Genomic DNA, 128,931 nt, shown 5'->3' on the forward strand with positions numbered 1-128,931 from the left:
CCGTTGTCAGTGGCTACCTCCCATCCTCTCAGTGAAAATGTTCAACGCACCCTGTCACGGCACGGCTATCCATCTGTCGGTTCTCAATCAGGCCAGAATAGAATCCAGTGATTCTTTTGCGTCTGTCACTAACGCCCCGCCTTCAGGAGTTTGAAGCTCGTCACAGTCATTCAATCATTGAATCCTACTCAGAATACCACAGACAAGGTTTAGACCTTCCGGATTCTCTTGAATGCCGCCATCAGTTCTAGTTTATACCACGAAGATTCTGATTAAAGAATCCAAGAGATATCTACTTAATCTAAGGTAGAACGGAGGTGGTTGTCAGGCACACGTTCATAGTTGAGAATGATGATGATTGTCACGGATCATCACATTCATCCGGTTTAAGAACAAGTAATATCTTAGAATGGAAGCAAGCATGATTGAATAAGAAACAGTAGTAATTGCATTAATCCATCAAGACACAGCAGAGCTCCTCACCCCCAACCATGGGGTTTAGAGACTCATGTCGTGGAAAGTACACCAAGAAACGTGTAAAGTGTCATGAGGTACCGATACAATGTCAAAAGATCCTATTAATAGTAAGCTAGTAATCTAGGGTATACAGAAATGAGTAAATGACGTAAAAATCCACTTCTGGGTCCACTTAGTGTGTGCTTGGGCTGAGCATTGAAGCTTTCATGTGTAGAGACCTTTTCTGGAGTTAAACGCCAGCTTTTATGCCAGTTTGGGCGTTTAACTCCAAGTTTTATGCCAGTTCCAGCGTTAAACGCTGGAAATTCTGAGGCTGATTTGCCACGCCAGTTTGGGCCATCAAATCTTGGGCAAAGTATGGACTATTATACATTGCTGGAAAGCCCAGGATGTCTACTTTCCAACGCCGTTGAGAGCGCACCAATTGGGCTTCTGTAGCTCCAGAAAATCCACTTCGAGTGCAGGGAGGTCAGAATCCAACAGCATCTGCAGTCCTTTTTAGTCTCTGAATCAGATTTTTGCTCAGGACCCTCAATTTCAGCCAGAAAATACCTGAAATCACAGAAAAACACACAAACTCATAGTAAAGTCCAGAAAAGTGAATTTTAACTAAAAACTAATAAAAATATACTAAAAACTAACTAGATCATACTAAAAACATACTAAAAACAATGCCAAAAAGCGTATAAATTATTCGCTAATCACAACACCAAACTTAAATTGTTGCTTGTCCCCAAGCAACTGAAAATCAAAGTAGGATAAAAAGAAGAGAATATACTATAGACTCCAAAATATCAAGGAAACTTAGCTCCAATTAGATGAGCGGGACTAGTAGCTTTTTGCTCCCGAACAGTTTTGGCATCTCACTTTATCTTTTGAAGTTCAGAATGATTGGCATCTATAGGAACTCAGAACTCAGATAGTGTTATTGATTCTCCTAGTTAAGTATAATGATTCTTGAACATAGCTAGTGTATGAGTCTTGGCTGTGGCCCAAAGCACTCTGTCTTCCAGTATTACCACCGGATACATACATGCCACAGACACATAATTGGGTGAACCTTTTCAGATTGTGACCCAGCTTTGCTAGAGTCCCCAATTAGAGGTGTCCAGGGTTCTTAAGCACACTCTTTTTGCCTTGGATCACAACTTTATTCCTTTCTTTTCCTTTTTTTTTCGAAATTTTTTTTTATTCACTACTTTTTCTTGCTTCAAGAATCAATCTGATGATTTTTTTAGATCCTCAATAACAGTTCTCTTTTTTCCTAATTCTTTCAAGAGCCAACAATTTTAACATTCTCAAAACAAAAAATTCAAAAGACATATGCACTGTTCAAGCATTCATTCAGAAAACAAAAAGTATTGTCACCACATCAAACTAATTCAACTAGTTTCAAGGATAAATTTCGAAATCCTGTACTTCTTGTTCTTTTGTGATTAAAGCATTTTTCATTTAAGAGAGGTGATGGATTCATAGGACATTCATAGCTTTAAGACATGAATTTTTAAATTTTATTAATTATGAATTAAGAACAAGACTCAAAAATTGATATAAGATGAGACTAGAAAATAAAAATAGAAAACAAAAAAAGATTAAATAGGCTCCTAATGATAGAGGTTTTCACAGAGTTAGGACTCAACAACCTTGATTTGAGAAGTGGATGCTCCCTCAACTTGAGAGGAGAGCTTTTGGCGTTTCAACTCTTGGAGTTCACGCCCCTGCTTCTCTTGTTCCTTCAGCAATTTGCAGAGCATGCAGTTCTGATTCTGCTGTTCTTCCTTCAGTTGCTCCATAGTTTCTTGTAACTTGATGATAGATGCTTCTAGGCTGGTCCAGTAGTCAATTTTAGGGAATTCAGGGAGGAATTCCTGCGCCCTCCTCTTGATAGAGTTGTCTTGCATTTGTCCTTCCATTGACTTCTTGGTGATTGGATGTTCAATGGGTATGAATTCATCTACTCCCATCTTTACCCCAGCCTCTTTACAGAGCAAGGAGATCAAGCTTGGGTAAGCCAATTTGGCTTCAGTGGAATTCTTATTTGCAATTGTGTAGATCTCACAAGCAATCACATGATGAACCTCCACTTCTTTTCCAAGCATAATGCAATGAATCATCACTGCTCTCTTGATAGTGACCTCAGAACGGTTGCTAGTGGGCAGTATGGAACGCCCAATAAAGTCTAGTCAACCTCTTGCAATTGGTTTGAGGTCTCCCCTCTTGAGTTGGTTTGGGACACCCTTTGAATTGGTTATCCATTTAGTTCCAGGGAGGCATATGTCCTCTAGAACTTGATCCAACCCTTTTTCTGCTCTCACCATTCTCCTATTGAAGGATTCAGGATCATCCTGCAGTTGAGGCAATTTGAAGATTTCTCTTATTTTGTCCAGATGGAAGTACATAACTTTCCCTCTGACCATGGTTCTGTAAGTATGGTAAGCAGTTCCAGTCATTCTCTGCTTATCTGTTAGCCACAGATTTGAGTAGAATTCCTGAACCATATTCCTTCCAACCTTTATCTCGGGATTGGTTAGAACTTCCCATCCTCTGTTTTGAATTTGCTCTTGGATCCCCGGATATTCATCTTCTTTCAGATCAAATTTAACTTCCGGGATCACTGACCTCAGACCCATTATCTTGTGATAATGGTCTTCATGTTCTTTGGTTAAGAACTTCTCTTGATTCCAAAGATTCTTTGGGTTATTCTCTTTCTTTCCTCTTAAATTGGTTTGTTTTCCCTTAGGAGCCATGATCTTGATGAATCTTGGCTTAGTGATCACGGAAAAGCACACCAAACTTAGAGGTTTGCTTGTCCTCAAGCAAAAGAAAGGAAAGAAGAGAGAGAGGAGAAGAGCAAATTCGAATGGTGTGGGGGAATGAGAAGGCCAAACGTGTTTTATAAGGGGGGAGAAGAAGAGATTTCGAAAAATTGAAAGGGGATTTGAGAAGATATGGAGAGAATTTGAGAGAAGGGTGAGTTTTTGAACAAGATTTGGGCTTGATTTGAGAGATTTGAAGAATGATTTTGGATTTTTGAAGATTTGAAAGTGAATGATGAAAGGTTGAGATGTATTTATGTAGAAAAGTATGGGTAAGAAAAGGAAAGTTTGAAAAAAATTTGATTGGAAATCAAAATCTTGGTCCCCCACCTTTCTGGCGTTAAACGCCCAGAATGGCACCCATTCTGGCGTTTAACGCCCATTTGTTGCCCATTGTGGGCGTTTAACGTCCAGCCAGGTGCCCTGGCTGGCGTTAAACGCCAGAATTCCCTTTATCACTGGGCGTTTTGCTAAACGCCCAGGATACTGCACACCTGGCGTTAAACACCCAGAATGGTGCCCATTCTGGCGTTTAACGCCCAAAATGGCACCTTTACTGGCGTTAAACACCCAGAATGGTGCCCATTCTGGCGTTTAACGCCCAAAATGCCCCCTTACTGGCGTTTTTTCGCCAGTAAGCTCTTTTTCTCTGCTTTTTGCGCTGAATCCTTCTGTAACTCTGTGAATTCCTACATTTTTGATACTTGCCTTTGTAAAAACAAAACATATAACCTGCTAATGACTGGGTTGCCTCCCAGCAAGCGCTTCTTTACTGTCTTTAGCTGGACCTTTACTGAGAATCACTCAAGTCTCAGTTTTGAGCATTCCTGCTCAAAATTGCCTTCAAGATAATGCTTGATTCTCTGTCCATTAACAATGAACTTTTTGTCAGAATCAATATCCTGAAGCTCAACATATCCATATGGGGACACTCCTGTAATCACATACGGACCCCTCCACCGGGATTTAAGTTTTCCTGGAAACAATCTGAGCCTAGAGTTGAAGAGCAAAACTTTTTGTCCTGGCTCAAAGACTCTGGATGACAACTTCTTGTCATGCCACTTCTTTGCCTTTTCCTTATAGATTTTTGCATTTTCAAAGGCATTGAGTCTGAACTTCTCTAGCTCATTTAGCTGGAGCAATCTTTTTTCACCAGCTAACTGAGCATCCATGTTTAGGAATCTGGTTGCCCAGTAGGCTTTATGTTCCAGTTCCACGGGCAGATGACAGGCATTCCCATACACCAGTTGGTATGGAGAGGTTCCTATAGGAGTCTTGAATGCTGTTCTGTATGCCCACAGAGCATCATCCAAGCTCTTTGCCCAATCCTTTCTTCGGGCTATCACAGTCCGTTCCAGGATTCTTTTTAGCTCTCTGTTAGAGACGTCAGCTTGCCCATATGTCTGTGGATGATACGGAGTTGCCACTTTGTGGCTAATTCCATATCTAACCATAGCAGAGTATAGCTGTCTATTGCAGAAATGAGTGCCCCCGTCACTGATTAGTACTCTGGGAACACCAAATCTGCTGAAGATGTGTTTCTGGAGGAATTTCAGCACGGTCTTGGTATCATTAGTGGGTGTAGCAATTGCTTCTACCCACTTAGACACATAGTCCACTGCCACCAGAATGTAAGTGTTTGAGTATGATGGTGGGAATGGACCCATGAAGTCAATTCCCCATACATCAAACAATTCTATCTCTAATATCCCTTGTTGAGGCATGGCATATCCGTGAGGTAAGTTACTAGCTCTTTGGCAACTGTCACAGTTACGCACAAACTCTCGGGCATCTTTATAGAGAGTAGGCCAGTAGAAGCCACATTGGAGGACTTTAGTGGTTGTTCGCTCACTTCCAAAATGTCCTCCATACTGTGATCCATGGCAGTGCCATAGGATCCTTTGTGCTTCTTCTCTGGGTACACATCTGCGGATCATTCCGTCTGCACATCTCTTAAAGAGATATGGTTCATCCCAGAGGTAGTACTTGGCATCTGAAATTAATTTCTTTCTTTGCACTCTGCTGTACTCCTGGGGTATGAACCTCACAACTTTATAATTTGCAATATCTGCAAACCATGGAGCTTCCTGAATGGCAAAGAGTTGCTCATCTGGGAAAGTCTCAGAGATCTCAGTAAAAGGGAGGGACGCCACAGCTACTGGTTCTATTCGGGATAGATGATCAGCTACTTGGTTCTCTGTCCCTTTTCTGTCTCTTATTTCTATATCAAACTCTTGCAGAAGCAACACCCATCTTATAAGCCTGGGTTTTGAATCCTGCTTTGTGAGTAAGTATTTAAGAGCAGCATGGTCGGTGTACACAACCACTTTGGATCCTACTAGATAGGATCTAAACTTGTCAATGGCATAGACCACTGCAAGTAACTCTTTTTCTGTGGTTGTGTAATTCTTCTGTGCGTCATTTAGAACACGGCTGGCATAATAAATGACGTGCAGAAGCTTGTTATGCCTCTGTCCCAACACTGCACCAATGGCATGGTCACTGGCATCACACATTAGTTCAAATGGCAATGTCCAATCTGGTGCAGAGATGACTGGTGCTGTGACCAGCTTAGCTTTCAGGGTCTCAAATGCCTGCAGACACTGTGTGTCAAACACAAATGGTGTGTCAACAGCTAGCAGGTTACTCAAAGGTTTTGCAATTTTCGAAAAATCCTTTATAAACCTTCTGTAGAATCCTGCATGCCCCAGAAAGCTTCTGATTGCCTTAACATTGGCAGGTGGTGGTAATTTTTCAATTACCTCTACCTTTGCCTTATCCACCTCTATTCCCCTGCTTGAAATTTTGTGCCCAAGGACAATTCCCTCAGTCACCATAAAGTGACATTTCTCCCAATTTAAAACCAGGTTAGTCTCTTGGCACCTTTTCAGGACAAGTGCTAGGTGATTAAGACAGGAGCTGAATGAGTCTCCATATACTGAGAAGTCATCCATGAAGACTTCCAGGAATTTCTCCACCATATCAGAGAAGATGGATAACATGCATCTCTGAAAGGTTGCAGGAGCATTACACAGACCAAAAGGCATCCTCCTGTAGGCAAACACGCCAGAAGGGCAAGTAAATGCTGTTTTTTCTTGGTCCTGAGGATCTACTGCAATTTGGTTGTAACCTGAATAGCCATCCAAAAAGCAGTAATAATCATGACCAGCTAGTCTTTCTAGCATTTGGTCTATGAATGGTAAAGGAAAATGATCCTTTCTGGTGGCTGTATTGAGCCTTCTGTAGTCAATACACATACGCCACCCTGTGACTGTTCTTGTAGGAACCAGTTCATTTTTTTCATTATGAACCACTGTCATGCCTCCCTTTTTGGGGACAACTTGGACAGGGCTCACCCAGGGGCTATCAGAAATGGGATAAATAATCCCAGCCTCTAGTAATTTAGTGACCTCTTTCTGCACCACCTCCTTCATGGCTGGATTTAGCCTCCTTTGTGGTTGGACCACTGGTTTGGCATTATCCTCCAACAGGATCTTGTGCATGCATCTAGCTGGGCTAATGCCCTTAAGATCACTTATGGACCACCCAAGAGCTGTCTTGTGTGTCCTTAGCACTTGAATCAGTGCTTTCTCTTCCTGTGGATTTAAAGCAGAGCTTATAATCAATGGAAAAGTGTCACCCTCTCCCAGAAATGCATACTTCAGGGATGGTGGTAGTGGTTTGAGTTCAGGTTTGGGAGGCTTATCCTCCTCCTGAGGAATTTTCGAAAATTCCTTTGTTTCCACTGATTCTTCTTGATCAGGTTGAGCATCCTTGAAGATGTCCTCAAGCTCTGATTCTAGGCTTTCAGTCATATTGATCTCTTCTACCAGAGAGTCAATAATGTCAGCGCCCATGCAGTCATTTGGTGTGTCTGGATGCTGCATAGCTTTTACAGCATTCAACTTGAACTCATCCTCATTGACTCTCAGGGTTACTTCCCCTTTTTGTACATCAATAAGAGTTCGTCCAGTTGCTAGGAAAGGTCTTCCTAGAATGAGAGTTACACTCTTGTGCTCCTCCATTTCCAGCACCACAAAGTCAGTTGGAAAGGCGAATGGCCCAACCTTGACAATCATGTCCTCTATTATGCCTGATGGATGTTTAATGGAGCCATCAGCAAGTTGGAGGCATATCCGGGTTGGTTTGACTTCTTCAGTCAACCCAAGCTTTCTGATAGTGGATGCAGGTATTAGATTGATACTTGCTCAAAGGTCACACAGGGCTGTCTTAGTGCAAGCACCTTCTAATGTGCATGGTATCATAAAGCTTCCTGGATCTTGAAGCTTTTCTGGTAAGCTTTTTAGAATGACTGCACTGCATTCTTCAGTGAGAAACACTTTTTCAGTTTCTCTCCAATCCTTCTTATGACTTAAGATTTCTTTCATGAACTTAGCATAAGAAGGTATTTGCTCAAGTGCCTCTGCAAACGGAATCTTTATTTCAAGAGTCCTTAGATAGTCTGCAAAGCGGGCAAATTGCTTATCCTGTTCCGCTTGGCGGAGTTTTTGAGGATAAGGCATCTTGGCTTTATATTCTTCAACCTTAGATGCTGCAGGTTTATTCCTTACAGAAGTGGTTGAAGAAGCCTTGTTAGAGGGATTACTGTCAGCACTCTCAGGTGTCTGATCCTCCCTTGGCGTCTGAACGCCAGGATTGGGTGGAAAATGGGCGTTTAACGCCAGCTTTTCCCCCTTTTCTGGCGTTTGAACGCCAGAACTGGGCAGGGAATGGGCGTTTAACGCCAGCTTTCCCCCCCCTTTCTGGCGTTTGAATGCCAAAAGTGTTCCTCTCTGGGCTCTTACTGTCCTCAAAGGGATTTTGAACAGTGGTTTGGTTATCCTCTGTCAATTGTTCCTTATTTGGCTGTTTGCTCTTTTGAGCAGTGTTATTCAGTGTCTTCCCACTCCTCAGTTGAACTGCTTGACATTCCTCTGTTATCTATTTAGATATTTGCTGTCTTGCTTGATTCAACTGCAGTTCTATGTTCTTGTTAGCAACTTTAGTTTCATGGAGCATCTCTTTAAATTCTGCTAACTGTTCTGTCATCAGGAGCAATTGTTGATTGAGCTCAATCATCTGTTCTTAAGGGTTAGGATCAGTGGTTACTTCCATGACTTCCCCTTTTGGAGAGAACTCATTACTAGAGTACAAATATTGGTTTCTAGCAACAGTGTCTATAAGCTCTTGAGCCTCTTCAATTGTCTTCCTCATGTGTATAGATCCACCAGCTGAGTGGTCTAAAGACATCTGAGCTTTTTCTATAAGCCCATAGTAAAAGATGTCTAACTGCACCCACTCTGAAAACATTTCAGAGGGGCATTTTCTTAGCATACCTCTATACCTCTCCCAGGCACTATAAAGGGATTCATTATCCTCTTGTTTAAAGCCTTGGATGTCCAGCCTTAGCTGTGTCATCCTCTTTGGAGGGTAAAAGTGATTCAGGAATTTGTCTGATAACTGTTTCCATGTCTTTATGCTTGCTGTAGGTTGGTTATTCAACCACCTCTTAGCTTGATCTTTTACAGCAAATGGAAACAATAATAGTCTGTAGACATCCTGATCTACCTCTTTATCATGTACTGTGTCAGCAATTTGTAAGAACTGTGTCAGAAACTCAGTAGGCTCTTCCTGTGGAAGACCGGAATACTGGCAATTTTGCTGCACTATGATAATGAGTTGAGGATTTAGCTCAAAGCTGCTTGCTTTGATGGGAGGTGTACAGATGCTACTCCCATATGCAGCTGTAATGGGATTAGCATAAGACCCCAGAGTCCTTCTGGACTGTTCAATTCCACTTAGGTCCATGATGGATAAAGGGAAATGATATGGATTGCAAGTAGATAAAAATATATTTATTTTTTTTTGAATTAACCGAAAAAAATAAAATAAAACAAAAGGAAAAAAATAGTTCAAAAATTAAAAGAAAATAAGATCAAAGTAAACTGAAAACTGAATCAATTAGTTAATTAAACAGATTTTGAGATTAGCAATTAGAAAGATATGATTGAAAAATTTTTATGAAAAAGATTTGATCTTTGAAATGAGGAAAGAGAAAACAATAAAATGACACCAAACTTAAAATTTTTAGAAAATCAAACACTAATTTTTCGAAAATTTTAAGGGAAAAACACAAAGAGGACACCAAACTTAGAATTTTTAAGGATCAAAAAGGGACTAAGGACATGCAAATTCGAAAAATAGAAGAAAAATAAAAGCATGCAATTGACACCAAACTTAAGATATGAAACTAGACTCAACTAAAAGACTCTAAACCAACAAAAATAAAACAGTCCTAATCTAAGCAACAAGATAAGCCGTCAGTTGTCCAAACTCGAACAATCCCCGGCAACGGCGCCAAAAACTTGGTGCACGAAATTGCAATCACACTTTGCAATCCCGCACAACTAACCAGCAAGTGCACTGGGTCGTCCAAGTAATACCTTACGTGAGTAAGGGTCGATCCCACGGAGATTGTCGGCTTGAAGCAAGCTATGGTTATCTTGTAACTCTTAGTCAGGATATCAGAAATTATCAGGATTGATTGTGAAAAGCAAAAGAACATGAAATAAGTACTTGTTTTGCAGTAATGGAGAATAGGTTGAGGTCTTGGAGATGCTCCATCTTCTGAATCTCTGCTTTCCTACTGTCTTCTTCTTCAAACACGCAAGGCTCCTTCCATGGCAAGCTGTATGCAAGGGTTTCACCGTTGTCAGTGGCTACCTCCCATCCTCTCAGTGGAAATGTTCAACGCACCCTGTCACGGCACGGCTATCCATCTGTCGGTTCTCAATCAGGCCAGAATAGAATCCAGTGATTCTTTTGCGTCTGTCACTAACGCCCCGCCTTCAGGAGTTTGAAGCTCGTCACAGTCATTCAATCATTGAATCCTACTCAGAATACCACAGACAAGGTTTAGACCTTCCGGATTCTCTTGAATGCCGCCATCAGTTCTAGTTTATACCACGAAGATTCTGATTAAAGAATCCAAGAGATATCTACTTAATCTAAGGTAGAACGGAGGTGGTTGTCAGGCACACGTTCATAGTTGAGAATGATGATGATTGTCACGGATCATCACATTCATCCGGTTTAAGAACAAGTAATATCTTAGAATGGAAGCAAGCATGATTGAATAAGAAACAGTAGTAATTGCATTAATCCATCAAGACACAGCAGAGCTCCTCACCCCCAACCATGGGGTTTAGAGACTCATGTCGTGGAAAGTACACCAAGAAACGTGTAAAGTGTCATGAGGTACCGATACAATGTCAAAAGATCCTATTAATAGTAAGCTAGTAATCTAGGGTATACAGAAATGAGTAAATGACGTAAAAATCCACTTCTGGGTCCACTTAGTGTGTGCTTGGGCTGAGCATTGAAGCTTTCATGTGTAGAGACCTTTTCTGGAGTTAAACGCCAGCTTTTATGCCAGTTTGGGCGTTTAACTCCAAGTTTTATGCCAGTTCCAGCGTTAAACGCTGGAAATTCTGAGGCTGATTTGCCACGCCGGTTTGGGCCATCAAATCTTGGGCAAAGTATGGACTATTATACATTGCTGGAAAGCCCAGGATGTCTACTTTCCAACGCCGTTGAGAGCGCACCAATTGGGCTTCTGTAGCTCCAGAAAATCCACTTCGAGTGCAGGGAGGTCAGAATCCAACAGCATATGCAATCCTTTTTAGTCTCTGAATCAGATTTTTGCTCAGGACCCTCAATTTCAGCCAGAAAATACCTGAAATCACAGAAAAACACAAAAACTCATAGTAAAGTCCAGAAAAGTGAATTTTAACTAAAAACTAATAAAAATATACTAAAAACTAACTAGATCATACTAAAAACATACTAAAAACAATGCCAAAAAGCGTATAAATTATCCGCTCATCAGTTGCCCCCCTTTTTTCTGGTTTGTGCATTTCAGAAGGGATTCCCTTTGGGTCTTTCACCCCTGAGGAGCCTTCTCTGTGCTGATTAGCCGCTCCTTATAGAGTGATTATAGCTCTGTCATTGTTACCTGTGTCTTGGTGTTCTTGCTCAGATTCAGACGCGGTGTTTTCGTCCTCGTTCATGTCGTCCACCATCACGCGTTGATCTCCCAGGTCACCGACAATGACGCCAATGTTATGTGGGTAACTTGAGATAGGTGGATTGGGTTTAAAAGATTGGCCTAAACGCCAATAGAAGGTGGCTTTCAACTTGCTGCGCGTCTAGGAGCCGCCGTCCGAATTTGTGTACGCAAAAGAATGGGAGGTGGTACCTGCAAAGACACTCCAATGCCTAAGTCAGCAAGGGGGTAAGCAGGTTTAGAATGTATTGGAACTTAGTTTTACCTGAGTATGTCAGTGTATTTATAATGGCGATTCAACTTTTGGAGTAGTTTCACTTCTGAAGGTGGATAACCGTCCCTTTATCTTAGGGTTGTTTGGATATTGCTTCTGGAAGTGGATGAGAGATTTTAGGGGCAGTTACTTATTTGAATAAGTGTTATCTGCCAGCTCATGTTGAGCCTGACCTCTTTGGGGAGGAGCCTATGTCGAGCCTGACCTCTTTTAAAGAGGTCAGGTAAGTTGTGAAGGCCAGTCTTTGGTTGGCCTTTTTGTCTTACTTAGGCCTGGCATAGTATTGGGTCAGGGTATGAACAGGTATGCAGATGATTATGTTTATTTTTTTTAATTGGATGGTTATTCTTTTGATTCGATTTACTCATGCATAGTTAACAATGGTTCGATATTTAATTCATTAAGTGTGCAGATGGTTATCATAATGTTAAGTTTTAGAAGATAATTTGGAAGTGGAGTTTTTTTTTTATTTTATTGGATCAATTCTAGAGCTCATTATTCACATTGTTTACAAAAATCATTGACTACCTAGCAAAATCTTTTTTTTTTTACACTTATTCTTCGAGAATATATATTAGGAGCGGGGTAGTAATTCTTTTGAATCTTTTCATGAAAGGGGGGACAAATATCATGAAATGAACTCTAATTAAGATCGAAAGCTTAAAGTTTGAAATTAGTCTTCCAAACAATTAAACGAATATTAACGGAATGCTAATGTGAATAATCGGATGCAACATTAGATTTTATAAAACAACGGTTTTTTTTGTTTTAACACTCGAATAAATAGTCCAAAAATGTTTTTGTTTTAGCACTCAAATAATCTAAAAACAACATCATAAGTAATATTTATTAATTTTTTTTCTTTTAAAGCAAGTGATCCGATATTATTTTTGGGCTATTTGAGTGTAAAATTAAAACTATATTATTGTATAAATTTAATGTAAAATTTGACTATCTATATTTACATTCTATTAATATTTGAAGGCCCAAAATTGTCTTGAAAACTCATGCGAGTTACGTTTACAAAATTTAAAAACTAAATTAAAGTTAACCTATAAATTTAGGACCTGACTAAAAATGTAATATAGGAAAAAATCATATATTTTTTGTAGTAATTCTTTTGACGAAACGTGGGGACAAATATTATGAAATGAACTCTAATTAAGATTGAAAGCTTAAAGTTTGAAATTAGTCTTTTAAACAATTAAACGAATATTAACGGAATGTTGATGTGAACAATCGGATGCAACATTAGATTTTATAAAACGACGACATTTTTTGTTTTAACACTCAAATAATCCAAAAAAATTTTTGTTTTAGCACTCAAATAATCTAAAAACATCATAAGTAGTATTTATTAAATTTTTTTCTTTTAAAACAAGTGATCCGATATTATTTTTGGACTATTTAAGTATTAAAACTAAAATTATATTATTTTATAGATTTGAGCATAAAATTTGATTATTTATATTTATATTCTATTAATATTTGGAGAAATCCATGCAAATTATGTTTACAAAATTTAAAAACTAAATTGAAGTTAACATATAAATTTAAAATTTGACTAAAAAAACGTAATGTAAGAAAAAAAACCATATATTTTTTATAGTAATTCTTTTGATAAAAGGTGGGGACAAAATATTATAAAATGAACTCTAATTAAAATGAAAAGTTTAAAGTTTGAAATTAGTCTTCCAAACAATTAAACGAATAAGGTCAAAATAATCCAAATAAAGAAAATTGGAATATGGTCACTCATCACTATGGTGCAAAATTTCAACCTAACTTCCCATTATAACCGCATTCAACTTCGCCTTTTAGCCATAACAAACTTCACTCATGAGAATCACAAGCAACAAAACACAAAAAAAAAAGATAAATTAAAGAAAAATAAAAATATTAAAACAATTTCCTAATTTTCATTTTTGTGTGATCCGAACTATTCTGAACTTTCAAGTTTTTTTCCACACATTAATCATCTTTGTAAGCAAGAAACAATCTCAAAGAAAGGTAAATCAAACCTTGAAAATAAAGTAATAATTAATAAAACAAATCAAATGCACCCTTATTCCAATCAACGTAATAATGGATCAAAAAGCAGCATCACTCCTTGGTTGATCTTAACTACCATCTTACTCTACATTCTATATTCTTCCAACCTTCTCCTCTTTAACAACAATGACCAACAGGATTGCCCTCCCATCACCACCACCACCGCCACCACCACCAGACTTGACGACACTGCAACACAACAAATTCTCCAAATTAGTACAGACAACAACACATCTATGACCACATCAACCGAAGAAGAAGTAGCAAGCATAGACAATGAGAATAAAGAAACAACACAACAAAAAACTTCGAACGACGATAAAACGGAAGACGAAGAAGACGAAAAAGAAACGATTATATCGTCAGAAGAAGAAGTGGAAAATAACTATCCTGTGGTGGTTCGGTTAACCCCGAAACAAACGGCACAAACAACCGAAACAGAATTGAAGCACATTGTTTTCGGGATTGCCGCATCATCAAACTTGTGGGAACAAAGAAAAGAATACATCAAGGTATGGTGGAGACCAAAAGAAACCAGAGGCGTTGTTTGGTTGGATCAGAAAGTAACAACAACAAAAAACGAAGGATTACCGGAGATTAGAATATCCTCGGACACGTCGAATTTCAAGTACACGAACAACCAGGGACAGAGATCTGCGTTGAGGATATCCAGGGTGGTTACGGAGACACTGAAGCTTGGGATGAAGGACGTGAGGTGGTTCGTGATGGGTGACGATGACACGGTTTTCATAGTTGACAACGTTGTTAGGATGCTTCAGAAGTATGATCATCGACACTTCTATTACGTTGGCAGCACTTCCGAGAGCCATATTCAGAACATGCATTTCTCATATGCCATGGCTTATGGCGGTGGTGGCTTTGCTATAAGCTACCCTTTGGCGGTGGAGCTCGCTAAGATTCAAGATCGTTGCATTCAACGCTACCCTGCTTTGTATGGAAGCGATGATCGGATTCATGCTTGCATGGCTGAGCTTGGTGTCCCTCTCACTAAGGAATTTGGCTTCCACCAGGTTTGTAAAAGTTTGATTATCTAATAACTAATTGATTATATTTAATCATGATTATGATGTGTTGGTTGTGCAGTATGATGTGTATGGAAACCTATTAGGTCTATTAGGGGCTCACCCAGTGGCGCCACTAATTTCAATTCACCACCTTGATGTGGTGGAACCAATATTCCCAAGGATGAGCAGAGCAGAAGCAATGAGACACCTAATGGAATCTGTGCGTGAGGATTCAGCCAGCATAATGCAACAATCAATCTGCTATGACAAGACCAGATATTGGTCAATCTCAGTTTCTTGGGGCTATGTGGTTCAGATAATAAGGGGAATGTTGCCACCTAGAGAGCTTGAAATGCCTTCAAGAACCTTTCTAAATTGGTATAAGAGAGCTGACTACACTGCATATGCATTCAACACAAGGCCTGTGTTCAAACATCCATGTCAAAAGCCATTTGTTTACTATATGTCTAGAACTTACTTTGATTCATCAAGGAAACGAGTTATTGGTGTTTATAATCTTGATACCGCTGCTAAACCTCCTTACTGCCGATGGAGAATGCCTTCTCCAGAAATAATCACTTCCATTGTAGTTACAAAATCTCCTGATCCTCTAAGATGGAAAAAGGTATTCATACTTTTTTTTGGAGACATCTTATGTGTTCATTCACATGCATAAATCTTTGAAATGGATTTCATTTTTATTATTTTTGTTGATAAACCACACATACTTGTTATGATTTGCAGTCACCAAGGAGAGATTGTTGTAAAGTTCTACCATCGCGTAAGCCCTCAACTCTGTACATATGGGTGGCAAATTGCCGGGAAGGTGAAGTTATTGAGATGCAGTAGAATGTGACAGCGTACATATATTGTTCCAATCATATGTTTTTACCATTTTTGATCCTAAATATGTTTCAAGACACACAAGGAATGATGAATAAATTAAATGAGTCCTCCTAAAGGTGGAAATTGAGCTTCCAATGATATTAACAATTTCCAGCCTCTAGTAGTTTTTGCACCAGAAAAGCCACACAGGAGAGAAATTTGAGATGCTTCTTTTTTGTTCTTTTCATCTTTTTCGTCTATGTAAACTATCCAAGGATATCATCAGTTGTGTAGTTTGTCTTGAAATGTAATGTAGTTTGTCTTCAAGTGAATATTAGAGTTTTCTTCATCAAAGTGATCGGAGGACACTGAATATTACAGTTTTCACTTGCCATCAATCCATAGTTCATTTTTTATATATATATAAAAGTAGTTATTTTTTGTTGCCACCAAATTGTATCAAATCTTTAGCAATTTCAGATATTATTCGTTTTTAGGGATGGAAGCAAGTTAACTCAACTCATAAACCAGCTCGACCTCAATTTAAACTCATCATATCTTGTATTTTACACACACATAGACATATATTATTTTTATATATAATTATGACAAAGGATATAAATTATAACTGATAGAGATATAAGTTTTTTTTATTTATATAAAATTATAAATTATGTTCATGATATTTGAACTTACTAGATGAGCTTAAACATGAGCTTAAACTTTACAAAAATATACTCAATTATTAATGAGTCAAAGTGTGAATCAAATTCAATTTTCATGAGCTGGATTTAAACTTAAACTTAGCTTGACTCACTTCCAGCCATACTCGTCGTATTTTGAATTTTATTTCACGTGTTCAAGCCTCGAAAGAACAATCAATCATTATAAAATTTCTAACATTGTCGTTCTCGAAATTCAGAGCAATGTAACTAAAAAAGGTGATAACAACATATTTTAATCACAAAGAAAGAGTAATAAGTGTACAAGCAAAATCAATTGTAAAATCTTATATACATAATCAACAGCTACAAGTCACAATCATAGATGTATATACATATATATGTTAATTAATTAAAACAGAAAAAAGTAATAATATACAAACAGCACTATTTTATACCAAAAAGAAAGAAAAAAAAAACAAGAACAGAAGTATCTTGAAAATCATCAGTCATCTTGGTTGTCGTTAATTTCTGGTGTTACTTGTCGGAAGGGTAGCCACTCAGAACCAGCGGGGTTGTGAGTATGGAACTAAGAGGACGATCAGGAGCAAAAAAATCGTAGTAGTAGCTGCGTTCTCCACAGTCTTTTCGCTCTTTGTGGCGGCCAGAGCAGCGCCGCCACTATGCTCTTGAATATTCTAATCTTGACTCGGCTCCTTTTCGGTAGTAACATATGTGTGTCTCTGACGGTGGTGGTTATTCGTTTAGCATCTGCATTGGCCATTGAAAAAAAAAACAGAAGAATTGAACAGGAAAAATGAACAAATGGTGGTTGGAGAAGGTGGAATCTCAAAAAGACAAAAAGAATAAGAATGAAGAGCAAAAAGAAAAACAAACCTTTTGTTTTGGTTGTGAATTGTAACAAGAGTGAGAGTTGTGTTATAAAGGGATCAAAGAGTTACTTTGCTATTCAAGTTTCTCCTTTGAATTTTATTTCACGTAGTTATGGAAATGTAACTAATGTTTGAAGACTTTTCACACTCCTAAAATCAAAAATGTTTGGTAACCAAAGAAAATCAGCCAAAATCAGCCATAACTTGCCTTATTTAGCATTCATTAATTGTTGCGACAATTAATGAATACTAAATAAGACAAGTTCTGACCGTTTTTTTTTTATCTACCTAGCATTACCCCCTTAAATAAACGTTAATTTGTCAAATTATTTATGGTAAAATCACGTTGTACAGACAGAGTCATAAATTCAAGGATTATTATTTTTCTAACAAAAGAAACCAACTCGTATGCAATAACTGAAATAAACTTTCCTTTGTTTTGGTGATCATATTATATACATTGATCTTTAACATAATATATTACTTTATAGATTGGAAATAAATATGCACTATAAAAAGATGGGAACTCATTATTCATATAACATATTCAATTATTCATATTCAGTTTTCCACTTGAATAGTGAATTTAGTTTCCATCTTGGCACTCTGGAGCAGAACATCGGCATGGAAATTTGAGTTTGGAAGAACACAGAAAACATTCTGTTCAAACTGCAAACACATGCACTGGAGTCTGAAGGTGGTAGCAGATGTTTAACAAAGATGAAGATCATAAAGTCACTTATTGTTGCAGAGGATAAAGCAACCATTTGCATTTGCATTAAGAGAAACAGAGCTCACATTTACACCGAGATGGTGAAGGAGGAGGGACTAAAAGGAAGAAACAAAGGCTTGAGAGTTTTGAAGATGCACCACCCGTTATCTTTCCTATAAAACAAAATTGATAACCAGGCACGTCACAGCATGGTTTTGTGTTCAGAAAAATGAGCTCCATTTTGCTAACCTCCAGAACTTCATATCTCAGAACCATTTCTAACAGAACATTCGGGGTCATCACTCCTTTCTGTCTCAGAACCGGTGCTTGCGACACACCATTGGTCATCCATTTTCTGATTTGGAGATGGACTTTTTGAGACTGAATAAGTGTGAGGATCGTATTTCTGCGAAGCAAGGAAGTCTAGAGCTGTAACCACATCGGCCGTGTTAGGCCGCATATTAGGCTGTTCTTGTAGACACATCGCGGCAATGGCAAGAGCTTGGTACAGGCCTCTCACTGGATATTTACCTTCAAGCAATGGATCAACCATCTCTGCGAATCTTTTCCGGTCTTTGAATAAAGGCCTTGCCTGCAGAACAAATATATGGCTTGTAAGGTAATGTTTTAGGATGGAAAAAAATGTTTTTTGACAACTTAGTTAACTCATTAATTTGGCAATAAACCAGCAACTTTTCAAATTAGAATTTTTTCTCTTCATTATCATCAATTCACTGATTGAAACAACACATAAAGATCAATGCTGACAAAGGAGCTCAAAAGAAAATGTTGGGGATTATATCAAGTGCTATTTACCACTCAATATTAAACATGCATAATGAGACTGAAAGCTTGAGTTAATCAAGACTATGAGCATAACATCTGAACCAACTTTGTGAAACAACATTACAATTTTGAGCATTAATGAGATATAAGATTTTTCATTAGTTTCTAATTGGAGTTTCCTTTGTGTTTGTTGAAGGGAATTCTGGCATGAAACTCAGCTAGACAAATTTTTAACAAGGACAATCACTATAAAAGATGGGATATAAAATCAACAAACAGATGCAGCTTAAAATAGTAAAGGTTAATAGGTAAAAGAGCATTGACATACCCATGCAACTAGATTTTCTTCCTTTTCAGGTCTTCTATGGTCGATGACTTTCCTTCCTGTGATGAGCTCCAAAAGAACAACACCAAAGCTGTAAATATCAGACTTGAATGTCAACTGACCCGTCATTGCATAATCTGGAGCACAATAACCATATGTGCCCATAACCCTCGTCGAAACATGAGACTTATCACCACTTGGGCCTACTTTCGCTAAGCCGAAATCAGACAATTTGGCATGATATTTCTCATCTAGCAAAATGTTAGAGCATTTCAGATCACGGTAAATGACAGGAGGCTTCATTTTATCATGCAAATACTCCAACCCCTTCGCTGCACCGGCCGCGATTTTCATCCTTGTATTCCAACTTATCGGTCTTTTTCCCGGTGGAAGATCTAAGGGAGCAAGCAACACAAAAATATTAAGACAAACATCACATTATTCTACTCCAAATGAATCAAAGTTATTAGGATGTGAGTATGTACCATGTAAATGGTGCTCCAAAGATCCCAATGGCATGTACTCATAAACCAATAGCCTCTGATCTCCCTCGGCGCAAAACCCAATCGACTTGACAAGATTAGGATGATCTACCAAACTCAAAGTCAAAACTTCTATAACAAATTCCCTAATTCCTTGAAGGCCATGAGGGTCAAGTTGCTTTATAGCTACAACCTACATCCATAACAAACAAACCTCAACCTCAACACATGACAATAGCTGAATTAGAATGATGCATCAACATTAATTTATTTGAGGTACTTGTTTGTTTCTTGACAAACCTGGTTTATGCTCTCCAAGTGGCCCTTGTAAACCTTGCCAAAACCTCCTTCACCAAGAAAACAATCAGGCCTGAAATTCCCTGTTGCAGCTGCAAGCTCATCAAAAGTAAAGGTCATCGCTTTGTTGACGTTGCTGGGGTTTCCATTGTTATCTCTCAAATTCAACTTCTTCACGTCCAAAGAAAGTTGATTTTCATCATCATTGGAATTGCCTTCTCTTTTAACATTCGCTTTCACATTCAAACCAACTCTGCCCTTATTCCTCTCTGCACAACAATCAAACCAAAGCAAAACATAATAAGGGACACAAAAAGACACAAAAGGACAAAGCCCCTATTCGGATTATGGATTGGACCATTCCATTTCCATCCATGCAAACAAAAGAAGAAACAGACAAAAAGAAAAGGAATATGAAAAAGTTTAAGCCTTTAGAAATATCTAACGCATCCATGTTCAAAATTCACCATCCTACATAATTTCCAGACACAAACAAAGACAACACAATCAAATTCACAAGTACCATCGTCTTCGGATATGCCACTGCCACAAAATTGGAAAAATTTTCCTGGAAACATGTCTGAGAGAGGAACAAAAACATGACTTTATGAATTAGGACACAAATGGGAGGTGAGATTGAACAGGATCATATGAAACCTGAAAGTATATTTTATTTTAGCAAAATGCATGTGATTTGATTAGAAACAATGAAATAGTAAAAATATTTACCCTCAAAGGCATTATTTTTATTATTGTTGCTGTGTTTGGGGCTATTATTGCTATGTACATTGCTGACTAATCTTTTTCGTGGTTTTCCTATGCAACGCAAGCAACCCATTCTTCTTTTTTTTTTTTTTTTGGTTCCCTTTTTCTGTGAGTCGCAAGAGACCCCAAACACAAGCACAAACACAAACAGAATCGAGAGTTTAGATGACTCCGGAAAAAGTGTCACAGGCTGTGTGTGTAAGAGAGAGAGAGAGAGAGAGAGAGAGAGATGTGGTGTTTTTTTTAGCTGGGGTTTAATTTCAATATATATTTCTGGGTTTATACGCGGTGTACGTGAATTGCAAAAGATATGTTGTGTGGAGCCAATTAGAGGAAGCCACGTGGAAGGAGAGAGGTCCTTTTCATCATGGGATTTCATATCTTTTACACCTCAATGTGAATGAATTAAACTAGTCTTTTACTACGAGTCTTGTATGTCGTTATTTTTATATAAAATTAATAATTAAATTTTATAAAATTATTATTTAATAATTTTTATAATTTAGAAATATGCAAAAGAACTGTAATTTGCTTTTATTTAAAAGCCATGATATTATGATATATTATGTAACGAAATAAAATTGGCAACAATGAATGTGAATTGTGATAGTCAAACATTTTTTTTTTGTTTCTTTTTAGGTGCTGGAAAGCAAAGCTTCCTTTAACAGTATATTGTATATAATATAGTGAACAATTATATATTTGTATAAAATATAAAAATATTATATATATCCCAGAATTCAGTCAGTATGTATTGTTCTATTTATTTCGATGTGTATTTTATATAAAAATATTATTACAACATATTGAAATTTGTTAGACAAAGAATAATCCGGTCAACTTGTGAAAGGAAAAATAATCCACCTGAGTTATGAGGTATGAACTATGAAGTGTGAAGAGCAAACCTACGCGTATTGCACTTATGGTTTTGTTCTTTTATCACTGTGCATTCCAACTAATGGTTATCTACACGTTACGGCTAATAATTTCATTTTTAAGATAACTTTAATTTGATCCCAGCTATGGTTACTACTATGCTGGATATATATATTACTGCTCCTGTTTAAAATTTGAAACAAAATTTTTATTACAAATGCTCTATTTTATTGTAGTGTTACTATTCAAAAGTTATTATATACAGGTTCCTTTTCTTTTTTTTTTTTGCAGATAATTATTCAGATAGTAATACCCATAATTGTATATTAACAGAAACCTACAATAATATAATATAATATCACATTATTTTTGTTCTATTATATATAATGGCTGGAGATGAAAAGAGATCTGGTTCATAAAAAAAAAAAAGTAAGTGTCTATCATTTAGACCAATCTTATATTCATTTATACAAATTTAATCATTAAAATGATATATTATTACTATATATGTTAGTGTCTATTTATTACAACACACTAATATAAGGTAAAGAATTTAATAATATAATGTAGTGGTGTTTATTTTTTTCCACAGAAAAAAGACATATTAGGAATATAGTAGGTGGTTGGATGAATAATGTGGCGACCATCTTGTTTGATATCAGAATATGATTTAATGATAGAAGGCATTTAAGGTGATAATTAGTTAATTACAACCATACTCATACATATACGTGCATGTCACTAAACTAAAACTTAAAGTATATGTCTTAATAAGATTAGATTGATTGATATTACATGTTAAGTTTAGCAAACAAATCCAAAGGAAAAAAAAAAGAAAAAGGTAAATGATGTCATCGCTTTGAAGAGAGCATAAAAGTTTTCTTTTCGAAAAAGACACATCAATTGAATATTTGGACGTTAATGTAAAGATTATAAACACGTCATTGACATGGCACATGCCTATCCACTATATATAAGAAGAAATATTCCTGAGTAATGAGTATGGATAGTTTTATCTGCACCTACTCTTCAACCTAGTTGGTTTATTTATTCATTATTACTTTAAGAAAATAATATTGTTTTAATTTTAAGTTAAATGATATATATACTGACACTACTAGTGCATGCTGCTTTTTTTTTGAGCAATGCTAGAGGTCAGCAATTTTTGTGATTGTTAGCCATCAACTAGCCATCAATGATGATTTGATGGTGTGAGATTAGTGTGAAATTTTATCCAATGGCTCACCTTCCTCTGCTGGTTACATGCTGGCTAAAATTCAACAAAACTGTTGGTCTCATAGACTTTTCCTTCTTTTTTTCTTTTTTTTTTAATTTTTATTGCTTAGTAGTTAATTTGTTGGGTGGGAGCAACATTGCTCATTTTCTTGCTGAATGAGCAGATTCTCCACTATCATTTGAAAGGTAGAGCCGTACAATATTGAGAAGGAGGGTTAGTAGGTAAAAAGAATAATAATATGTGCATGTGCACCACCATGAACGGTGTGGAGTATTTGATGACCTAATTCTATAGGGTCCCAAAGTGGAACTATTATGTCATATTGGATACGATTCATCATATACTATTCAACTTAACACTAAATTATATTTATGTTCATGTTGGAGCTCCGATCCTCCTACTCGCATTATTCATGGATTCCAACAATTCACGCTCTTCATTTTTTTTTTCTCCTTCTGTTTTCCTAATATATTTACCTTAAGAAAAGTTCTTAGAACATAGAGAAAAAGTATGTCTTCCTTCTCATCATCAATTGGTCACTACAAAAATACTTAAAAAAAATGAAAAGATAAAAAAGATAAATAAGTATTTATAATTAAATATGGAATAAGAAGTTTGTACTCTATAAAAAGGATAAAATCTTTAAATAATATTAGAAAGATAAAAAAAAACGTTAGAACTGATCTTATTTAATATTCATTCATTATTGTTGGAATTAATAAACGTTAAATAAAAAAGTTGTGACTATTTTTAGTTTTTTTTTTTTTTACTAAACATTCTTAAAATCTTTATTGCATCAATCGGAGTTTTGACATACAGAGCTTCTTTTGCAAAAAAGAAAAACAAATTAAATAACTTTTAACTTTTTCTTCATCTAATAAATAATAAGTCCTTTGAGTAGTTCAAATTAAAAATATTTTAACAGTTTTATTCCACTTATACATTTATCATACATCTAATATATGCATCAAATATCCTATAAAATATATATATATATATATATATATATGCATCAAATATTTAATTTAAGACAAGAAAATATAAGATAAATCTATTATCAAACACTTAAAATATTTTTAAAGATTTTAATGAATTTTTAATACATGTGAATTTTGCCTCCAAAAGTGACATGCATGTATCTTTGGAAGGAGAAAGTAGAACAATTACGCGGAAACAAGCATACAGATTGGTGGCAGGTAGGAGAATGTATTATTAATTAATTAATTAATTAATTAATTAATGTATGACATCTGCCACTAAGCTGTAAGGAACTAAAATTAGGATGATGAGTAGCGAGGCAGGTTGGTACATGAAATCAAGTAATATGGATGCGCTCGCCGCTCTGTCTTTAAAGTAGGTCCCCCACCATGCAAGCTTAGCTTCTTGCTTGCTTTCAACCAAGCTAGCTAGCTAATTGGTGCCCATACAACAACTACAAGTAGCTCTATCCAATTTGGGTTAGTTGAATGGTCATTTCACTCTCTTTTAATTTTAAATAAGTGTCGAAAATTTAAATTTTATTTTATGTATATATAAAAATTTATTAATTAACAATAAATTTTTAAATAAAACTCTTCAAATCTATCATAAATTAATTTTTGACTACCTATTAAACTGAGAGATATCTACAGTAGCATTTGTTTTAAAATACTGATACAGAGATTGAAAAATTGAGACTCAATATCATGTTTGTTAGTTCAGAGACTGATACTAAAATTTATGTCTCTATCTCCGAAATTTCAGTATTTCAGTACCTCCAAAAGGTGGGGACACAGGAGACTAAAATTTTTAGAGATAGAGACTAAAACTTTAACAACATTTTATACCTAAAATACCTTTATTTCAATTATTTAATTCTAATTTTACCCTTTGTACAAATTAAATTAAAATTTCATTCTTGTTTCAATTTCTGCCTCCCACTTTATACCAAACAGAATATTGAGATTTCTTTCGATCTCTATCTTTTAGTTTCTGTCTCTCAGTTTCAGTCTTTCCGTCTCTGCTTTATTTCTTGAAGTAGATCTAACTAAAGAAAATGTATAAATACGATAATATTAAAAAGATAAAAAAATAATAATTTATCTTATTTAATATTTATTAATTATTATAATAATTAATAAATATTAAATAAAATAAATTTTAATTATTTTTTATTATCAAATATTTTTGGTGTTGATGGATGTTGCTTACTTGCTTCCAACCAGCAGCGCCAATAATTAGTTTCAATTGCGGTGTCTAGATCATTAATTATTATTTATTATTATTGTTGCAACCAGGAGTTCGCAGCATGTTCACGGCCGAAACACAATCCCAGCTAATAATTAATCTGTAGGAGAACAATATTCAACAACCAATTAAAAATAATTAGTGTTTCGATTGATGTTTCCTACGTTGTTCCATCGCAATTTGTTGGCATGCAACCATTTATATTAGTGGATACGACATGGCTTTTTGTTAGTGTGTTAGGAACTTAGGATTGTGTATATATCAAAGCATAAAAAATACTAATTGTCATGGTTGTTGTCACTATTATTAGTAGCCTAAATTCCTAATTAAGTATGGAAACATAGAGCATAAAAAATATAAGTAAATAACTCTTAATTAATTATTGTAATTAATAATTTTATATTTTTTTTAAAAATAAAATATAAATAATCACTAATTAATAATAATTAATTAATATAAAATATAATTTAAAAATATTTATGACTAGACACCATTAATTACCTAACGGTTTGAAAGCATAATCATGGACAAAAATATTCCATAGTATCTGATATGCACTATTTTATGTAGAAATAAATAATCTTTTGAGGCAAAAACACAAAATAGTAAAGTCCATAATATAAGGGTGGTTTGAACTTTGAACAAGCAAGTGATTCCACATGTACAGTAGTAGTAATGACCACGTGATAAAGAGGGATAACAACATGACGGTAATAACTCTACTCTATCTACTATACTGCTAGGCATGCACGCATGCAATGAAGGAGACGTGAAAGAGTAACACCTTCACGGATCCATTTAAGTTCACACTTTAATAATTCACAACCATAACTGCCTACCATTTATCTAGATCCCTTCATCGCCTTAAAGTTTCAATTATATTTTTAATTCCACGAAGTAAAAGCCTTGTATGTCTAGTATAATCAAGACACCTGGGAGCTTCTTCTAGAAGGCACGTTTACGTTACGTGGTTTAATTGTCCGATAATACAAAACACAAGCAGCCAGAAGCACTGGTATACTACTAATACTAGTCTATGAACCCCCTCAAATAATAACCACTAGTGAATTCTCCCGTGCCATGCACGGGTATGCCACCAAAAAATGAAATTATGTTGCATATGATATAGAAATATACACAACGTTGTTAATTTGAGCTCAAAATACTTAGAATACATCACTGGTTGATACATTTGAAAAATGCTAAAGAGAGTATATATTGCATTGACATCATCATGTAATATTTTGGAATACTTCTCTATACACAACATTCATTGTCGAATTTGTCGACGATGATCCAGTATTCTGAATTAGCACTCGCAAGCCACTCTTTGACGTTACTCTTGATAATGCAACGTATAGTTGACCATGCGTAAATACCAGTCTTGGTAAATACAATCCAACTGTGCTTAAAGTCTGTCCCTGAGATTTGTTAATGGTCATAGCGAATGAAATAATGATCGGAAACTGTCTCCATTGGAATCTAAATGGCAAAGCCTGGCTATTGGGAATCATATTCATACGCGGTATCAGGACGACTTGGCCTATTTTGCCTCCTGTTAGCGTAATGCATTCAATTACTTGGTTACCTAATCTCCTTACCTGTAATCTTGTTCCGTTACATAATCCGTTTGACTGGTCAATGTTACGTAGTAGCATGACCGGAAGACCCACTTTCAGAGTCAACTCATGGGGCGGAAAACCAGAGCAATTAATTGCATTAAGGACATCTGGTGTAAGCGTATCCAATTCAGATTCCATGTTTCCTTCTTTGAGACACAAAGTATCTGAGCTTAAATAAGTTTTCGCATCAGCATCCACACGTTGCATTATAAATGAGTTTACATCGTTGACAACTTCTAGCGTTGGGGCCAAAATTGAACGATCTTTGAAGAATGATGTGTTGTTGATATTAACCAACAGGTCGGGATAAACAAAGTCAACCAATTGGTCAAAATCTTGAATTATAATTTCATCGGGAATTACCACAATAGACACACCATCAGTGGAATCTCCAGCAATACCATCACGTATGTCTAGCAACCATGAAGCAAACTGAGAAACATCACTAAGTGACGTATAAGTTGCTCTAACAGTTAAACGCATGTTAATTGTTAGCCTCAATACATTACAATGTTCCCATAGGTAAGATGAGCTTATGGTAGCTTGGACAATATCTTGGCGAGATCCCATTGGAATTACAGGTAGAATTTGCCTGAAGTCACCACCTAAAACTACAACCTTTCCTCCAAATGGTAGTTCTGAATTATAGTTAGGCTCAAACCTAACAATGTCCCTTAGGCATCTGTCGAGAGCTTCATAGCACAGCTTATTCAACATTGGTGCCTCATCCCATATAATAAGTTTTGCTCTGCAAACCAGCTTAGACAATGAGGTGCCTTGCTTAATGCAACAAATCGAGTCCTCGTTCAAGTCCAAGGGTATCTTAAACCTTGAATGTGCAGTGCGTCCATTTGAAAGAAACAAAGAAGCAATACCGCTAGATGCCACATTCAGAACAATTTTCTCTTTGCTCCTTATAGCTGCTGAGAGAGTGTTGTAGAGAAATGTCTTACCGGTTCCACCATACCCATAGACGAAAAAAAAACACCTTGATTTCCATTTACTGCATTGATAATCACATCGAATGCTTTCCTTTGATCTACATTCATGTTTGTTAAGTTCGTATCCAACTGATTGCGCAGACCATCAACGTCAAAGTTTAGTTCATCCATGATTAACCGATCATCTAACCCTTCAATACTGCCAAAGCTTGGAAAAAGCATCCCATCAAACTCTCTGAGTGATTTGCCGTTAGCCTGTAGTTTTTCCTCTATCTTTGAAAGTGTCAGATTCATTATCTGATCTTCGGATAGTTGCAGGTCTATCAAGGATACACAACGACGCACATATTAATTAGACATAAATTACTTGAATTTAATATAAATTAGCACCACGAACAAAGATGTAACAATTCAACTTACCTACAGACTGCATGGATTTTCTCTGAAAATAAAGAATGTCTTCAAACAAAACATCGTAACATTGTTGCCACACATTTTCAGGTCTACCCATATTGTTTGACAATAAGAGCACCACAAAAAGGTCACGGATGTAGTTTGCAGAAGCCCAATTACCTGCTTCTAAGATGGCATCAACAAATTCTTTGTCATATTGCAGAAGGCCCAATGCGTAACATGCTTCCTTGAATGTGCTGTACACAACGCCTGCAACTGTACGTATGTCAACAAAACTTACACAACCCTTTTGAATGTTGAGCAAAAGTCTTAAGTAATAATCTTCACCACTTCCTCGTGGAACATGAGTAAGTCTGCCGATTGAGAATCCTTGTTTCCTTGGCATCCACAAAGAAATGTCTTCCTTCCAGATGAACTTATTTGGAAACTGGCTATATGTAAGAGTACGACCAAATGGAAACAACCTATTTGCAAGCATCCATGCTAGCATCTTTGTAGGCTTGCCATCAACCCTGTCAATGACGTCAACTATGTTTTCATAGTCTCTAAAAACCACCGGATGTTCGTCTGGCAAGTGAAAAGGTAATCTAATGACTGAAGGTTCTTTTTGTTGTATGTCGTATCCAAATATTCTCCAAACAGCTTCGCAGGCTGATATGTACCTACAATTGTAATAATTTCTGATCTCATCAATAACCTTTTCAAGTTGCCCTTCTTCGTTGCTCTGATAGAAAGAAGCAGTGACACGATCATTTCCTTTGTGAACATACTTAAAAAGATATTTTATTGCCGATGTTTGACATGTATACTCAACGTTGATGTGGCAACAGTACTTTAGCAACAACGATCGGTTGTACGGGACAATGTATGAATTATCGGGAACTATGTTTTTCTTCATGATTGTTCTGCCATTGTCTCTTCTTCTATACTTGGGAAATCCTGCCTCATCAATTACAGTCCTTGATCTAAATTGTTTTGAAAAAAACTTAGAGCAACGACCGTTGGACATGCACGGGCTGGCATTGTTATGCCTGCCACATGGACCATGGACCATGAACTTCTCAACTGCTGCATATAGCTTAGGCCTGCTATGCTTGTCAGGGATCTCTACTGATATATGCTTGTCTATATCCTCAGGTGTTTTTGGTTTAAATAGAGGATTCATGAACAACAGTATATGAGCGTGCGGTAAACCACGCTTCTGGAATTCAACTGTGCACACGTCTGCAAATAAGGCGACTAATTAAAAAAAATGAGGTGACATGTAATCAAACATAACATTATCTATACTTACAGCCAGATATTTTGCCAAAGAACTTTCCTTCCTTGAAGTCTGCAATCAATTGACTCAGCTTGATATTAAAAATCCTTGAAACTATGTCAGGCCGATCTTCTGCTTTGAATCCGGTATCTTTCAAAAGACGCTTAATCTCATCCCACTCAGGGTTGCATGTTATGGTGATAAAGTAACTTGGGTAACCTGCATACTTGCAAATTGCAAAGGCATCTTTACAGTTATTAAACATGTATCTAGGTCCTCCAGTGAAGCTGCTAGGAAGGATTATCCTCTGCCCAGTTAACACAGCATTCGCCTCTCCCCGAACCAAAGAATCATGTAGTGCATTATACTTGTCAACCCTTAGTTTTGGTTGATTGTGCCTAATAAAGCTAAGTCGTTCTGCCTCGATCATAGTATATGCATCAACTGAGAATTGCTGAAATAATCTCCTTGATTGTAAAAGTATTGGTAATTCATTGCATCGCATTTGTATTCGGTATGAAAAAAGCTCCCTCATGCTGATAGTCTTCCTTTTCTTATTAGCATCAAGTCCATAACGAACGGATGTCTGGATGCCAACCCTAAAACCATCTTTTCCGTAAGGGAATAATAAAGGATATTGAAGAGCCAAGTACAACGGATGTAGAACATCAATCCTTTGCAACTTGTTTGACATGAATTGTACTATAATATCCCTCTCAAGAATTGAGTCGTCAATGTCCCCTACAACTAAAATTGCAACCTCAGATACAGTTGGTAAGTTATATACTCTTCCATCCTTATCCCGCTTTCTGATTAGCTTCAATTTGATTTTTGGGTTTGAACCCTCTGCAAATCTATCTCTGGCAAACCGAAAGGTCTTTGCAAGAGGATTGTGCACATCTAACATCTCTTTAAGATCAGTCACAATCTGATAGTCAACAATATTTGATGCTTCCATAGAGCTGAAATTAGAACAAACATGTTGTACAATGTGTTAGACGCAAAGATAAACAATTATAGTGCATTTTAAGTTGTGTGGATAATAAATTATTTTAGATCTAGATTTATAACAATAAACAGGAATTACCTCACGGAAGTTACCCGGTTTTGCACTTCATTCTCAGTGTCATGTATATACAGTTGAGCAAACCTTGGCCTATTATTGTCAGAAGGAATGGTAGTTTTAACCACTCAAAGAAAAAGTTGGCGGTGCTAACCCATTATTGATAGCATGATTGACTTTTTCAGCCATTGATGTAAATGAAAACATCGAGTTAAATTTTCTTATATTTTTTTGGAAGTACCTTGCTCTGTCGTTATTCATACTATGTAGGTCCTGTAGTGTTTGTGGTACCATTTTTAGTATTGGAAGTTCTACTTTACCATCCATGCAACATAGTCCAAATTTTGGTATAGTATTTCTCCTACTTTTTGATAGTTTCTCGCCTTCCCACATTGATGCATTGCAGTACAAACAACGGTGCACTGGATCACCTGCATCCCAAGCATCTGAAATTTGAAATGGCATGTCACATGATGATGAATTCCACATCTGAGTTTCATGTTTCAATATAAGTGAACTATACGCTAATAATATCTGCATGAATAGTAACTATATCGTCAAACCTTCTTCGTGAAAAGCTACCACATTGTGCACCAAGTGTTGATGGTCTTGATCTGTTGAAAAAAATTTTCAATGGGACAAAAATATATGAAAATACATTTTATTGAACATTGATATATTTATATTATAGGAACCACAAAAAATATCTATAATTTGAAACTAAAATATCTATAATTATTTATTCATTTAGCTTGGTAAGGGTATCTTGTGGCCACCATGCTAACCTTTTGTTGACGAAATATAAGGGTAAAATACAATTTAAAGGACTTATTAGTTGGAGGTCCTACCTTGATCCTCCATCATTAAATAATTAGTATTTTGGGTACAATCTATTATAGCTGAGGCCTCAGGGACTCCATAAGGAAGGTGTGCCTCCTGTGATAGTGATACATTTTGCACATTCCCTGCAAGTTTAATACTTAATTATTATGATCCATCCGCTGTTTGGTACATGATCCCTACAGTAGAAAATTCTTAAGGAAAGAGCATGTTGCGAAAAGGCTAACCGTGAATATGATGATGGAGTTCAGTGGAGCGCTTGTAGGTATGCTTTGCATTAGATTTTTCACATACATGCCTCCTTACATGGTTGGTTGCATTTTGACTTGCGCTGATGCAAATATAGAAACGGGAATGCAATAGAAAGGTTTCATTAGTGCCATAACGAATTTCAGATAACCTATAAGTAATGCATATACCTCGGATAATAAAGAAAATTGAGTCATTGTGCCACCATTGGATCCAGTTATTAGTCCCAATGTCAACTTCAATGGGTGGTCTATTGTTGGTATTATAGCTCTTGGGAAGATTTTCCATACAACCATTTGAGCGATCGGGATATATTTTCTGAATCGTTCCAACGCTGGAATCATAAGCTTGGTGGCTACTTTGGTGAACTGCAAAGTTAATGGTCAGAATTTTATTCTCATAGAACACTTGATGGACCAAATTTGCTCGTTGAACCAATTAAACAGGCTATGAAAGTGCGTAATACCGTTAGACATGTCTGCAAGAGGAGTACGCCTTGGGTGGGAAAAGGTGGGGCAGTGTTTTTCTATAGATGCAGTAACGTCATTTCTAGTCCCATGCAGTTGAGGATGGTCAACCGAATTTGTTAATGAGGATAGATCGATTGACGTGTCCGAATGCCGTGATGAAGACGATTCGCGCATAAGCACGGCTGAGTTTCTCTTAAGGAGAAGTATTGGTGTCCTGCTTGAACCTAAAACATTTAAATCACACGTTGGAAACAATAAAAATGAGAACCTTAATGAACATAGTTAAGGAATCAATTTAGCCTAACTATAGAGAAGCAAGATACAAACCCATCGTTGTATCTTGTTCAAGTGAATGTTGTTGTCTTTGTATTCTCTGGTCGTGCAATATTAAGCTCCTCCTTAACCTGGCTAATTTGGGACTCAGTATATATTCATTATAATCCATCGTACACTACAGCACCAAATATATGTAAATCTTTGAATAAAAGACTCAAGGTTTGAACGACGACAATGTTTAGTACATATAGCTTCAAACAAAGTAAAATTAAATGTGTGGAAGAATAGCAAGGTCCATGTGAAGCAGCATGCTTGGAATAAATAAAGAATGGCACAGATTAAGAAGGAGATAAATGAGTATGAAATCTAGGTGGAAATCTAGAGTGCATCATGTAAAGTTGATGCTGTTACTTAACAGAAGGTCAATTTGCATGGGTTGATCATTTTATCATATTCTATTTTTCTATTTGTATGCTATTTTGAAAATCCACTTACAATGCTACATGTTGAAGATATATATATGTGTGTACATTATTATGTATAGCGTGACTCATATATGCTTTTCTTTATATTTATATTCATATGTAGACATATGTTGAGATATCTATGTTATCAATTTCCTTATATTTATCAAAAAATCTCTAATTGTAGCATGGTTTTTAATCCCTTTTTATGGGTCACGGTCTTTGTTATTGGGCTTATGCCCATGGCAGACTCATATTAAAAATGAGTATGTTGACCTATCATGTAATCCTATAATATGATTACAATTCTTATTGCTAAAAAAAAGAACAAAAATTTGATGAACACAAAATTACATTCTTGGATTGAATTCTAGCAAAGAAAGAAAAAAAATTGTAGTATTTGGATTATAATAAACCATAAATTGATAAGTACTTGATCAAAAAATTTGAAATGACATTTAAATGTTTTTAATTAATTTTATAGGTTATTAAAATTAGAATCTTTCCAGTTTAATATGTCTATAGTTTAAATTTTCTATTTCATATACTTATTATCACTTAAAGCTGGAGTATTTTTTATTTTTTATTTATTATAATTATTGTTATTATTATTATTATTCTTATTATTATTATTATTCATAATAATTTAAAAAAAATTTAAAAAGCAATACTCGCGTGAATTATAAATGACAAATGGTAGGAACTTGTTATGAGTTAATGTGCACTTAACACATGTAATGTCATTTATTGAATTTATTACAATTCTTAACGCTACAATAAAAGTACAAAAATTTGTTAAATACAAAATTACATTTGAATTCTAACAAATCATAAATTGATAAGCAGATTATTTAAATTACATTTAAAAGGTTTTAATGAATTTTATAGTCTATTAAAATTAGAATCTTTACATTTACTTATTATTATTATTATTATTATTATTATTATTATTATTATTATTATTATTGTTTAAAAATAATGTAAAAATCAATGCTCGCTTGAATCGTAAATGATAAATGCTCTGATCTTGTTATGAGTTAATGTGCACTTAGCACATGTAGTGTCATCTATTGAATTTATATTATATACATCATATGCAATGCATGTGTTTGTCTTTTTTGTATCACGATAGATGATGTAATGCATCATCAAGAGAAGTAAATACAAAGAACAAATATTAGAAACAGAAACGATTGATGCAATTAGCATTTTCAATCTAAAAATATTGCTTGTTCCTTTACATTGAAAGGCACATAAACTTGATACATAATAACTACATCACATGGAGCCAGAACATGATCATGAAAAGTAACTACATGAACCACCTCATATTTCTCATTTCATCTAATTCTTGATTGTTGATATTGTGCCGGTCCAACTATATGAGAACATCTACCAATAATGGTTCAAAGAGTGACTCAACCCAAAAGGAAATCATAGGTGATATAGGTATAAGACCAAAAGGGGTAATAACTAACCAAAACTTGGTACATACTGCATCAACATTTCCAGATTTCAACATACATGAAAGATTCATTCAAGGGACATGCAGTGAATCTCAAAACACTGCCAATTCTTAATAAGTTATTCCTTACAAAACCTCTCTAGCCTGTATTAAGATCCACTTCGATGAATACAGGTGTCATCTTCCAGCGGAGTCCCATGTGGTATTGAAACCCGCCGTAATCTAGATGGAAAGGCATGCGTTGCAAAATTAGCAGGAACATTCTGAACAAACACAAAGCCAAATGTTAGCATAGCTATGTCAAATAATATAATCATCTAGAACTTGAGTGATTTTATATATTTAATCGGCGTAGAATGTAATTACCAAGTAAGAGCACTGAATGTCGTGATTGGTTAACTCGCGTACAAAAGAATAATAAGGTGCGTTGATGCTGAATTTGTCCGGAAAGTATAAGCCGAATGGTCCAGCATTGAAGCCAGGAAAATCAAAAGGACATCCATGGCAATCCACTAACTGTCCAACTGGATCAGATGGCATGAATTTATGAAATTTAGCAGGCACGGTAGTGAGAGCTCTGCTCAGATCAGTGGGTTTGTCAATGTGGTGATCGAGATGGTTGTTATTTCCCATACTTGGTTCTTGCATACTGACGTCCTCTTCATCAACGGGTGGGATAACATTCAGATCAATATCTAAATTCTTTGAAATTAGCTTGTATTTTGGAATCTCTAAAGCAACATCATGAGCTTTAGTATTGCTTGTCCTTTTAAAGAAAGTTTTTCCTTTAATAGGCACTGCATGCTCACCGTAACGGTCCTTGTTGTTCGTCTGCTTGTTGGTCACTTTAGCAGAGTTCTTCTTCTTCTTCTTGTTCACTTTGTACGATCCATAGTGGAATCGCTCAATCTCATCAAATAAAGGGTCAATTTGAATAACCTGTTTGCCCTTATGTGAGAAATTGTCATCTAAACGACCCTTCATATAGTGGTACAGAATTGGGAGGCTTGCCATCTTATCATCCCTAACCTTAATAACATAAAAAATGTCCCTGAAAAGGTAGCGGAGCTTGATGGTTCCCCCTTGTTTGAGGCCATAAAGTTGAACTAAGAAGTGTAAGCCTTCCATAATATAGGCAGTGTTGTATCCCTTAGCTATCCTGAGGGTAATTTGATTCCGATTGGTGTCTACAACTCGCATCTTGTCGTCCAAGAAATGGTTGTATTTCGTATAGAATAGGCTAGGGATAGAATGCCTTTTCTACGGCAAATGAAGATAGATGAAGATTGATTAATAAAAAATTGAAAAGAATGGCACGATGTGTCGCATTAGTGTCAGCAGCTAAGTCTCAGGCAAGTTTTAAAAAATAATAGATGCATTGACTACATAAAAAAAATTTCAACAATAATAGATGCATTTCATACCGCAAAAGGATCAACTGTGAGGTAAAAGACACGACATTCTTCATCAATGTCAGAGGCTTTGTGATCGTTGCTTACTGTAGGAACTAAAAAGAACTTTCTTCAGTAATGAATCGAACCTAGAGAAGTAAATGAGGTACTTTCATACATGTGTTTTGGGAGAGTTAAAGTAGTATATGGAAGGAGTAGAAAATACTTTGCTTCATACTGAATAGCATCTCTATGAATTAATAGAGAGACCCCACCGTAATATAGAATGGCAACAGGAATGAGAAAAAGGTGTATTGAGTGCAATATATATTTAGTTATCCTTAGCTATTTATGTAGTTATTATACTTTTTATAAGTGATTTACAGATGATGAGAGATATTTCAAATTAGGTAATCTGGATAAGGTATTCCTACTTATTTTATCTGCTAATTAAGTAATTAAGTAATAAGTAATAAGGGAATTTAGGTTGTTTAAAAAATTATTATAGGGACATGTGGCCAAAATAGGGATAGATAGTTTTAGATATCATCATTAGTCTACTCTATTGATAAGTTGTCACTACTCAAACTGTGAAGTATGGGCAACTCTATAAAAGTCAACTTGGAATTTGTGCCAGAATGACCATCCCTAAGGCCTTAGTAATGACTCAATCCTAATTTAGCGGTTGAGTGTTCAAGCTGCGTCTGAACATGATCTTATAAAGGATTGATTTTGTAAATGAAGTGTGTTACTGTGGTTACGAAGCTGATGTTAGAGCAGGTGATGGGTGTAGTCGAAGACAAATCATGACAACTGGTTGACAACCTGCTAAGAGGTATCAAGCGGCGGGTTCTGAATTATAATAAAAAATAATGGATTATGATAGAGTAAAGGCTTGCAAACTCTCATTGGTTTCATGGTTTGAGTAAATACATTATATCAAAATAACTATGATGGGAATGAATAGAGCCCCACGAAGCCACTTAATCAATCTTGTGTTACGATTAGGTTCATAGACTACAATGCCATTATTAATTAACATTTTGCCGCACAATTATTTTAAGCAGATTATCTATTATGTACTATACTTTGGGTTCAAATTTTTTCAATGGGTTTGATCTCATATAGTAATTGGGAGGACCCACACGGTGTATGTAGAGAAGTGTATTTTAATATATATGAATCATTGGTTAACTACTCTGCATATGAATGGATTTCCTCTTGGGCTATAAGTTATTAACTTTTGGAATTATACATTGAAAAGTAACACTCCTTGCAAGGGCATCTGATAATTCCTTATGCAATTGTGACCACAGCTTTTAATTAAAAGAACTTAAGCCGTTGATCCATTGTAATGATTCACTGTTATTATTATAAGGAGAATCAAACAAAGGATCCTCTTTTTATTTCTCATCCACATGATAAGCATAACAACGGTAAGTTGCAGTCTTCGAATATGGAAGCAGATATAAAATTTAGACTGTTTATAGGGCGAAACACTGTCGACTCATTTGCATATTTGTTCCATAATAGGTGTGAATTGTCACAGATTGAGCCGGATTGGAAATTTTTGTATACAAAGTAGTTATTTATGCAGCAAAACATTCATTCCATAGATCAGCAACGTTGAATTAGTTAGCCTTTAAGGAAAAGCCGACATTTATGTTGGAACAATGAAGTAAATAAAGTTCAACATGACTTGGATATTAGATTAGATGGAATTAAACACGTGTGCACAACCAAGAACATGAACCAAAAAAAACTTGCATTCTAATGAAACAAAGTACTGAAATCATAGCTTGGCTATAACATTGGCTCTGGAATTAAATATAAATGACGAAATTAAAACTAACTAAAATAGATGACTACTCACTGGCTGAAACCCAAACTAATGTTACCATTTTTCACATCTTAAGGATCTTTACATGCATCGTCGTCTCGTCATTTGAAAAAACGGAAAACTGCAAAACAGTACCAGATTTAAACCCATTGTATTTAGCAAATAGCTTCCAACCACGTGTAAAATACAACCCAGCTTTATTTTTTTTGCTCCACCTCAACCCCATGCGGTAGCAAGAGCCATTGTCCATAATCACCTTGACATGGTTGTGTTTGCTAGGAAATGCACTCTCAGCAAATCTAAGGGGAATGATCTTGCAATTGAGGACCACGGAAAATCGAAAAAATTTAAACAACTTGTTAGGAATTGTTGGATGAGGTATAGTAATGCACGAAAGTAAAAAAGTTTAGGATGATTACCATGGAACTGTTGTTAACTTGGTTGGAAGTCAGAAGCTTGAGGCAGTGATAAACATGAGGTCCTTGAATGTTTGAGTCGGGGCCACCAGTGGTTAACGGTGTAGTGTATTGGTTCGGTTCGGTTTTTTCGGGGAGGTGAGTTTGTACTTTAGTAATGGAACAAACATGATTGATGGTACCATTGCAGTATGGGAATGCCTGTTGGGAAACTTGGGCTAGATCCTGGCCAAATTTGTTGCATTTGTTAAGCATGGTATGTGACGCGCTCGCAGCGGAGCGGTCTAGGTCTTTCTAAAGAAAAGTCTTAGACAGCGGAAAAGTACTAAGGAAACCATCCTGTCCCTGGAAGCCTGTGAGCTGAAGATCTTTCTTATAGGCAGTTCTCACCTCGGAGGTGTTCCCGTTAGAAGCAGGGGGAGGTATTGTGGCAATGGGATTATGTAGAGTTTGTTGTACAAAGCTATTTTGCAAATTAACTTCTAGAACTAGCATATCTGCATTGTTCGAATGAACCAAATCTGAAGGAGTCGAAACTCGTGGCATTTGTTGGGCAGAAAGGTGATTGGATGGTGGCTTATTTCTGTGCAAAACATTAGAAGCTGGATATGAGAAATCTTTTTGCATCATGAAGCTGTCCTTCACCTTCATAACAACAAATATGTCCTCCCCGACGTACAGTAACTTCATCCAGCCACCATGGCCGAGTCCATAACATGTGACCAAACTATGAAATCCATGGAGTATGTAGCCAGTAGAAAACCCTCTGCTCAATGATAGCTCAATTTGATTGTCATTCATGTCTATTACAATCATCCTATCTCGAAGAAGTTCCCTAAACTTCCTATAAAATAGGGAGGGTAACTCATGTGTAACCTGAAAATATAGATTAACATAATTATAAGTATCTTGTTTTTCAAAAAACGAAGAGAAAATATATATGAATATTTTGGAAGCTATTTATGGCTCAAGGGGTGAATAAATAAGACTTACAGCTTGGGGATCGACATGAAGATAAAATATACGATCCTCATCAAAGTCCGCAGGAATGAGCCTACTCTCCTCCATGGTTTGTAATAGTGGAGGTAGAAATATGTATGGAAGTGTTGTGATAGCTTATGACTATTCTACTGGCCCTTACAAAGTAACCAGCAATGTCTGTCCATGCTAAAAAAAAATGCAGGTCTGATGTTTGAATAGGATAGTTGTAAATATATATTAACTTTCCAAAGAAGAAGACAGGTACATGAAGTCACTTTACATATTTTATCTTGGAATAGTGTGAACAGATGTACATAAAGCACCGCTTATAGGAAGGAGAGATCATGCACAAAGGACAGCTGTGCTCTGATGGGGTAAGGTAAGAAATATTCAATAGGGATATAGGGAAGTAATGATTTCAAATAGATCAAATAACCAAATAAATCAAATAAAGGAGGTGCCACACATCATGCCCTGAAGCCAGTCGTAAGAAAAGTAAATATGTGTAATGTTAGTAAACAATAAATGATAGCTTTTATGTTGATTTAGAAATAAAAAATTTGAAAATGAAAAAGTGTATATATAGGTATATAAGAGCTCATATCCTGTCCTTAGGTCTCCCTTCTAGAGTGCTAGTTCATTTGTTGACAGGCAGAAAGTTTGTCTCATATACATGCTATATTGACTGTTACGCTAATTGGTATAAAGGAATAAACTATACAATTCTAAAGACAACCGCATAAGGAATGTATATTATAAAATGATAAAAAAAGTAACATCTTTATTGATGGATCTGAAAATGATTAAAAAATGCTTGGGCACATCTTCTAGGCAGTGAATCATTATCCAGATTATCTATCATAAGTATTAAGTTAGATACTAATTTAAATTTAGATAGTAGGATGCAATTATTAAACAAACACACTACGATTGGACAAAAGGAACCAAACATAAAAAGCAAGCGCATATCATAGATATTGCTTTTGCTCGACATACATAATAAGCATTACATGCACACAATGAATCGCATGGTTTGGTAGCATTAGACCATGCATTATTGGATGACATAGCTAAAGGGAAAAAAAACCAACATCATCACTTCACTAAAGGACACAACACGAAACCATGATTATATGCAACATTGATACTGGGAAATATACTATGGTACTTGAGCTTGATCATTCGTCCACCATATATTTTGCTTGAGAATCTATCCAGACTAATCTTGGTAGACTTTATCAACTCCGGGAATGCCATCTTCGAGCTTTCTACACTTCGATGATGATCCATTAGCAGAGTCTGGATAAAGATCAATGAGTCGCTTAGAGCATCCACCACTAATAATGTTTCTCTTGGGGATTGAGAAAGCATCATTAGAGTTGTCCACCAAAGCCACAACAGAAGGAGAACCCGTGCCCTGCATTTTTAACTAAATATCACTACTTAATGCTCAACTTAACGATTTTCACCGTTTGATAGTTACCTTTGGCGTGTCGGTGGAAGCAGTTTGCAGGGTCAATAGTTCTGAGTGTTCCAGTGCAAGGTTTTGCTGCACCAAGTCAGACGTATAAATAGGAATATCACAAAGGTTTACCATAATCAAATAAGTCATCAAATAATTCACCTGGTATATATCATGCTTTCCTAAAAATTTTGTTATAAGCGATATCTCATCAGTCATCTTCATCACAATGACCTTGCAAGGCTGGAAAGAATTTAGATCTTCCATCTTGACAGAAACCTTGAAAAGGAATTTCTTACCCCTAAAGGAATTGAGCTCTATTGGGTATTCCTCATTTACTCCACCCTGATTTTGGTTTGTAGGTTAATTAAAGAATTGTGTAACAATATTTGTAAAAGGAATAGCATGTCTTTACATATACATAACTCTGTATGCATTGATGAGCGGATAATTTGTACGCTTTTTGGCATTGTTTTTAGTATGTTTTTGGTATGATCTAGTTGATTTTTAGTATATTTTTATTAGTTTTTAGTTAAAATTCACTTTTCTGGGCTTTACTATGAGTTTGTGTGTTTTTCTGTGATTTCAAGTATTTTCTGGCTGAAATTGAGGGACCTGAGCAAAAAATCTGATTCAGAGACTAAAAAGGACTGTAGATGCTGTTGGATTCTGACCTCCCTGCACTCGAAGTGGATTTTTTGGAGCTACAGAAGCCCAATTGGCGCGCTCTCAACGGCGTTGGAAAGTAGACATCCTGGGCTTTCCAGCAATATATGATAGTCCATACTTTGCCCAAGATTTGATGGCCCAAACCGGCGTTCAAAGTCACCCTCAGGAATTCCAGCGTTAAACGCCGGAACTGGCACCAAAATGGGAGTTAAACGCCCAAACTGGCATAAAAGCTGGCGTTTAACTCCAAGAGGAGTCTCTACACGAAAATGCTTCAATGCTCAGCCCAAGCACACACCAAGTGGGCCCGGAAGTGGATTTTTATGTCATTTACTCATCTCTGTACACCCTAGGCTACTAGTTTTCTATAAGTAGGACATTATACTATTGTATTTTCATCTTGGTTCTTCTGGTTCCCTCTCTGGGGCCGAGGCCAATGATCACTCTTGTTCTTATGTATTTTCAACGGTGGAGTTTCTACACACCATAGATTAAGGTGTGGAGCTCTGCTGTACCTCGAGTATTAATGCAATTACTATTGTTCTTCCATTCAATTCCGCTTGTTCTTGTTCTAAGATATCACTTGTTCTTCAACTTGATGAATGTGATGATCCGTGACACTCATCATCATTCTCACCTATGAACGTGTGACTGACAACCACCTCCGTTCTACCTTCGATTGGGTGAATATCTCTTGGATTCCTGATTGCACGATGCATGGTTGATCGCCTGACAACCGAGTGCTCGCCTGACAACCGAGCCAACCATTCCGTGAGATCAGAGTCTTCGTGGTATAGGCTAGAACTGATGGCGGAATTCAAGAGAATCCGGAAGGTCTAACATTGTCTGTGGTATTCTGAGTAGGATTCAATGATTGAATGACTGTGACGTGCTTCAAACTCCTAGCAGGCGGGGCGTTAGTGACAGACGCAAAAGAATCGCTGGATTCTATTCCGGCCTGACCGAGAACCGACAGATGATTAGCCATGCTGTGACAGAGCATAGGAACATTTTCACTGAGAGGATGGGAGGTAGCCACTGACAACGGTGAAACCCTACATAAGCTTGCCATGGAAAGGAGTAAGAAGGATTGGATGAAGACAGTAGGAAAGCAGAGAGACGGAAGGGAAGGCAACTTCATGCGCTTATCTGAAGTTCCTACCAATGAATTACATAAGTATCTCTATCTTTATCTTTTATGTTTTTATGCGTTCATCACCATATCCATTTGAGTTTGCCTGACTAAGATTTACAAGATGACCATAGCTTGCTTCATACTAACAATCTCCGTGGGATCGACCCTTACTCGCGTAAGGTTTATTACTTGGATGACCCAGTGCACTTGCTGGTTAGTTGTGCGAAGTTGTGTAATGCCATGGTATTGAACACCAAGTTTTTGGGGTTCATGACCGGGGATTATGAGAGTTGTGAAAAGTATTGTTCACAATTTCGCGCACCAAGTTTTTGGCGCCGTTGCCGGGGATTGTTCAGTTTGGACAACTGACGGTTCATCTTGTTGTTTAGATTAGGTATTTATTTTTTTCGAAATTCTTGAAGATGAATTCTAGTGTTTCATGGTGATGTTCTTATCATCACCAAAGCTGATTGATCTTCATCAATTTAGCTCTTGAATGCAATGTTCTGCTGAAGCTTGGCTGACCATGTCTAATTCCTTTAGACTGAAGCTTTAGACTAACATTGCATGATTCCTGGAATTCTCATTAAGAATTTTGATATCTTTTTCCACTTAATTTTCGAAAAAGCACAAAAAAAATTTACAAAAATCATAAAATCCAAAAAATTTCTTGTTTGAGTCTAGTGTCTCATCTTAAGTTTGGTGTCAATTACATTCATGTGTCTTAAGGATCTTCAAGTAATTCTTGATGATTTTCGTGCTTTGATCTTTGAATTCAATTGACTTGAGTGTTTTGTGTGTCTCATATGCATTCTCATTTTGTTAGTGTCAGTGGTATACAAACTGCTAAGTTTGGTGTCTTGCATGCATTGTTATTTGATTCTTCTTGCATTTTGATTTATCCTTATTATTAAAAATCCAAAAATATTTTTACTTTGTGTCTTCTCAAGTCAATCATACAGAGAATTGAAGATTCAGAACATTCAGCAGAGGAATTGCACAGAAAAAGCTGGGCGTTCAAAACGCCCAGTGAAGAAGGACAGACTGGCGTTTAAACGCCAGCCAGGGTACCTGGTTGGGCGTTTAACGCCCAAAAGGGTATAGTTTTGGGCGTTAAACGCCAGAATGTGTACCATTCTGGGCGTTTAACACCAGGTTGGCTAAAGGGGGAAGATTTTGTTTTCAAATCAGATTTTTTTTCAAGTTTTCAAAGTTTTTCAAAATCAAATCTTTTTCAAATCAATTTTTCAATCAAATCTTTTTCAAAATCAATTTCTTTCCATTTTCAAAGATACTTACTATCAATTAATGATTTGATTCAACATTTCAAGTGTGTTGCCTTTTCTGTTGAGAAAGGTTTAATGTTTGAATCATATCTTTTCTTGTTAGTCAAGTTTTTAATTTTCAAAATCAAATCTTTTTAAAATGTTTTTCAAATCATATCTTCTCAATCACAATTTTTTTTAAAACCAATCATATCTTCTTAACCACATCTTTTTCAAAATAGTTTTCAATCAAATCTTTTTGATTTCTAATTTCAAAATCTTTTTCAAAAATCACTTAATCTCTTTCCCACTTTCATTTTCGAAAATCAAGTAGTGTTTTCAAAAATGTTTTCAAAATCTTTTACTTAATTTTCGAAAATTACTTCCCTTCTTCTCACATCTTTCTATTTATGGACTAACACTATCCCTTAATGCAAAATTCGAACTCCATCTTCTTTGATAAGTTCGAATTTTCTACTTCTGTCTTCTACTTTTCTTTTCCTCTGACACCTAAAGGAATCTCTATACTGTGACATAGAGGATTCCACATTTTCTTGTTCTCTTCTCTTTTTTATGAGCAGGAGCAAAGACAAAAGCATTCTTGTTGAGGCTGACCCTGAACCTGAAAGGACCTTGAAGAGAAAGCTAAGAGAAGCCAAAGCACAACTCTCTTTAGAGGACCTGACCGAATTCTTCAAAGAAGAAGAACCTATGGCAACCGAAAACAACAACAATGTCAACAATGCAAGGAAGGTGCTGGGTGACTTTACTGCACCTACTCCCGATTTCTATGGGAGAAGCATCTCTATCCCTGCCATTGGAGCAAACAACTTTGAGCTTAAGCCTCAATTAGTTTCTCTAATGCAACAGAATTGCAAGTTCCATGGACTTCCATTGGAAGATCCTCATCAGTTTTTAGCTGAATTCTTGCAAATCTGTGACACTGTCAAGACTAATGGGGTTGACCCTGAGGTCTACAGACTTATGTTATTCCCTTTTGCTGTAAGAGACAGAGCTAGAACATGGTTGGACTCACAACCTAAAGAAAGCCTGGACTCTTGGGAAAAGCTAGTCAATGCCTTCTTGGCAAAGTTCTTTCCACCTCAAAAATTGAGTAAGCTTAGAGTGAAAGTCCAAACCTTCAGACAGAAGGAAGGAGAATCCCTCTATGAAGCTTGGGAAAGATACAAACAATTAATCAGAAAGTGTCCTTCTGATATGCTTTCTGAATGGAGCATCATAGGTATTTTCTATGAGGGTCTCTCTGAATTATCCAAGATGTCTTTGGATAGCTCTGCTGGAGGATCTCTTCACTTGAAGAAGACGCCTACAGAAGCTCAAGAGCTGATTGAAATGGTTGCAAATAACCAATTCATGTACACTTCTGAAATGAATCCTGTGAACAATGGGACTAGTCAGAAGAAAGGAGTTCTTGAGATTGACACTCTGAATGCCATATTGGCTCAGAACAAAATATTGACTCAACAAGTCAATATAATTTCTCAAAGTCTGTCTGGAATGCAAAATGCACCAAGCAGTACTAAGGAAGCTTCATCTGAGGAAGAAGCCTATGATCCTGAGAACCCTTCAATGGAAGAGGTGAATTACATGGGAGAACCCTATGGAAACACCTATAATCCTTCATGGAAAAATCATCCAAATTTTTCATGGAAGGATCAACAGAGATCCCAACAAGGTTTCAACAATAACAATGGTGGAAGAAACAGGTTTAGCAATAGCAAGCCTTTTCCATCATCTTCTCAGCAACAGACAGAGAGTTCTAAGCAGAATACCTCTGACTTAGCAACCATGGTCTCTGATCTGATCAAAACCACTCAAAGTTTCATGACTGAAACAAGGTCCTCCATTAGAAATTTGGAGGCACAAGTGGGTCAGCTGAGTAAGAAAATTACTGAACTCCCTCCTAGTACACTCCCAAGCAATACAGAAGAAAATCCAAAAGGAGAGTGCAAGGCCATCAACATGGCCGAATTTGGAGAGGAGGAAGAGGCAGTGAACGCCACTGAGGAAGGCCTCACTGGGCGTCCACTGGCCTCCAATGAGTTCCCCAATGAGGAACCATGGGAATCTGAGGCTCAAACTGAAACCATAGAGATTCCATTGGACTTACTTCTGCCATTCATGAGCTCTGATGAGTATTCTTCCTCTGAAGAGGATGAGTATGTCACTGAAAAGCAAGTTGCTAAATACCTTGGAGCAATCATGAAGCTAAATGACAAGTTATTTGGAAATGAGACCTGGGAGGATGAACCCCTTTTGCTCACCAAAGAACTGGATGACTTGTCTAGGCAGAAACTGCCTCAAAAGAGACAGGATCCTGGGAAGTTTTCAATACCTTGTACCATAGGCACCATAACCTTCAAGAAGGCCTTGTGTGACTTAGGGTCAAGTGTAAACCTCATGCCTCTCTCTGTAATGGAGAAGTTAGGGATCTCTGAGGTACAAGCTGCAAAAATCTCACTAGAGATGGCAGACAACTCAAGAAAACAAGCCCATGGACTTGTAGAGGATGTTCTGGTTAAAGTTGAAGACCATTACATCCCTACTGATTTTATAGTCCTAGAGACTGGGAAGTGCATGGATGAATCCATCATCCTTGGCAGACCCTTCCTAGCCACAGCAAAGGCTGTGATTGATGTTAATAGAGGAGAGTTGATCATTCAAGTGAATGAAGAATCCTTGGTGTTTAAGGCCCAAGGATATCCCTCTATCATCATGGAGAGGAAGCATGAAGAGCTCTCTCAAAAACAGAGCCCCCACAGTCAAACTCTAAGTTTGGTGTTGGGAGGCCACAACCAAACTCTAAGTTTGGTGTTGAACCCCCACATTCAAACTCTAAGTTTGGTGTTGGGAGGTTCCAACATGGCTCTGAGCATTTCTGAGGCTCCATGAGAGCCCTCTGTCAAGCTACTGACATTAAAGAAGCGCTTGTTGGGAGGCAACCCAATGTTATATTTTCTCTATTTTCTTTTGTTATTTTATCTTTTTTGTAGGTTGATGATCATAAGAAATCACAAAATCAATGAAAAAAGCAAAAACAGAATGAAAAACAGGAAGAAAAACAGCACACCCTGGAGGACGCACCTACTGGCGTTTAAACGCCAGTGAGGTTAGCAGGTGGGCGTTTAACGCCCAGTCTGGCACCATTCTGGGCGTTTAACGCCAGAAAGGGGCACCAGACTGGCGTTAAACGCTAGAAAAGGGCAAGAAGCTGGCGTTAAACGCCAGAAATGGGCACCAGCCCGGCGTTTAACGCCAGAATTGGCACAAAACGAGATTTTGCTTGCCATTTGGTGCAGGGATGACTTTTCCTTGACACCTCAAGATCTGTGGACCCCACAGGATCCCCACCTACCCTACCACTCTCTCTCCTCTTCACCCATTCACCAATCACCTCAACACCTCTTCCCCAAAAACCCCTCACCTATCAAATCCCTTCTTTCTCTTCACCACTCACATCCATCCTTCATAAAACCCCACCTACCTCACCATTCAAATTCAAACCACTTTCCCACTCAAACCCACCCTCAAATGGCCGAACCCTACCCTTCCCCTCTCCTATATAAACCCTCCTTCACTCCTTCATTTTCACACAACTTAAACACCATTTCTCTCCCCTTTGGCCGAACACAAAGCCATTCCCTTTCTCCTCCTTTCTTCTTCTTCTACTCTCTTCTTTCTTCTTTTGCTCGAGGACGAGCAAACATTTTAAGTTTGGTGTGGTAAAAGCATTGCTTTTTGTTTTTCCATAACCATTTATGGCATCCAAGGCCGGAGAAACCTCTAGAAAGAGGAAAGGGAAGGCAAAAGCTTCCACCTCCGAGTCATGGGAGATGGAAAGATTCATCTCAAGGGTGCATCAAGACCACTTCTATGAAGTTGTGGCCTTGAAGAAGGTGATCCCCGAGGTCCCTTTTTCACTCAAAAAGAGTGAATATCCGGAGATCCAACATGAGATCTGAAGAAGAGGTTGGGAAGTTCTTACTAACCCCATTCAACAAGTCGGAATCTTGATGGTTCAAGAGTTCTATGCCAATGCATGGATCACCAAGAACCATGATCAAAGTGTGAACCCGGATCCAAAGAATTATCTTACTATGGTTCGGGGGAAATACTTGGATTTCAGTCGGAAAGTGTAAGGGTGGCATTCAATTTGCCCATGATGCAAGGAGATGAACATCCTTACACTAGAAGGGTCAACTTTGATCAAAGGTTGGACCAAGTCCTCACAGTTATATGTGAAGAGGGCGCCCAATGGAAGAGAGATTCAAGAGGGAAGCCGGTTCAATTGAGAAGGCATGACCTCAAACCCGTGGCTAGAGGATGGTTGGAGTTTATACAACGCTCAATCATTCCCACTAGCAACCGGTCCGAAGTTACCATAGACCGGGCTATCATGATCCATAACATCATGATTAGAGAAGAAATAGAAGTTCATGAGGTTATAGCCCAAGAACTCTATAAGGTGGCGGACAAGTCCTCTACCTTGGCAAGGTTAGCCTTTCCTCACCTCATTTGTCACCTCTGTTATTCAGTTGGAATTGACATAGAGGGAGACACCCCCATTGATGAGGACAAGCCCATCACTAAGAAGAGGATGGAGCACACAAGAGACCCCACTCATCATGAGATCCCTGAGATTCCTCAAGGGATGCACTTTCCTCCACAAAACTATTGGGAGCAACTAAACACCTCCCTAGGAGAATTGAATTCCAACATGGGACAACTGAGGGTGGAGCACCAAGAACACTCCATCATCCTCCATGAAATTAGAGAAGATCAAAGAATCATGAGGGATGAGCAACAAAGACAAGGAAAAGACATTGAGGAGCTCAAGCACTCTATAGGATCTTCAAGAGGAAGAAATAGCCGCCATCACTAAGGTGGACCCGTTTCTTGATTTTCTTGTTCTTTATTCTTCTGTTTTTCGAATTTTTTTGTGCTTATGTCTATCCATGTTTGTGTCTTGTGATCATTAATGTCTTAGTGTCTATGTCTTAAAGCTATGAATGTCCTATGAATCCATCACCTTTCTTGAATAAAAATGTGCTTAATTGAAAAAGAAAAGAATTGCATGAATTTTGAATTTTATAACAGTTTAATTATTTTGATGTGGTGGCAATATTTTTGTTTTCTGAATGTATGCTTAAACAGTGCATATGTTTCTTGAATTTGTGGTTCATGAATATTAGCTCTTGAAAGAATGATGAAAAAGGAGACATGTTACTGAGGATCTGAAAAATCATTAAAATGATTCTTGAAGCAAGAAAAAGCAATGAATATTCAAAAAAAAAAAAACGAAAAAAAAGAGAAGAAAGAAAGAAAAAGAAAAAATAAAGTTGTGATCCAAGGCAGAAAGAGTGTGCTTAAGAACCCTGGACACCTCTAATTGGGGACTCTAGCAAAACTGAGTCACAATCTGAAAAGGTTCACCCAATTATGTGTCTGTGGCATGTATGTATCCGGTGGTAATACTGGAAGACAGAGTGCTTTGGGCCACGGCCAAGACTCAATAAGTAGCTGTGTTCAAGAATCATCATACTTAACTAGGAGAATCAATGACACTAACTGGATTCTGAGTTCCTAAAAAAGCCAATCATTCTGAATTTCAAAGGATAGAGTGAGATGCCAAAACTATTCAGAGGCAAAAAGCTAAAAGCCCCGCTCATCTAATTAATACTGATCTTCATAGATGTTTTTGGAATTCATTGCATATTCTCTTCTTTTTATCTTATTTGATTCTCGGTTGCTTGAGGACAAGCAACAATTTAAGTTTGGTGTTGTGATGAGCGGATAATTTGTACGCTTTTTGGCATTGTTTTTAGTATGTTTTTGGTATGATCTAGTTGGTTTTTAGTATATTTTTATTAGTTTTTAGTTAAGATTCACTTTTCTGGGCTTTACTATGAGTTTGTGTGTTTTTCTGTGATTTCAGGTATTTTCTGGCTGAAATTGAGGGACCTGAGCAAAAAATCTGATTCAGAGACTAAAAAGGACTGTAGATACTGTTGGATTCTGACCTCCCTGCACTCGAAGTGGATTTTCTGGAGCTACAGAAGCCTAATTGGCGCGCTCTCAACGGCGTTGGAAAGTAGACATCCTGGGCTTTCCAGCAATATATGATAGTCCATACTTTGCCCAAGATTTGATGGCCCAAACCGGCGTTCAAAGTCACCCTCAGGAATTCCAGCGTTAAACGCCGAAACTGGCACCAAAATAGGAGTTAAACGCCCAAACTGGCATAAAAGCTGGCGTTTAACTCCAAGAGGAGTCTCTACACGAAAATGCTTCAATGCTCAGCCCAAGCACACACCAAGTGGGCCCGGAAGTGGATTTTTATGTCATTTACTCATCTCTGTACACCCTAGGCTACTAGTTTTCTATAAGTAGGACATTATACTATTGTATTTTCATCTTGGTTCTTCTGGTTCCCTCTCTGGGGCCGAGGCCAATGATCACTCTTGTTCTTATGTATTTTCAACGGTGGAGTTTCTACACACCATAGATTAAGGTGTGGAGCTCTGCTGTAACTCGAGTATTAATGCAATTACTATTGTTCTTCCATTCAATTCCGCTTGTTCTTGTTCTAAGATATCACTTGTTCTTCAACTTGATGAATGTGATGATCCGTGACACTCATCATCATTCTCACCTATGAACGTGTGACTGACAACCACCTCCGTTCTACCTTCGATTGGGTGAATATCTCTTGGATTCTTGATTGCACGATGCATGGTTGATCGCCTGACAACCGAGTGCTCGCCTGACAACCGAGCCAACCATTCCGTGAGATCAGAGTCTTCGTGGTATAGGCTAGAACTGATGGCGGCATTCAAGAAAATCCGGAAGGTCTAACATTGTCTGTGGTATTCTGAGTAGGATTCAATGATTGAATGACTGTGACGTGCTTCAAACTCCTAGCAGGCGGGGCGTTAGTGACAGACGCAAAAGAATCGCTGGATTCTATTCCGGCCTGACCGAGAACCGACAGATGATTAGCCATGCTGTGACAGAGCATAGGAACATTTTCACTGAGAGGATGGGAGGTAGCCACTGACAACGGTGAAACCCTACATAAACTTGCCATGGAAAGGAGTAAGAAGGATTGGATGAAGACAGTAGGAAAGCAGAGAGACGGAAGGGAAGGCATCTTCATGCGCTTATCTGAAGTTCCTACCAATGAATTACATAAGTATTTCTATCTTTATCTTTTATGTTTTTATGCGTTCATCACCATATCCATTTGAGTTTGCCTGACTAAGATTTACAAGATGACCATAGCTTGCTTCATACTAACAATTTCCGTGGGATCGACCCTTACTCGCGTAAGGTTTATTACTTAGACGACCCAGTGCACTTGCTGGTTAGTTGTGCGAAGTTGTGTAATGCCATGGTATTGAACACCAAGTTTTTGGGGTTCATGACCGGGATTATGAGAGTTGTGAAACGTATTGTTCACAATTTCACGCACCATGCATATTTTAAACATTACCCTAGTTAGTTGTGCAAGCCTGAGGTCAGAGGCAGAGATTCCAAGATATTTGGCCGCTTCCTTGTCATAAAGAAGGAATGAAGCCGTATCGGTATCATCAGCAACCTACAAAGGAAAAGGCGTTACGAAAGATACATGGATACTGCATGAAGTTGCTGAATAAGAGCTTGAACAAAGGGTTGACTTGTATACCTGGGTGTGTGAGTCGTTGGATAGGCGGCACACTTGGCACAATAGTAAGAATCCTCAGCCTCCTTTAGTGAATGAAAGCAATGTTTACAACTTTTGTACCACCAACCGTTCTAGGGGTCAATTGCAATTACAGTTGCAATTGTCACGAAGCTACCATTCTTAAGAATAAACAACATTCAAACTCATCGCATAGTTGGATTCACAAAATAAAGAGCGTAGTAGTTTATCAGGGGAAATTTGTTACGTTATTGTGGTTTTTTTTTCTTTCTCAGGCAAGTTTTTTAGTGAAACTTTTACTCTTATGACTTAAACTTAAATTATGAAATTATACGATGCACTTATATATTATTTTGAGTCGAAACAGTAATGACAAAATAATTAATTAATGAAGTCTTTATTATGAAAGTTTGTGAATTAATATTTTATTTTAAATAAGTGAAGACGTCATCCATTTTAGATATACTTCCCGTTAAAATAAATTAAGTTTTAACAAATTGAAGGAGCAAATAGTAAATTATATTTTGACGCAAAGAGATTACGTTGCTTAGTCAATAAAACTTCATCACAGACCTCAATGGATGCCTTGAGTTCAGAAATGGGTTTATAAATGGAGACGTTGATGAGATCGTCCTCCATAGAGTACGCTGGCTCCGCAGCAATTTGGGATAGTTGGTTTGCACGTGGAACCCCCGCCATGACGACGCTTAAATTTTTGACATTGTACATGAATTTCATTAATCTGTTCTAGTGTATGAGTGTCAATTTGATTCAGACGACAGGGTTAGATTTATTACCTCTTGCGAAAATCCTTAACCTCTTGGAAGTCCGCATTGATGTAGAGAATTGAATTATGATTGGTATTTGATATGCCCATTGCACCTGTGCCAATTAAGGTATATAGAAATAACTACACAATGACGGAATCAAAGCATGCTCATTGTCTAGTTTCCAAAGCAATTACATGAAGTGCAAATGTCGTACACTAATAAGAGCGATATAATTGCAAACCTTTAAAGAGGTTGAACTTAGCGAACTGTACAATGATGATGTACTCTGATGTTGGTTGCTCTTCAATGTGCTTGACCAACATAGTTGCAAAATCCTCCCAAAGTGTACACCTAATCTTGCCTTTTCCCCTGTTATAAAAGTACGAAGGGAAGAAACGTGAAACACACATGAATAAAACAACTCCCACATGAGATGCATTTAGTGCGTGGGTAATGATGTGAGTAACTATTTTACTAAGAAAATATATAACACTAACTGCATGTCATCAAGCTCGAGAACAATGTAGCTGCACTTCTTGCCATTCTTAGTAAATTCAATTATGTCACCCTTGCCAGTAAGTAGACCAATAACATCTGAAATAAAATAATATATAACGGATACTCACTAATTAATAGACATAAATGAATATATGTTTCATGTTTGAATAAGCTAATTGGAAGGTTGGGAATGATTTTCGTCATACCTATAAGATGCGACTGAGCATTTGTGTGGTTCAATATTAGATCATTAGGAACAAAACGAAACACATTCTCCGAAAAGGATGGATCATGGACCATCTGAAGTTGAGTATCCCTCTTGAAGTATATCCTACATGCATGATTAGTGGCCTTGTATTTCTGGTCATTCAAGGAAGTTGAGAAGTTACATACAATATAGATTTTTCCCTCTGATAACTCATCTTCAAAGAGCCTCCTCTGAGCATTCCTAATAGTGCACTGGATTCGATCCCCCTGGAAACAAAGCTTGGTATTAAATTGGTATCAAACTCATACATGAAAAAAAATGATATGCATAACAAACTGATCAGTAAAGTTTGTTAAATCAAGTGCTAGATTGTAGTTGTTAGCTCACCACGTAATCCATGACCACCAACTCTAAAGTTGGCTTCACGTATTTTTGCTCAGCAGGAGACAATGACCATATTTTCACGACTCTCACTTTAATCCTCAATATTAAGTGGTCTGAAGATGCCTCAATATCCTTGAGGTTGTTGTACGTGCTTGCCATTTGTAACCAATATATGTGGAGCTGTAAAGAGTTGTTACTTGAACTCTCACTGGAGCAATGCTGGAGTATTCATATGGGTGATGAATTTATAGTAACACGTAGCCCATGGTGGTGGTGGGAGGTGCCTGATGTTGTAGATGCTAGTGACATGGTGATTGGTCATGTACACGCAAAGTAGCCATCTTGTAGAAAGTAACTACATTTACGACAGTACATGAGGCCATAAACAACAGTACAATCTCCTCAATTACATTTTCAGAACACCATTCTGATAGCCCAAAACATATTGGAGACATGACATGGTTCAGAGTTGAGGTAATTATAAATAGTGTTATTTACTATTAATTTAACAAATTATGAACACAAAATCAATAGTTGCAGTAAGATATATACCTGATCGTCATTGCTATAAACAAATAAACAAATATACTAAATACATAGCATGTATATTGTATATATTGTATATATAGTATATATAACTATTCTAATGTAAATCTAAATCTATATCTAATATCAAAAGCTACATAATTTCTGTTGTTGCAGTAAATTAACTCATTTGTAATTATAGACATAATTATTAGAATTTTAATTATTATTATAACTGTATTTATTTTTGTAATATTGTACATTATATATAATTGAGCTAAGCTAATCTAAATCTATACAATATTAGTAGTTACAGTCAAGTATTTATATTGTAATTATACATATAGTAATATCGTGTAATATAATATAGGTTTAATTATTCTATTGATCTTTACAGTTTCGCAAAATTTTTATGTTAGCTTTCTGTACTTTTTTTCCTTTTAATTGAGTCTTTATACCAATTTTTTTTAATTGGGTGTCAACAATTTTTTTTATTTATGTCCCTGCACCAATTTTTTTAAGTTGAATCACTATAAATTTAAGTCAATGACTACCAAGAAGGACTTAGATGGAAAAAAAATTGATGTAAAAACATAACTAAAAAGAAAAAAGTATAAAGACCTAATTAAAAATTTTACAAAATTATATAGACCAATAAAATAATTAAATCTATAATATGTAATATATAATATAATAATTAAATATTAATTATTATTATCTTTAGTAGTTATCCGTTAATAATATAGTAATAGTAGCTACATACCTCTACATCTGTGTACATTTACATGTACATATATATAATAAATTAATAATTTAATAATTTAATCTATATAACATAATAGCAGTATTGGCGGTGATCGAACCGCATCACTACTTCCATAATAATAATAATAATAATAATAATAATAATAATAATAACAATAAATCAATAATGACAAAAATAGTACAGAAAATATAGCAGAGCATTCACAATCTAAATTTGCCTACCATCAATTAATAAATAATAACCAAAAAGATAATTCAATAAGAACACAAAACATGCGATACTCATTGAAGAATTTGTGAACAGAGTATAAAAAAACCAAGAAAAATTGAGTACCTGTGTAACGGAGAAATACGGGGAAAGCATAAAACTGAATGGGGTTAAACGCACATACGATGGGGACCAAAACGGCGGTGGTGGTCATGAAGGCTAGCTAGGGTTTTGATTCCATTTGGAAGGGAAAAAGAGAAAGGGGCTGGGGGAACATGGGACTAACGAATGTGATTGCTTTTTGGTTTTTTCTTATATAAACATAAAACGATGGCGTTGCTTCCATAGTGGCCCAGTCCAGTTCTCGATTATATTATATTAATATAATAATTGTTGTAAATAGGCCCGTGTCTCAATTGGCTTCAAACATAAACTAATGATAAGTCGAACCAAAAACATTCTAATTCATTTAAGTTACAGATAGATGGAACTTAGTACAACTAATGACATTAATACCATATTACACATGGTTGAGACACTCCAATACTGCATCATACTCTAGAGGCATTGCTAAAATAAAAACCATTACCAATTAAACATCTTAGATACGTAATATAGAAACAATTATAGTAGTTTCATCATTAATAGGAACGCAGAAATGAACTACACTTCCACATTTTAGGCCATGGTCGACTGAAAATTTTCTCCAACCCCTGGTAAGAAAGGCTTCTGATGACCTGAGGCTCCTCCATCGAAGCTTCATGATGATTGGTGGCTTGTGTAACTCTCTAACGCGAACGAAATCAGGCCTCGAAGGAAACGCAAGCGAAGAGAAAGTAGACGGAAGTAGCTACCAAATGAAAGTGACATAAAATGGTGGGCTATTAGATACTTAGATGCAAGGAAATTAACTTCATTCAATATGAAGAATGATAATATTTATGAATTGCAGAGACTTACCATAGAATAGTGTTTTGACTGGTACTCAGATATCACCCTCACAACCGAATAAAAGTCTTGCATGATTGGAGAATGCGGTGGGGAAAGGCCAATGTTAGGACTCAGGGGTGGAGGACTCTGACCATTTGGAAACCCTGCATTCTCAGTTGAAACAACCTCAATACTAATGTTACAATTATCACCTGTTTCCTCGGCCACAACAGAATTTTTTTTTTGTCTGTGGGACATCTAAAAAAGGAGACGCCCGGAATGGATGAAGTGAAATTATTGGTCCTATTGGATCCAGTTGGTCGTGTTGATCCTCGTTATTGACACTGGGTTCCAGCTGATTAACGTAAGGTTCAAGACCATAAAATGTGGGAGGGTCAATGCAGGTCAACAGATTGAACACAGATTCTGGGAGATGTTGGAGTTGGTCAGTGGCATCATCCCACTTGGAATTATTCACATCTTCATCAGGTTGTTGATACACTATTTGTGAAACTTGGACAGGTTCAGTAGTTTCAAGCGGCGGAGTTGCATTAGGCTCATCTTCAGATAGTTCTATGATTCCTGGAAGAGGTATTGATGGTTTGATGTCCACACTTAGCTTTAACGGTGGGTAGCACAGCTCTTTGGTCCGCATGTTGTGGTCCTTCACTTCAACAATGAGAAATCTGTCTCGGCCAACGTAACAGACACTCAACCAACCCCATCTTTGAGGCCATAAATCGCAGCAAGGTTATTGTAGCCGATAATAATTATAGCAGTTCGATGGCATTTCTCAATGACCACATCAACTTCATTGCCAGCAGAATCATAAAATGTCATCAACTTTGGTAGTGCATCTTTAAATCTCCTATAGAATGTCGAAGGAATTTCACCCATCTCCTTCAAAAATAGAAGGTATCAAACATTAAATGTATGATATAATATAACGCTAATCAAATTAAGGTTGATACAAAAAATGAATATTTTGTATATTTAGTGAGTTAGCTACATACTAAATCGGGGTTGACCTCCATATAAAAGTATCTTCCTTGATAGTAAGAGTTAAGGCTATCCATGTTGCCTGAAACTCAACATATGGCATGGTCAACAAATTAAATTTGCATAATTGATTGATTGTCACCACAATAAAAGAAGAGTTTATGAATTAAAAAAAACCAATGAATATAAATTTGCTCAAAAGAATTTAAGAAATGTCCGGAAAAACAAAGGTTATGTTATCATCAATGTTAATAATTACCTGAAGAAGGAAGACCGAAGAAGAAAACCTTATTGTAAGGCCCTTAATCCAGAAACAAAGCCCTTTCGAGTCATATTTTAGAAGTGATCTCTGATCTCTATTATGTTGTATATGTAGCTACTTATAGCTTCTTCTCAGATATGGTTCGATGCTATATATATCATGATGAATTGTACTGATGCTGATGCTACAATGAAAAGTTACATGGCCATGCTTTATATAAATGAATAGTAACTAATATTATTAACTAATGACGCTGTATCTTAAAGCACTGATAACTTGTTATTTTTATTATTCTTTTTACATAATTCTCATTGCACACACCGGCATAAATGGAACTTTTAATTAGAAGCTTGAAAAGCCTAATTACCTACTAACTCTTGAGAAGCCTAATGTTATTATTATTATTATATTATTATTATGACTATCATATCATATCATATAATCATATAATATATGTAATAAATTTCCTATTACCTATAATATTATATAATATAGTATCTAATCTAATTCTAATTCCACTTTATTATATCTATTATATAAAGTACACCTGATATCTAAAAAAGGAAAAAAATAAATATATAGATTTTATCATTAAATAACATCATACATTATCATATCATATATCATATCATATCATATCATATATTATAATATGATAAAGACTCACAGATTTTTGAAGTTGAAATGACCACACGTAAATTATAATGGATATGTCAGAACATTGTTTGTCTCGATGTATATGTGTGATAGCAAGTCAGACAATATATACTGGTGTGTATAATGAACAGCAAGTTGAAAAAAATATGACAAGAAAATGAGATGCAGCAGGGATGTTTGTGTAATAAGGCACACAGCTAAAATTTGAATGAGCCTAGGAGTTGACGCGTGGAAAGTTCAGTACTGAATAAACCTTCTTTTAAAGGATTGTTATAGGATAACCTCATTAAACTCCCATGTCATCATAGGCCTAGCATTTTTGTATATTCGTATAACGTTCACATACATATTAATAATTAATTTATTATATATGAACCAAATCATGTTATATAAGTTAGTGAAGTTTCTCAATTTTACATTCAAATTCATTTCCAGTCATTTAGTTTACCCTTCGAAATTTATCATCTTCTTTTTTTTTCTTCTCCTCCTACTTTTTTTCTCCTTTTTCTCATTTTTTTTTATTATTGTCATGGTCACTACTACCATACCACCACATCTATCTCCTCCTCCTTTTCCTGTTTCTTTTTTAGTTAAATTTTTTTTATCTCCTCCTTCCTTTTCTATCATCATTATCGTCCTCACCAACAACATCAATATTTTACTAACATTTTTATTGATTCTAATCCTCTATGGTGATCAAATGAACCGAAAACATTATCAAAACAAAATCATTGTATAATATCAAATAAACCGAAAATGGTCCATTATATAAATTCAAATTCAGAAACATCAACGTCTCGAATGAATCAAAAATGTTATCAAAACGAAACCATTGAATAATATCATATGAAATGAAAATTGTCCATTATATAAATTCGAATTCAGAAACACTTGCCTCTCGAATGAACCGAAAATTAACTCAAAACAAAACCATTGTATACTACTAAATGAACCGAAAATTGTCCATTATATAAATTCGAATTTTAAGATAACGATAACGATGATACGTACTAGAAGAAGACAATAACGATAAAGATGATGATTATGATGATGATAATTGTTCATACCATTGCCCAAAATTAAGACCCAAGTCCAAATGAGCCCAAAAAGACCCAATCTAAAGATTGGCCTTCGCTACTTACCGACCTCCTCAAAAGAGGTCGTGTTTGACAGACACTCCACTTCAAGGAAGTCGGGATCGAAGATTAGCTGGCAGATAACCCTTATTCAAATAAATAACTGTCCCTAAAATCTCTCAACCCACTTCCAAGAGTCATATCTCCACTTCTCTAAGATAAATGGACGGTTACTCTCCTTAAAAGATGGAACTACTCCAACAGTGGTTATTGGTTCACCACTATGAATACATTGACACCCCTCAGGTATCTCTAAGTTTTAATACTCTCAAAACCTGCTTAACCCCTTACTGACTTAGGCATCGGAGTGTCTTTGCAGGTACCACCCCCATTCCTTCACACCCACAAGTCGGACGGCAGTTCCCTAATACTAACCCAGTCGGAGACCTCCTCCTTCAGGCGATTGGACCAACCTAACAAGTCCATCCCGTTAATCTCCGGTTACCCATCGTAACATTGGTGCTGTTGTCGGGGACCCGAGAGATCAACCAATAATGGCTGACGAATCACACGAAGATGGCCACACAGCGTCCGATTCTGAACAAGAGAATCAGGACGTTGAAAATAACGACAGGGATATCGTCACCCACTAAGGGGTGACCAACCGGCACAGGGAAGGCACTTCTGGGTTGAGATACCCGAAGGCAAATTCCTCTGAAGGGCACGAATCAGGAAAGGAGGGACAACCCCGCACAGCTGATTTCATGGGATTGCTCCACGGCCACCAAGGGCGCCTGGAACAGTTGGAACAAGAGTCGAAATGACAGCGAGAGGTAGAGAGAAACTTGAGGAACGAGATTGAGCGATGAAAAGAGTTAGAAGAAAAGCTCTTAAGGCTGGAATCTGCTCTTAAAAGTCGAAGCTCCCACAGCGACCGAGAAGATTCTCCCTTGGGAGGAGAAGACCCATTCAGCGAGGACATAATGAGGGCAAAAGTTTCAAGAAATTTTAAAAGTCCTGATATGGACCTCTACGATGGAACCACTGATCCAAAGCATCATTTAACCAACTTTAAAAGTTGGATGTATATGGCCGACGCCTCTTATGCCACTCGCTACAAGGCTTTTCCGACAATCTTGACAAAAGCAGCGATGAAGTGGTTCGATAGTCTTCTCCCGAGGTCGGTCACCAGCTTCGACGACCTCTCGCGAAATTTTCTGATGTGATTCTCCATCCAGAAGGACAAAGTAAAGCACGCACCGAGCCCCCTGGGAGTAAAATAGGAGGTCGAAGAACCTTTGAGGGACTATATGAAGAGGTTCAATAAAGAGTGCTTGGAGATTCAAGACCTGCCCACGGAGGCAGTGATTATGAGCTTAGTAAATGGACTTTGAGAAGGTCCCTTCTCCCAGTCCATCTCGAAAAGGCACATGACCTCCCTAAGTGATGTACAGGAGAGAGCTGAGAAGTACATCAACATGGAGGAAAATGTCAGACTTTGAGAACCAAGTTGGCCACCTGGACACTCTCACTCATCAAAAGAAAAAGAGAGAGAGCCCAAGAAAAAAGAGGAGGTCGGCCTTTAGAGGCCTAGGAGATATCACTCCTATACTCTTCTACGAGTTTCCCTAGTTGATGTCTACGGGAAAATTTGTCATATTGAAAGACTACCTCCCCTAGGCCCATCAAAAATAAAAAGGGAAGGAGTCATGGCGACTACTGTAAGTACCATAAGCTATATGGTCACTCAACAAATGATTGTTACGACCTTAAAAATGTGATAGAAAAGCTTGCCAGGGAAGGTCGCTGGATAGATATCTCATGGAAAGGTCGGACCATCATGGCAAAAGAAAGCGAGATGACGTGGACCGAAGAGATCCACCGCCATAGACCCCGGAAAGACATATACACATGATCTCGGGAGGATTTGGGGGAGGCGGCCTCACAAAGTCATATCGCAAGAGGCACTTGAAAGAAGTCTACCAGGTCAGAAGTAAAGCTCCCGACCTCCCAACCATCTCCTTTACTAAAGAAGATGTACAAGGCAATATTAGGGGTGGCAAACGGGCCTAAACCCGCCGGGCCGGCTCGCGTAACCCGCCAAAAAAGGCGGGCTGGGCTGAAAAATTGGGACCGCCAAATAGCAAAAGTCCGCTTAACCCGCACCGCTTAAACTGCGGGCTTTGGCGGGGCGGGGCGGGCTTCCCCGCCGAGCTTAGTATTTTTTAGCAAGGGGGTATTTTTACAATTTTTTTACCAAAATCCAACTTCTCCCAACCCAACTTACAAGAGAATGAAGATGAAAATTGAGTGTTTTGGATTATGTTTATTTTGTTTTAGAGACAATATTTATAATTATGTTTTGGATTATGTTTATTTTGCTTTGGGAACAATATTTATAATTATGTTTTGGATGAAAACTTAGTTTATAATTATGTTTATTAGATATTTATAATTACAAAGACTTTAATGTTTGTGAATATAAAAATTATAATTTGTTTATACTTTTAGAAATTATAATAGTTAAAAGTAAAAAATAAAAGATATTTTTTTTATGTCTTTATATATATTATTTAATAGTTAAAAGTAAAAAAAAAAAAGATATTTGGCGGGCTTGGTCTGCCGGCCCGCCAGCCCGCCGTTAGGCGGGGCGGGCTGGGATTCTGGGACCGCCTCACTAGGCGGGGCGGGGCGGGCTTCCCCGCTTGCCACCCCTGCAAGGCATCATCCTTAGACATGATGATCCAGTCGTGATAACAATGATCCTTGCCAATGCCCACCTTCACAGAACCCTGGTAGATCAGGGAAGCTCAGCCGACATTCTATTCTAACCGGCGTTCAATAAGTTGGGATTTGATGAAAAGGAGTTAAGAGCTTACCCTGACACCCTATATGGGCTGGGGGATACACCAATAAAACCACTAGGCTTCATACCCCTACATACAACTTTTTAAAAAGGGGCAAAATCCAAAACTTTGAGTATCGACTTCATAGTCGTCGATGTGGGTTCATCCTACAATGCCCTAATAGGCAGAACTACCCTAAATTGGCTCGGAGCAGTGGTGTCCACCCCCACCTTTGCATGAAATTCCCAACACCAGAGGGAATAGCAATCATTAGGGGAGACCAGAAGTTGGTAAGAAAATACTACAATGAAAGCCTAAACCTAAGGGAAAAGGGCAAGGAGGTGCACACCATCGAGCTAGGAGGAGTCCGACCTAAGGAAGAATTACAACCACAACCCGGGGGAAAGACTGAAGAGGTGCAGGTCGGGAAAGAGGATGGAAAAAAACTAACATAGGAGCTAACCTGAACGAAGGATTGAAGTAGAAGCTTATAAGGCTTGTACAAGAGAATTCCGACCTCTTCGCCTGGAAAGCCTCTGACATGCCCGGGACAGATCCCGAGCTCATGTCACATAAACTGTCGGTGTACCCGGATCGCGACCTGTTCAGCAAAGAAGACGGAAGCTCAGACTTGAAAGAGCCCAAGTGGTGGAAGAGCAAGTGCACGTCCTCCTAGAAGCCGGTTTCATCAAAGAGGTAAAGTATCTGGCATGGCTGGCAAACGTGGTACTAGTCAAAAAGCAAAACGGCAAGTGGAGGATGTACATCGATTATACTGATCTAAATAAGGCGTGTCTCAAAGACCTATATCCCCTACCAAACATTGATTCCTTAGTAGACTCTAGCTTGGGAAATCAATAATTTTCATTCATGGATGCATACTCGGGATATAACCAAATTCCGATGTACAAGCCGAATCAGAAAAAACATCATTCATCACGTCTAAGGCAAATTATTGCTATGTGGTCATGCCCTTTTGGCTGAAAAATGCTGGGGCCATATATCAAAGGCTGATGAACAAAGTGTTTGCTCCTCACCTTGGGAATCTAATGGAAGTCTACGTGGACGACATGCTAGTAAAAACCAAGGAGGAGACCGACCTCTTGGCTGACCTCTCGCAAGCTTTCGCCACTATAAGGACGCATGAGATGAGATTGAATCCCGCAAAGTGCACCTTCACGGTTGAGACCGGAAAGTTTTTGGAATTTATGCTAACATAAAGGGGGATTGAAGCCAATCCCGACAAGTGTAAAGTAGTCCTAGAAATGAAAAGTCTGACTTGCTTAAGGGAGGTCTAGCAGCTGAATGGCTGACATGTCGCCCTCTGCAGGTTCTTGGCAGGATCAGCATTAAGATCCCTACCACTCTTCTCCCTACTAAGAAAATAATGCTAGTTCGAATGAACTCCTGAGTGTGAAGAAGCATTCCAGGAGTTCAAAAGGTTTTTAAGCCAACTTCCCATGCTGACCCGACCTGCAGTTGGGAAGAACTCGTCCTGTATTTGTCCGTAGCAGACAAAGTTGTAGCATCAGCTCTAATACGGAAAGACGAGGTCGGGCAGCATCCCATATACTTCACCAGCAAAGTTCTACAAGGCCCTGAATTAAGGTATCAAAAACTGGAGAAATTTGCATATGCCTTAATAGTATTCTCTCGAAGACTACGACCTTACTTTCAAACTCACACAATAAAAGTTCGAACAAACCAGCCATGAAGCAAATTCTCCAGAAAATGGATGTTGCGGGTAAAATGGTTCAATAGGCTGTAGAGCTATTCGAGTTCAACCTTAAGTACGAAACTCGGATGGCAATCAAAGCCCAATTCCTCACCGACTTCGTGGCAGAATACATAAGAGATCAAGAGGAAGCTTCCACGGCATGGGAACTATATGTAGATGGGTCCTCAAATAAAATCAAAAGCAGTGTAGGCATAATACTAGTCAACCAAAAGGGAACACAAATAGAAGGAGTAAAGTATTGTTTTTGTCCCCAACGTTTGGGGTAAATCTCAAAATTGTCCCTAACATTTCAATCGTCCTATTTACGTCCCTAACATTTTAAAATTGACTTAATGTTGTCCTGCCGTTAGTGATCCGTTAATAAAATTAACGGCGGGACAAAATTGAGACGATTTTGAAACGTTAGGGATGTAAATAGGACTAAAACGTTGGGGACAAAAATGAGACATAGAAATAAATTTTAATTTTATTCTTCAATAATATCAATTTGTTACTGTACATAGTATTCAATTATTTTTAATCATATTTACACTTAATCACCTTATTTTCATTCTAAATAAATTTATTTTTTTAATTTTACACTTAAAGTAATGTATTTTTTATAAATAAATAAATTTTACACTTTTATTCTAAATAAATAATGTAATGTGATTAGAATGAAAGTGTAAAACTATAAAAAAAAAAATATAAGTAATGTGATTAAGTAATAAAAGTAAAATTACATTATTTATTTAGAATGAAAGTATAAAATTTATTTATTTATAAAAAAATTATATTACTTTAAGCATAAAATTATAAAAAAAATTAATTTATTTAGAATGAAAATAAGGTGATTAAGTGTAAATATGATTAAAAATAATTGAATACTATGTATAATAAAAAATTGATATTATTGAAGAATAAAATTAAAATTTATTTCTATGTATCGTTTTTGTCCCTAATGTTTTAGTCATATTTACGTCCCTAACGTTTCAAAATCGTCTCAATTTTGTCCCGCCGTTAATTTTATTAACGGATCCCTAACGGCAGGACAACATTGAGTCAATTTTAAAATGTTAGGGACGTAAATAGGACGATTGAAACGTTAGGGACAATTTTGAGATTTACCCCAAACGTTGGGGACAAAAATAATACTTTACTCCAAATAGAAGTCTCCCTCAAATTTGAATTCCCAGCTTCTAACAATCAGGCAGAATATGAAGCCTTGATTGCAGGATTAAAACTGGCCAAAGAAGTCGGCGCAACGAAAGTAGTCGTGTTTAGCGACTCTTAGGTGGGACTTCACAAATAAATGGAGAGTATCAGGCTAAAAATCCCAATATGAAGAGGTACTTGGACAAAACCTTGGAGTATCTCAGGTGTTTTACAGAAACCGAAGTCAAACACATAACTCAGAATCTCAACAACAGAGCAGACACCCTCTCCAAGCTAGCAAGTACCAAAATAGGGGGAACAATAGAAGCCTGATCCAAGAAACTCTCCAAGAGCCCTCTGTTGCAAAAGCAAAGGCTAAGCAAGATGTCATTGAAGTCTCCGGATTGGACCTCGGGTGGATGAACCAACTAATCGAATATATAAAATTTGATATCCTACCCAAAAAGGAAAAATAGGCCAAGAAAATCCGGAGGGAAGCATAAAACTACACTTTGGTGAAAAATATCCTCTATAAAAGGGGATATCAACACCATTACTGAAGTGTGTCCCGACTTTAAAGACAACGGATGTGCTCAAGGAGGTCCACAATGGTATCTGTGGGAATCATCTCGGAGCAAGCTCCCTGGTAAGGAAAGTCATCCGAGCCGGGTTCTACTGGCCGACTTTGCAGAAAGATGCCACCGAGTTCGTGAAGAAGTGTCAGCCATGCCAAATGCATGCAAACTTCCACGTCGCTCTTCCCGAGGAGCTCATCAGCATAACTTCTCCATGGCCTTTTGCAAAACGGAGATTGGAACTGTTGGGACCCTTTTCCCAAGCGCTTGTACAAGTAAAATATCTAATAGTGGAAGTAGACTACTTCACGAAGTGGATTGAAGCAGAATCATTGGCCACCATCACCGCCCAGAGAAGTCGAAAATTTCTCTACAAGAACATCATCACAAGGTATGTGGTACCCCACTCCATCACCACTGATAACGGCACTCAGTTCACTGACTCTACCTTCAGAAACCTGGTAGCCAGTATAAAGATCAAGCATCAGTTCACCTCGGTAGAATACCCACAAGCGAATGGACAAGCCGAGGTAGCCAACAAAGTTATACTGGCATGGTTGAAGAAAAGGTTGCAAGATGCAAAGGGAGCATGGGCTGAAGAGCTTCCTCAAGTACTATGGGCTTATCGGACCACACCTCAGTCCGCCACAGGAGAAACACCTTTCCGACTTGCTTATGGCGTAGAAGCCATAATACCAGTTGAAATCAATGAGCAAAGTCTGAGGGTAAGCTTCTACGACGAGGTTGGCAATGTACAGGGGCACAAAGAAGAACTCGAACTACTCCCTGAAGTCGAAGAACAAGCCCAGATAAGAGAAGTAGCGCTGAAGCAAAGGATGACAAACAGATACAATAAAAAATCATTTGAAGGAGCTTCGCCCCGGACAACTTGGTCTTGATCAGAAATGACATTGGAGTTAACAAGTCTGGGAATGGAAAGTTTGCTGCGAGCTGGAAAGGGCCATACAAAATTAATGAGGTCCTAGGAAAAGGCTACTACAAGATGATCGACTTGAACAGCACCGAACTACCTAGATCGTGGCATGCTTGTAATACGAAAAGGTACTATAGTTAACTCCACTCCCAGATGTACTCTTTTTCCCGACCTCATGGTTTTTTCCCAAAAAGAAGGATTTTCCGAAAGGTGGTTTTGACGAGGCATCAAAGTGGAGGCTAAAGGGCAACAATTTTCAACCTCTTAGTAGCAAAAAGTACCTTCGTGAATAAATAAAGATCTTTTTTCTACATCTCTTTATAAATTCCTTTTAAGTTATTATCGTTTATCTACGAAACGCACCGACTTAAGCTCGACAAAACGTAAAAATCTCATGCCCGACCTACGTGGTCGGCAGGATAAAACGATGAGATACAAGACGGTGTAAAGATGCTATAAAAGTAGATCATGTAACTCGGAAATGTAACGACTAACAAGTCAGAAAAACCGAGAAGAATCGAAATGCATCGCGAAAATAGCCTAAGTTATGAACAATCCAAATAGGAAAATTTGAATTCACAAGGAATGCCAAAAAGAGATAAAAAGAAAAACTATCAACAAAGGCAGAAGCTGTCTTTGGAAAATCCAAAAACAACTTAGACAAAACAAAGCCTTCCCAGATAAACAGTTTTTCTTCCAAAAGAAAAAAGATCAAAAGGGTTTTTATGAAAAACCTAGCGAAGGAAAAATTGCAGAAAGCATGCGCGCACCAATTAGTCTTAAAACCCCTTATCCAAAAAAGGGGGACAACAATTAAAAGCATTTTTTGTTAGCGGCCATAAAAGGCCTAGGAAATGTCAGGAGCAACCACCACATAAACAAGAAAAAGATAAGTTGTTCAAAGGGAGCCCACAAGCCGAGCCCCAAATAGCTCAAATCAATTAAGAAAAGTTAAGAGTCGCCAGAAGTCGGATCAGTGGCAGGGAGAGAAATCGGAGTAGCAACAGGGGAGGACGGAGCAGAATGTTCAGGATCTTGAGCGGGAACCCCAGAAGAACTTGGGAGGTCCTCATCTTTTCACCCCTCACGAGGAGGAGACTCTACTATCCTCTGCCCCCGAGTCTTCAGGTTGGAGTCAATCTCAGGTCGGGAAGGAGAAACGATGGCCCCATCCACTACAATCTTGTCAGGGTCAAGAGGAGAAAGGTCCAAGTCGGGGGTGATAACTCCGACCTGCTCCTTAAAGACCCTCCAAGTCTCCTCCGAACCTTCAGCCACCGAATCCTCCAAGTCCTGGAAAGCCTCCCGACATCCTGCCAACTCCTTCTTCAAGTCAAGGTTCTCCCCAAAGAGCCTGACATAATTCTGCTTCGCCTTCTCCTTAAGGCCCTCCGCCATGGCACACTGGCCCATCAGCTTCTTCTCCCTCTCCTGGAGTCGAGTCTTCTCCTCCCTCAACTCGGCGACTTCCCCCTTTAGCCTTTTCTCCTCCTCATGATAAAGGAAGATCCTCCCATCTAGGTCCTCAACATTTTGGGTAGAACCCAAAGAGTTAAGGGGAGTCTTCTCCAAAATATCAAGAAGTTTTGTGCATACTCTAGCCGCCCGAACACTCCCCTGAACTAAGAAATTAAGATGGTTTTGAACGGAAATGTCATCCATATTAATTCGAGTATAGGGATAGATGTGATTCCGAACAAACTTGGGGCCATAAAAATTAGCATCCCCAAAAAAAGAAGAGCCAGACTTTGAAGTCTTGCACTTCTTCTTTTCGGGTTCAGGGGAAGATCGGGGCGGAGGAGGAGGAAGAGAAGAGGCAGAAGAAAGAGAGGGAAAAGTATTTATAAACACACCAGGGGCAAAACAGTAAAACGAGGATATTATTAAAGATATGCGCCGTTACCAACGTAACTACTCCCCACGTGTAAATACGAAATCCCCAATGGACGCGACGTTTGATTAGATGCGACTGTTGAAAATTTTTAAATCACGTCGGTTTTAAAATCACGTTGGTTTCCACTTCATGTTGGCTATAAGTCCGAGTTCAAATACTCGAGTCCAACTCATAATTAAAAGAAATCGGACTCGAGTAGGGACACTGTTCATACCCTGGCCCAACATTAAGGCACAAGTCCAAATGAGCCAAAAAAGGCCCAATCTAAAGATTGGCCTTCGCTACTGACCGACCTCCTCAAAAGAGGTCGGGTTCGACACACACTCCACTTCAAGGAAGTTGGGATCGAAGATTAGCTGGCAGATAACCCTCATTCAAATAAATAACTGCCCCTAAAATCTCTCAATCCACTTCTAGGAGTCATTTCTCCACTTCCCTAAGATAAATGGACGTTATCCTCCTTAAAAGGTGAAACTACTCCAACTGTGGTTATTGATTCACCACTATAAATACATTGACACCCGTCAGGTATCTCTAAGTTCCAATACTCTCAAAACCTGTTTAGCCCCTTACTGACTTAGGCATCAGAGTGTCTTTGCAGGTAACACCCCCCATTCCTTCACACCCACAAGTCGGATGGCGGTTCCCTAACACTAACCCAATCGAAGACCTCCTCCTTCAGGCGATTGGGCCAACCTAACAAGTCCAACCTGTTAATCTCCGGTTACCTATCGTAATAATAATAATGATAGAGGAGAAGGATGAAAAGGAAGGAAGATACAAAATTCCAATAAGAGGAGGAATAATATGAAGAAGGAAAAGAAAATAAAAAAAAGAAACACGTAACTTGATTAATTTGGATTTAAAATTGATTGGAGGTGGAGAATTGCTCTATTTTGCCCCAATGCATCAATATGAAGATTTGTATAACTAATTATTTATCTTTTCTCTATTTTTGGGCAAGCCATTGGATTTTTTTTCAAGTCCAATGAAATAGACCATATTTGTTTTCTTCGTGGGTTTTGGTCATGAAATTAATTTCTTCTTCAGTGCCACAACCGATATTTCTCGAAATAACTAGTGGGCTTATAGCTTGTGAATGGATTCAGGCCTAAATATAGGTCCAGCCCAACATGACCGAAAGCAACACAACGCTGCATCCAAGCAACGACGTCGTTTCGAAGAAGTTGTTACGACTGTGGTGTTAGTTATTTTTAACTCAGCTGGAACCTGGAAGCTACAAGCAGAATCGCCAAGAGCTACCATAACCAAAAAATAAAAAGGAAGGTTCGAGACACAAATAAAACGAATACAAGAAATGTTGCGATCGTTGGTTGCAAAACCTCACAGTTCCCAATGCTTTATCTTCAACCTCTCGCAGAAGTTACTTCACGGAAACGGCGCAGCTCAATTCCGAGCAACGCGCGCATTCACGCCGCGTTCAGTTGCCGGGGTGTCGCCGCCGTCGAAGGCGATCGTGTACGAGGAGCACGGGCAACCCGACGCGGTGACGAAGCTGGTGGAGTTTCCAGGTGTGGAAGTGAAGGAGAATGATGTGTGCGTGAAGATGCTGTGTGCTCCCATAAACCCTTCCGACATTAACAGAATACAAGGCGTGTATCCCGTCAGGCCAGAGCTACCCGCAGTTGGTGGCTACGAAGGCGTTGGAGAGGTTTACTCCGTCGGCTCCGCTGTCACTTCTCTCTCTCCTGGTGACTGGGTCATTCCTTCTCCACCGTCCTTCGGTGCGGTCTTTTCTTTCTCCTTTCCTCAATTTTAATTCACTTGATGAATAAATTCTGTTGCATTTTTTCTGTTTTGGAAATTTATGAGTTTTTAGTTTTGGTTCATTTTCAATTTTATGCTGTCTTGCGTATTTTGGTTCAAGTGACTTGACACTGGTTATTCTTATGTAAACTCTTGAATTCGAGTACCTAATTTATTTATCTGAATATTTTTACTGGAACGTTTAATTTTATGAAGAAAGTTTTGGTGGCATTTCAATGGGAATGGAGTAATTGGTGAAATTCGCTTTTAAGCTTCCTTCATTACTTATCAGTTATCATATTGTTTTTAAGAAAACTTTTGATTGTATGTTATTTTGGGTTTGACAGGGACATGGCAGACATACATTGTGAAAGATCAGAGTGTATGGCACAAGATAGACAAGGGCGTGCCTATGGAATATTCTGCTACCATCACTGTTAATCCCTTGACTGCTCTCCTCATGCTTGAAGACGGTGTTACTTTGAGCTCAGGCACTGCCCTTTCTGCAATTCCTATATTATATATAATTTTATTCTGTGTGTTTCATTAATTGATATTTATTTGTGCCTGTTTAAACTTTGTGATACTGGATATGAACAGGGGATGCAATTGTGCAAAATGGGGCTACCAGCATGGTTGGGCAGTGCGTCATTCAGCTTGCAAAATCACGCGGTATTCGCAGCATAAATATTATAAGGGACAGGTGCTCATTTGAAGGTTCATTGCAACTTTCTGAGCTTCTGAATTGTTATTATAGATGATACTTTGCTTTTATAGTGAAAGCTTGTCCCTCTTTTCATCCATAATAAAATAGTAGATAACACTGAACACTTTCTTGCTCCCTTGTGAAGATATTCTTACATTTCAAATCTTTCTACTACAGGGCTGGGGTTGATGAAGTGAAAGAAACTCTTAAGAATTTGGGTGCTGATCACGTTTTCACTGAGAATGAATTGGAAGTGAAGAATGTAAAGAGTCTCTTGGTATGTATCATTACTCCTGATGGATTTGATTTTTATCTTTATTTTTTATGATTAGCCTTCACGGTGATGCTAAGGAAGCTGACAAAACTTATTTTTCTTTTCTGTTGCAAGAAAAAAAAAATTGATTTTTGAAGAATTGTTATCTCTATTGATTTCAAATCAACTTATTGTGTCAAATTGACATGCTAGAATGAAATACCTGAACCTGCACTAGGATTCAACTGTGTTGGTGGCAATGCTGCTTCTCTGGTTCTCAAATTTTTGAGGTATGACGTGAGATGTTGGATAAAGACTGGGTTGGCCTAGAAACTCTGTTTTGACTGTACATCATTTTTCATTTTATTCCAATAATTTTATGCAGACAAGGAGGAACTATGGTGACTTATGGTGGAATGTCTAAAAGGCCTGTTACTGTGCCTACCTCAGCCTTCATATTTAAGGTATGGCAGGAACTTTTGATCATTGCCTGCGTGCCCTAAATAATGACCATGAGCCAAGGAATCCCATGTATCATGACTTATTTGTGGCGTATTCTTTCAAATGCCACCTGCCTATCTACTTAGTAGCATAGCACACTGCTCGTTTATTAAATTTAACAATGATCTGGAATCTGAAAAACAAATCATATTTGCAGGAACTTTCCTTGAGGGGTTTCTGGCTGCAGAAATGGTTGAGCACAGAGAAAGCTGTAGAGAGCAGAAGAATGATAGACAAGCTTTTGGGTCTTGTACATGAGGGCAAGTTAAAATACAAGTAAGCGAAATCTTTAATGGGGAAAACACATTTATACTTCTCACTCAGTTGATTGACCAATTTCATTCGCTGGTCACCTTGTTTACTTTGCAGCATGGAGCTGGCTCCTTTTAGTGATTTTAATACATCATTGGATAAGGCTCTTGGAAAATTTGGGAGCCAACCTAAACAAGTGATCAAATTCTAAACGTCGGATTTTTGGAGAGGGAGTTTGCATTTGTCTCTTATCTGTCAAGTATCAACCAAATCTTTGTAGAACCTCATTTGTATAGTACGTGGATATAGTTATCTAAATAATACGTTGTCTTTCGTCAGTGTATCGTGTCTGTTTTTCATGCTTGATGCAACCAATATAGAAATTCTAATTCAAGCCCGATTACGTAAAACTGATGTGTGCTATTTTTTTATTCGCGAACTACTGTTTGGCCCCTAAATGATTTTATTCACGTATGTAACTTTTTCTATTGATGCACTAAACTAATGTCGTTATGAAATTACGTATAAAACTGAAAAACCTAAAAGCAAACAAATTGAAAGGAAATGTTTTTTTTTTTCTCTCGAAGCATATGTGACCGTTTAAACAAATAATTCAAACACGGGGCAGGCACGTAAAAAATAAATAATTTTTTTCCAATGAAATATGAAGTAACTAATGCTTCCAATAAATGGCAGAGCAAGCCATAAAAATTATTGTATTTTTTGCTGACAAATATTATTAAGCAATGATTGATCATAGAATCACCAATTAACTCTAAAATATTATCTTTGAGCTCGAAAAATTCAGGACCTTAAAAGTTGATGAAACCTACGAATCTTTGCATTCTTTGGTCAGAATGTAGTCCACTGCCTCTTCTACACTGTCAACAACCTGCAGAAGCGAAATTCTATTATAAATAATACTCACCCCAAAGTAGTGGCAGCCATGGCCATGAAATAAACTATTGTCTATCCTTTACAGTGCATCTAAATCAAATTGCTATATTATCTTTGAGCTCGAAAAATTCAGGACCTTAAAAGTTGATGAAACCTACGAATCTTTGCATTCTTTGGTCAGAATGTAGTCCACTGCCTCTTCTACACTGTCAACAACCTGCAGAAGCGAAATTCTATTATAAATAATACTCACCCCAAAGTAGTGGCAGCCATGGCCATGAAATAAACTATTGTCTATCCTTTACAGTGCATCTAAATCAAATTGCTTATCCATTTAGTTTTAAGCAGGCTGCCTACTTCTTGTTACCATCTATGCATCTAGTCTAGAAGAGAAAACATGTGTTTCTCCAAAAAAAAAAAGTAAAATACAAAACATAAGCCCGTATCTAAGAAGAGCATGATAGAGTTACCAGATCCGCTGGGAATTTGTGATGATTTTCCTTCCCCTTGAATACTCCAGTTCTCGTGAGAATAGAAAACCAAGGAACGCCAGTCTGAAATGCATAGTTTCATTCATAGCATCATTTGTTTGCATATAGCTTTATGTATTATACTAGTGAAGTCTAACTTCGACAGACATACCTGTCGTGCACCCCTAATGTCAACTGCAGGATTATCTCCAATCATGTAAAGTGTTTTAAAATGTTGAGCATTGTTATGATTTTTAGCAGGGACATCATTGTAAAACAGCGGAACAAGTTGTCGTAACACAATCTCTGCATTCTGGAATACAGATGGATTAGGTTTGCCAAAACTTGTGTAATCCAGAGGTTGAGAGTGAATACTGCATACAAAGCTTTCCATGGTTAGAATTGGAGACATTATCATGGAACTAGATAAAATTGACCATAGTCTTGGTTGTCTGCTTAAAAGCTTCTTCATCAACATTCAACAGTAAGATAATTGGCAGTCTTACCTATTGAAGATGGATTCTAATGCAATCCTGAAAGCTCCCATTCCCAGACGTTCAGAAGGAAACGCAGTCTACCTTTTGCGGGACCTTGTCAGTGATCATAGTACTATATAATACTTCAACAGGATTCCACATAATCTCTATCTATCTGCAAAATTATCTGTAGCAAAAATCAACCAACCTGGTATTCAAGGTCATCATTTGCAAAATATAGACTTGGTTGTGGTCCAGTATTTCTTCCGGGCAGGCCTCCTGTTTTTAATATGTCGCATAGAACCTGGATGAGAAGTCTTGGTCAGTAACTGTCTCACCAATCTACCAATTCCATTAAAATATCAAATCAAAGAACTTTAAAAATCCTAAAGTAGATATTGTTTATTTGTTTTCATTTTGAGGAAAAACAAACTAAGCAATTATTCAAGTATATGATTTCTAAAACTATTAACGCTGACAACAGCTTAAGAGTATCAATGTTAAACCGAGTTGAATGTACTCATTTACGATCTTTAGCATTTCCTGTTTAGCTATGAAGTACAAACAAAGTGATGGCCTATGGGTTGCCCAAACACAAATGCCACCTTCGTTTACTCACACATAATGGCCTTGAGCCCAGAACCACCTAGTAGGTAACAACAAACCCCATAAGATACCAAAATCACTTTATATTTATAAACCAATTATGTTGTTTCATGTCATTTGCAAATCACACTGCTTTGTGAAAATCAAATGGTTGCACGATGGTTAAACTTTCCATAACTTTTTATGTTTATAGTAAAAGCTATTTAATTAAATTATTATTCTTCATAAACTGTGATTCAAATTTTATACAAATAATTCACATTCACATGGATCAGACACAAAATCATTGTAACCTGTATGTCCCTGCTCCAATCAACAGGGTCACTAACTATGAATGCTGCTTGAACCCTTTCAGAGAAGACATCATTCCTTGGAGTGCTCTCATTAACCTTTACATTCTTGGTAGTCCATTTCTTGTATGGGGCCAATGGATCAATATGTTCAAAGCATGATGCATATTCATCAATTGTAAGAACATTTCTGAAGGAGAAAAAATAAATTAGGAGAAAAAAAATAATCAGGCATTATAGATGCAAATTGCTTAACAGTTCTATGAAATATCAGACTGAGATAAAGCAAACCAATCATCTAAGAAACTGACTTAAAGCCATATTCAGACATCACTGCAGCAGGTTCCCCTTTTCCCGCAGCAACAACGAGCTCATTCTCAAATCTGTAAATTGAAATTTCTATGATGATAAATCTAACAATAAGAGTAGGACTGATGGCCCCAAACTGTATGTTAACCACCTTACTGGTTCCACTGTAGTTTATTCATTTCTGCCAACAGATGATGTAATATACATACCTGCTAGCCAATTGCCTAAATGGTGAATGGCCCTGTAAAACCTGCACATTGATCACATTCATATCTGTTCAGGCCACAAACCCTTCGCACATTCGAAAGAGAACTCACTGCTAAAGCACAAAAAGGCATTCGCTGGTATTTTCAGAGAGACATCTACATACAGAAAAAACAGACCAGAAAATAGCACAATACAGGGCATGAGGAAGAATGGTTGGTTATGGTTAATAAAAACACTGCAGATTTCCTAAAATACCTGTGCAGGTGAGATGTTTATACCCAATATTTGACTCAGCTCAGAGGCCCTTTTAGCTTCAGGAAAACCACCACCTGCATGAAACATAAAACTAATATCACAATAAAAGTAGCATATCAAAATTCCCACGTACCTGAAATTCAGAAACTAACAACACACAGCAAGAACGCACTATGACACAACTTCAAACATATGGCATAAAATCAGAAAGAGAACTCACCATTGGTAAGGAAGACATAAGGGATTCTGAGTCTACCTGAAAACAAAAATAAGATCAACAAATTCATCACTCCTTAAAGGCTTAAATTCCGGATAAGAAATAAATACAGAAATTTAATTACTCTAATTATTAACTATTTGTTATTATAGTTACCAGTGGAATCGTATAATCTTCTTAGCGCTGCCGGAGAACCGCCGACCGGGGAGTTTCCGAGGAGAATGACTCCATCGATGTCGAACGCAATGCCAAAGGAAGGGCTAATACAGCAACAACATCGTTACCGAACTCGAATCCGAAAACTAAAGAATTCAAAAAGATATAAATGAGAAATAGAAGGTTTCAGTTTTGACGAACCGTTGTTGCGATGGCGAAGAGAGCTGAGAAAATGAGCGAGAAGGTGCTAGAGACGAGAACGTAGTTCGCTTCCTCACTTCGCTCTGCAATGCTTTCCTGAAGAGATGGAACCTCGCCATCGTTGATTCGTTTCTGTGTTTTCCGATCACCAGAGTGAACCACCTGAGCTCAAGTTAGTTACCAGAAAACCACCGAATCATAACGGGTTCCCCAAGATTGGGCTTAGCCCATAAAGGAACACAACACCAATGCCTTCTTTGGGCTAAAAAGCTTTCAAATTCATCTCCCTATAGTAAAATACAGTGGAAAACCAAAAAAAAAAATATTTAAGCGGTGTACTTAGAATTGGGAGTTATCTAATCCATTGACAAAAAAAAAAAATTTAAGTGTGGGAATCACATCTTGTGCATGCAGCAACTCATTAGCAGCAACAAACTCTTAAATAGAACTCAGTACTGCAGTAAATTAGTTTTTGACCTATCAAATTAGGAGATACTGTGAGAAACCGAAAGAAAAAAGCCATGGAAATATGTAAAAAATTGAAAAAATTATCATAATTTAAGGATTTTATTTCACATGTTCAAATTTTAAACGAAAATAAATATCTCATAATAATATTAAAGTTATTTTCTTCTATTATTGAACATTGAGTATAACATAAAAATATTCGGAACCTCCAATTTATACATTTGCTTAGCCTAATCACATCTGGGATAGCTATTACCTGATCACATCGATGTTACCAAACTTTTCTATTATTATTAGCCCGGTTCCGAGTAGAACTAGTCTCTACTCATCGTGAAAGAGAAACAAGTAAGGAAGCAATATACAAAACAACAATGTTTTAAACCTCATTTTTTCCATCTTGCGGCTGCATTAGGTTTTTTCCTTGGTCCACGGCTAGATTCGGTGTATGTTTCAATTACTCCTCTTACTTTTTGGCTTAGCTTGGGCGTGAGCTTTTTATTATTTTATATTAATGTGAACATGCACATTGAAATCGTGACAATAATTTCCTAAACCAAAAGGACATTCTTTCTTGCTAATAATGATCTCTGCTAAATCCAGAATCCATTTTTTTTTCTTTTTTTCTTTTTTCTATTTCATGCAAATTTGTATTTTTCTATTTCATCGTTATTGCGATATTACACAGCTTTGTAAGTTATAACAATTGTTTTCTTAATTTCCTATACCCTAATAAAATACTAAACTATATGATTGATACGACGATCCAAACTTTTACAACTATAATAAATAAATATCATATATGAAAGGGTATGGTTTAGCCGGCCGACCCTCCTCAATTAATACTAAATTATACTAGCCACCATACACCAGAACAAAAAGTTATTTTAATTATTGCAAAGTCAAGCTGATGAATTTGATATACAGAGCTTCTTATTTCACTGACTTCATCATTCGAGTGATGGCATCACTGACGTACAAAGTTGAAATGCTTCCGGAGGAAGGAACCGTGAAATTGTTCGTCAACATAATAATAACTATAATTTGAAAGCACTCTTAAGAAAATAATAATATATATTTATTATCTGTGATGAATATAATCTAGATTCTAGAGCATAGTCAACATACACTACATACATAATTTCTACTTCAAATCCTTCTCACGTGAGGCGAGTTAATATTCAAAATGGGATTTGGATCTTCTAAAGTTTTAATTTTACTTTAAAGAGTAAAGTGTGATCTCTCATCATTGATTTCATAGGTGGAATCAAGAATAAATATAAAAGAAAAAATATTCAAGGGTAAAAAATCACAATTTACTCTCTAAAATGAAATTCAAACTTTAGAGGATCCAAATCCCTCAAAATGATCCCTGAAATTTGATCTCCAGTTTAATTTAGTCCTCGAATTACCATTGACTCAAATTGTATCCTTAAATATTAAGATGTGGCTCAAGTTGGTCCTTCCGTCTATTTCCGTCACCAGAAATCTGACGTGACACATGTAGTTGACACCTGCAGCATCAACAGTTGTCTGACATGGTGAAATTCTTGTATGCATCAATTTAGCCCCAATAATTTGAAAAAAAAAACCCTAGCAACACCCCATTTCTCCTAAATCATAGTCGTTTCTGATGAGTTAGGGAGCGGCAACCAAGCCTCAGGTAGCTCCAGCAGCTAAGCCTCAAGCTCTCCACATTCTCACCTCAGTCTCCTAACTCTCTCGTCTCGCACTCACACAACCTGGTCACAACAGCCAACACACTCACACACTGATTGCCACACACAAGCCAATAATTTCGTTGCCAGCGTCTCATCGTGGCTTTTGGCCCCTGTTTTCGGCCTCCTATCGTGTCATCTGGATCTGCCCGCCCCTTGTTTGTGTGCCGTCGTCTTCTACCTCTTCTTGTGCTTCCTTATCCCATTTTTCTTCGCCATCCTCTGGTTTGGCCTCTGAGTCATCGTCGCTGTCACGGTTGTGGGCCAGCATCTGCCTTTGCTCTGGCTCTGTGTATTCTGGTTCTTCTTTGCTATCGCGGTCGCGGTGCTCGGGTTGGCCGTCTACCTCCACTCCTCCTCTGAATCTTTCGCTGCTTGTGCTAGGATGCTTTGAGTGACCCTGATCTACGTAGTGCTAGGTAAATAAGTGTGAAAAATTTTCAACTTGGTCTATAGCAACACCATGTGCGCATAGCGTCAACAATTACCAAAAGGAGTTGTCAATTACCAAAATTTTCATTTAAAAAAGAAGAAGCAAATTTGGGCCCAAAATAATTAAAGATAGGGTTCTTCTCATCTTTCCCCCTCTCTCTCTCTCCGTGGATTCTTCTTCACATGCCCCAAATCCTATTCTTTTCTGAGAAAATGTATGCATCAATTTCGCCCCAATCCAATTTCAAAAAACTGTAAGGTAATGCTATTTCAACCAAAAAGTTTTGCACTTGGTTATAATCATGCTCTTTTATGTTGAAAAGTTGATGTCTTTTAAGTTTCTAGCTACTAACCAGAACAGTGAGTTTAGCTGCCTTCAACAATACTACAGTGAGCTATGTGAATGGCTATAATGAACTTTCTGAGAGGAAAGGTGAAGAAGCGGATTTAGAGGGATTTGACTTCTTGCATCTCATGGAAGAACGTAGCCTTCGTGCAAATTCTCACACCTTTCTATGGTTGTTAAAAGGATGTATTAATTATGGATCATTTTCTGATGGTTTGAAGCTTCACGGAAAGATTCTAAAGATGGGTTTTTATTCAGAGCAGAAGTTGTGTGATCGGCTGATTGGTGCGGAATTTATTACCACAAACTAACCGGTAAGTGCACTGGATCGTACCAAATAATACCTCAGGTGAGTGAGGATCGATCCCACGAGGATTGATGGACCAAGCAACAATGGTTAAATGATTTACTTAGTTGGGCAAGCAGAAAATGGTTTTGAGATATTCAAAAGGTTTAAATTTGAAAATATCAGAAGGCAGGCACGCAAGTAAATAAGTTGAAGATAAAATATTGGAGAAATAGTTAAGGCTTCAGAGTTATCTATTTTTCTGGATTAACTTTTCTTACTAACTATTTTAATCATGTAGGATTTAATTTATGGCAAACTATATTTGACTAGACCCTAATTCCTTAGACCTTTCTAGCCTCCTCTAAAATTCATCGACTGCCAATGCCTTGGTCAATTAATTCCAATTAGAGGGTTTTATTCAAATTCCAGTTTATATGCCACAAAAATTCTAATTACCCAAAAATAAGAGGATTATATGTCACGTATCCTATTAAATCTAAATAATTAAAATTTAGGAGAATATGTTTTCAAGCTGTTGTTCAAGTAAAGAGCTTTTCCAAGTTTTACAAGAACTCAAATAGAAAGAGGGTCATACTTCCGTTCCACCAAATTTATAAGATAAAGAGCGAAAATAATTCTTAAATTATAAATCCACACATGAATTAAAATAGAAAAAGTAATAAATTCAATCCATACAAATAGACAGAGCTCCTATCCTTAATAATGGAGGATTAGTTGCTCATGGTTCAGAGAAAAATAGGATTCTCCTCGAATGTATAGAGTTTCAATATGATGGCCTCTTAAGTTAACTAATGGAATCCCTTTTTATAACTAATCCTAATAAATTTAAAATCTAATTATTTAAAATTAAAAATAATATCTTTTCCAATTTAAAAATCAAATTTGAATTTAAATCAGAATTTAATTGACAAGTCTTCAGTTGATGGGTGGGGACCACATGTTTTGCCCATTCTGCAGCTTCTAATCTGTATTTTTTGGGCTGAAAACTGGGTCAAAACAGTCTAGAAATCTCCTCCAGCGTTTCTATGCATTTTCTGCACGTGGCGTATGTCACGCGTACGCGTCGATGGTCTTTTCTGCGAGTCACGCGGACGCGTCGGTCACGCGCACGCGTCGCTGTGCAATCCTTCAAATCACACGTACGCGTCAGTCACGCGCACGCGTCACCATGAAAAGCTCCAAATCACGCATACGCGTCAGTCATGTGTACGCGTCGCTCCTCGCTGCCATCTCCTTTGATTCTTGTGCTGCAGAAACTCCATCAAATTCTGTCGAATGCTACCTAAAATAAACAAAATTGCAAAAGACTCAAAGTAGCATCCATATTGGCTAAAAGATAATTAATTATTTATTAAACTCAACAAATTAGATGCAAATTCACTAGAAAAATATAGAAAAGATGCTCACGCATCACTGATCGATTTGTATATCAAATTTGGTGATTTGAAAGGTGCAGTCAAGGTTTTTGAAGATATGCATGTTAGACCTCTGTCTTGTTGGAATAAGATTATTCATAGATTTATTGTGGAGAAATTTAATTGTCATGTTCTAAGTTTGTTTCTATAAATGATGAAGGAAGAGGTGAAGTCTGATAAGAAGACTTATGCAGTGTTTTTTTTTTTCAAATTATCGGGGGTTAAATTGATGTATACAAGAATTTCGCCACGTCAGACAATCATTGAGGCTGCCAAGTGTCAATTACATGTGCCACGTCAGCTTTCCGGTGATAGAAATAGACAGAAGGGCCAACTTGAGCCACGTCTTCAAATTTCACGGTACAATTTGAGTCAATTGGTAATTCGATGGCTAAATTAAGTCGAGGTCAAATTTCAGGGGTCATTTTGAGTATTAACTCTACGTGAGGCATAAGACTGTTGAAAAATTGAAATGGTTGTACATAATGTTAGAAAGGAGAGAGGGAGAAATAGGAAAAAATTTTGTGAGTATTCAAATTGTATAGAATGATACAATATAAAAGGGAATTTATAGGTGCTAAGAGAATCGAAATAATAAAGATGTAATATCCTATAATAAATATTCAGATATGTTAAATAATGCTAATTGATCCTAATTATACTCAATCATCCCTCCTCAACTTCAAGTGACAACTTGAGTTTGAAACTTATTTGAAACAACTAAATAAAAAATGGGTTAAGTATGATTTTGGTCCCTAATGTAGGGGCTGAAAATTTCTTTCGTCCCTCGACTTTTTTTTGCTCCAAAATGGACCCCAAAGTTTCAGTTTGTTTTAAAATCGTCCTTTTTACCAATTATATTTTTTTATTACTAAATTACCCTTTATTAAAAAAATTATAAAATAAAATAAATATAAAATAAACAAAAAAAAAGAAAAAAAAAAGAAAGGGGGATAGGATACAGAAGCGGGGTGGGAGAAGGGAGGAGAAAGAAAGAAAATGGGGGGCGAGAAAGGTGTGTGGGGGGGAGGGGGGAGGGTGGGGGTGGAGGGTGGAGGGGGGAGAGAAGAAGGACGTCATGCCGCCGCACCGCCGCCGCACCGCCGCTCGCCAACCCCACCGCCGCACCGCCGACCCCACTGCCACTTCTTCTTCTTCTTCTTCTTCTTCCCGCCGCCCGCCGACTCCACCGCCGACCCCACCGCCACTTCTTCTTCTTCTTCTTCTTCTTCTTCCCCACCGCCGCACCGCCGCCCGCTGTCCGCCTCTTCTTCTTCTTCCCGCCGACACCACCGCCAAGCCGTTGTCCGCCGCCCGCCGCTTCTTCTTCTTCTTCTTCTTCTTCTTGATTCTGGGTTCTTGATGATGATGATTTTCTGATTCTGAGTATATTGTTGTTTGATTTTTCTAGATTTTTTGAATTCTGGATTTTGACGAGGATGACAATGATGATGTTGATTTTCTGATGTTTTGGTTTTTCTGATTTTCTGATGTTGATTTTTCTGGATTTTCTGATGTTTTGGTGTGATGGATGCTGGTGATGGAGTGACAGTGGATGGGGGGTGGTGGTGGTGGTGGTTGTTCTGATTCTGAATTCTGATGATGATGATAATGATGATGGTGGTGGTGGTGGTTGTTGTTCTGATTCTGAGTTCTGGTGGTGGTGGTGGTGGTGGTGGTTGCATAATTTTGGAGAAGAAGGGAGAATTTTGGGGAAGAAGGGATAGGGGCATTTTGGTCCGAAGGACGGTTTTAAAACAAACTGAAACTTTGGGGACCATTTTGGAGCAAAAAAAAGCCGAGGGACGAAAGAAATTTTCAGCCCCTACATTAGGGACCAAAATCATACTTAACCCATAAAAAATGCATAAACTAATAGAATGGGTGCAGACAAAACTGCCTGAAGAAAGCGCAGACAAAACTGTCGGAAGGAAGCGCAGACGGAAGTGTCATAAGGAAGCACAAACGAAACTGCCGGAAGAAAGTGCAGATGGAATTGCCACAAGGAAGCGCAAACGAAATTGCCAGAAGGAAGCGAAGACAGAATTGCCACAAGGAAACGCAGACGGAACTCTCACAAGGAAACGCATATGGAACTGTCAGAAAGAAGCGCAGACAAAACTGCTGGAAGGGAACGCAGACAGAACTACCGAAAGAGAATACAGACGGAACTGCCGCAAGAGTGGTCAACTGCCGAAAAACTGTTGAAAAGATGGCGAACTGTGGAAAAACTGTTGAAAAGCGACAAAGTACAAAAAGATGACAAACTAACGGAATGTGATGAAAAACATATGGTTTCTTCATGAGAATAAGTAGTGGATGAGCTAATCAGTGAGGTCAGAAAAGCATCAAAGCATTGACAAAAGAGAAGGAAAAAATGACACAGAAAATGTATGAAAAGTATGGTGATTTCACGAGAAGAAAATCAACTTATCCTCCTCAAAGAGGATACCATGTTAGAAAAGGGAGAGGGAGTAATAGGAAAAAAGGTTTGTGAGTATTCAAATTGTATAGAATGATACAATATAAAAGGGAATTTATAGGTGATAAAAGAATCGAAATAATAAAGACGTAATATCCTATAATAAAAATTTAGATATGTTAAATAATGCTAATTGATCTAATTGATCTTAATTATACTCTAACACATGATAATTAGTTGTTTATTATATATTAATAGATTAAGTGATTAACACAATATAAATTTAGATCTTCTAAATTTTAAATATTTATTTAAAAAAATTAAGTGTAATTTTTTATTTTTAAATATTTTTATAATTTTTTGTCTCATTTATAAAATAAATAATAAAAATTTATACTTTATTTTCTAAAATAAAATCTAAAATTTAAAAGATTCAAATTCACACTATATATAATCACTTATTCAGATTATAGAAATCTTGAAACAATGACACAAATTATGATTCTACGACCTTAATTTTCCTTTTCCATATTAATGCTTCGTTTACCTAAATTTTTTTAATAAATAATCTGCTGCCTAAATGTTTCTTGCAATTTTTATTAAAAGTGGAGATTTGCATATTTTATAAAATTAATAATTAAAAATTATTAAATAATTTAATATATTTAAATAAATTATTATTTAATAGTTTTTAGTTATTAATTTCACACATATAAATATATACATGAGTTTTGTTTTTTGAAAAAAGATCTTTTAAAGTGATAATACTAACATATTTTAATTATTTTTTAATTTATAATATTTATTATTTGTGAGTTCCACTATTTTAATCCAAAGATAATTAATTATATACTTCTTTTTCTAAAGTGAGAATATAATTTTAGAAAAATTAAATCTTTTATTTTTACATATTAAAATATTTTTTAGTGGTTAAAAAAAAGGAAAAAAAATCCTTAAAATACATCACATTGTAGAGAGAAATAGGCAGATTTTAACTAAACAACCTTCTAATGATAAATTTAATATTTAAATTCTTTCTATTACATACTCATATTATATATCACATATCTACATATCTACATTATTAGATACTTACTGGTTAAAAGTGGATGTGAATGCCAATATCATGAAAGGTTCTATGGAATTAATTCGTACGACCCATTTCTTCGGCCTTTTCTACAAGGTAAATTAATTATTTGGTGTTTTATTTTCTACAATATTATTAATAAAAAATGAAAAAAATTAAAGGAGTTTTAAAATCTAAATCGGTTAGTTTATTCATAAATGTTAGCAAAATTTAAAAGGAACTCTGATACCATAATAAAAAAAATTAAAAAAATACATCACAAAATATTTTTTATTTTTGTATACTCTTTATATACTTTTTTAATTTTTTATTAATTATCCTTAATAAAACTCTCAACATCAGTTTTGATTATTGAAACATCGAAGTACTCCTTATTCTTTTGTTGCAGGAACTAATTATTATATTTATTGTTATAATTTATTAAACTCGTGATTTATTTGAAAGCTATTCCACCTATTTATTGTGTGACTGCCTGACAACACATAAGAAAGTGAAATAGAGAAAAAGAAAGATGCAACAAATGGAATTAACGTTTTCACTTGTAAAAAATTGATTAGTTCAACATTAATTTTATATTTCTATTTTGTAAATAAATTTATTAAGACTAAATTTATATGAATAAAAATGATTCCATATTAGCTTAATGCATAATGGCATGACCCAGTTCGACAATTACGTAGCCCATAAGGTCCAAGCTTCGAAATAACAATCAATTATTATAAGATTTTTAACATTGTTCTTATCGAAATTCAGAGTAACGTAACTAAAAAAAGTGATAACAACACATTTTAATCACAAAGAAGGAGTAATAATTGTACAAGTAAAATCAACTATATACATAATTAACTGTAAAATCTTATATATATAATCAACAGCTACAAGTCTACAACCTTAGATGTATATATATACATACATTAATTAATTAAAACAGAAAATGGTAATAATATACAAACAGCACTATTCTATATCAAAAAGAAAGAAAAAAAATAAGAACAGAGCATCTTGAAAATCATCATTGTCACTGTGGTTGTCGTCAATTTCTGGTGTTACTTATCGGAAGAATAGCCACTCAGAACCGACGGGGTTGTGGATGTAGAGCTAAGAGGACGATCAGGAACAGAAAAATCGTGTAGAGCTAAGAGGACGATCAGGAACAGAAAAATCGTAGTAGTAGCTGCCTTCTCCGTCGTGTTTTCGCTCCTTGTGGCGGTCGGAGCAGGACAGCGCCACCACTATGCTCTTGAATATTTTAATCTTAACTCGACCCCTTCTCGGTGGCAACATCTTTGTATCTCTGACGATGGTAGTTATTCGTTTGGCATCTGCATCGGTCATTGAAGCGAAAAACAGAAAAATTGAACAAAGAAAGTAAACAAATGGTGGTTGGAGAAAGTGGAATATCAGAAAAACAACAAGAACAAGAATGAAGAGAGAAAATTGAAACAAGCCTTTTGTTTTGGTTGTGAATTGTGAATTGTAATATGAGTGAAACGTGAAGTCGAGTGGGCTGTGTTATAAAGAGATCAAAGAGTTACTGCGGTCTTGCTATTCAAGTTTCTCCATTTTTACATGTTTCATTGTAGGGTCTTAAATTTTTTTTTTTTAATGGATTCTAAAGTGATAATACTAGTAAAATAGTAAAATGATACTTTAATTATTTTTGAATTTATAATATTTATTATTTGGGAGTTCTACTATTTTAATTCAAAGATAATTAGTCACAAAAAAAATCCAAAGATAATTAATTATATACTTTTTTTTAAAGTGACAATATAATTTTAGAAAAATTAAATCTTTTATTTTTATATATTAAAATATTTTTTAGTGGTTAAAAAAAAATCTTTAAAGTACATCACATCGTAAAGAGAAATAGGCATATTTTAATTAAACAACTTCCTAATGATAAATTTAATAATTAAATTCTTTCTGTTACATACTCATATTATATATCACATATATACGGTTATTAAATACTTATTAGTTAAAAGTGGATGTGAATTCTAATATCATGAAAGGTTTCATGGGATTGATTCGTACGACCCATTTTTCTAGCCTTTTCTACAAGGTAAATTAATCATTTGGTGTTTTATTTTATACAATATTATTAAAAAAATTAAAAGAGTTTTAAAATTTAAATCGGTTGGTTTATTCATAAATGTTAACAAAATTCAAGAGAAGCTCTGATACCATAATAAAAAAATTGAAAAAAATACATCACAAAACATTTTTTATTTTTGTGTATTTTTTATGTACTCTTTCAATTTTTTATTAATTATCCTTAATAAAACTATGAGACATCAATTTTGACTATAGAAATATCGAATTGTTTCTTTGCTATAGGAACTAATTATTATATTTATTGCTATTGAGAGTGATTCCATCCTATTTTTGTGTGGCTGCCTGACAACACATAAGAAAGTGGAACAGAGAAAAAAAAAGATATAACAAATATAATTAACATTTTTACTGGCAAAAAATTGGTCTATATATGATAAAATAGTTCAACATTAATTTTATATTTTTATTCGTGAATAAATTTATTAAGACTAAATTTTTATGAATAAAAATGATTCCATATAAGCTTAAGGTATAATGGCATGACCCAATTCCGCAATTCGGTAGTCCATAGGATCCAAGCTTCCAAAGAACAATCAATCATTATAAGATTTCTAACACTATCATTTTCGAAATTCACAGCATGTAACTAAAAAATGTGATAACAACACATTTTAATCACAAAGAAGGAGTAATAATTGTACAAACAAAATCAACTGTAAAATTTTATATACATAATCAAAAACTACAAGTCTACAACTATAGATGTATATATATAAATATGTTAATTAAAAGTATATGCTTATTGAACAAAATCTTCCTATCCTTGTGTCTCACATATTTATATCTTGGGTCATCTCTTAAATAACAGATTTTTTTTTCTGACTAAAAATGTTGTAATCACTGCTGCACTGCAACAAAACCTAAGGTTCCTATTTTCTACTTCTCAAAACGGGTTATGATTTAATTTTCAGTTAGGTTTTGGCTTAAACTGCTTCCTTGGAGATGAACTTGTGATTCCAGTAATTTTACATCTTTGTTGAACAATTTTACACAAACGAACAACACTCCTCAAAAGGAAGGCAAAAGTGGATGAACATAATGTGCGCATTCAATAGTTCAAAAAGTTTATACTTGATACACTGAGACCCAATATTCTTATTCTTCAGCTTAATATATTGATTAAAAAGATCAAAAGTAGAAGAAAACTTTTTTAATTTAATAGGAACATATAACTTATCATAGCCCCATCACTATCAATATCACCATGGTTCTTCTACCATTGCTATCATCACTATTCACTAATTTTATTTTGATGTCTTTTACTGCCACCTTTTTTTAATCATGTAATCTCAATATTAAAATTTAAAACTATATTATAATAGTAATGATATTTATCACTATTAGATTAATAAAGATAAATTTCAATTATATTAAGGACATAAGGCTCTATATTCTAAATTAATTATGAAAATAAGAATAAACACTATAAGATAAGCCATATGAACAACTAATCTAAATTACCATAATCATTAATTTGAGTATAGAACCATGCAAAGGAGAGCAGATTTATTACTGTTATCATGCAAATTTAAATATTCATCAAATAGGGATAGAAATACCAAAATGTGTAAAAGTGAAAAAGTTTATAAACAAACATGAGCATAAAACCATAATACGAAGGTATAAGTAAAAAATGTAGAGTGTATATTCTTTTGCTATATAAAATGATTCTCATACTAAATAAAATGAAGCAAGAGATGACGACATCAACAATAACATAAACATAAAAGAACAAAACTTGCATTACACGTTTTACATAAAGTGTAGTCTTTTTTCTTTTTTTCTTTTTAGTTCATGTCATAGTTGTCGACTTGGTCACTATTTAAAACATGGTATTTTAAGCTTTGACCTGAATCTATGGTTTTGAATGTATAGAAGTAAGAAATTACTGATTTGACATCTATCTATTGACAGTTGATTTTTATGTATCTTGTTTAAATCAAACTTCATTTTCTTATACTTGTTTATTAAAGTTGCCAATAGTAACTATTGATAACTAGTTTTGGTATAGAGAAGAGTGAAAAAGAAAGTGAAAGAGAAAGTGGAGTAACCAAGTAAGCCACAAGTAAAATAAGTGCATCACTTATTTCATTGACTCATATGCACTCATTGACTCACTTACTCTCCTTGACTAAAACTTTTTGATATTTTCCCACACCAATGAGTAAACAACAATAAAATTCAGCAAACAATGTACCTAACCAATGTCATCAAGTTAATAATTTTTAAGCTTAACTTCTATTAGAATCAATGTCGCATCTATAAAAAATAACTAAGAGCTTTAGGCAGAATAACAATGATACACAATATCCACCACAAGTTAAGCATAAGATGGTGATGAAAAGCTTACAAAATTAAAGCAACATTAATAATTGGGTAAGACAGAAAAGGTTGACCTATTAGAAGATGGCATTGTTTTCCATTAATCTACAAATATACTCAGCTGCTGACCTGCCAAAGTCATCTTCTAAAGCCATATTGCATAAAAAAATGTCTGAGTAAAATACATTTACACTCACCTACTTTAAAATTGTCCCACCAAATGGGAATGATTTTGTAAATCAAACAACACAGAATTTTTTTAAATCATACTGATACATATATATCTTTTTTTCTTTTTTCTTGTAATATTTTAAGTTCTTGATAAAGCATATTAATTTCAACAACAAACAATGTCCAGATATAAAGCACAATCATAAAAACTATAAAAATTTAAAGGTTATCTTCTTCTACTTACAAATTACAATGATTTACAAAAACTCTCAGTAGCTAGAAACTTTGTCATGACTTTCATTCTTCCTATCCAAAAGAAATGAAAAAATACATAAAAATGCCACAAATCTGAACTAACTCAAAGAAAAAAGAACATAAAAGAGATTGTTTCAATAAATAAATTTCTATTTTACAACCCTCTAAAACTGCAAACATATTTTATACCGTTTTCATGGGATAGCATCAATGTCCACACTCCAACTATAACAAAATTTACCACTACTTTCTTAAAATTCACCCGTAATAAATTTTATTAATTTAGGACATACAACTAATCTAGTCAAGTGAACCTAAGAGCACAAAAGTTTCTTGAAAGTGCACATTATGAAGATTAAAAGTTTTCACAACAAAAACAATGATATAGTGAAGAAGAAACATAAAAGCATAAAAGGAAAAACAGCACCACATATGTTAATTCTTAGCCCAGTATCTAACTAAAACTAACTAAAAAAAAAGATTAAATTTCATCAAACTTAGGCAATCCAAATTGCTTTACCTTGTAAACTGTAATTGTACTTTTTGTATCATGCTCCATTTTTCACCTAGTAAAATTATGCAAGCAACACATTTTACCGCAGAAAACACACCAAAAATTATGAATTAGCAAAAATATCGTACCTTTTAACAATAAGTTAAAACTCTTAATTCTGACTCAATTATTGAAACCCCTCACAAGTATCACCAACACTTTTAACAAATATTGATCATTGAAAAATCTAATCATTGAAGTTAACCTTTGCCATAATTGGAGGGGCACAATGAAAAAAATAAACAAAATAACAAAATTTTGAAAAAAATCAAGGATCATAGAAGTAAGAAATCAAATCAAAGTTGAATAACATACGAAATTGGTAGTATCATAAGCAAGCCAAGATGGGTTCAATTCATCTACCTTAGCGTCACGCCAAGGTGAGTTCGATTCCTCACTGCAATTGCGTCCCGCCCAAGATGGTTTGACTTCTCTGAGTCCTCTCCTATCGCGCTGCGCAGATGGGTTCTTTTCTCTTTTGTTTAGCACTGTCAAAGTTAGAGAAGTGAATTGGAGTTGTTTGCGATAGAGTTTGTTGGAGGCAGAAGAGAATGTTAAAAAAGCAGGATATGCTGCTGTAGCTGACTTGTGCAGATTCTTCAGCTGATGAATATATTCATCATTTGAATGGATTGATTCCTCTTGCAAAAACTCAAAATCCGAAGAAGGGTATTTGAGTTTTTCAATAAAAATAAAAGAAGAAAGAAAGGGTAAGAAAGTAACATAAATATAAAAAGGAGCAAGTAGAGAGCAAGTTTTTACCAATTCCTTTTGACTATTCTCACAAAATTACTTACCTTTTGAACTTTTAAAGTAAAATTCATTTTAAAAAAAATTCAAAATACTAAGAAAATGACATGTCAGCACTAACTCTTCTAAGTTTACTAGCATAAAAGATTATAGGTTTAATTTTACTTCAAATCATATACTTCTTTTTAAATTATTTAAAATAACAAAAAAGGTTATAATTAAACGGAATGTCTAATAAAAAAATACATCTTAAAAGACGGTAAACAGAAATAAAAAAGAAAGAGAGAGAAAGAACTCAAAATCCGAAGAAGGGTATTTGAGTTTTTCAATAAAAATAAAAGAAGAAAGAAAGGGTAAGAAAGTAACATAAATATAAAAAGGAGTAAGTAGAGAGCAAGTTTTTACCAATTCCTTTTGACTATTCTCACAAAATTACTTACCTTTTGAACTTTTAAAGTAAAATTCATTTTAAAAAAAATTCAAAATACTAAGAAAATGACATGTCAGCACTAACTCTTCTAAGTTTACTAGCATAAAAGATTATAGGTTTAATTTTACTTCAAATCATATACTTCTTTTTAATTTATTTAAAATAACAAAAAAGCTTATAATTAAACGGAATGTCTAATAAAAAAATACATCTTAAAAGACGGTAAACAGAAATAAAAAAGAAAGAGAGAGAAAGAGAAAAAAAAGTATAAATTATATACGATACATGTATGACATCAAGATTCAAGTGTCAAGTTAATAGGTCTCTCATCTTATAAACTTCTCATTCTTCTTTATTTTCTTTGATGTGAGACTAACTTTATGCACTCCTCACACTTGTAACATTGACAGAGAGAGCACTCAACATGTAGACCACATGTTGCATCACCAACGAATCAGAATGGACACATAGACATCCCGCCCCCACATGCTGAGTTAGCACACCCTCCCCGTGTTGGTAACACACCCTCAACGTGACACGTGCTAAATCAGCACTCAGCACACTTTCCATATGTCGAAGCTGCCCAACTGATACATCCACTAATATATAAATACACCAAGTACACTTATTTCCATTAAAAATACTAATAATATTTCCAAATTATAAAATAGCCTAATTTGGCAGGATTTTTTTTCATAATAAATTATAAAAAATATTTATTTTCACCAAACCTAATTTTGAGATTTATTTATAGAAATGCACTTTTTTTTGTAATTAGGGCAAGTTCGCCGTATCCCGGTAGGCTATATATTCAGAGTGGGACCATTATTCTTTGTCATTTTCTTTCTAAATTTTCTTCCAAATTTTATTCTGTTACTCCTTTTTGTATTCCAGCATTCGAGAAGTTCGTTATTCACGACATCAGCAGTTTGAGTTTAGTAGTTAATATGTTAGTTTGAGTAATTTTTCTCAGGTTAATTAAAGTCACCTGTTACTTCTTAGTTAGTGGTTGCATGCTAATTATAATTAGAGTTACTCTTTACTGATTTCATGTTATTCAGTAGTTGTTTATTATTTTTAACATGTAAATTAGTATAAGCTGTTAGTCTATTCTTAGTTAGTTTAGTTAGAAAAATTGGTTTAATTTGTTAGTCAAATCTTAATAAAATTAAGTTAGAATATAGGGTTAAGTGAGTTATTGGTTAGGGTTGCCTAGGGTTTTAGGAAAGTAAGGTAGATAACTAGTATTTTTAAATACGTTTGTTTACAAATCCTGTTAATCCGAAATAAATGCTGATAAGTATATGTTATTTTGTTTAAATTGAGTGTGGTTAGATGGATTAGCAGTTATTGGGATACGAGGATACCCTCTACAGATTAGATCAGCCGAGCACATTGCTGACAGACTTGATCGAGTGGTACGATAATGCCGTTGTCGTTTATCTCGCTTTAATTAATAAATAGTGAACTTGTGATATTTAGAGTTGACTTTTTTTATTTTATCTTTTCATTTAGTAGGCGCCTCAGATCTTGCGCACCAGACGGAATTTGATGACGAGGCCACCGGAGGCGATTAGGCCATATCTCAGACGAGTCGGGTTTGAGTATGTGGCTTATATGGTTGAGTTCGAGCATGATTGGCCACTTGCATCAGCGTTGATAGAGAGGTGGAAGCCTGAGTCCCACACCTTTCATCTAGCATGCGGGGAGATGACCATCACGCTGCAAGACGTGGCGTATCAGCTGGGACTCAGGATGGTGACCTCGTGAGCGGGTGCATGGGTAGTTGGGAGCAGCACCATCAGGGACGGACCATCGAGGACTTTTGTCAGCAGTTACTAAGTGTTGTGCTCGGTGCGGATGACAGACAGTCACAGACAAAATAGACTGTCAAACTCACGTGGTTCCTTAACACTGTCTGTGAAGAGCTGGAGCAGGACACCACTGAGGTACACGAGAGGGTACATCATGCAGCTGATAGGGGGTATTCTATTTCCAGATGCATCTAACTCTCGGGTGCACATTAGGTAGCTCCCCCTACTAGAGGACCTCGATGCATGGGGTAGGTTGTCATGGGGATCGGCTGTATTGGCATGGATGTACCGTTAGATGTGCAGTGCCACAGAGCATGGTGCACGCGACCTTGGTGGTTGCGTCTGCCTGCTATTGTCTTGGGCCTACCATCGTATTTCCCTGTTACAGCCCAATGGATTTGATACGCGTCCGCTGGTAGAGAGGTATTTTTTATTTTCTGCAATAATCCTTTGTTAATTTGTTATATTAAGTGTTTAGTATAACTGAGCTGTGATGTAACTGTTACTGCGGTGTTGTAGGTGGGTTCTATACCGGCCTGACAATGCCAGAGGCGAGGGCCACCTTAGGTATTACAAGTGTGTCCTGAATGGGATTGGGATGCTCTACGTAAGCAAAAAATATTTAAGTGTAGCGAGTTTACTTTATATTATGTGTTTTGCATATGAAAATTGAATAATAACACCAACTTGCATCTTGGAAACAGGTTGATTGGACACCATATGCCAACCCACAGCTACATGTTCTAGTTCCGCATGCGGTTGCTGAGGCTGACCACTCGACGGTGGTTGTTTGCCCGCTGCTTTGCTTTGCTATTGTTGAAAGGCATCAAGTGGACTGAGTGGTGCGGCAATTTGGTGGCCTGTAGCACATTCCGACCATGCCATTGGACATCGACAACATGCACGGGATGGACGGTCGATTTGGACAGGGGATGGCACGAGTTATGGGATTAGCGGGCCGACCATCGTCTACACATCCATCATCATATAGACCTGTGTCCTTCACTACCGTATATGACTTGGTACCTACAGTTGGCACACACGGAGTTGTTTGGTCAGGGTGACCAGCACCTAGTGCCGACGGGGGTGGTGCCAGATGACCTGCCTATATACCATCCACCTGTGACCGAATTTACGACCCTCATCCGCATATTGCGCCCACTGTGAGCGTGGCATCTCTTCAAGCCACTTTGTGATTGCCTCATTCTCGCCCCTCGGAAGCCCGAAATAATGAGCGAATTTTCGCTGCGACTTCGAATACGCTGCATTAATCAGAACTTTCTTCAAGTCCTTGTTCTTGAAGTGAGTCATGAAGTTGGCAGCAATGTGTCTCAAACAAAATGCCTGGAAGGCATGAGGTGGTCTTCATAAACTATCATCGGCATTCAATGCACCATCAATTGATTTGTGCCTGTTTGAAATCACTAAGACACCAGGTTGTGAAGTCACATGCTGACGCAAATATGATAGAAAGAATGATCATGCCTCCTTTGTCTCACCCTCGACAACGGCAAACGCAATAGGCAAAATGTTTGTGTTGCCATCCTGAGATATGGCCATGAGCAGCGTCCCACCGTATTTACCATATAAGTGTGTGCCATCAATGGAAATTAGTGACTTACAATGCTTGAAAGCCTCAATGCATGGTAGAAATGTCCAAAACACCCGATTAAACATGACGGAGTCTGCGAACCCAAGCCAAGGCTAAGTGACAAGTTGCACCCAAATACCTACAAACAATTCTCAATAAGCATATCGAAAATCGTTCTTGTCTTAATAACATATAACCACAATGAAGTAATTCTTACCAGGCAAGTACATTTATATAGCGAACAACCAATGAGGAAGCTCGTTGTATGACTCCTCCAAATTTCCATATATGCTAGCAATGACTCTCTATTTTGCCAAACCTTTCTGTAGGACGCCTTGTAATCAAAGTGATTCTCTATACCTCCTTGCAAAATCCTGATGCTTATAGTTGGATCCACTTTTACCATTGTGAAAATGTGTTGAGAAATCACCTTCAAATCCAACCGATAATGGTCTTGCCCTATCGAAGTTTGCATGCATTTGTGAGGACCAGTGTATCTCCTCCAACAGATGAACATTTGTACAGCGGTTGTGCCAAGACCGTATAAGACGTACGTTCTCATCGTCACGCAGACAATACCTGATTTAAAAGATCATCAGGTTTTTCTCACAAGCGTGTTCAAATAAATAAATATACCATCAACAGAGACAACACAGCTGTGACATACCTTTTATAAATTAAAATGTCATCTATTTCGGTTGGATATCTGTAGTAGATTTTCTTCACCTTCTTTGTCTCTTGCATCCCCACGGAAAGTAATATCAGATTCTTTAACAACCCTAAGCTGTTGATTTCCGCTATCAGATGGGTAAATATTGGTTGGTTCGATTTAAAAACAATAGAACTTTTTTTATCATATACCATTTCTCCATTGTAATGAATGAATAACCGTGGATTTCTTGTCATTGTAAAAAAAAAAAAAAGAAATGAGCAACAACCAAATTGATTGTGGAGAACAAAGTCGGGTGCTCAATTTCGTTCTCTTACTAGCATTTAATGTGAAAACTTTGTCTAAAGTTTGTTGCGGTGTACGGCGAACTCTATAATTTATATAGAATTTGTCGGAGGTGTAGTGAACTTGTCATAATTACTAAAAAAAAATATTTCTATAAATAAAGCTCAAAATTAAATTTGGTGAACATAAATATTTTTTATAATTTATTATTAAAAAAATCCTAATTTGACATCTTTAAACAAATAACCACAAAATAAATAGTGTATTTTTTTTTAGTTAGTGTTGTTGTATAAATTGTCGGCTTGCACAGTGACACATGAAATTCAGAAGGAACGGGTCTAGGGTACATGAGAATTTGATAGAATAAATGCTACTTCATACAGTCATACTGTGGTCCTCGTCCTCGGTGACACTAAAACAAGGATAATTACAGAAAGTCAACCATCATTTAAATAAAGGTGAATTGATTTCAAGATTACTGGTGGTAATAATTCTCTCTTGCCCAACATTTTAGGATATTCTCTTCTCTTGTCAACTATATATAATTACATGTTAAGTATTCAATATTTTCTTTGTCAAAATTAATCTACAATTATAGACAAAGAAAATATATTCTATATCAACTTCTACATGAAAAGCTTATTATTAGCTGATTAACGCAAGATATATAATGTCCATTCTTATTTTATATTTAATTAAATTTTTCCCCAATAATCAACCTAGTAATAATCAGCCTAGTAATCAATTTTTATTTTCAACCGATGGATTATTCTATGTCCATATATATATACTACGTACCGAATTAACTTGCAATTACCAATTGAAGACTAACATACAGAAAATCGAATCATAATAAGATATATCATACCTTCTTAAATTTTCCAAACAATTTTGAAGATTACACTACTGTTTATGTGTATCCAAAATTAATCACAACAGCGAGATTATTAGAATAAAGAACCAACAAAAATAGTTTATCCTCTTCGATCATATAACACACAAACTGTAGTAGTACATCATATTTCATATATAAGGTAAAATACATATATGAAGACGTTAAATCTTAAAGGGAAAAAAAAAAGGGTTACAAGGGTAAACTAAACTAGCAGAGTTCCAGCAGGACCTGTTTATATAAAAACTTAACAAGACCATTAATTTATAAAATAAAAGAGAAAACAAAATAAAATTGTGGTTTGCTCAACCAGCAAAAACATTGGTCTAAGCCACAGGTATATGTAGAATGAGATGTTGTAGTAGTGGTCTTAGGAGACATCGTCGTTGTTGCCCTCAGAATTGTAGGCACTTGGTGGTGGGGTAGAAGTAGAGGAAGAAGATGGTGATGTGCCACGGTTTCCAATCATGTTTCGAAGCGATTCCCCCACCATGGACACCGTGGACACCACGGAGCTCGCTAAGCCGTTAAATATTTCGGCTTTGATTTGCCCTCTTTTTGGGGGAAAGCTTGATCTCTTCTTTTCAGGTGTACTTGCCATTTTAATTATTTCTTATAGATCTCACCAAACAATATCGGGTGTAAAATAATTTTTAAGAGGAATATGTGATCAAAATTTGAAGATGCAGAAAATAAGGAAGATGGAAGGGAAGAGGGTGGGAATAAGCGAGGGAGAGGATCGGAAGAGAAAGGGGTGGGGTATTTATCTGCATATATTATATTTTTTTATTTATTGAATGGGAGAAAATTAGGGGGTGAAACTGTGAAAGTGACACACATACACTTTCATATTATTTTATATATTTTTTCTTATGAGTATGTGGTGAGGTTAAGGTAATTCCTTTCACTTTTCCATGTACACTTTAATTTCTCTTTTTCAATTAATTATAAAGATGTCAATATCATGTTACATAAGGATATATCTAAACAACAACCATGGTTAAACTTTTGACGATATATATTTAGTACTGTTTAAATAGGATAAATTATTATGATAGACCAAGTAGATGTGGTTAAAACTGGAATTAGAGAAGTGTCGTGCGATGCGTCATGTCAAGATATGGGAGTATGTTTTATTTTAATTTGCTGCATTATAATGGCTAATTAAGATAGGTGAATTAATTCTAATTTCTAGAAGAACTAAGCGACTATACTAGTAGTAACATATTCATCAATTAATTCTCAAATATATATATATATATATATATATATATATATATATATATATATATATTCTATTTTTTCCAGTCAGATAGATTGCGGCGGCTTATAAGTTGGTGCGCTAATAACTAATAAGCCAAGCTTGGCAGCTTCGTTAGAGTTACGAAGTAAGCACCACTTAGCTTCTTTAATTTGCGACAAGTTCAAACAATGGAGAGACTTCCGCAATTCTAACTTTTGGATTTGAATCTTCTAAATATAATTTTACTCTTAAATAATATTTTTTTATATTTATTCTTTCTATTCATAAAATTAATAATAAAAAATTATATTTATTCTCTAAAGTAAAATTTAAAATTTAGAGAATTCAAATTTCTAATTTTTACCCTTGTTATTTAATTTAGAAACCGCAACCTTGAAAGCTTACGTGGAATATATGTCTCTAGCATCAATTAAACAAGCAAATATGTAGATACTAAGAATACGAAGGGTTTTGCTCATTAGTGATGATGATGTGAAATGATTAAAAGTGTTTATTGAACAAGTAAGATGTACTTTTACTTTTCCTTTGAACTGTAAAAACGTAAAGATATTTAAACTTTTAATATATTGAATGAATAGTATGTTGGAGAATACAGGTGTTCGTGGTGGGATGTTGATCGGTTTGAATAAAAAAGTTGTATGATTCGAATACTAATTTTATTTGTGGTAGTAGTTTAAATTGGATAATTTTTTTATTTAAAAAAAAATTTGATTCGATCCGATTTAATTTCAAGCAGTTTGGATTAAATTGAATGTGCGGTTTTGTAAATTAAAAAAATTACATATAACAAGTCTCAATATTAAAATTTAAATAATAAACAATGACATAACAAGTTTTAACAATATCTTAAAAAGACAATGTTAACATAATAATAAAAATAAAATTATAGGTTAATTAAAATAAATAAATAAATTATATTTTGAACATAAAATATTTATTAAATAATAATAATACATGAATAATATAAAAATATATAACAAATTTAATATGTTATAATTTATAAATATAATAATAAAATAATAATATATATTAGAATACATTGTGCCATTTGGATTGAATTAAAATAATAATAAAATAATAATATAAAAATAAATCTAAAATCCAATTCAATCTAACGGTTTACAAAAATAAAATTCAATCAAATCCAAATTAATGCGATCTTAATTAGTTTTTTGTTTGAATTATATTGGATAAGCGCTTTAATTTAAATTAGTTTAAATTTAAACACTTATATTGAGGATGGGTGTATTTTTCTTCTTTTAGTTTTCTTTTAAATTTCTTTTATCAAGTGTTCTCATAAATAATACATACTACATAAGATTATCATAGACATGTTGTACTATAGTTTATTCTTAATTAACAATAAATAAATAAGCAAAACATGTTTGTCATTGATAATTTTAAATGTGTATTTAATTTAACCTATTTTCTAGTCATAATTATTAGATGTTTTAGTTAAATCTTCAAATTATAATAGTTTCTAGCGGTTGAGCACTATGATTAAATGCTTTCCTTCAAATTAATGGGTTCACTAATGTAATGAACCATAATTAGTAGTTTAATATGGCAAGATGCACAAGATTTATGTATCAGAGTCTTCACCCTATTTTTTTACTCTTTTAGCTAGTATCCTATTAAATGTTTATTTAGACGCCATTAAATTAATAAAAAAATATTTTTTATTTTTTAGTATGTTTGACAAATTTTAAATAGTAAAAATAAAAATACTAAAAAAACATATTTTTTTAGAAGTTACAATTTACATATTATTTTAAAATATTTTTTATCTTAAAAATAATATATTTTTCACATAATAAATAAACAAAAAAATATTTTTATCTTATTTTAACTAGTCATAATTAATAAATAAAAAAAAATTTATATGAGATATTCAAACGTAAAATCACTTTTATTTTTATAAAAAAATTATAAAAAAATATCATTTAAATTTTTTTTTTTCAAAAATAGTGCCCAAACAAATCTTTAATCTAGGTGTTTCACTATAAATAATAATCTTTTATTTTAACCCCCCAAAAAATATGGATCTAATAATTAAATCATATTTCATGCAATACAAAAGAATGTAATAAAAAATTTATATGATATCAAATTTTTCACAAAGCAAATGTAATATTTTAATTCGCCACAAATCAATTTGCATAAAAACAATATCAGCATATCATCAAATTGAACTTTAAAAGATAATATATAAGATATTAATTTGATTATTAAACTCAGAAATTTTCAAAAATAATTTTAGATTATTCTAATATATATTTTTTCACTAAATTAATTTTAATCAGGACAAATAAATTATTTAATACATTTTTTTCAATTAAATTATGATAACTAGAGATCAGAAACAAATCAAAACTAAGGAACCCACCAAAATTAAATGACATTTTTGAAGGCAACCATTTACGGATTTTCAATATATGGACTGCAAATGAAAAGGACTAAAGGAAAACTGTAATCCACTTAGCTCAAAGTATATGCTATTGTTTTTTAAATTCCTAGTTGAATCTTCAGGGTTTATTTTGATTCTTTTGTATAAAACACTACGACTAATTCATGAGTCATGACACTTATGTAAGACTAAATTAATACATATATCGTTAATAAGTAATAGCTCAAATGGTATAGTCTCTCCATACTCAATTAAAAAGTTGCGAGTTTGAGTCTCCTATCTTTGATAAAAAAAAATTAATACATATATCAAGTTTTTTCGAAATTGTATTCCACCAAAAAGTTCAATGTTTTTTATAATTCATTGGATTATCAGATTTTTTTTATTTAAATTATTACAATTAATTAATGACACTAAATTAACATATGTCTTAGTCTAAATATTTTTAAAATTGTATTCTACTGAAAAGTTTAAGGTCTTCTTATAATTTATTAGATTTGAATTTTTGTTTTTACAACTAATTAATAACACTTATATAAGATTAAGTTAATACATGTATTTAGTTCTTTTAAATTGTATTTTACCGAAAAGCTCAAAATTTTTTGTAATCCATTAGATTATTAGAGTTTTTATTTTTGTTTTTTTTATTTAAATCATTGCTACTAATTAATGACATGTGTACAGGATCAACTTAACACATGTTAATGGAGTTCTTCCTCAATTGTATTTTCTCAAAAAATTCAGTCTTTTATGATTTATTAATTATGAAATTGGATAATCTTAACTATTGAACTCATAAAAATTAAACAATTTTAAAGGAAGAAAAATACTGTCACAGTTTTAATGTATTTATTTATTTAAATATAAAAATTTTAATATATCTAAAATATTAAAATGATACTTATACTAAATATACTATAGAGAGTCAATACACTTTACTTTGTTCAATAGTAAAATATTTTTGGCTAAAACATTTCATATTAATGTGTATTTGGATGTTAGTTATTTGTCACGTTAGAGTTTGAATTATCATAATTTTATAAAAATTAATTTTGTGTAAAAATTAGTTTGTGTCAACATAATTTATATTTGATAATTTTATACTAAAATTAATTTTGATAAAATAAATATTTTTTAAATAATAATATTAATTAAAATCACTTTTAAATAAATAATTATTAAAAAAAACTATGACATTAAATTATAATATTATTTTTTTATGCATATTTAATTTTTTATATTTTTTTAGTATTTTTTATATAATATATTTTTTAGTACTCTTAGCATTATTGTTTAACATACTGAAATTTTGTATTATCATTGTAATTTATGATTAATTTTTTATTCAATTTATTCTATCTAATAAAATTAGTAAACCATATTATAAAAAAATATAATAATAAATATAATACACAAGAACTACTATTATAAGAATGTACAATATTAAACTAAGAAATAGTAAATAGTAAATAATAAAAAGAATAGAATTGATAGAATTTTTTTTTTAATTTTAATGATGGAACGTTAACCAATGAAAAGAAAAGCTAAAATTTATTGCTTATTGTAAATCGTAAATTTAAGCACAAAAAGGTAGATACTACTATAAAAATTTTATTATTGTCTTCATATGAAAATGCTTCTTTTTTACCATTAGATAATGAAATGTATGGTTTGATTTTGATGTGTTACAAAAGTGTTTTTTTTAGAGTATGGCTAAACAAATAAAGTACATTTTTAACACAAGAATCTTTATAAAAAGATGTTTTTAGCATCTTCATTTGAGTAGTTGCCAAATTATATTTACGATCACCAAAAAAATGATCAAATAAAAAATTAAAACTTTTAAGGAATATAAAGGTATTTTTTTAGTGATTCATTAGATTATTAGAGTTTTTATTTTTGTTCTTTTACTTGAATTACTACGATTAATTAGTGACACTAGATTGACACATGTGTTAATCAAGTTTTCTTGGAAGAGTAATCTACTAAAAAGCTCAAAGTCCTTGTATGATATATTAGATTTGAGTTTTTATTTTTACAACTAATTAATGACACATGTAGAAAACTAAGTTAATACATGTACCCATCTCCGGTTCTTTCTGAACTGTATTTCACCAAAAAAATTCAAAAAATTTTGTTTAATTCATTAGATCATCAGAGTTTTTATTTTTGTTTTTTTTTTAATTACTGATGCTAATTAGTGACACGTGTACAAGACCAATTTAAAATGTGTTAATTTTTTTTTGCTTAAACCACTGCTACTCATTAGTGACACGTGTACAAAATCAACTTAACATGTGTGAGTTTTTATTTTTATTTTTTTTGCTTAAACCACTACTAATTAGTGACATGTGTACATGACACGTGTACAAGACCAACTTAATACGTGTCAGTAGAGTTCTTCCTCAACTGTATTTTATCCAAAAATTTAATCTTTTATGATTCATTAGTTATGAAATTAAATAATCTCAACCATTGAAGTCATAAAAAATAGACAATTTTAAAAGAAAAAAATACTCTCACAATTTTAATGTATTTATTTATTTAAATGTGAAAATGTTAATATATCTAAAAATGTTAAAATGACACTTATATTAAAGACACTGTAGAGAGTCAATACATTTAATTTTGCTTAATAGTAAAATATTTTTTGCTAAAATATTTCATATTAGTGTGTATTTAGATTGTTAGTTATTTGTCACGTTAGAGTTGAATTATCATAATTTTATAAAAATTATTTTTATGTAAAAGTGAGTTTATATTAACATAATTTATATTTGACAATTCTATACTAAAATTAATTTTAATAAAATAAATATTATTTGAATAATAATATCAATTAAAATCACTTTTAGATAGATAATACCAAAAAATATATGACATTAAATTATAATATTATATTTTTATGTATGTTTAATTTTTTGATATTTTTCTAGTATTTTTTGTATAATATTTTTTTAATATTCTTAGTATTATTTTTTCTTAATATGCTGAAATTTGTTACTAGTATTATTATTTATGATTAATTTTTTTATTTAATTTATTCTATCTAATGAAATTAGTAAATCATATTATAAAAATAATAATAATAAATATAATACACAAGAACTACAATTATAAAAATGTACAATATCAAACTAAAAAGATATAGAACAATAAATAATATAAAAGATAGAATTGATAGAAAAAAATTTAGAATTTAATGACTGAACGTTAACTAGTGAAAATAAAAGCTAAAATTTATTTTTTACTATAAACCGTAAATTTAAACACAAAATCATATTTACGATCACTAGAAAAAGTGATTAAATTAAAAATTAAAATTTGTAAGGGATCTGAACGTATTTTTGTAGTGATTCACTAGATCATTAAAATTTGTATTTTTGTTCTTTTGCTTAAACTATTACGGTTGCTGGTATAATTCTCTCATTAGGAGAGATCTCTTCTCTCACATAAGGAGAGTCTCACTAGAACGTTCGGTTCTTATCCAACAAAATTCTTCAATCTGTTCCTCTTCATAGAATCGCCATAATCGTTCCATACCTGATCACAATCAAAATACTTTGGTTAGGATTCTTATTTTCAAGGTGCTTTTCTGAAACAACAAGATATTGAAAATGACTACCTATGGGCTGGAGTCTATAGATGGAAGAGTGATCAGCTTCAATAAAGAAGGAGAATTAGGATATATAGCTGGTTGCTTAAATTTGGTGGGAAAAGTCATCACAGAGAAGGAGACAAGCTTCAAAATGTGCAAGAATGCTCTCTTGGGAATGTGGGGAAACCCACAAGGAGTTGCAGTCACAGATATAGGGAGAAAGAAATTGCTGTTCAGCTTTAAGGATATCAAGAAAGGGTTGCAGATTGTTCGGAATGGCCCATGGAACATCAGAGGCAATTTAATCAATTTGCAGCTATGGTCTGAGAGAGAATCGGTCTTTGATGTTAACCATGATTACATGGAATTTTGGATTCAAGTTCATGGGCTTCCTTTGGATTACATGAATAAGGAAATAGCTACCAAGGTAGGAAATATGATGGGAATTGTTGCTGAAGTTGAAAATCCTTTGGTGGATGGCATACTCAGAAGGTCCTTTTTACGGATTAAAGTGGGTATCAATATAACAAAGGCGCTGCCAACTGGTTTTTGGTTATCCAGAGAGGAAATGCCCAAGACATGGGTGTTTTTCAGATATGAAAGACTACCCAATTGTTACTGTTTCAAATGTGGGATAATAGGGCACGAGAAGAAGAATTGTAGTAAGCCTACTACCATGGCGTGCTGGGATCCAACAAAGCCAAAATACTCAGCTGGTTTGGGGGTGAATCCTGTTCGTCCTTTATCAACCATGGAGGAAGGTAGTTCATGGAAGAGTAGCTGGAGAAATGAAGGAGAAGTTGACCCAGCGCGTGAGCAACAACACAACAAGAAGGAGAGTGATGATAAGCAAGAAACAGGAGAGAGCGCAATTAGGGATGAACAGTGTCCACAATAGGGATTAGAAGAGGAAGGTTTCTTGGAAAACAAAATGATGAGAGAGATAGAGAGGGTGGAAGTTGGAGTGCAGGCAGATAATGTGCAGGAAATCCCTGATTTTCAAGGATATGAGGAGGAGCAGAGGGAAATAGGGGCAGCCTACCAACTGAAAAATCTAGAAGAGTTGAGAGATGAGCAAGCAGTACGGGCTGTAAATAAACATAATCAGGAAAAAATTATTTTAAGAGAAGTTAGGAAGGGCAGCAAGGTTGGGCCAAGTTATGCTGATAGGCCCAATAAGATTGAGGCTTATGCTGAAAATGGAGGAAGAAAAGAATATCAGGCTACAAACCAGCCCAAAGAAAAAGATGTTGTTATAGAAGGATATGGGTTAGAAAGGAGTCAGGAGGATAGTGTGAACATGCCACAACAAAATCCAAGAGAGTTTAGAGGCCAAAATATCGAAAAGAAGAATGAGGAGGGTAGAGATGAAGCCCAAATTAAGTATAAGAGTCCAAAGCACACAACAACTGGAGAAGCTCTCAGAATAATAATGGGGGAAGAATTACAAACGAAAGAGCTCAGCAACCAAAGGATAACTGAAAAAGGAAGGGACCTGATCAGTATTGAGGTTCAACCCAAGTGGCACTGGAAGTATAGAGAACCAGTAAGAGAAAAAATAGGTGCTACAGATTATAAACAAAAGGAGAATTAGGGGACAGGAGAGGAGGCTGCATACTATGTGGAGCTATCTAGTGATGAAGAAAATGGAGAAGGAGCAACTGAAGAAAATATAAAAGAGATTGCAAGATGGGAGATAGAGCTTATAAAGAACATAAGCGAAGGACTGCAGCTTAAAAGGAAAAGAGAAGAAAATACTCTGAAGTTGATTATGAATGAAGAATGGAAAGAGAAAGAGACAAAAAGAGAAGATCAAGTGCCAAAGAAGCAGAAAATAGCAGAACAAATGAAAGGAAAACTGGTAAAGTACTTAGAAGAAGGAACCGATTCACTATCTTTGGACATAGTCATGGCTGAGGAGGCGGGCCTTATCATGCCCCCAACTCAACCATGATTGTCTTAAGCTGGAATTGTCGAGGGTTAGCAGCCACCTCGACAATTTCAGAATTAGTGAATCTGTGTAAACAGATTAAGCCGGCTGTTATCTACTTAATGGAAACTAGGGCTAAGGTTGATAAGATAGATAAGATTAGAAAAAGATTACATTTTGATGAATCATTTTGTGTAGAACCCCGAGGATTGTCCGGAGGTCTATGTTTACTTTGGAAATCTAATATTAAAGTTGATGTTTACCAGTGGAGTAATAATTTCATTAAAACAAAAATGAAGGAAAACAATAGAGAGGAGTGGACTAGTATCTTTATTTATGGAAATCCTATTTTCAAACAAAGGAGGAAACTATGGAGTAATTTGGCAGAGGAAAAAAGAGACCCAAATGAGCCGTTAGCTTTCATTGAAGATTTTAATGATATTTTACATCAAGAGAAAAAAATGGGCTTACATCCTAAAGCAAGGGTACAATTAGAAAAGTTTAGTAACTTTGTAAATAAAATTGGACTTATTGATATTGAATTGAAAGAAAATAGGTTTACCTGGTTTAGCAATCCAAGAAATGGAGTAATTATTAGAGAAAAATTAGATAGAGTTATGGTGAATTGGAGATGGAGAAAAATTTTTCAGCATGCTCAGTTAAAAGCTTTGCCAGCTATACGTTCAGATCATTGTCCTTTGGTCTTGAACACAGAACCAAATGACAGAGCAAATAATATTTTCAGGTTTGAGACATTCTGGACAGATCATGAGGATTGTGAAGAAGTTATTGAAAATAGTTGGACTCAATCAGGAGAAGAAATAAGAAGTTGGAATAATTTCAAGAGGAAAAGAGAGAGATGCAGGGAGGATCTAAAGAGATGGAGTAAACAGAAATTTAAGAGAGCGGATAAAGAAATAAGCAAATTAGAGGAGCAGCTTACAATTCTGCAAAACTCTGACCTTAAAGGAGATCAACAACAAAAAGAGAGGAAGATTAAGGAAAAAATTTCTCAGCTTTGGAGACAAGAAGAGAAATATTGGAGACAAAGGTCCAAACTTAAATGGCTGAGATGGGGAGATAAGAATACAGCTTTTTTTTATGCTACAACCATTCAGAGAAGGGATAGAAATAGAATTGAAAGGTTGAGGAACAGTTCTGGGAAATGGATTCATGGAGAAACAAATATTTTGAATTTAATCGAAAATCACTTTAGGGAACTGTTCACTACGGTGGAAAATTTTTTTTTGAAAAGTGCATTAAAGGAATACCCAGAAAGGTTACAGATGAGATGAATGAAGAACTAAACAAGGAGATAAATATGCAGGAAGTTAAGGAGGCCGTGTTTAGCATGGGGAGTTTAAAGGCTCCGGGACCAGATGGTTTAAATGGTTTATTTTATCAGAAATATTGGCACATTATTCAGGAGGATGTTTTAGCAGTGGTGCAAAATTTTTTTGAGGATGAGACTATTCCAGAAGATATTAATGAAACCATAGTGGTTCTCATACCTAAGGTGGATAATCCGAAAAATTTGAATCATCTTAGACCGATAAGTTGTTACAATTTTATTTATAAGATAATATCTAGAATTTTAGTAATCAGGTTGAAAAGGATTTTGGACATTATTGTGTCTCCAATTCAAAGTGCTTTTGTGGGAGGGAGAATGATACAGGATAATATCGTTATTATTCAGGAAGCGTTTCATAAAATTGGAAAGAAAGGAAGAGAGGGGATGGAAGATTTAGCAATAAAATTGGATATGAATAAGGCATACGATAGGCTTGAATGGGACTTTTTAGAAGAGGTATTAAAGGCCTTTGGATTTTGTCAAAAATGGGTGAAGATGATGATGAGTTGTGTTACAGGAGCTAATTATAGGTTTAAGGTGAATGGTAAACTAACAAAAAAAAATCAAACCACAGAGGGGATTAAGGCAAGGGGATCCGCTTTCACCCTATTTGTTCATTATTGCGGCTGAAGTTTTTACTATCTTGATGAATAGAGCGGAGAGAGAAGGAGATATTACTGGTATGAAATTAGCTCCAAATGCTCCAAATTTAACCCATCTTTTGTTTGCTGATGATTGTATCATTTTCTCGAAAGCTAGAGAGGAGGATATATATCAACTTATTCAAATCTTAAATGTTTACACGGAAGCCTCCGGTCAAAGAATAAATTTGGATAAATCCGGAATAATATTTGGGAATCATGTTTCTATAAATACAAGAGTACATATTGAAGAAATTCTTGGAATATCTACTTGGGATAATCCAGAAAAATATTTGGGCCTGCCTGCGAAATGGGAAAGATCTAAGATGAAAGCGCTAGAATGGATAGAGGATAAGGTTAATAAAAAAATTGAGGGATGGAAAGAGAAACTCCTTAATCAAGCTGGGAAAGAAATCCTAATCAAAGCAGTGATTCAGGCTATACCTTCATACGTCATGAATGTGGTGAAGCTGCCAAAGAATTTTTGCAAGAAATTAGAAGGCAAAAAGCAAAATTTTGGTGGGCTGGATCAGGAAAGGAGAGAGGAACACATTGGATAAGTTGAAAAAGAATGACTAAAAGTAAGAAGGATGGAGGGTTGGGATTTAGAAATTTAGAGAATCAAAATATAGCATATTTGGCTAAGCAGGCATGGAGACTTGTAAAGAATCCTGAGGCAATATGGGCAAAAATTTTAAAAGAAATGTATTTTCCGGATGGAAATTTTTGGGAGGCAAAGGCAAAAAATGGAGACTCTTGGGTTTGGAGAAGTTTAGTGGAAGGGAAAGACTTTATTAGAAGGAATGGAAGATGGAGCATTGGAGATGGAAGTAATATTGATATATGGAAAGACAATTGGATTATCGAAGGTGGGAGTATAAAGAATTACTGGGATAATAGGATATCAATGGTTAAAGACTTATTAGTGGAAAGGGGAGGATGGAACGAAGAGTTATTACGACAGGTGTTTCCCCCTAATATAAAAGATAAGATCCTAAGCACACCTATAAGTCTCATCAATAAGGAAGACTGTTTCTTCTGGCCACATAGATTAGATGGAAATTATACTATAAAATTAGGATACTACATTGCCAAATATGAAGAGAGAGTTGGTGAGGATAATTGGGCATCCTCCAGTGATAATTTCAAGGAAGTATGGAGTGAGATATGGAAGATGCAAATACCGAATAAAATAAAAATCTTCTTATGGAAGACCTCACACAATATTATTGCAGTTAATTATAATCTTTGGAAAAGAAAAATTACTAACAGTCCAATATGCAAGATATGCAGGAATGGTGAAGAATCAGTGGAGCATGCTATCCTATTATGTCCATGGACAAGACCTACTTGGTTTGGAGTACAGATTCAGGCAATACTGACGGATAATTCTATTCGAACATTTGTTCAATGGTTGCTGGAAACAATCAATAGAATAAAACAGGAAGGCAAAGAATTGCAGGAACAGCGGATAGGAAGTTTAGGATTCATGTGCTGGGCTATTTGGAAACAAAGGAATAATCATATTTTTCAAGGAGAAGAAATCAGTCCAAACAGAACAATTCAAGCAGCAAAGACAATGCAAACTGAATTTTTATCAGCAATCGAACAGGCAAAAATGAAGCACAAAGGAGCAGAAAATAGAAGGATGAGAAATATTACCTGGAGGGCTCCACCAAGGGATTGGTTGAAAATCAATGTGGATGCAAGCTTCAGAAAATCTAACAGGAAGGGAGCAATTGCTACGATCCTTAGAGATTGGCAAGGAAAATTTATCACTGGATCAGCAACAGAAATTAGGGCGTTCTCCAGTCTTGAAGCTGAAGCATTAGCACTCAGGGAAGCATTGATAATGGCAAAAAATCTGCAGTTGGAAAAAGTTTTAATAGAGTCAGATAATTTACAATTAATACAATCAATTAAGTCAAATTCTCAGATAGGTGAAATACTAGCTTATTTAAAGGACATAGCACATCTTTTGAAAGATTTACCAGATGTCGGGATAACCTGGACTCCAAGGGAGGAAAATCATTTAGCGCATCTCATAGCAACACAAAGAGCTACAGGTATACTTTCAAGCAATTGGTCAGTGAGATTACCAGCGACAATTGAAACCCAATTGAGAAGAGAAGCAGAGAAAGTTAGAAGAATTGGAAGAAGGCCTACACATCACGAAGGTGCAATCGAGCAAAAGGGAGACCAGATGTTAACGGTACCCAATCAGGTGGTCATTGAAGTCAGGAAAGGAACCGGAAAGGAGCAACGGACAGAGGAGCAACTTGCGTTTGAACCAGAAGACAGTCTTAAACAGGTATAAAATCAAAAGTGACAAAAATACGGCAAGAAGTTTACATCAGAATTGAGCAATTTAGTAGAGAGGAACTCCCAGTGAGAAATTGTGGGTTCCTTCACCCTTTGCAACAGAGCTTCCATCAGAGGCGCTGCCAGCGGAAGAGACCTGAGCGAACCGGCACAACCATACCATGCATCGAATTCAGATCTCAAAAAAAAATGAAAGAAGATGTTGAAAAGAAGACCGGTCTGAAAAGGAAGCCATAGGTGCATAGTTTTCAACTCCTTTTTCATTCAACTTCCACAAGAATTAAGACATTAAGTTACTAGCGTAGTGTAACTGTCTTTGTAAAAAAGGGGATCTGGGTTTGGGATGGGTGGGTTGTAGGGTTTGGGTAGGGTTGAAGGGCTTAGCCCAAGACCAAAAAAAAAAAAAACTATTACGGTTAATTAGTGACACCAAGTTGACACATGTGTTGGTCAAGTTCTCTTAGAACTGTATTCTATTGAAAAGTTCAAAGTCCTTGTATGATATATTAGATTTGAGCTTTTATTTTTACAACTAATTAATAACACCTGTACAAAACCAAGTTAATACACTTATTCATATTCAGTCCGAAAAGCTCAAAATTTTATGTAATTCATTGGATCATTAAAATTTTTATTTTTGTTTTTTTGCTTAAACCACTGCTATTAATTAGTGACACGTGTACAAGATCAATCTAATACGTATTAATTTTTATTTTTATTTTTTTACTTAAACCTCTACTATTCATTAGTGACACGTGTACATGACTAACTTAACACATGTCAGTTTTTAATTTTATTTTTTTGCTTAAACCACTACTAATTAGTGATACATGTACAAGACTAACTTAACACGTATCATTGAAATTCTTCCTCAACTGTATTTTATCCAAAAATTCAGTCTTTTATGATTCATTAGTTATGAAATTGGATAATATCAACCATTGAAGTCATAAAAAATAGACAATTTAAAAAAATACTCTCACAGTTTTAATGTATTTATTTATTTAAATGTGAAAATTTTAATATATCTAAAAATGTTAAAATAACACTTACACTAAAGATATTATAGAGAATCAATACACTCAACTTTGCTTAATAGTAAAATAGTTTTTGCTAAAACATTTTATATTAGTGTGTATTTAGATTATTAGTTATTTGTCACATTAGAGTTTGAATTATCATAATTTTATAAAAATTATTTTTATGTGAAAGTGAATTTGTATTAATATAATTTATATTTGATAATTGCATTCTAAAATTAATTTTAATAAAATAAATATTGTTTGAATAATAATATAAATTAAAACCACTTTTAGATAGATAATTACCAAAAGAAATATGATATTAAATTATAATGTTATCTTTTCATGCATGTTTAATTTTTTGATATTTTTCTAGTATTTTTTATATAATATTTTTTTAAATATTTTTATTACTATTTTTTTAATATGCTAAAACTTTTTACTACTATTATTATTTATGAATAATTTTTTATTTAATTTATTCTATGTAATGAAATTAGTAAATTATATTATAAAAAAATAATAAATATAATATACAAAAACTACAATTATAAAAATTTACAATATCAAACGAAAAAGATATAGAACAGTAAATAATAAAAAAGATAGAATTGATAAAAGACAAAAAATTTTAGAATTTAATAACTGAAATCTAACTAGTGAAAACAAAAATTAAAATTTATTGTTTACGTTTACGATCATTAGACAAAGTAACCAAATTAAAAATTAAAACTTTTAAGGGATCTGAACATATTTTTTTAGTGATTCATTAGATCATTAGAATTTTTATTTTTGTTCTTTTACTTAAACTACTACGATTAATTAGTGACACTAAGTTGACACATATATTGGTCAAGTTTCAAACTGTATTGTATTCTACCTAAAAGATCAAAGTCCTTGTATGATATATTAGATTTGAGTTTTTATTTTTACAATTAATTAATGACACGACCAAGTTAATACATGTATCCATATCCAGTTCTTTGTGAACTGTAATCCACGGAAAAGCTCAAAATTTTATGTAATTCATTAGATCATTAGAGATTTTTTTTTTTTTTTTGTTTAAACCATTGCTACTAATTAGTGATACGTGTACAGGATCACGTATCAATTTTTATTTTTGTTTTTTTTTTCTTAAACTTAGTGACATGTGTACAAGACCAACTTAACACGTGTCATTTTTTATTTTTATTTTTTTTACTTCAATCACTACTAATTAGTGACATGTGTGCAAGACCAACTAAACAAGTCAGTGGAGTTCTTCCTCAACTGTTTTTCACCCAAAAATTCAGTCTTTTATGATTCATTAATTATGAAATTGAATAATAACTATTGAGATCATAAAAAATAGATAATTTTAAAAGGAAAAAAATACTCTCACAGTTTTAATGTATTTATTTATTTAAATATAAAAATTTTAATATATCTAAAAATATTAAAATGACACTTATACTAAAGACACTACTATACATAGTTAATACACTCTATTTTGTTTGATAGTAAAATATTTTTTGCTAAAATATTTCATATTAGTGTGTATTTAGATTGTTAATTGTCTGTTACATTAGAATTTGAATTATCATAATTTTATAAAAATTATTTTTAAGTAAAAATGAGTTTGTATTAACATAATTTATATTTGACAATTCTATACTAAAATTAATTTTAATAAAACAAATATTATTTAAATAATAATATCAGTTAAAATTATTTTTAGATGGATAATTATTAAAAGAAATATAACATTAAATTATAATGTTATCTTTTCATGCATGGTTAATTTTTTGATATTTTTTTAGTATTTTTTATATAATATTTTTTTAATATTCTTAGTACTATTTTTTTTAATATACTAACATTTTTTACTAGTATTATTATTTATGATTAATTTTTTTATTTATTCTATCTAATGAAATTAGTAAATCATATTATAAAAAAATAATAAATATAATACACAAGAACTGTAATTATAAAAATGTACAATATCAAATTAAAAAGATATAGAACAATAAATAATAAAAAAGATAGAATTGATAGAAGAAAAATAATTTTAGAATTTAAAAACTGAAAGTTAATTAGTGAAAACAAAAGCTAAAATTTATTGTTTAGTATGAACCGTAAATTTAAATACAGAATCATATGTACGATCACCAGAAAAAGTGACTAAATTAAAATTAAAATTTTTAAGGAATTTAAACGTATTTTTATAATGATTCATTAGATTATTAGAGCTTTTATTTTTGTTCTTTTATTTAAACTACTACGATTAATTACCGACATAAGTTAACATATGTGTTGGTCAAATTTTGTTTAGAACTTGTATTCTACTGAAAAGCTCAAAATCCTTGTATGATATATTAGATTTGAGTTTTTATTTTTCTCAACTAATTAATGACACCTGTACAAGACCAAGTTAATACATGTATTCATATCCAGTTCTTTGTGAACTGTATTTTACCAAAAAATTCAAAATTTTATGTAATTCATTACATCATCAGAGTTTTTATTTTTATTTTTTTGCTTAAAGCACTGCTACTAATTAGTGACATGTGTACAAGACCAACCTAACACGTATCAATTTTTATTTTTGTTTTTTTGTTTATACCACAATTACTCATTAGTGACACGTGTACAAGATCAACTTAACACGTGTTCATTTTTGATTTTGCTCTTTTGCTTAAACCACTGCTAAATAGTGACATGTGTACAATATCAACTTAACACGTGTTGGTGGAGTTCTTCCTCAACCAACTGTATTTTACCCAAAAATTTAGTCTTTTATGATTCATTAGTTATGAAATTGAATAATCTCAACCATTGAGGTCACAACAAATAGACAATTTTAAAAGGAGAAAAATACTCAAACAGTTTTAATGTATTTATTTATTTAAATATAAAAATTTAATATATCTAAAAATGTTGAAATGATACTTACACTAAAGATATTGTAGAGAGTCAATACACACTACTTTGCTTGATAGTAAAATATTTTTTGCTAAAACATTTTATATTAGTGTGTATTTGGATTGTTAGTTATTTGTCACATTTGAGTTTGAATTATCATAATTTTATATATAAAATTTATTTTTCTCTAAAAGTAAGTTGGTATTAACATAATTTATATTTGACAATTCTATATTAAAATTAATTTTAATAAAATAAATATTATTTGATAATAATACCAGTTAAAATTACTTTTAGATAGATAATTACTAAAAAAAATATGATATTAAATTATAATATTATCTTTCCATGCATGTTTAATTTTTTGATATTTTTCTAGTATTTTTTATATAATATTTTTTTAATATTCTTAGTACTAATTTTTTTAATATACTAAAATTTTTAATTAGTACTATTATTTATAATTAATTTCTTTATTTAATTTATTCTATTTAATAAAATTAGTAAATCATATTATAAAAAAAATAATAAATATAATACACAACAACTATGATTATAGAAATGTACAATATTAAACTAAAAAGATATAAACAGTAAATAATAAAATAGATAGAATTGATAGAAGAAAAAAATTATAGAATTTAATGACTGAACGTTAAGTAGTGAAAACAAAAGCTAAAATTTATTGTTTACTATGAATAATAAATTTAAACACAATCATATTTACGATCAATAGAAAAAGTGACCAAATTAAAAATTAAAACTTTTAAGGAATCTGAACGTATTTTTGTAATGATTCTTTAGTTCATTAAAGTTTTTATTTTTGTTCCTTTACTTAAATTATTACGATTAATTAGTGATACCAAATTGACACATATGTTGGTCAAGTTCTCTTGGAACTATATTTTACCGAAAAACTCAAAGTCCTTGTATGACATATTAGATTTGAGTTTTTATTTTTACAACTAATTAATGACACTTGTATAAAACTAAATTAATACATGTATCCATCTCTAGTTGTTTTTACTGTATTCCACCGAAAAAGTTTAAAATTTTATGTAATTCGTTAGATCATCAGAGTTTTTATTTTTATTTTTTTTAAAATCACTGCTATTAATTAGTGACATGTGTACAAGACTAACTTAACATGTGTCCATTTTTATTTTTTTTTACTTAAACTATTGCTACTCATTACTGACATGTGTACAAGACCAACTTAACACGTGTCAATTTTTATTTTTTTGCTTAAACAACTACTAATTAATGCTATGTGTACAAGACCAACTTAACAAGTGTTAGAGGAGTTCTTTCTCAGTTGTATTTCACCCAAAAATTTAGTCTTTTATGATTCATTAGTTATGAAATTGGATAATCTCTACTATTGACGTCATAAAAAATAGACAATTTTAAAAAGAGAAAAATACTCTCACAGTTTTAATGAATTTATTTATTTAAATATGAAAATTTTAATATATCTAAAAATATTAAAATGATACTTACATTAAAAATACCGTAGATAGATAGTTGATACACTCTATTTTGCTTAATAATAAAATATTTTTTGCTAAAACATTTTATATTAGTGTGTATTTGGATTGTTAGTTGTTTGTCACATTAGAATTTGAATTATCATAGTTTTATAAAAATTATTTTTATGTAAAAGTAAGTTTGTATCAACATAATTTATATTTGATAATTTTATTTTAAAATTAATTTTAATAAAATAAGTATTATTTGAATAATAATATCAGTTAAAATCACTTTTAAATAGATAATTATTAAAAAAATATGACATTAAATTATAGCGTTATCTTTTCATGTATTTTATTTTTCTGATATTTTTAATATTTTTTAATATTTTTAGTACTATTTTTTTAATATGCTAAAATTTTTTATTAGTATTATTATTTAAGATTACTTTTTTCATTTTATTTATTCTATCTAATGAAATTAATAAATTATATTATAAAAAAATAATAATAAATATAATATACAAGAACTACAATTATAAAAATGTACGATATTAAACTAAAAAATATAGTTCAATATTTAGAGCTTTATAAACTACCACGACTAATTAATGACACTTATGCAAGATTAAGTTAACACGTGTATTGAATTTTTTCAAAATTGTATTTTACGGAAAAGTTAAAGGTTGGATGTGATTCATTAGATAAAATTTTTGGTTTTGTTCTTTTGTTTGAACTATTACAACTAATTAATGACACTAAGAGGTATTATTTAAGTTCTCTCAAAATTATATTTTACTGGAAACTTTGTATCATTTATTAGATTCAATGTTTGTTTTTGAAAATACTCAATGATATCTATACAAGATTAAGTTAACACATGTCAGTCCAATTTTTTATACTATATTTCACCAAAAAACTCAATCTTTTGTAGTTTATTAGATCATTAGAGTTTTTATTTTTTATTCCTTTACATAAACCACTAAACACGTGTATAAAACTAAGTTAACAAATATCAGTCTGTATTTCACGGAAAAAAAATCAAAATTTTTTATGATTATCACCAGAATTTTTATTTTTTATTACTTTGCATAAACCACTATGACTAACTAGTGACACGTATACAAAATCAAGTTAGTTAACACGTCTCAGTCCATCTGTGTTTCACAGAAAAAATTCAAAATCTTTTATAATTCGTTACATTATCAGAATTTTTATTGAGTTTTTTTTTTAATTGTATTTCACTAAAAAAATTTAATTCATTGGAATTTTTATTTTTTATCCTTTTACTTAAACTACTATGACTAACTAGTGACATGTGTACCAAACAAAATTAACATGTGTCAGTCCAATTTCCTTCAAATTGTATTCCACTGAAAAATTTAAAATTTGTTGTGATTCATTAGTTATCAGATCTCAACAATTGATATCATAAAAAATATACAATTTTAAAAAGAGAAAAATACTCTTACAGTTTTAATGAATTTATTTATTTAAATATGAAAATTTTAATATATCTAAAAATATTAAAATGACACTTACACTAAAGATACGGTAGATAGATGGTTGATACGCTCTATTTTGCTTAATAGTAAAATATTTTTTGCTAAAACATTTTATATTAATGTGTATTTGGATTGTTAGTTGTTTGTCACATTAGAATTTGAATTATCATAATTTTATAAAAATTATTTTTATGTAAAAGTAACTTTGTATCAACATAATTTATATTTGATAATTTTATTTTAAAATTAATTTTAATAAAATAAGTATTATTTGAATAATAATATCAGTTAAAATCACTTTTAAATAGATAATTATTAAAAAAAATATGACATTAAATTATAGCGTTATCTTTTCATGCATTTTATTTTTTTGATATTTTTAATATTTTTTTAATATTTTTAGTACTATTTTTTTAATATGCTAAAATTTTTTATTAGTATTATTATTTATGATTATTTTTTATTTTATTTATTCTATCTGATGAAATTAGTAAATTATATTATAAAAAATAATAATAAATATAATATACAAGAACTACAATTATAAAATGTACAATATTAAACTAAAAATATAGTTCAATATTTAGAGCTTTATAAACTACCACGACTAATTAATGACACTTATGCAAGATTAAGTTAACACGTGTATTGAATTTTTTCAAAATTGTATTTTACGGAAAAGTTAAAGGTTGGTCGTGATTCATTAGATAAAATTTTTGGTTTTGTTCTTTTGCTTGAACTATTACAACTAATTAATGACACTAAGATGTATTATTTAAGTTCTATCAAAATTATATTTTACTGAAAACTTTTTATCATTTATTAGATTCAATGTTTGTTTTTGAAAATACTCAATTATATCTATACAAGATTAAGTTAACACATGTCAGTCCAATTTTCTATACTATATTTCACAAAAAAAACTCAATCTTTTGTAGTTTATTAGATCATTAGAGTTTTTATTTTTTATTTCTTTACATAAACCACTAGACACGTGTATAAAACTAAGTTAACAAATATCAGTCTGTATTTCATGGAAAAAAAATCAAAATTTGTTGTGATTATCACCAGAATTTTTATTTTTTATTCCTTTGCATAAACCATTATGACTAACTAGTGACACGGATACAAAATCAAGTTAACATGTGTAGTCCATATGTGTTTCACCGAAAAATTCAAAATCTTTTATAATTCGTTACATTATCAGAATTTTTATTGAGTTTTTTTTAATTGTATTTCACTAAAAAATTTCTAATTCATTGAAATTTTTATTTTTTATCCTTTTACTTAAACTACTATGACTAACTAGTGATATGTGTACCAAACAAAATTAACATGTGTCAGTCCAATTTTCTTCAAATTGTATTCCACAGAAAAATTTAAAATCTTTTGTGATTCATTAGTTATCAGATCTCAACATTTGATATCATAAAAAATAGACAATTTTAAAAAGAGAACAATACTCTTCCGGTTTTAATGAATTTATTTATTTAAATATGAAAATTCTAATATATCTAAAAATATTAAAATGACACTTACACTGAAGATACCGTAGATAGATAGTTGATACGCTCTATTTTGCTTAATAATAAAATATTTTTTGCTAAAACATTTTATGTTAGTGTGTATTTGGATTGTTAGTTGTTTGTCACATTAGAATTTGAATTATCATAATTTTATAAAAATTATTTTTATGTATAAGTAAGTTTATATCAATATAATTTATATTTGATAATTTTATTTTAAAATTAATTTTAATAAAATAAGTATTATTTGAATAATAATATCAGTTAAAATCACTTTTAAATAGATAATTATTAAAAAAATATGACACTAAATTATAGCGTTATCTTTTCATGCATTTTATTTTTTTGATATTTTTAATATTTTTTTAATATTTTTAGTACTATTTTTTTAATATGCTAAAATCTTTTATTAGTATTATTATTTATGATTATTTTTTTTAATTTATTTATTCTATCTGATGAAATTAGTAAATTATATTATAAAAAATAATAATAAATATAATATACAAGAACTACAATTATAAAAATGTACAATATTAAACTAAAAAATATAGTTCAATATTTAGAGCTTTATAAACTACCACGACTAATTAATGACATTTATGCAAGATTAAGTTAACACGTGTATTGAATTTTTTTAAAATTGTATTTTACGGAAAAGTTAAAGGTTGGTCGTGATTCATTAGATAAAATTTTTGGTTTTGTTCTTTTACTTGAACTATTACAACTAATTAATGACACTAAGATGTATTATTTAAGTTCTATCAAAATTATATTTTACTGAAAACTTTTTATCATTTATTAGATTCAATGTTTGTTTTTGAAAATACTCAATTATATCTATACAAGATTAAGTTAACACATGTCAGTCCAATTTTCTATACTATATTTCACAAAAAAAACTCAATCTTTTGTAGTTTATTAGATCATTAGAGTTTTTATTTTTTATTTCTTTACATAAACCACTAGACACGTGTATAAAACTAAGTTAACAAATATCAGTCTGTATTTCACGGAAAAAAAATCAAAATTTGTTGTGATTATCACCAGAATTTTTATTTTTTATTCCTTTGCATAAACCACTATGACTGACCAGTAACATATATACAAAATCAAATTAACACGTGTCAGTCCATCTGTGTTTCACCGAAAAATTCAAAATCTTTTATAATTCGTTACATTATCAGAATTTTTATTGAGTTTTTTTTAATTATATTTCACTACAAAATTTCTAATTCATTGGAATTTTTATTTTTTATCCTTTTACTTAAACTACTATGACTAAGTTTTGACATGTGTATCAAACAAAATTAACATGTGTCAGTCCAATTTCCTTCAAATTGTATTCCATTGAAAAATTTAAAATCTTTTGTGATTCATTAGTTATCAGATCTCAACAATTGATATCATAGAAAATAGACAATTTTAAAAAGAGAAAAATACTCTTACAGTTTTAATGAATTTATTTATTTAAATATGAAAATTTTAATATATCTAAAAATATTAAAATGACACTTACACTAAAGATACCGTAGATAGATAGTTGATACGCTCTATTTTGCTTAATAGTAAAATATTTTTTGCTAAAACATTTTATATTAGTGTGTATTTGGATTGTTAGTTGTTTGTCACATTAGAATTTGAATTATCATAATTTTATAAAAATTATTTTTATGTAAAAGTAAGTTTGTATCAACATAATTTATATTTGATAATTTTATTTTAAAATTAATTTTAATAAAATAAGTATTATTTGAATAATAATATCAGTTAAAATCACTTTTAAATAGATAATTATTAAAAAAAAATATGACATTAAATTATAGCGTTATCTTTTCATGCATTTTATTTTTTTGATATTTTTAATATTTTTAGTACTATTTTTTTAATATGCTAAAATTTTTTATTAGTATTATTATTTATGATTATTTTTTTATTTTATTTATTCTATCGGATGAAATTAGTAAATTATATTATAAAAAAATAATAATAATATAATATACAAGAACTACAATTATAAAAATGTACAATATTAAACTAAAAAATATAGTTCAATATTTAGAGCTTTATAAACTACCACGACTAATTAATGACACTTATGCAAGATTAAGTTAACACGTGTATTAAATTTTTTTAAAATTGTATTTTACGGAAAAAGTTAAAGGTTGGTTGTGATTCATTAGATAAAATTTTTGGTTTTGTTCTTTTGCTTGAACTATTACAACTAATTAATGACACTAATATGTATTATTTAAGTTCTCTCGAAATTATATTTTACTGAAAATTTTTTATCATTTATTAGATTCAATGTTTGTTTTTGAAAATACTCAATGATATCTATACAAGATTAAGTTAACACATGTCAGTCCAATTTTCTATACTATATTTCACCAAAAAACTCAATCTTTTGTAGTTTATTAGATCATTAGAGTTTTTATTTTTTATTCCTTTACAGAAACCACTAGACACGTGTATAAAACTAAGTTAAGAAAGATTTCACCGAAAAAAAATCAAAATTTTTTGTGATTATCACCAGAATTTTTATTTTTTATTCCTTTGCATAAACCACTATGACTAACCAGTGACACGTATACAAAATCAAGTTAACACGTGTCAGTCCATCTGTGTTTCACCGAAAAATTCAAAATCTTTTATAATTCGTTACATTATCAGAATTTTTATTGAGTTTTTTTTAATTGTATTTCACTACAAAATTTCTAATTCATTGGAATTTTTTTTTTTATCCTTTTACTTAAACTACTATGACTAACTTGTGACATGTGTACCAAACAAAATTAACATGTGTCAGTCCAATTTCCTTCAAATTGTATTCCACTGAAAAATTTAAAATTTTTGTGATTAATTAGTTATCAGATCTCAACAATTGATATCATAAAAAATATACAATTTTAAAAAGAGAAAAATACTCTTACAGTTTTAATGAATTTATTTATTTAAATATGAAAATTTTAATATATCTAAAAATATTAAAATGACACTTACACTAAAGATACCGTACATAGATAGTTGATACGCTCTATTTTGCTTAATAGTAAAATTTTTTTTATTAAAACATTTTATATTAGTGTGTATTTGGATTGTTAGTTGTTTGTCACATTAGAATTTGAATTATCATAATTTTATAAAAATTATTTTTATGTAAAAGTAAGTTTGTATCAACATAATTTATATTTGATAATTTTATTTTAAAATTAATTTTAATAAAATAAGTATTATTTGAATAATAATATCAGTTAAAATCACTTTTAAATAGATAATTATTAAAAAAAATATGACATTAAATTATAGCGTTATCTTTTCATGCATTTTATTTTTTTGATATTTTTAATATTTTTTTAATATTTTTAGTACTATTTTTTTAATATGCTAAAATTTTTTATTAGTATTATTATTTATGATTATTTTTTTTATTTTATTTATTCTATCAGATGAAATTAGTAAATTATATTGTAAAAAAATAATAATAAATATAATATACAAGAACTACAATTATAAAAATGTACAATATTAAACTAAAAAATATAGTTCAATATTTAGAGCTTTATAAACTACCACGACTCATTAATGACACTTATGCAAGATTAAGTTAACACGTGTATTGAATTTTTTCAAAATTGTATTTTACGGAAAAGTTAAAGGTTGGTTGTGATTCGTTAGCTAAAATTTTTGGTTTTGTTCTTTTGCTTGAACTATTACAACTAATTAATGACACTAAGATGTATTATTTAAGTTCTCTCAAAATTATATTTTACTGAAAACTTTTTATCATTTATTAGATTCAATGTTTGTTTTTGAAAATACTCAATGATATCTATACAAAATTAAGTTAACACATGTCAGTCCAATTTTCTATACTATATTTCACCAAAAAACTCAATCTTTTGTAGTTTATTAGATCATTAGAGTTTTTATTTTTTATTCCTTTACATAAATCGTATAAAACTAAGTTAACAAATATCAGTCCGTATTTCACCGAAAAAAATCAAATTTTTTTTTGTGATTATCACCGGAATTTTTATTTTTTATTCCTTTGCATAAACCACTATGACTAACTAGTGACACGTATACAAAATCAAGTTAACACGTGTCAGTCCATCTGTGTTTCACCGAAAAATTCAAAATCTTTTATAATTCGTTACATTATCAAAATTTTTATTGAGTTTTTTTTTAATTGTATTTCACTAAAAAATTTCTAATTCATTGGAATTTTTATTTTGTATCCTTTTACTTAAACTACTATGACTAACTAGTGACATGTGTACCAAATAAAATTAACACGTGTCAGTCCAATTTCCTTCGAATTGTATTCCACTGAAAAATTTAGAATCTTTTGTGATTCATTAGTTATCAGATCTCAACAATTGATATTATAAAAAATAGACAATTTTAAAGGAAAGAAAATTTTCTCAAAATTTTAATGTATTTATTTATTTAAATATAAAAAATTTAATATATCTAAAAATGTTAAAATGACACTTATACTAAATATATTATAGAAAATCAATACACTTTATTTTGTTCTATTGGAAATATTTTTTGCTAAAACATTTCATATTGATGTGTATTTAGCTTGTTAGTTATTTGGCACATTAGAGTTTGAATTATCTTACTTTTATAATATTAATTTTGTATAAAAATGAGTTTATATCAATATAATTTATATTTGACAATTTTATACTAAAATTGATTTTGATAAAATAAATATTATTAAAATAATTTTTAGATAGATAATTATTAAAAAAAATATGACATTAAATTATAATATTATTTTTTTATGCATGTTTAATTTTTTTATATTTTTTATAGTATTTTTTATATAATAATTTTTTTAGTACTCTTAGTACTTTTTTTAATACACTGTAATTTTTTACTATTATTGTTATTTATGATTAATTTTTTATTTAATTTATTATATCTAATGAAATTAATAAATCATATTATAAAAAATATAATAATAATAATATAATACACAAAAACTATAATTATAAAAATGTATAATATCAAATTAAAAAGAATATAAAACAGTAAATAATAAAAATGATAAATTTAGTAGGAAGAAAACAAATTTTTAGAGTTTAATGATTGAACGTTGGTTCATAAAAACAAAAGTTATATTTTTTGCTTATTGTAAACCATGAATTTGAGTACAAAATCACATTTACGTTCAAAAAGAAGACCAAACAAAAAATGAAAACTTTTAAAAAATTTGAATATATTTTTTATGTTTCAAACACCAAATTATGTATACCATAAGGCAATCACACTATCTCGAAGTTACTATTTGTATTGCATATTTGGAATTTATATGCTAATGCTTTTTAAGTTGAGTTCCTATCAATCTTTAGAGTTTTTATTTTTGTTCTTTTGCATAAACTATTGTGACTAACTGATGACACCCATGTAAGACTATTTTGTAGTTACAACATGTGTTGTGGATTTGCGGTTTATATGCAACTATTTTCTAAATTTTGAGTTCCTGCCATTCTTCAGAATTTTTTTTCTTTTGCATAAACTATTGTGACTAATTAATGACACTCGTGCACGGCTATCTATTTAGAGTTACTACTTGTGTTGCGAATTTGGATTTGTGATTTATATGCTACTATTTTTTAAGTTTTAAGTTTTTGTCGAACTTCAGAGTTTTTACTTTTATTCTTTTGTATACTATTGTGACTACGTAAGGACACCTGTGCAAAACTATTTTACAATTACTACTTGTGTTGCAGTTGATATATTGCTATTTCTCAAATTTTAAGTTTCTACCAATCTTTACATTTTTGTTGTATAAACTGTAGTGACTTATTAATGATACTTGTGCAAGATCAAGGTATCAGGTTAACATGTATCAGGTATTAGGTTAACACATGTATCAGTTGAGTTCTCTCAAAAAGTATCAAGTTAGCACATATATCAGCCAAGTTTTTTTAAAGGAAGCCACTCATATAAAGATGACTAAAATGTCTTTTTCTTACAAATATTTTTTATTAATTAAAATTTAATACATATAATCAATTAAACTGCATTATTTTTGTTAAAATTAGGTCAGATAAATTAATTTGATCGAAAAAATAGTTAATCAAATCTTGAACTGATCTAAATTAATAATATTTTTTTTAAAATGACTACAATATCTTTATTATAGAAAATAGCTAAAATATTCCTATTATATATATATATTAATTTTGAGAATCCTAAATTCTGACCTTTTACTTCTCTGCTATCATAAGATTAGAATATATATATATATATATATATATATATATATATATATATATATATATATATATATATATATATATATAAAAGTAAGTAATGTTATATATCCAAATTTTTTTATGAATCAGTCCAACCAAACTAAACAATAAAATTTAGAATAATGCTAGTCATAACTGATTTTTGTTATGTTAAACTAATTTGGTTGGACTTGGTTGATAGAAAAACTTAGATGTGTAGTATTATTCTATATATGTATACCAATTTGGTTGGACTTGGTTAATAGAAAAACTTGAATGTGTACTCTCTCTCTCTCTCTCTCTCTCTCTCTCTCTCTCTCTCTCTCTCTCTCTCTCTCTCTCTCTCTCTCTCTCTCTCTCTCTCTCTCTCTCTCTCTCTCTCTCTCTCTCTCTCTCTATATATATATATATGTATATATAATTGAAATATTTTAGTCATTTTCTATGTTAAGGGTATTGTAATAATTTTTTAGAAAAAAAATATTAATTTAGACTGATTTAAAATTTGATTCACTATTTTTTTAGTCAAATTAATTTTTTGACCTAATTTTAACAAAAATAACACAATTTAATCAATTGTATGTGTTAAATTTTTATTATTAAAAAATATCTTTAAAAAAATATTTTAAGCATCTTTATTTGAATAGTTACCTCTTTCAAAACCATATTTTACTGAAAAAGTTAGTTATTGGTAGTTCATTAGTTTTTAAATTGGAACAATCTCAAAAATTGAAGTTATACAAAAATAAACAATTTTAAAGAGAGAACTACTCTCACAATTTTAATGTATTATTTATTTAAACATATAAAAACTTTAATATATCTAAGAATATTAAAATGGTACTTACACTAAACATGTTGTGGAGAGCCAATATTACCTTACTATGCTCAATAGTAAATATTTCAGGTTAAAACATTAGTATATAATCCTTATAACTCTCACAATACTATGCCAATCACACTATCTTGGAGTTGCTACTTTGTGGTTTATACGCCTTTATTCACACAAACACCCTACAGCACAGTGGTGCTGTCATGAAGAACAACAATAAAAATATTCAAATGAGCCAATCCATAAATAAACACATGAGTGAAATACTAATTCGGTTCCTGTACATTTTTAAAAATGATAACGCGATCTTTTAAAATAAAATCGATCCATTTCGGTCTCTTTTTTCTTATTCTGTTACACAACACGGTCTCTATGGGTATTTTCTCGTCAACTCTGAACGAAAAATGCTGACATGTCAGGTTCAAAAATAGACAGAGGTCTAATTGTCTCTAAATTTAAATTGGTTAGGAGTTTATTTATCCTTATAATTTTTTAAACAATATTTTTTTAATTCTTTTTTATTTATTTTATTAATATTTTTTCAATAAATTATTAAATATATGGTATAATAAGTACAAACTAATTAATAAATTATTCAAATTTAAAAATATCATTTATTATGAAACTAAATAAATCATTCTCAAATATAATTTTTAAATACATAAATAATAAACATTAAAATTCAGTTAATACATTAATAATAATAATCCTATGATATATTATTAGTATTATGATCTAGATAATTTTTTAAAATAAAGTGAAAACTAATGAACACATTACTTGATATTTTGAGTAATAACAAATTTAATTTTTTATCTCTTCAAACTATATATATATATATATATATATATATATATATATATATATATATATATATATATATATATATATATATATATATATATATGTGTGTGTGTGTGTGTGTGTGTGATGGAGACCATTTATAAACTCAATAAATTTAAAATATCAATAATATTATTAATCTATTAATAATACATATAATCATAAGGTTATAGATTGATAAAGATTTATCAATATAAGAATAATATAGATTAATTAAAATTTTAATTATATTAAAATTTAATTAAAGAGATAAAAAATAGAATTATTTCAATTAATATTTAATTATTTCATTAAAGGTTATATATTTTAATTATTTCATTTAGTATTAGTAGCTTGCTCATAGTGTATTTTAGTACAAAGATATCAAATAGAATTATTAATTTAGTTTAAAGAGATAAAAAATTAAATTTGTTATTACTCAAAAATATTTTACTATATATCAAGTAATGTGTTCATTAGTTTTCACTTTATTGTGAAAAATTATCTAGATTATAATACTAATAGTATATCATAGGGTAGGGTTATTATTATTAATGTATTAACTGAATTTTAATGTTTATTATTTATGTATTTAAAAATTATATTTGAGAATTATTTATTTAGTTTCATAATAAATGATATTTTTAAATTTGAATAATTTATTAATTAGTTTGTACTTATTATACCATATATTTAATAATTTATTGGAAAAAGAATATTAATATAATAAATAAAAAATAATCTAAAAAAATATTGTTTAAAAAATTATAAGGACAAATAAACTTCTAACCAATTTAAATTTAGAGACAGTTATACCATTGTCCATTTCTGAACCTGACACGTCAGTATTTTTCGTTTAGAGTTGACGAAAAAATACCCACAAAAACTGCGATGTATGACAAAATCAGAGGACAGAAACTGAAGTAGATCAATTTTATTTTGAGAGATTGCGTTATCATTCTTGAAAATAGACAGGAGCGAATTAGTACTTCCCTCTAAACACATTGATAAGTTCTAAGGATTAGAAACGTTTTGCAGGAGGTCCTAACCTGTAACTAGGGGTGGCAAACGGGCCTAAACCCGCCGGCCCGGCCCGCGTAACCCGCCAAAAAAGGCGGGCTGGGCTGGAAAATCGGGACCGCCAAATAACAAAAGCCCGCTTAACCCGCACCGCTTAAACCGCGAGGTTTGGCGGGTTTTGGCGGGGCGGGCTTCCCCGCCGGGCTAAGATTTTTTTTAGTGAGGGGGTATTTTTGCAATTTTTCGCCAAAACCTAACTTCCCCCAACCTAACTTACAAGAGTATGAAGATAAAAATTGAGTGTTTTGAATTATGTTTATGTTATTTTAGAGACAATATTTATAATTATATTTTGGATTATATTTATTTTGCTTTAGAGAGAATATTTATACTTATATTTTGAATGAAAATTTGGTTTATAATTATATTTTTTAGATATTTATAATTACAAAGACTTTAATGTTTGTTAATATAAAAAATATAATTTTTTATGCCATTAGAAATTATTAAATTTATTAATATGGTTGTGAAATTATATATATTACTTAGTAGTTAATAGTAAAAAAAAAAAAGAGGAGCTTTGGCGGGCTTAGCCCGCCAGCCCGCCAGCCCGCAATTAGGTGGGGCGGGCTAGGATTCTAGGACCGCCTCACTAGGTGGGGCGGGGCGGGCCAGCCCGCCAAAGGGCGGGCTTTTGGCGGGGCAGGCGGGGCGGGACGGGCTTCCCCGCTTGCCATCCCTACCTGTAACCCCTTTTGATACATGGAAGGGCCAAGGCCCAACAAAGAAAAACTTGTGGGTACGTTATTGTCATGATGTTGATGATATCCAATATTACAGTTTGTAATATTTTTGGACTTAGTCCCATTGGTGTGTCCAAAAACAAAATATATGTTTAAAAATATATACCAAATAATTAAAAATAAAAGAACTATTACATGTTGATGTTGTAATTTACCAATATTCTACTTCTAAATTATACTCCGCAATAAATTGATCTTTAATCTATTGAATTAGAAGATATTTTAAGAAAAAAAAAATTACTATTTTTTATGGGTCAAATAAAATATCAAACAATTCTAAATCTAAAAGAGAGGATGACAAAAAAGCAATCATAATATGAAAAAGAACTACTCACCTAAAAAAGAAAAAACATGAAAAAGAACGTGTATTGTCTATAATTGAACTAGCCACATAATATTCCTATGAGAGTAAATATAACTATAGAGCGTCTTTTATGACCTAAAAACATGAGAAATAGATTTCGGGAAAATTATTCTAAAAACTAACTCTAACTTCGTGGTTGAACTTCTCAAAAATCCGGACATTATTACTAAGCACCTGGAACTATTGTGAGGAAGATTGCGGATTTACTCACTAGAGACTACAGAGTGGAAAGTTGGAATCGGTCATACTTTTAGAAAAATAAATTGAGGGTTTGACTACTTAACCAATGAGAGCTTGAAGGAAAAACCTATTAGGATTCCAAAAAAAAAAATAATAACTACTATATCTACCAGGTTCATATATAGACAAAATGTAAAAATCAATATTCGAAGATCGAAGGAAAAACAGATTTAAGGATAAAGTTTCTTCCGATCGAAAAGGGAAAAAAAAAACTTTATAATGTTACAGACCTACCGCCATAGATAACAAAGTTTGAATTTTCATAACAAAAAAAATGTTTGAATTTCAAGTGACCTAAAAAATAATAAATTTCAGATTTTATACTTGTTTTGTCGATTTTTAGCAAATAAATGATAGTTCGATATCTAATGGTCTGAGAATACTCTTTTTTGTGAGTACCAATTTTATTTGCATCAAAATCTATGCCTTTGACAATGACGAAGGAGAAGGAACTAAATTTTGCAGAAATTCGAAATGAACAATAAAACTTAAATAACTTGAATAGAAGGGAAATCAAATTAGAGAAAGGAAAAGTGTTTGGAAAAGTAAACGGCAAATTAAAAGGTAAAGACTGGAATGCTGATTCGGATCTCCGGATACAGGATATTTGGTCGGTTGGTAGGTGGCATTTGGATACTCTTTATTCTCTTTTATCTCAAAATCTGAAAGGTAACATTCTCTCTTACAATCCAGATGTGCAAGCAGGTCCGAAAGTGGGTTGGAATTGATGTGGGTCTGCTGCTAAAGTCTATGACTCACGCAATGGTTACTTGTGGTTGTGTAAGCAGCTGTTTGGTTGGGAGGAGCGGGAGAATTGGCTTTGGCTTTGGCGCCAACTTGTTCCGAAAAAGCACAAGTTTTTGGCTTGGTTGTGTCTTAGGAGGCTCTTCCTACTGCAAGTTTTCGCTTTAGAAGAGGGATGTCATCGTCGGATAGGTATCAAAGATGTCTTTCTAGCCAGGAATCGGTTTTACATTGTATTCGGAATTGTCCAAAAGCTCAGCTTGTCTGGCATAGGTTGGATATTTCTTGTCATCATTCGGATTTGAAGAACTGGTTCTTGTATCATAGCAGAGAGCATCCGTTCAAGTTCTTTTCGGAACTTTGGTGGATATGGCGAGTAAGAAAAAATGACATCTTTAATCCTCATGAAATTTGGCCTTCAGAAAAAGTGATTTGTCTGGCATTAACTTCAGAAAAGGAGTTTAAGAATATTTTTGAATTACAACGTATGTCCTTTCCCTCTACTCTAAATGGTTTTTGGAATCCCCTATCTATTGGTACTTTTAAGATTAATTGTGATGCTAGTTATTTTGGTTCGGGTGATAGTGTTGGTTTTACTTGTGTTATTAGAGATTGTAATGGGAATTGGCAAAGGGGGTGTTTGGGAATGATTGAAAGTAACAGTATTCTTCAAGGAAAATTGTTTGCTATTTGGAGAGGATATCTCTTAGCTTGGGATGTGGGTCAACGAGATGTTTTTTGTAAGACAGATTGTGTGGAAGCATTTAAGATGGTTTTGGGTTTATTGATCCATTGGTGCTCAAAATAAGAGATATCATGCATTGGAATTGGCGTGTTGACTTTCGTTTGATTATGAAAGATGCAAACACGGTAGCAGATACTATGGCAAAGATGGCGATGAAGTTAGAACTTTCTCATGTGGAGCTTCTTTCACCTTGGAAGGAGTTTAAGAGTAGTCTTAAACGGGACTATCCCTCTATTTAAGCAGTTCCTTTGTTTTGTTTTTGTTTTTCTTTGTTTAGTTTATTTCAGTCACCAAAAAAGGTAAAGACTGAAAATGATAAAAGTTGTTGAATTTAAAAGAATCGAAATGATATTGCAAAGAAGATAAATTGCATGAAAAGAAAGTTGCAGAGAATTCAAATGAAAAGTAAAGACATGGAAGGAACCCTTCAAAGAA

General features: G+C 33.7%; 8 protein-coding genes, 2 long non-coding RNA genes and 1 other non-coding gene across 24 annotated transcripts; 2 read left to right on the plus strand and 9 right to left on the minus strand.

Moving 5' to 3' along the window:
* The first annotated feature begins 13,676 nt into the window (after positions 1-13,676).
* LOC112708370 (uncharacterized) lies at positions 13,677-15,651 on the plus strand. The gene is made up of 3 exons (XM_025760532.3): positions 13,677-14,715; positions 14,789-15,334; positions 15,454-15,651. The coding sequence occupies exons 1-3, from the start codon at positions 13,690-13,692 to the stop codon at positions 15,556-15,558; spliced, it is 1,677 nt and encodes a 558-aa protein (XP_025616317.2). The 5' UTR covers positions 13,677-13,689; the 3' UTR covers positions 15,559-15,651.
* Positions 15,652-17,555: 1,904 nt separating this feature from the next.
* On the minus strand, positions 17,556-20,703 carry LOC112706746 (probable serine/threonine-protein kinase PBL7). 2 transcript variants are annotated; one of them, XM_025758191.3, is made up of 5 exons: positions 20,421-20,703; positions 19,695-19,960; positions 19,398-19,587; positions 18,916-19,307; positions 17,556-18,393 (listed from the first exon to the last, which is right to left on the minus strand). In XM_025758191.3, exons 1-5 carry the CDS (start codon positions 20,527-20,529, stop codon positions 18,061-18,063), a joined length of 1,290 nt encoding a protein of 429 aa, XP_025613976.1. In that variant the 5' UTR covers positions 20,530-20,703; the 3' UTR covers positions 17,556-18,060. The 2 variants fall into 2 exon arrangements, with proteins under 2 accessions (XP_025613976.1, XP_025613977.1); XM_025758192.3 differs by having other exon boundaries at positions 20,215-20,686.
* Positions 20,704-26,027: 5,324 nt separating this feature from the next.
* LOC112705173 (uncharacterized) lies at positions 26,028-32,100 on the minus strand. The gene is made up of 10 exons (XM_025756024.1): positions 31,983-32,100; positions 31,652-31,879; positions 31,164-31,553; positions 30,984-31,061; positions 30,338-30,542; positions 30,121-30,189; positions 29,067-29,995; positions 27,779-29,011; positions 27,461-27,678; positions 26,028-27,365 (listed from the first exon to the last, which is right to left on the minus strand). The coding sequence occupies exons 1-10, from the start codon at positions 32,098-32,100 to the stop codon at positions 26,028-26,030; spliced, it is 4,806 nt and encodes a 1,601-aa protein (XP_025611809.1).
* Positions 32,101-33,646: 1,546 nt separating this feature from the next.
* On the minus strand, positions 33,647-35,097 carry LOC112708371 (uncharacterized). The gene is made up of 2 exons (XM_025760534.3): positions 34,227-35,097; positions 33,647-34,123 (listed from the first exon to the last, which is right to left on the minus strand). The coding sequence occupies exons 1-2, from the start codon at positions 35,058-35,060 to the stop codon at positions 34,010-34,012; spliced, it is 948 nt and encodes a 315-aa protein (XP_025616319.1). The 5' UTR covers positions 35,061-35,097; the 3' UTR covers positions 33,647-34,009.
* A 1,902-nt stretch (positions 35,098-36,999) lies between these two features.
* Positions 37,000-38,714, minus strand: LOC140174821 (uncharacterized). The gene is made up of 3 exons (XM_072200951.1): positions 38,501-38,714; positions 37,511-38,383; positions 37,000-37,404 (listed from the first exon to the last, which is right to left on the minus strand). The coding sequence occupies exons 1-2, from the start codon at positions 38,573-38,575 to the stop codon at positions 37,802-37,804; spliced, it is 657 nt and encodes a 218-aa protein (XP_072057052.1). The 5' UTR covers positions 38,576-38,714; the 3' UTR covers positions 37,000-37,404; positions 37,511-37,801.
* Positions 38,715-39,439: 725 nt separating this feature from the next.
* On the minus strand, positions 39,440-54,433 carry LOC112706747 (uncharacterized). 12 transcript variants are annotated; one of them, XR_011864713.1, is made up of 11 exons: positions 54,206-54,433; positions 52,585-52,936; positions 52,196-52,463; positions 51,989-52,085; positions 51,733-51,860; positions 51,519-51,603; positions 51,295-51,427; positions 50,725-50,834; positions 50,533-50,637; positions 39,972-40,037; positions 39,440-39,905 (listed from the first exon to the last, which is right to left on the minus strand). XR_011864713.1 is itself a non-coding variant. In XM_025758196.3 (10 exons), exons 2-10 carry the CDS (start codon positions 52,738-52,740, stop codon positions 39,708-39,710), a joined length of 1,314 nt encoding a protein of 437 aa, XP_025613981.1. In that variant the 5' UTR covers positions 52,741-52,936; positions 54,206-54,433; the 3' UTR covers positions 39,440-39,707. The 12 variants fall into 12 exon arrangements, 9 of the variants coding, with proteins under 9 accessions (XP_025613981.1, XP_025613979.1, XP_072057049.1 ...); XR_011864714.1 differs by having other exon boundaries at positions 39,440-39,917; XR_011864715.1 differs by having other exon boundaries at positions 52,585-53,008; positions 54,206-54,371.
* Positions 44,136-44,243, minus strand: LOC112708517 (small nucleolar RNA R71). The gene has a single exon (XR_003156371.1). It is a non-coding gene; the product is annotated as a small nucleolar RNA R71 (small nucleolar RNA).
* Positions 54,434-68,341: 13,908 nt separating the features above from the next.
* On the plus strand, positions 68,342-71,013 carry LOC112706748 (enoyl-[acyl-carrier-protein] reductase, mitochondrial). The gene is made up of 8 exons (XM_025758201.3): positions 68,342-68,869; positions 69,239-69,382; positions 69,492-69,594; positions 69,775-69,874; positions 70,064-70,140; positions 70,236-70,314; positions 70,509-70,627; positions 70,721-71,013. The coding sequence occupies exons 1-8, from the start codon at positions 68,443-68,445 to the stop codon at positions 70,812-70,814; spliced, it is 1,143 nt and encodes a 380-aa protein (XP_025613986.1). The 5' UTR covers positions 68,342-68,442; the 3' UTR covers positions 70,815-71,013.
* Positions 71,014-71,236: 223 nt separating this feature from the next.
* LOC112706749 (mitochondrial hydrolase YKR070W) lies at positions 71,237-74,974 on the minus strand. 2 transcript variants are annotated; one of them, XM_025758202.3, is made up of 13 exons: positions 74,688-74,974; positions 74,487-74,590; positions 74,334-74,369; positions 74,114-74,187; positions 73,861-73,901; positions 73,654-73,725; positions 73,346-73,532; positions 72,655-72,750; positions 72,477-72,544; positions 72,143-72,344; positions 71,971-72,054; positions 71,637-71,717; positions 71,237-71,495 (listed from the first exon to the last, which is right to left on the minus strand). In XM_025758202.3, the coding sequence occupies exons 1-12, from the start codon at positions 74,804-74,806 to the stop codon at positions 71,655-71,657; spliced, it is 1,146 nt and encodes a 381-aa protein (XP_025613987.1). In that variant the 5' UTR covers positions 74,807-74,974; the 3' UTR covers positions 71,237-71,495; positions 71,637-71,654. The 2 variants fall into 2 exon arrangements, with proteins under 2 accessions (XP_025613987.1, XP_025613989.1); XM_025758204.3 differs by having other exon boundaries at positions 74,114-74,204; positions 74,688-74,890.
* A 16,770-nt stretch (positions 74,975-91,744) lies between these two features.
* LOC140174590 (uncharacterized) lies at positions 91,745-93,958 on the minus strand. The gene is made up of 3 exons (XR_011864327.1): positions 93,554-93,958; positions 93,104-93,465; positions 91,745-93,025 (listed from the first exon to the last, which is right to left on the minus strand). It is a non-coding gene; the product is annotated as an uncharacterized lncRNA (long non-coding RNA).
* Positions 93,959-101,564: 7,606 nt separating this feature from the next.
* Positions 101,565-108,556, minus strand: LOC140174591 (uncharacterized). Its single transcript, XR_011864328.1, has 3 exons — positions 107,916-108,556; positions 107,587-107,788; positions 101,565-101,947 (listed from the first exon to the last, which is right to left on the minus strand). It is a non-coding gene; the product is annotated as an uncharacterized lncRNA (long non-coding RNA).
* Positions 108,557-128,931: the final 20,375 nt, after the last annotated feature.

The sequence above is a fragment of the Arachis hypogaea genome, chromosome 8, assembly GCF_003086295.3.
Source record: "Arachis hypogaea cultivar Tifrunner chromosome 8, arahy.Tifrunner.gnm2.J5K5, whole genome shotgun sequence".
NCBI classification, from domain to species: domain Eukaryota; kingdom Viridiplantae; phylum Streptophyta; class Magnoliopsida; order Fabales; family Fabaceae; genus Arachis; species Arachis hypogaea.

Bases quoted from the DNA above. Each gene is read 5' to 3' on its own strand.
- LOC112708370 (XM_025760532.3), top strand. From the start codon at position 13,690: ATGCACCCTTATTCCAATCAACGTAATAATGGATCAAAAAGCAGCATC. The intron at 14,716-14,788 runs GTTTGTAAAAGT...TTGGTTGTGCAG, and splicing joins AGGAATTTGGCTTCCACCAG to TATGATGTGTATGGAAACCT. The intron at 15,335-15,453 runs GTATTCATACTT...TATGATTTGCAG, and splicing joins ATCCTCTAAGATGGAAAAAG to TCACCAAGGAGAGATTGTTG.
- LOC112706746 (XM_025758191.3), bottom strand. From the start codon at position 20,529: ATGGGTTGCTTGCGTTGCATAGGAAAACCACGAAAAAGATTAGTCAGC. The intron at 19,961-20,420 runs GTAAATATTTTT...ATTGTTGTGCAG, and splicing joins TAAAAATAATGCCTTTGAGG to AGAGGAATAAGGGCAGAGTT. The intron at 19,308-19,397 runs GTACATACTCAC...TTGCTCCCTTAG, and splicing joins TTTGGAGCACCATTTACATG to ATCTTCCACCGGGAAAAAGA.
- LOC112705173 (XM_025756024.1), bottom strand. From the start codon at position 32,100: ATGGATTATAATGAATATATACTGAGTCCCAAATTAGCCAGGTTAAGG. The intron at 30,190-30,337 runs GTACTTCCAAAA...TGACAATAATAG, and splicing joins ATGAATAACGACAGAGCAAG to GCCAAGGTTTGCTCAACTGT. The intron at 27,679-27,778 runs GTAAGTTGAATT...TATCCTTGATAG, and splicing joins AAAATCCATGCAGTCTGTAG to ACCTGCAACTATCCGAAGAT.
- LOC112708371 (XM_025760534.3), bottom strand. From the start codon at position 35,060: ATGCGAGTTGTAGACACCAATCGGAATCAAATTACCCTCAGGATAGCT. The intron at 34,124-34,226 runs GTAATTACATTC...GTGTTTGTTCAG, and splicing joins ACATTCAGTGCTCTTACTTG to AATGTTCCTGCTAATTTTGC.
- LOC140174821 (XM_072200951.1), bottom strand. From the start codon at position 38,575: ATGGAGGAGAGTAGGCTCATTCCTGCGGACTTTGATGAGGATCGTATA. The intron at 38,384-38,500 runs GTAAGTCTTATT...CTATATTTTCAG, and splicing joins TTCATGTCGATCCCCAAGCT to GTTACACATGAGTTACCCTC.
- LOC112706747 (XM_025758194.3), bottom strand. From the start codon at position 52,740: ATGGCAAGCACGTACAACAACCTCAAGGATATTGAGGCATCTTCAGAC. The intron at 40,038-40,112 runs GTGAATTATTTG...GACTTGGTGCAG, and splicing joins GAAAGCATGATATATACCAG to CAAAACCTTGCACTGGAACA. The intron at 39,918-39,971 runs GTAACTATCAAA...AGTGATATTTAG, and splicing joins CTTCCACCGACACGCCAAAG to TTAAAAATGCAGGGCACGGG.
- LOC112706748 (XM_025758201.3), top strand. From the start codon at position 68,443: ATGTTGCGATCGTTGGTTGCAAAACCTCACAGTTCCCAATGCTTTATC. The intron at 69,595-69,774 runs GTGCTCATTTGA...TTTCTACTACAG, and splicing joins ATAAATATTATAAGGGACAG to GGCTGGGGTTGATGAAGTGA. The intron at 70,141-70,235 runs GTATGACGTGAG...AATTTTATGCAG, and splicing joins CTGGTTCTCAAATTTTTGAG to ACAAGGAGGAACTATGGTGA.
- LOC112706749 (XM_025758202.3), bottom strand. From the start codon at position 74,806: ATGGCGAGGTTCCATCTCTTCAGGAAAGCATTGCAGAGCGAAGTGAGG. The intron at 73,726-73,860 runs GTATGTATATTA...TTCAATTTACAG, and splicing joins TTTAGGCAATTGGCTAGCAG to ATTTGAGAATGAGCTCGTTG. The intron at 72,751-73,345 runs GTTACAATGATT...CTTCTCATCCAG, and splicing joins ATTGGAGCAGGGACATACAG to GTTCTATGCGACATATTAAA.